The 144,179-nt window shown below is 48.8% G+C and overlaps 1 protein-coding gene across 1 annotated transcript; it reads right to left on the reverse strand.

The window, feature by feature from the left end:
* Nucleotides 1–71,575: 71,575 nt before the first annotated feature.
* MAF (MAF bZIP transcription factor) lies at nucleotides 71,576–75,888 on the reverse strand. Its single transcript, XM_027977649.3, has one exon. The coding sequence runs from the start codon at nucleotides 75,002–75,004 to the stop codon at nucleotides 73,865–73,867; it is 1,140 nt and encodes a 379-aa protein (XP_027833450.2). The 5' UTR covers nucleotides 75,005–75,888; the 3' UTR covers nucleotides 71,576–73,864.
* Nucleotides 75,889–144,179: the final 68,291 nt, after the last annotated feature.

Below are 144,179 nucleotides of genomic sequence, written 5' to 3' on the forward strand. Positions count from 1 at the left end.
CTCCTCCATGGAGCCCACACATGGGCTGCTGACCAGCGGGCTGATATCAGAAGCATGAAAACTACAACCTGCAGCGCCAGCCAGACCCTACTCCAGGACCAGCCGGCCCCTGGCTGCCCTGCCCACAAGCAGGTGAATGCAACTTTCTGGATACCCGAGACCAACCTGTGTCAGGAACACACTCCCTGCCCACCCCCCTGACCATACCCCCAGGCCAACAATGATCTGAAGTGAGGTCTGGGAACCCAGGGTCCTACAGCCAGACTCCCCACCAGCAGCCTGGCACCAACCCCAGGGCCTGGCTCCACCTGCCAGGGGGCGAGCAGCAGCCCCAGAGTCTTCAGGACCCTGATTCCCCCTGCCAGCAAGCCAGCACCAGAGCTGGGACCCACTAGGACTCTGAAACCGGCCAACCTGTGATCAGGCCTCGCTGGACAGCAGGAGACACAAATGACAGGACCTGGCGACCAACCAGACTGCCATGCTAACCAAGTCTACCAAAGCGCCCTTGCAGGCAGCCTGACACCACAGAAGTGCTCACACAGCCCTCTGATGGGGAACAGGGGCATGCCTTGCTGGGACGTACAGGATGCCCCCTACAGAGGCGCCTTCTACAAGGTTGGGAAACAACCCACCTACCACACACATAAAAATGCAAAGAGCAGCTCAGACAAAATGATGTGGCAGAGGAATGCGTCCCAGGCGAAGCGACAAGATAAATCCCAGAAGAACTAAGTGAGGTGGAGACGGGCCGTGCACCCGAGAGAGAGTTCAGGGCCATACTCGTCAAGATGATCAGGGATTTTCCTGGTGTTCCGACGGTTAAGGCTCTGTGTTTCCAACGCAGGGAGGGCGGGTTTGATCCCTGGTCAGGGAACTAACATCCCACATGGCATGTGACACAACCAAAAAACAAACCAGAAAGTCAAACAGTTTTGCAAAAGTCCAATTAAAAAAAAAAACAAAAAGATGATCAAAGAACTTGGGAGAAGAATGGACACACAGAGCGAGAAGCTAGAAGTTTTTAACAAAGAGCAGGAAAATATGAAGAATGACCAAACAGAGATGAATTATAGGGGCTCCCAGAAGGAGAAGATAAAGAGGAAAGGGCCCCAGAAAATATCTGAAGAGATAATAGCTAAAAACCTCCCTAACCTGGGAAAGGAAACAGTTACCCAAGTCCAGGAAGCACAGAGAGTCCCATACAGGATTAACTCGAAGAGGAACATACCGAGACACACTGTAATCAAAATAACAAAAATTAAAGATAAAGAGAGAACACTAAGAGCAACAAAGGAAAAGCCACAAATAACATAGAAGGGAACTCCCATAAGGCTATCATCCGATACTTCAGCAGAAACCCTGAAAGCCAGGAGGGAGTGGCATGATATATTTAACATGATGAAAGGGAAAAACCTCCAACCAAGAATACGCCACCCAGCAAGGCTCTCGTTCAGATTCGATGGAGAAATCCAACGCTTTACAGACAAGCAAAAGCTAAAAGGATTCAGCACCACCAAACCAGCTTTACAACAAATGGTAAAGGAACTTCTCTCTACTGAAAAGAAAAGGCCGCAACCAGAAAACAAGGAAACTGGGTAAGGAAAAAGCTCGCCGGTCAAGGCAAACATACAGTAAAGGTTGGAAATCACCCATACGCATGGCTGGCATGGAGGTTAAAAGACAGAAGCAGTGTCTGTACGTGCAATAAGCAGTTAAGGGATACACGGAACAATTAGGTGTACAAATATGATATCAAAACCAGTGATCGTGAGGGGGGCAGAGTACCAATGCAGGCCACCTAAATTGCATTTGAAATTAAGAGATTAGCAACTCAAAACAGTCACGTGTATATATATATAGCAGTCTATATAAAAACCCCATGGTAACCACAAACCAAAAAATCTATATTACATACACACAAGAAAGAAAAAGGAAAATGCTTAGACATTGTTCAGGGGGAAAGGGGGCACAGACGGTTACAGCCAAACCCTTGTCCTCCAGAGACCAGGAGTTCTAAACCCGAGCTCCAACAGCAGACAGGGTGCCTATTTGCTTTTAGTTAAAAAAAAAAAAATCACAAAATATCATTGGATCTAAATGGGACCCCGAGGGGGTTAATTACATGGTAGAGAATTGTCTGAAAGCTCAACTGCCATGGGTTTAATAGATGTACCTTCAGAAAAAAAAAGAAAAAGAAATATAGCACATTGATCTCTAAAGAGGAAAAGCAAAGATCTCCCAAATGCAGATGAGCAAAGGAAAAAGTCCTCGCTCAGCATTTCACCCCACCATTAATCCTCAGGACACACTTCCTGCAGGATCTCTGGGTTCTTCCTGTTGTGGACTCCGGAATTCCAGGGCTCAAGGCTTCCAAACGGAGCTGTCTCCCAACCACTCTGAACAAGGACCACCTCCCTCTTCTAAGTCTCTTAGAAGGAGGGAGAGAAAAAAAAAAAAAGCAACCTTCCCACCATCACCAGCGCAAGGAGTGTCTTTCCATTAATAACAGAAGAATTTCTGACAGGCTCGTGTGTCTGAGACTCTGTTACTTCCTCTGCAAAATGGGGATAATACCATCAATTTCAGTAGAAATGCTCACTTAAGACAGAGATTGAATAGACTCTGACAAGTTTCCATATGCTTTCTGTGTGGAAGAGGCCCCGTATTAAGCCTGTGAATAGATACAGCTCTATCTTATCATCCTACGTGACAGGCATTAGTATTGTGTGTTCAGTGGCCCAGTGTCCCACGCTGCGCGACCCCATGGACTACAGCCCGCCAGGTTCCTCTGTCCACAGGATTCTCCAGGTAAGAATACTGGAGTGGGGTTGCCATGCCCTCCTGCAGGGCATCTTCCCAACCCAGGGATCGAACCCACACTTCCTGCATCTCCTGTACTGGCAGGTGGGTTCTTTACCACTGAGCCACCGGGAAAGCCCCTGGTATTAGTATTACCATCTCCCTTTGCCAGGGAAACTTAAGGATAGATAAAATGTAGTCACTGCCTCCAAAGTGCTCAACTTTTAGGTGGGAAAGGAAGAACATTGAGTCCTGTCAAGAGAGAGGTATGTGTCCTTAGGGTGTAGCTAGCACACAGGCAAAGAAGGGGAGATGTGGAGGCAGCCCAAGATGTGTCCTGGGGTTATGAGGTTCAGAGAGGTTAATATCTTGCTCAAGGACACACAGCTACTTAGAGTAAAGCCTGATTGAAATTCAGGTGGCTTCTGCCCCAAAACCACGGACCTGCCCCTGCTCCAGGGTCAATTCCACTTTCAGCTTCTCTGGGGTAGAAGCCTCACTTCTCCTTTCTGCCGCAGTCTTCCTGTGTAGGCAAAACAGTGCCCCAGTGATTCCATAACATGCAAGGATGATAAGCTTGCAAACAGAAGCCCGTTTCCCCTACACAGAGCTGCTAAAGGAGCTGAGTTTGTAGTTTCACCTCCAGCTGCCTGCACCAGAAGAAGGAATTGCCACCAAAAAAAAAATATATATATATATAATATGCATATGTGTGTATGTATATTATATATATTTTTTTATGTGTGTATGTGGACTTCCCTGGTGGCTCAGATGGTAAAGCGTCTGTCTACAATGCAGGAGACCTGGGTTCCATCCCTGGTTTGGGAAGATCCCCTGGAGAAGGAAGTGGCAACCCACTCCAGTACTATTGCCTGGAGAATCCCATGGACAGAGGAGCCTGGCAGGCTAAAGTCCATGGGGTGGCAAAGAGTCAGACGTGACTGAGCGACTTCACTTTCCTTTATGTGTGTATGTGTCTCAATACCCCACACTATTCCATATGACTATCTGAGTGCCTGGTACAGGGTGGGTACATCACGGCCATTTGGCCCTGCCCTTTGGGAGTTCACGGTCAAGCCGGGGAGATAAATGCATGCATAGTGCATGTATCTGAGGGCAGAACAATGCTGTGAGCAAAGCGCTCTGGGAGTTCAGAGAAGCCTGTGATTAAATCAAAGAGGCTTCCTGCATTGGGATCAATCCAATGATGGCTTTGCTTGCTGGGCTTTGGGCAAAAGGCATTTAAGATCACCCGATGTTGTAAGGCCGAATTTGATCAAGACCCAGAAGGGTTGGAGCCCCTTGCTTCATAAATGCCATGTAGCCAGAGAGCTCCGAGCAGCGTGCCTCCCCGGGAGCATCGTGTTTGGATTTCCAAGTTCCCAAGAGCACATGCGATGTCCTCCTCCTCAAAATCGCACCCAGTGCGGGGAGACAGGTAGGATGATGGAAAAATGATCAATTCTGAGAGTTTTCTGAATGATTATAGTATCGCAGGCTTTGTAAAAATGCTCCTCTCAAGATTTCTCTTCTAGCATCTAATTATTTGTTTTTGATTCTTTCCTGGCTATGCCACAGGGCATGTGGGATCTTAGTACCTTGACCAGGGACTGAACCTGCAGCCCCACAGTGGAAGCATGGAGCCCTAACCACTGGACAACCAGGTAATCTCCCAGTTTTTTTTGTTTTTTTCCTTGTGCTTTTCCCGATCCATTGGTCAATACTGTTTGATTAGTCATATTGTCATGATGCTAGAGCATGGCTTTCTATGTGGCAAAACCAAAGTAAGATCAATATGATTCAACCAACTATTCCTCTTTCATCCATCATGGTTCTAAGAGGGATTTCCCACCACAGCTAAGGAGGGGGCACCCTTCTGTAAGCCATTCCCAAGACAGGCAGGGAGAATTCATCTCCCACTGTGGACAAGGAGACTAGACCAAACTCCAGCACAGAGGATGAAGTTATGCTGAATGTCTAAATCTTAAAAGAACGTTGACCTGTGTTGCCTATTTCTACTTTCACAGCACTCCTGAAGTATCCATTCATTCACTCAATCTACAAATATTGACTACTAAGTGTCTACCGTGGCCAGGCATGTTGCTGACTGACAAGACTGGTGAGTAAGAAACGCCAGTTCCCTGGAACGTTTAGTGAGGTTTACCAAGAAGTAAACAGAGAATTTCACGGGAAGCAAAGCCAATTCTTGACGCAGTAGTGACAGAGGTGATGCGTAACGGGCTTGACAAGTATTAGAAGCCCCACTATACAGCTGTGGAAACTGAGGCACAGAGCCTGACTCATCCACGCCACATACTGTTCAAGTGACAACACCCTTAAACAACACGTATCCTCAGGGCCTATGACTGAGTCAGCCCCGTGGAAATGAATTCTGGTCAGCCCAATGAGAGCCACATGAGGCCAATGACAGCCTCAATGAGATGACTGATTTTTCTCAACTTTGAGGCGACTTAAAGAGTTTCCTGTAGTTTATTTCCTCTTTTGTTCCCTACCCGGGAATAATAGGGCTGGGATGACCCTCTGAGCATCAGCATAAAGTGACCTCCAGCCATCTAGTATAAATACAGACACGTACCTATCTGGGAGACGCCTGGATTTCCCCAGATATCCTCATGCCAACTCAGGCCCTGAGGGATTTGGGGAGATTTTGAACAGACACCCTGGCACCCAACTGTGCCCATCAAGCATCCCCAGCTGCTTTTCCTCCTCAATAAACCCTCTGATCCCTGTTCAGGTCAGTTTCAATGGGCGGACAGGAAGCTTGGAAAGAGATCTGAAGGGTTTAACCCTTCCCCGGAGGGGGGTGGGGGGTGCAGTTAATTTGCTGCATTAGCTGGGGGCCACGCAGTACCTTCTTGCTCGGTTTCCCCCTCCTCTCTGACCCATCTCTCATGAGGATTATGCCGTCCTCTGAGACTGGACTCTGCGGCCGGTATTTCAGATGGGGATTTATTTGAGACAGGCACATCAAACGTTATCTAGCCGTGAGTCTGTTGCAGCGATTCCTGTCTGGTCAGCCAAATGAGAACTCAGCTGGAGATCCCAAAGGTGGAAGTGGGCTACCCAACGGTGGGCCAGGATTTTGGAGTTTCCAGGAACAGTAGGGGGACGGGGTCGTTTTACTTGTCGTCCGTTCCCCGCTAATCGCACGCGGTTGTGTTGCAGTTTTTAGTCCAGTGAGGGGTTTTTCTGTTTGCACGCGGATTTCCTCGACAGCTCATTGTCGACACGGGTACTTCTCGGGAGAGACGTTTTTCCATTGACCAAATATAGAAATCATTGAGTTATCATCGGCGAAAAATATGTCATTACTTTCTTTCCCCCAAATTCTCTATCCCATTGGATATGGGAATTAGATAAGATTAAGTTCTTAGGCTACATCAACTTAAGGAGCAGACAGATTCTGTGCTGTTCAACTCTGTCAGGACAACGTTTATATCTACTTAGATAGAAGACAATGTGACCGGCGTACACACACAGAGGGCCTGGTGAGGTCTGCTCTAAGTAGAGCAGCGTTAGGTGACTTTAAGGTGACAATTTCTAAATGAGAGCAAAACTGTGTAATAAGATTTAAAAAATTGGACCCATTCTTAGTTCACCAGCTCCCCAGCCAGTGACAAAATATACCATTAGTGGCCACAGCACGATTCTGAAAATATACCTTCCTTACGATTTAACGTGTTTTTTTTTTTTTTCCCTGTGAGCTAAAAATTACAAAGCCCCGGATTTCATCGCTCTTGCAATCTATTCTTTTCCCCTGACTTCCTGTTTTCATGAAATTTTAATCAGGCACTTAAAATAAATAGCTCTGCACAGCTTCGCTGCCTCCTGCAACAGCCAGGATGGACGTTTTGGGGAAAGTGATAGTCCAGAGACGTTGAGAACAGTGAATCCCATTCTGGCTTGGCAAGACTATAGAAATTAAAACGTAGCTCTGTCCAGGGCCATGCACTCGGACCAACTGGAATTGGAGGAACAAATGAAGGCATAGTGCATTGGATCTTAAAAAAAAAAAAAATCTGTCTCCAAATATTGACAGCAATATGACCAATTTAGGAAGGGCAAGCCAGATAAAGGAAAACTAGATTACTCCAGGAGAGAGGAAAAAGGAAAAAAAGATCAGAGTAAACTTTTCAAATCCCCTTAAAATTGAAATATTAATTATTCACTTTAGGCTACTACTCTTCTTTGTTAATGGTTTTTGATGATGTATCTCTGAGTTCCTTTCATTTTAACCAAAAAAAAAAGATGTCTGGTTCTAAACCTGACCAAGGGTTTTTTTTCTCCCCATATAATGAGGACATCTACAAATGATATTATAGAAAAGATCAATATACTTGTCACAAAACCATCATGTTCGGGAGTCAGTGTCTTTTCCAGCAGTAACTTCAGATTTCACAGAGAAGGCTATGTACCAAGAGAGGTAAGGATGTTATGAACATTTGCACTTGAGAAAGAAGACTGTTGGAGATACAGGAGGAAACCAACTTCCTTGTCTGACATTGCCAAGTGTCTGTGTGATAGTAACAAAACATCATGAAAGCCTCTTAGTTCATGAGTAAAACAAAATGACATATGGTGAGGGCTAACATCACTCGACCTCGCGAACCACCATCTCCTCGTCTCTTCTGATTCAGGTGTGAATAGATACCTACTAACGGCAGGTTCAGACAAATGGCCACAGACATTTGCCCAGACACACATCTCCTTGACTCGGGAGGACCAGCTCCTGGCTTTAAATATTGGGAGATGGGTCCTGTAGGGTGGCGGTATGCTGGTATATGTTTCACAATGGGCTCTCCCAGACAAGGGCTTTCTGGGTGGCTCAGGGGTAAAGAACCCGCCTGCCAATGCAGGAGATGCAGGTTCGATCCCTGGGTCGGGAAGATCCCCTGGAGGAGGAAATGGCAACCCACTCCGGTATTCTTGCCTGGGAAATCCCACGGACAGAGGAGCCTGGCGGGCTATAGTTTGTGGGGTCCTGAAGAGTCGGACACAACTTAGCGACTGAAGAACAACTCCCAGACAAAAACTGGGGAGCTATTTGCAGCATTTGCTCACTTCTATGATGTAAATAATCCCACCGTGGCAGTGGCATCACGAGCATGGACCTGGGAAGGCATGCAGAGTAGTGCCCTGGAATACAGAGCAGCGGATGCAGATTCTAACAAAGGAGATAATAGCGCAACACGGGAAGATAACTAGGACGGCATAGCCTTTGAGTACTTAGCACCTTTTCAAAAATAGAATGTCTTTGACAGTAAGTTTCTACATGATTCACTTTTAAATTATGGCTGTGTATCACAACCAGCTCACAAAATTTCTGAAAATTTAACAATGGGCCCTTGTGAGCCAGTACAAGCCAACTTCAACACATCAGTGTGGTAGGGGAACCTGGCTCCATTCAGTTGGAAATGGCCGTGTGTCATTTGTGGTTGAGTAAACTTGCCTGTTTCCAGCAAGAGACCGTATTTTTGGATCTGGGCTAGAGACACTCACTTTGGTTTTGGTCCCCAAAGCTCTCCCCCCTCAGATACAACTGCCCACAAAATCTCAGAGCTGCCCAGTTTCTTTGATATGAAGTTTCATTTGCTTCATTGTCTCCAAATATAGCTCTAAGCCGGCTTTCTTACCTTGCTAAAGTGGAATCGAAATAACCTCAAGAAGAGAGCAATCAGCTCCTCAGACAAAGGAAGTCATTCAGCTTTACGGCATCTCGTGTTGGAAGATCTTGTAAATATTTCCCTTTCTTGAGACCCAGAGGATAGAGTTCCACTAGGGAAAAGAAAGGAGACTGAATGCTTGCCAAATGTCCTTGCTAACTGCCAATATTTGGTGACCTCATTAAACAGGAGACTCTGGGGTGCGCCCACTCTGATCAACTCCCAGCAGACCTGCATGCCTACCCTGATGGGGTCCCGGGAGATGTGTGTGCTCCCACCCTAATGTAGGTCTTAGCATTTCATTTCACAGCCCTCAATACCACATCTCAGAGATGGTTATGGGTAGGGGCGGGCATCCAACAGCAGTTTAAAGGAGAAGCTGCCAGGTAATCTGGGGCAGCCTTCTGAGAACTGTCTTCTTGGTAAGATGGCACCAGGGACGTGTTGGTGTGGGACCAGCAGGAAAGAAGGTAACAGTTTCAAAATTTGAATTCGAGGATTCAGTTCAAGTTGTCAGGGGTCTTGTATTCCAGGAGTTTTTCTGGGCCTCCTTGGGCTCCTTGGCCACGACCAAGTCCAAGGTGCCAGCAGCCCCTCGCTCCATCTCACGGCAGTCCCGGGAGCAACGGTGTTGTGATTTTTCTGGAATCCCATTCGTGGAGAAGACAGCCAAGCTCATGCGGTTGGATGCATTGAGCTTCTGTGAACCACCCACGCTATCAACAAACACTGTCCCAGTGGCCGGGAAATCATCCTGCTCTTGGCAGGAAAACCCCCTGCCACTTGGGTAGGAACTGAACGGAATCATCCAAGCCAAGCAAAACGGAGCAGTGCAGGGCTCTCTCCGCACTGAAATTCAGATTCGGCATGAAGGATCTTGGCAGAACTACAGCTGGGCCTGGCCCTGGTAAATGTCACAACCGTATCTCAAATAACCCATTCTCTTAATAAAACACAGTTTGACTTAAGGCTCTGAGATATCAATTTGAAGGCGGCAAAGAGGGAAGAAGCTGGGGGAGAGCGTCCCACTATATTAGTGCTGTTATTGGATACATATGCTCACATGCATTTCTGACAGTATAATCCAAAACTCGGAAAATGAAACTGTCTGTCCCCGGCTCCTTTATTTACAACTGCTAACTGCTCATGGATTCTCAGAAATGCAGCGGTTTTTCGGAGCTGCCTGCCTGCAGTAATGTGCCTTCCCTTCAGCCCTGCTGAGGCGGTTGAAGACCCGGGGCAGGACTGCCCTGCGTCTGTACATTTGCAGGCTCTCCTCGAGCTCCGCTGATCCGAGCCTGGTGCCAGCAAAGGGAAATCAAGCTGTCAGGAGTTTCTATTTTCGTTCCCACCTATAGTCTTCGTGAGCCAACCCCAGTTCTTTCCCTTGCTGAGAATGAAACTACCCGAGGACTCAACTACCCGATCAGGGGCGCCCTGAGGCCGGGTGGGGGGTGGGAGGCAGCTGACTGGCCCCCAGGATGCAGATCAAGAGAGTTCAAATTCCACCTGCGCTCTCGCTCATCAGGCACACCTCCCCCTGAGCCAAAGGTGGGAAGGGCATTGTCTGAACTAGGGTTCAAATGAGTAGACCCAAGCCTCCACACTCCTTTAGCCGGGTGGGAACACAGAGGTGAAAACACGAAGACACAGAGGAAAACATACAGATTAAAATCACAACCACTCAGGCGGACTCTTCTTAACTAAAAAATTCAACATTTTGTGTTTTGTATCTATTTCTGAGGCGTATATAAGTACCTGTGTTCATTTGCATCTGCATAGGTGCCTAGAAATACACTTTATAAAACTAATAATGTCTTTGAATACTTTAAGGACTTCCCTGCCAGCAATGCGGGAGACCCAGGTTCAATGCCCGGATTGGGGAAGATCCCCTGGAGGAAGGGATAGGCTTACCCACTCCAGTATTCGTGGGCTTCCCTGGTGGCTCAGATGGTAAAGAATCTGCCTGTAAGGCAGGAGACCTGCATTTGATCCCTGGGTTAAGAAGATCCCCTGGAGGAGGGCATGGCAGCCCACTCTAGTATTCCTGCCTGGAGAATCCCATGGACAGAGGAGCCTGGCGGGCTATGGTTCATGGGGTCACAAAGAGTCACACACGACTGACGGACTAACAGTTTCACTTTGAATACTTTATCCTGATTTTTTTCGCTTAAGAAAGCCTCTAAGGTATCTTGAAAATATCAGCTTCCTTGTGTTTTTTAAAAAAGAAAAAAAATGGGAGGAAAGGAGGGAATAAAGGAAAGAGAGAGAGAAAGGAAGGAAGGAAGATTAATTCACTCACCATCAGGGAGAGTTTGGTGAGGGCGCTCAAAACTTTATGTACTATTTTAAGCAACCCTCTGTGAGCCTATAATTACTTAAAAGTAGTTTTGTAAGGGAGCATAAATAATTACAATAACAACAGTAATACTCAGAGGGTGTTTCTGGAAGGGTCACGGGGCATCATGTCAGCACCAGCGCCCAGCACAGGGCCTGGCAATGGCGGTGGGGAGGGGGGTGATGTACAGTAAATGGGGGGTGAATTGCGCATGGGTGTGCGGATGCTAAGTGCTCAGTAAATGTTATTTTAACATTATTTCCAACAAGGGATGAGGCGCACTAGGTTCATCAAGCATCAGGAGAGACATATCCTCTCAAAGCGCTCAAACAATATTTGGGCCCACAAGTGGTTCCCAAACAAGCAGGTTAACAAGGCTGTGTATTAATGGAGCGTCCAGCCTCAAAGACATCCCAAATGCTTTCTTTCGCTGTCCTGTTCATCTCTGCACTCCACCCAGCTCAAGGAAGGCCACAGAGCATGTCCCTGCCCCTCACCTGGGGACACCGTGACAGAAACAGCGGGCTGGCTTCCTGAGGCCTCGTGAGCAGCTCAAAGGGCCAGGCAGTGGACACGCCTCTTCAACCACCCAGAGCCTTTTCTACTTGGCTGCCCCATCATGACAGGGCCCTAAAGGGCTTACTGAAAATTCAGAGCCCCCTGAGGACATCGAAGGCAATAGATGTGTGAGCTGGGCAACGTTTCAACCCCATTTTCTCAAGACCATTTAAATGCCTTGAAAAAATGCATATGGAGTACGCATGCTAAGGAGAAAACCCAGATGAAAGATTTAAGGACATTCTAAATCTTATAAAGCACGTTTCTAGGCACTTACACAATTATGAATGGACACGTGTGTCCAGGTGTGCCTCAGAAGAGCAGATACAACCAAAAAGACCCAAATGTTCTCTCGTTACTGAGAGTACGGTGGAGTGATTATTATTTTCATCTTTGTGTCTTTCTGAATTTCCTAAACTTCCTCTAGCGTAAATAAATAATAAAAATAATCAATAAAAGAAATTAATGATCAACTGTGGTTTACTGTCTCCTTTCAGAATTACTTACGGCGATATGCTTGCATAATTATTGATACTATCATAGAGATAGTAAAACAGGGGGATCAGGGGAGGGAAAAAATGACAGCTGATACCCTGAGCCATTTCCCCAAAGCCAGAAACAATGCAGGACCCAGCCAAGCACTGTGTCTGTAAGGAAACTGTGCTAGGTGTAGAAAGGCCCGGTGGAAGAGAAACCAGAAGTTTGCATAAGACCCGCCCTTCTGGTAGTCAGCTAATGCTCTGGGCAGAGTCACCACTTTGCAAGATCTGTTTTGCTAAACCTCCTGCCTCACTCAGTGTTTGGAGGATCAATGGAGTTGAAGCAAATCACTCAACACTCTAGACGAAAGACAGGTGCCATCACAAGGCATGGTAATTCTCTGGCTGTAGAGCTGCTCTCATTACAAACTGCTCTGCTTGAGCATTTAGGGGAATGGCCAGGTTTCCCCAACTGCAAAACATTAAGTAAAAGGCGGGCAGTGGAGAGGACCGCAAGAGTCCCCGTCGGCTGCTTCTCATCCTCTAAACGGTCCTGGGAGTCATTTCCTAGGCGAGGGAACCTTCAGGTCCTTGTGAGGACAAGGAAATCAGCACCATTGAGGTCCCAAGGGTGTGAGGCCCCACTCTGTTTCTGAGAGCCCTGAGGAGGGGCTGGGATGGGCTGGAGTAGGTGTCCCAGCGCGGGGGATGCGCAGCTCAATCTGAATTTCAGATAAACAATGAACACTTATCAGCATGAGTAGGTCCCAGTACTGCACAGAACCCACTTACACTAAACACACACTTGTCATTTATCTGAAATTCAAAGGGAACTGGGCACCTTGTGATTTCAGTAGTTAACCCTGCAAACCCACCCCGGGGGTACAGAGAGCAGCATCGTGGGCTGCCCAGCCTCCACCAGAGCTGGGGGGCTCTGACGACTGGGACACGGGGCATGGGGTAGCGACGGGCCTGCCTCTGCTTTTGAGAGAAGGGCGGGGGTGGGGGTGCATGGATGTGTGACCACTGCTCTCCAGGGTGCCGCCCGCGCCAGCTCCAACCACCTGGAGACAAGTCTTCTGGGCAAGTAAGAGAGGTTGAGTCTTGAGAAGCAGCTCGGATTGGAGTTCTACCGAATCAAGGAACTGGACACGAAACAGATTCTGCAGGGGACAGAAACCTGTGTTTGCTGCCGCTTGAATCATGCAACCTCATAGATTTTCAACTGCTCGGAAGCCAAATCCAGGGTGCTCAGCTCCAGCGAGAAGCCGCAAATTGTCTGGCGTCTATAAAGCCAGATGAGATTTAACTAGTGAGGAACAGTGGAAATAAAGAATCCTAATCAGATCATTAGGAGAGATGGGGAGGGCTCTTCTGCTCTTTTAGGCCTTTAATAAAAGTTGAACTGCAATTGTGTGAGAGTTGGGGCCACCCTTGCCCCTCCCGAAACAGGCCTCGGGTGGGTGTGTTACATCAGAGAATGCGCGTAATAAACTCGGGTGTGTGTGCACGTGTGTGTGTTGCCCAGGCCAAGAAGATGCACAAAAATAACACAAAAGAATCACCAGGGCCTTGGATGTCTTTGAAGAAGCACATGGGTCTTGTCTCACCGCCCCAAGTGGCCAGCATGGACACGTGGGGAGTACCAGCTCTGCGCAGTTAAAATGAAGAAAACAAATATCTAAATATCCAATATCATTGCTGGGAGCCGGCCTCTGGGTCTTTGCCGACATCTGAACTGCTTCACATAACCTCCTGGCCTCTAAAAATAGATATTCTGTGGTACATATAATTTTCATAAGATGACTAATACAGGAATGCCCTTTGGGATAACTTAGTGTCTTGGTTTCTTTCTTTTCTTTCTATATTTATCTTCTCTTCACTGGTCTCTTTGTGTAAAAGTTAGACTGTAGCCATGAGCAGAGAACACTGGCCAAGAAATGATTCCTCTGTTCCTCAAAGGGCTATCATTTTTATCAGCAGAAGAGAAGCTTCCATTGCTAGAAGGGGCAGGGTGATGGCCTTGGACCTGTATTTTGTTTCTCTGTCTCCAAAGATCACTTTTCCATATGGACGGCCCATCTGAAGGGGTTCCTAGGTAGCTCGCGGCTTCTCCATTTTCTGTGAGGCTGAATCAGAAGTGAAAGGTACATGGATGGACTCTAGAAAACTCCTTATGTTAAAGCTTGCAGCTCTACACCCCGGTCATTAGAGAGACGGTCATCCACAAGCACTGAAATCTGGAGTCTGGATTTTATTTGTCTTCTGAATCAAGAGGGAAAAAAAAAAAAAAGAGGAAAAATAGGAAGAGAGTTGGACATCTGTTTGGATAGCCTTCAGGGCCCACGGAGAGCATAGCCTGATCTCTTGTCCAGAGGTGAGGGTTCCAGAAACGGAAGGAGAAGACGCACTGGGTTGGGGGGGGGGATGTAGGTGCCATCCAGCCTCACTTCCGGTCCCCTCTATTTCAGTGACCTCTACACGACCTCTGGGGCGGTTAACTCTGCTCCTGGGGACCTGGAGAAATGAATTTTCTTATCCAGCGGGGTCCTCCCTCCCTTCCCAGCATTCCCCCTCCTCCCTCATCACCAAACAATAACCGCTAAACCCCGTGCACCAGGCCGGGCCGGGGGCCCCACCTCCTCCCCGGGTGGGAGTGTGGGCGGAGGGCCAGGCGGTGGGAGACCGGCCCCTGCTCCCCACACCCTCTCCCGCTCCCCACGGGGCCCCTGCTGCCACCGTCCTTACAGCCTACCACTGGGAGCCTTCTTGGTCTTCGGTTCTATTTTAAACTACAGCCCTCTGAGCAGAAAGCCCAGAATCAACTTGGGTAGATGACCGGTTAGAAGTCGGCTACAAAAAGTACTACTCGAGGACAGAGAGGCAAGGCTTCACTCCGTGCCTGTGTGTTTCATGCTTTCCAATGAAAAGCCAATCCAAGTGTAATTTATTCTTATTCTTATTTTAGTAAGAATAAAAATAAAGTTGGGTGCTGTGCACACCTTGGATCCTCCTTCTGCCTGTGCCCCCCTTGAAGTCACCATATCACCCTGTGGTTTTGCTCTTAGAAATAAAGGGGGCAGGCCAGTGGGCACCTAGATTCGAGAGACAGCGTACTGCTCTGGGAAACTGCCGGAAAGACTGGAAGGCAATGCCACAAGCTCACTGAAAGCTCATGAACTCGTAGTGCTCAATACATGATGTGCAATATCTTGGATCCCTGATTTTCACAAAATACTGCCAACAGCATCCTCTTTAAAGGCCGGCGACCAGATGCCACTTCCTTATGTATAAGGAGCCTACGTCTGCAAGAAAGCAAAGTATTTTTTTGTTTGTTTTAAATCCTATATTTGAAATTTGAAAAATGGATCCAATCTGAGACCAAGTTCTTCCTGGACAGTGGACTGGCCTCTTAGTCTCTCTAGGCATCAATTTCAATGTTCGCATTCATTGGTAGTGATGACAAATGACAATGAAGAAAATACAAACTGTTTCACAAGCTTGCTATGAGGATTATATGAATTGCTCCTAAGGTACTTCCAATCTTGCTTCAAAATCCTGCTCAAGGATTTTTGACCCTGACCAACCTAGATAGCATATTAAAAAGCAGAGACCCGTGGCAGATTCATGCTGATGTATGGCAAAACCAATACAATATTGTAAAGCAATTAGCCTCCAATTAAAATAAATAAGTTAAAAAAAAAAAAGGAAAGACATTACTTTGCCAACAAAGGTCCATCTAGTCAAGGCTATGGTTTTTCCTGTGGTCATGTATGAATGTGAGAGTTGGACTGTGAAGAAAGCTGAGCACTGAAGAATTGATGCTTTTGAACTGTGGTGTTGGAGAAGACTCTTGAGAGTCCCTTGGACTGCAAGGAGATCCAACCAGTCCATCCTAAAGGAGATCAGACCCGGGTGTTCATTGGAAGGACTGATGCTGAAGCTGAAACTCCAGTACTTTGGCCACCTCATGTGAAGAGTTGACTCACTGGAAAAGACTCTGATGCTGGGAGGGATTGGGGGCAGGAGGAGAAGGGGATGACTGAGGATGAGATGGCTGGATGGCATCACGGACTCGATGGACATGAGTTTGGGTAAACTCTGAGAGTTGTTGATGGACAGGGAGGCCTGGCATGCTGCGATTCATGGGGTCACAAAGAGTCAGACACTACTGAGCGACTGAACTGAACTGGGTGAAGATTTCCTTGACCCTAATGCCCAGCATCAGACAGGAGCTCAGACACTCCCGTGTGACCCTCAAATGCTTCCATCCAGAAACGTCTCCAGCTACTTCTGACAGTCTTTTACGGGTCACACCAAGTTAGGTGATCATAACTAACATCTACAAGTGTGTGGTAGTACTGTTAGGTCCAGGAAGGGAAAAAGAATGGGAAACATTAGTGAGCATGAACACTTCTCACACATTTGTATATAATATTCATTATTCATGAAAGGCTTGAAGATAGCGCCAAGCTCTGCTTCTTCCTCAGTACAGCTATCGCCCTGTGTGAGATCTGAATGGAAATCAAGATCTTAAACGCGGGCATGGAAGAGGAATATGTCTGTTACTTGCTTATATACTTGCCTCCCAGGGTTAACAGTATTTCCAGAATCAGGATCATGTTCAGCTCATCGTTGGTTCCACAGGCTAGGTACACAATAGGTACTCAGTAAAGACATACCAGACAGACAGGTGATAGAGAGACAGAGACAGGTGATATATAAAGAAACATGATATAAAGATGGATAAATAGATGACAGATAGAAAGGATAGATAAAGAGAAGCCCTGTTAAGCTATGAGACATCAACATACTAGCACCTTATTCAATATGTAGGGGAGCTCTCACCAACAGTGCCTTCAGTAGGCAACATACTTTTTATAAAACTCCGGCCCAGACACAGACTGAAATTTCACTGCCCATTTCTGCCGGTGAACAGCAACAAAACGCACATATTTCATAAGGCTGTTGGTAGGGAGACTTTCCACGTGTATCCAGACTTAGACTCAGGCAGCAGCAGACGTCTCTATGGGCATGCAGGTGTGTGTGCACGCACAGGCATACCCCTGTGCACCCAAAGGCTCCCCGTGGCTGCACAACCCTGAGATCCCTGGGAGACTGTGATTCGATACGCCAAATCAACACCTTTTCCCAAGTGATGAAAGTGGGTCATCTGGTGACTCTGTTCTCAGCTCGAGCCTGCCCGCAGTCAGCATGGAGTCACACTAGAGATAGGCTGTTCCAACTTGGGAGGCGCCCAGCCTTCCTGGGTGAGGCTGCACTCACAGGTCCATCCAAATACGCACGGACAGCCGGAGGTCCATCCAAATACGCACGGACAGCCGGTAATAACGTCACCAGTGCGCGCCTCGGATATTCAGAGTATTTACTGCACCAGGTGCCTTGGTGAATGTTTTCTATTCAAAACCGTGTTCACATCTCCCAGGAATCCTAGAAGGAAGGCACTGCTGCAACGCGCATTTTGCAGCCGAGGGCTCCGGCACTGAGAAAGATTTAGTAGTATGCTCGAGGTCACACAGCTGGACATGGGTGGAGCTGGTCAGCGGGCTCGGCCGGCCTGACTCCAAAGTAGAGGGGGGTGGCTCTGGAGGGCGCCCTGTGGGCTCTCTGAACCCCGTCAGTCTTTCCTAACTAGGAGCAGGTTGCTGTTTGTGGCACATGGACTTAAGAACAGATGGCTTCTAGAAATTCTTCAGGTGCCATGAGATCCGCCACCTTGAAATGTCAAAGCAGCAAAATTCAAACCCGGGGCCCTGGGTGCCAGGGAGACAGCTGGCATCTTTTTCACCAGAACAGATGAGGTCAGAGATGGAACGTGAAACCTCTGACTCTGAGAATGACTGTCGCCATTGATGGATCACCATCTATACTTCAGGCCCTGAACTCCAGGCATGATGGAGGTGCTCAAGGTAAGCACGTGGCACAGATACCCCCCGTACCACTGCACAGGTGAGCACACTCAGCCTCAGGGAGACAAAACAGCTTCAGCCTGCCGTTAGTGATCTGAAAAGTCAGACTTTGAGTCCCTATCTGGCCGAATTCTATTCTATGCGCTGCATTGTGAGAAAAAAGCAGAAGGCGTTATTTTTCTTTTTAATTTCCAAGACAGTTTTGAAAAAAACATAATGTGAAGGATGAGCACTCTAGAATATATTAAAATGTATCATAACGATAATAAAGTAAGTGTGTACTATTATAAGAATCAACAAATTGATCAAGGAAGTAAAACACCCTTGAAACAGACTTCTCTGTAGGTGTGAAGTTAAAGCACAATAAAAGATGTATCAAAGCCAATGGAGAAAGGAAGACTTTTTGACAAATGCTGCTAAAAGCTGGTTTTCTTTATGAAAAAAATCACGTCAGCCTCTCAAATCAAATATCAAAATAAATTCTAGATGCAGAAGGTTTAAAAGTTGGATATAGAATCATAAAAATGAAAGCACTGGTGAAGAATTAACTGGAGATGATGGGAAAATCTTTCTGAACATCAAAGCAAACAAAGAATATTTAAGCTTGAATATAACACACATATTATTCAGGTAAAAATACATACTTAAAATGAAAGAGACACATGGAAAAAATTGCGCCATGATGTGAAAACGGATTAATACACAATATATAAATAGCTATGAGAAATCAATAAAGAAAACGCCAACAGTCATGTAAAATGGAAAAAAAATGGAGGTGGGAAAAAAAGGGCAGTTCATAAAAGGAGGAATAAAAATGGCTATGAATAAAAATAAGGGAAGATATTCAAGTAAATAAAGCTGTAAGTACAAGAGATTATATGTTACATATAAAATACTACATTGTGGGAATTCTGTGATGGTCCAGCATTAGAACTCTGCACTTTCCCTACCGGGTGCCTGGGTTCAATCCCTGGTTGGGGAACTAAGACCTCACAAGCCATGAGGCCAAGAACTAAATACAAAATAATAAAATGCTACATTGTACAGTATATATAATATAAAGATACTAAGACAATAAGATATTATATTTCACTCTCAAAGAAAGTTCTATTAAATGATTTTAATAGCTACACTGAAGTGTCCTTATAGTGTTTGTGATAGTATAAACTGGTTCAGTCTTTCCAGAAAGCAATTTTATTTTGTGTCCCGAATTTAAAATCATGGTTTAACAAATAATGCCACTTGTTAGCATTTATACTGAAGAAATAATCAGAGATTCTACCACAGATTCAGGTGTAAAGATGTTTAGTACAGTGTCACGTGTAATAGGAAAAAAATGGAAGCAACCTAGATATCCAGTATGAAGATTAAACTGCCTTGTTCAAAAAAGTAAAATATTCATCAGACTTTCAAAAATAATTTTTTGACAACGTTAACTGTATAGAGCCTAGCACTGAACAAAAAAATACAGGCTGCATGCCTGTAGAAATGCATATGTCCAGTATGCATATACAAGGCACACTTGTGAGTACAAAGATACGAAGACTCTACAATCATCTGTAACAACAAACATTCCCCGAAGTAATGACAGCAACTTTTTCTGATGGGATGATGAGTAATTTTTGGTTTCTTTTTGGTCCTTTTTTTCTAGGTATGAGACTGTATTACCTCGATAATTAAAAAAAAAAATTAAGCCAACAGCGGCTGATCAGTCTCTCCTGGGCCCCACTGCTGGGCGAGGCTCTGATGGTGAGGTTGTTGCTGCTAAAGGCAGGAACTGAGACCCAAGCCAAAAGGAGACAAGCGGCCCCTGATGGCCACCAGGCAGGGAGAGGTTCCTCAGGAATGGGCGGGAGGAGGCAGACTATCAGACAGCTGGAAAAAAGAGATACTGAGGAAAAGGTGGCCACCTGGCTGGAACACAGCATCTCCTTGTCACCCAGAGACTCAGCCATCTCTGGATGGGTCCAGGTGACTGATCAGGCATCAGCGCTTGGGAGGTCTGCCTCCCTGCTTACCCGCAGAGTCGTGAGAACCAGACAGCCTGGGTAGCAGCCCACCAGCCACTCAGCCTCACATGCAATCAGGCACTCTGGGTGCAAGGCTGTGTACATGCCACAGGGCCTGCCTAGAGAAAACCAGATGGAGGGATGGGTCTGCCCTCCTCCGTGAGGTCCCTCCCGCCCCCGCCCCGCTCATCTGCAACAGGCACCTGATACCCGTGCTGCACCTCCGGGGCCACCTTAGGAAGCTATGCCACCCTGCTGGGCATCGGCTCCGTGTGTATCTTGGAGACGGCAGCACAACCCAGCCAACTTCCAACAAGGTGGCTCCTGTTGAGGTGTTTTTTCAGAACCCAGGCTGGAAATGACTGGTTCTGCATTTAACCACGGGCTCCACGACTGGGCATTTTCTGACGCCTGTGAGGAGGGCGGCTATCTTAGGTCTGCTGGGAGACGTAAAGGAGGTGGTCCTAACCGGGGTGAGCTGCTACTACCACTTGTCACTACCACAACTGGGGCTAGTACTATTCACCACCGACGTGACGTCAGCACTGCAACTTCTAGCTTCCAATGCCATAAGTGCTGCCACCGCCGCTGGTTTAGTGCAGCGCCACCACTGACCCCAGCACCGCCCGCCCGCCGCGACTGGGACTGCTCTGCCTACCGGGAGGCTGTCTCGACCACCGCGATTTTCTCTATTGTTACTGCTCCTGTTGTTCCTCCCAGAAGCCCACGTGCGCCTACAGCAATCACACTTTCCTGAGCTGGAGGAAGGAACCCTGATTTGAATGATCCTGCCTCACCTGCAAAAGATCGCTCACGACTGTCAGATGGTGCACCTTTGGGTGCACAAAATATTTGTGCCCACAGTGCAAGTCCTCGCTCAGGGAGACCGACGCTGGGGGCAGGAGGAAAGCCGTGCTGGTCCCGGTGGGAACTCTACATCCGTCGCTACCTCGCTGCCACCGCCCTGGCCGCCACACAGGAAGGACTCCCCTTTTAATGACGAGGAAACTGAGGCTCCCAGGGACGCGGCCACATGCCCGTGTTGGCTCGTACGTTAACAACAGGACCTGAATTCAGCGCGCCCGTGGAGCTCCTGCCATCGCTAAGCCACCAGTATTCTACACGGTTTACAAAGAGCTTCAGGTGCTGGCACGAGCCGGCATCTTGGGGGTCCTGAGATGACTGGGGAGTGAGAAGCTGAGCTGGGTCCTCCCAGGCCTCCTGATCCGAGCACCGCTGTCTCTTGCCGATGAATCCCCCCTCCTCTTACTGCAGTTTGGGGAGCAAGGTGCCCGTCCGTGCTTAGCGCTGGGCCCCTGGAGGGACGCCTGTGTGGGGACAGTGAGGGCACCCTCAGTGTGCTGGGGGGGGCACCAGGAGGCAGATGGCCAGGAAGGCAAACAGGAAGGCGGGTCCCCAGGCTTGCAGGGGCCCCCCACTAGCAGGGCCTGGCATCCCCAAGGCCCCCGGTGCCTGTTATTTTTGGACCGAGCCGTGTGGTGAGTAAGTGCCTGTCGGATTAGATAGAGTCAAGGCCGGGCTTCAGTGGTATCGCCCAAGCAAACCAAGTCAGTGGCTCCAGGGTTGGGGCCTGGGGCAAGATTCCAAGCCACACCACCCTCACTACCCCCAGAACCAGCCCCCCCAAAGGCCAGAGGATACCAAAGGGAAGCAGCGAGAGAGAGGGGAAACTGCACCCCACCCCTCCCCCAGCGCTCACAGGCCGGGCCTCATGACTGTGGCCAGCTGCCCGGGCCTGGGGATCTTGCAAGCTTGGACTTTCTGGGGCCTGTGCTCTGATGGGTCAACTGCATTTCCTGGGTTGGCAGGGGGTGGATGAGCTTCCTTCCCCTGTGGGACTTGGGCCTTCATGGTGGCTCTTTCTTCGGTAAAGAATCCACCTGCAGTGCAGGAGACCAGGGTTTGAGTGCTTGGGTCGGGAAGGTCCCCTGGAGAAGGGCATGGGAACCCACTCCAGGATTCTTGCCTGGAGAATCCCATGGACAGAGGAGCCTGGCAGGCTGCAGTCCAGCGGGTCCCAAAGAGTTGGACACGACTGAGCATCTAGACCACCACCACCACCTGAGGGACTCGCACCTCGGGCCTGCAGCGATCCACAGCACGGCCCTGGCCTTGGTAATCCGCAAGGACCACAGCAAGCAGGTGGTGAGAGACCTCAAGACGCTGGGTTTCTAAGTCCCTGAGATTCGGCGTGGCCCTTCCTATCACAAGTTGGCAGACCCTTTCCTCCAAGAGAAAAGAAACCACCCTACTGTTTGACCTTCCAGCTTTGTGTGTGTGCGTGCCTGCGCTGGCCTTTTTCTGTCTCTCTCACAACCATGGAAGCAATAAAAAGTCAGTAAAATTTTTAAGATTTTTTTTAAAAAGGCAGAACCATGCCACTGTGAATTTTGCATTCCACCGGACAGTTACTCAAGCGACAGCCTCGTGAACTCTGACAACAGCAATACAAGACTCTTCCCAGGCTTCTAAAAGAGGACGAGAGACAGAGCCCCGCGCAGACCCCCCTGCGTCTGCGAGTCTCCCCTCCTGCGTCTGCTGTCAGGTCGCATGGAGGCAGGGTGGGTTCTGGAGGCGACAGAACAGAGTCCAGTTGCGTCACCGCGGTGTGTAAATGACATTGCCCCGGTGGGATCGCCGTCGCGACTCTTGCGTTCCTCACGTGCAATCTGAGAAAGGCACCTACACGGAAGGCTTGATGCGAAGCTGACAAGGATGCGCAGGCAGAGTGTTTCCATCCGGCCCAGAGGGGATGCGCAACCAGTGCCTGGGTGTTCTCAAGAAGGCAGCCCCTCCCCACTTCCCCTTTACTTCTTCCCCCGCCCCCTTTTCCACAACCCTCTGTGACCGGGAGAGAAAGCACGGCTACTCAGCAGTGTCCCTGTCTCAATACCCAGCTTCTGAGACGTCAGGATACGGTACCCCTCAACCTTGACCATATTTCAAGGGTAAGCACGTAGCCGAGAGACCTGCAGGCCCTGGGGGCCATGTGCCAGGATCCTCCATTATCCAATCCGGGACTAAAAGATGCAGAAAGGTCTGCAAAATGTACAAGGCAGAGAGTAAGATGTGGTCGGCTATGGAAACACGTAAGCTTGGATATGGATGAAAAGAGCATATAAAAAATAAGAGGAACAGCTCTTCAGTGCTATTCAGTACACTAGCTACATATGGATGCTCAAAGGTGAGAGGAAGCCAGAAGACCCAGACAGACATGGCTCCCAAGAAGACATACAGATGGCCAACAGGCACGTGAAAAGACGCTCGACATGGCTCACTATCAGAGAAATGCAACTCAAAACTACAGTGAGGCACCACCTCACACCAGTCAGAATGGCCGTCATGAAGAAGTCCACAAACAAGAAATGCTGGAGAGAGTGTGGAGAGAAGGAAACCCTCCTAGGCTGTTGCTAGAGATGTACACTGGTACAGCCACTATGGAGAACAGTATGGAGGGTCTTTCAAAAACTACAGATAGAGCTGCCATAAGATCCAACAATCCCACCCCGGGCACACAGCCAGAAAAGCCTCTAATTTAAAAGACAGCCGCACCCCAGTGTTCACAGCAGCACTATCTACATTAGCCCAGACCTGGGAGCAACCTGCTGCCCATCTACAGATGAGTGAATGAAGAAGCTGCGGTACATATATACAATAGAGTACTACTCAGCCATGAAAACACGAAATAATGCCATCTGCAGCAACAGGGATGGCCCAAGAGGTTCCCTGGGGGCTCAGATGCTGAAGAGTCCACTTGGCATGTGGGAGACCTGGGTTCCATCCCTGGGTCGGGAAGATCCCCTGGAGGAGGGCATGGCAACCTACTCCAGTATTCTTGCCTGGAGAACACCATGGGCAGAGGAGCCTGGTGGGCTATAGCCCATGGGGTCTCAAACAGTCAGACACAACTGAGCGACTAAGCAGAGAGATTATCCCACCAAGCGAAATCAGTCAGAGAAAGACAAATACCATATGATATCGCTTACATATGCAACCTAAAACAGAAGTGCTACCGATGAACTTACTTACAAAGCAGAAACAGACTCACAGAAACAGAAAACAGATTTACGGCTACTGGAGGGGAAAGGTGGGGGTATGAGGGATAAATAAGGAGTTGGGGATTAACAGACATACACTACCATCTATAAAACAGATAAATGACAAGGGCCTACCGCAAAGAACAGGGAACTGCATTAGACATCTTGTAATAACCTGTGATCAAAAAGGGTATGGAGAGGAATGCATGCATTAACTGAGTCACGCTCACACGACACTGTCACACTTCAATTGAAAAAAGAGCATGCACACAAATAGGAGCAATAACTCTCTGCTGCTGTTCAGCACCGTTAAGCGCTAGCTACACGTGGCTGTTTACGTTAGCTAAAACGAGCTCAAATGCAAGATTCGGGTCTCTGTCACTTGAGCCTTATTTCAAGTCCTCACACATGGCGGGTGGCTGCCACAGTGGGCAGCTCGGATGTCCAGCACTTCCTTCACCAGAGAACGTTTTATTGGCCAGTACCGACTTACGGATGAAGACACTCGGAGGGATTTCAAAGTGCTCCTCTCCTAAACGATTTGCTACTGTTATCTGTTCTCATACAAAACTTAAACACCAACAGGCAAGGGATATACGAAAACACTGCTCTGTCTTCTGTCTTCCTTCATACCGTACATCCATGATACTCGTATCTTTAAAATCAATATTCTTATACCTCCATTACCTAAAAATGGCAAACTTGGCAATGACAGGAGGAGGTGCTAAGCTGATAATTCCAAATAGGGTGAGACTAGACTCTTGAATCGGAGAAGGCAATGGCACCCCACTCCAGTACTCTTGCCTGGAAGAGTACTCAGCCTACCAGGCTCCTCTGTCCATGGGGTCGCTGAGAGCTGGACACGACTTCACTTTCACTTTTCAGTTTCACACACTGGAGAAGGCAATGGCAACCCACTCTAGTGTTCCTGCCTGGAGACTCCCAGGGATGGCGGAGCGTGGTGGGCTGCCGTCTATGGGGTCACACAGAGTTGGACACGACTGAAGCGACTTAGCAGCAGCAGCAGCCTCTTGAATATCTTTAGGTCTGGCGAGAGCTCAGGTGAATCTCATAAAGGCCCAAGGCTGTCCTGTAGGAGCTCAAACAACCTCTGGCCTGGAACCCAGGGCTCCTGCAGAGCAAGAAGGTGTCTCTCATCATTTCCCAAGAGGCCGTCTGGTGGGCATCACTGTTGTCTGTCTGTTTTCCTGGTTAACTCTGAGAATAGCATATAGAGGGTCTTATAGTGCGAGTGGAAGAAAATAAGCCTGGGAGAAGAAAGGACTGCAGAACATACATCACAAAATACACCAGAAAATTCAGAACGTGGTCAGACCTCAAAGGCTAGCAGATCAAACCTGAGAAGGTACATATGTGGTTAGAGGTGCAGAGTGCCATATGGGACTGGATGCATCAATTCTGAGACTTACGGCAAAATGACAATTTCAGATCCTCTGCTCAAAAATTATCAAGAATTTCAGGAAGAGTGTTTTAGTGTTAAGGCAAATGCTGCACACTTCTGAGTGGGGAACCCTGGAGGACTGCGCACATCACATGGCCATGAAGCCAGCCCCAGTAACATTTTATTTTTCCATGGAGCACCAGGGGGAAAAACGTGATTCCCAGAGTAAACAGTGGGTGCTCCAAAAGCTACCGGTAATTTATATATACATACAAATACCTACCAGTATCATCGAAGCATTAAGGAGGCTGAATGACCCTAGCTTTTAATTTCATAGAGTAAAAAGCAAAAAGAAAGAAACAGAAAAGTCCTGTAATTGTGAGCACAGGGTTATGACCACCTTATTATAAGATAATCCGAGACATCTTATTCTAAATGTTATCCTTCAGTAACACAGATGAAAATCAAAGTCGACCAGAGACTTATTTTCTCTTCTCTGTAACACAAATGAAAATCAGAATTGATCAGAGAATTAATTATCTCTTCTCGGAGTGGGATCTTGCACACTTAATCCTGAAACTCCACTTGGAAAATATCATAATTTACACCAGTTTCTGTATGGACTGCGGTGACTTGGGATGGGAGAAGGACTGGAAAATGTTGGCAAGTTTGAAAAATGCCAGAAGTGATAAGATCACTTTTAAGGTTCCCAGCAGCGGAGTCTATCTTTATGGAAACGTCTAAAAATTAAAACTCTTCCATTCCATCTGAGACCACGATGGTGTTAAGAGAAGCAACCTGCTTTATGTGAGGCTATGTTACCTAGTTTTACGAGCACTGGCGGAAGCTGCCCATCAATTCTCTCTCTTAAACTTGACTGCTGGTCTCAGGCAGCAATACTGTGTGGTCTAGAGAAAGACGGGGGTTTGGGATCTAGCCCTGAGGGCAGCACCAACATGACCGCATGTTTATGAGACAGTGAAGATCACCGAACGCGGGACGGGGAATAGGTCTAGGCGAGCAGCACACAGTGCTTGGAGTCCTGCCTCTCCTGCTCCCCAGCCGTGGGGGCTCGGGCAAGTTCCTTTCTGCCTCAGTCTCCTCCTCTGGAAAACGGGTGGGCTGAGTACCTGCCTCATGGGTACCAGTGTGGACTACAGGGACAAAGCCCAGAATGTGGAATATTAAACACAGGCCACAATGTCGCTCGATTATGTGGTGTGATGGATGGCGCTGTGATGGCAACCCATGCTGCGATGCAGAAAGGCACCGAGGAGACATGCAGGGCACCTAAAACTCACACAATGCTACGTGTCAAACCTATCCATGAAAGCAGAGGGCTTAACCGACAACTATTCACACTACTGCTGCGAGTTACTATATCCAATGGGAAGAACGGGCTCGCATGACATATTTCTGAAATGGAAACTAAGGCGGCATCTACATACAGGGGACACCGTTTTCTAAGCCCAGATATTGGGATGTATGATTTGACAACTGCAAGATCTCTTTGTGGGGGGGCAAGGAAGCAGAAATTTAAAATTCATGTCTCTGCTGGGAAATTCAAAACACATGGCTGGATAGGATATGGGTACCAGTCTAAAGTTTTTTCTTTGAAAAGTTCCCTTCTGAAATCAGGTATATAGTCCTGTGGGGGTAGATAATAAGACAGAGAGATGAAGAGAGACCTGGTCACTCAGCAGCACCCTTCACACACATACATACACACACACACACATAATCACACACATACACACCAATCCATGCACATACACATAGACACGCACATACATCCACACACACAATACATACACACGTGCCCTGATCTCAAAAATATACTTAGAAATATCTTTGGGGAAAAGTCTTCAAAATTAATTCTAAATGAAGTGAAATATATTCTACATACTGTTGTAGAGATGCAAAAAAAAAAAATGCTCCTTCTGGAATTGATTTAACTTAATTCACTGTGAAAGAGTAAGATTCATCAGATACGCCTTGGATCCCAAGAAATTCAGCGCTGATGTCCTAAAGGCTAGTGTTATACGGATGCCTTATGTATAAATAAATCCTAGAGGCCGCACGAAAGCGAGGCTGGTTTTGGATGTTTGTCTATGATTGATCCTTTCAGTTCTCCAGCTCCTCTATCCCCCTGCAGACATCCTCTTTAGGTTTACAAATTATATCTGTGTGTGTTATATGCACACACACACACCTCCAACAGCATAAGTATCTTCTATATGTGTGTGTAAGTAAACACACATATAATATAAGCATCTTATTTCTTAAATACTAAATACATTCCTAAATGGGCCCAGGAAGAGCACAGGTTCACAAAAAACCGAGATCAGCTGCTGTAATAAACATATCATGGATTTGATATAGTGGTTGTTTTCTCTTTTAGACTTGATTTATCTGTCACTTTCGTTCCAAATTTGATTTATTGGTCAATTTCTTTTCCAGATTTGATTTATTGGTCAATTTCTCTTCAAGATTTGATTAAAACACATTACATAAGTCTTTTCAGATCTATTTCTAAATATCATATATATTTCTAAGTATGGATGTTTAAAGTCTTTATCCATAAATGTTCTTGATTGATGCCTGTTTTTTCATTAGTTTTTTTTCTTTAACTCCAGGTAGTCATTTATTCTGTAATCGGAATCAGCATAAACAAACCATAAAGTCCAATTCTGTAATGAATTACTCTTATCACAGATGCACTGAGAAAAGCAGCTTAAGATATAACAAGGTAAGGAGAGTTTGTGTGTGGGGGGGAGTGTACATCGGTTGGCTGGCCTTCAGTCTCTAGCTTTATAGATACACGTATCATTAAACACTTGTACAAGACAGCTCCTAGCATAACATCTCCGGTGACTATTCGTCTGTGGCTGCGCGTGCGGCCTTGAAGGCAGAGGCTTGTATCGCTCTGGTAAAACAGGTTATTTTAATGGACTCATGGTGTTTCTTCTCTCCTCCCTGGCCCTTCTTCACAGACTTCCAGCGGAGCCAACACCTCGGTCCCCTGCCCACCAGACTCGCGGCCTCACGACAGGACCACACAGCAGGACCCTGGGGTGCTGGGTGCCCCCGGGAGGGGGGTCCACACCCCGGTAGGCAGGCAGCCGCGTGGCTGAGTGGGACCGTCTAGGGCTGTGCTTGACAGCCCAGAGCCTCACACCCGCTTCCTGACCTCAGCCCTTAAACTTCTCTGGATAAGGAGGATTCCCGCTCACTGGTTACCAAGTGTGCACCTCCTGGGCTTCCCAGGCGGCACTAGTGGTAAAGAACCCGCCTGCCAGTGCAGGAGACATAAGGGACGTGAGTTCAATCCTGGGTCGGGAAGATCCCCTGGAGGAGGGCATGGCAACTGGGCACTTAGCATGCAGGGTGGTCGCAGGGATTACATGAACAAACGTACACAGAGTGCTGAGCCCAGGCCTGGGTGATGGCAGCTGCAGTGATCTCTTTCAGAGGAACAGGATGGCTAACAACACAGGCCGTTCAGAGAGCGTTGGGCAGCCTTCGGGAACCAAGCGCCTGAACCGCGCTGTGAGGTCGTTCTATAGACAACACCCCACGACCCTGGGTAAACTCAGCGAGGTCTGTTAGCAGCAGCAGAGACAGACCCCACTCCAAGCTGGGGCTAAGCCGCTCTTCAGGAGAGCCTCCCATACGACGAGAAGCCCACAGGACCAGTGCCTATGGAAGCGGGCTGGAGCTCTAAGCTACTGAGCTATTCAGGTCATCAGGAGTTCAAATTTAAGGTGAGGATCTTCTGCACTTTGCGTAAGGACTGAACTTAACTGATTCTCTGCCCAGCCCTTGCTGTGAACGGCAAAGCCCAGCTTAGGTTACGCTGGCCCCGTCCCCCAGCGTGGAAACCTCCCTTCCAGGTTGACACTCCTCTGAAAGCGATCCTCTGTGGTTCCATTCGGTCTGTCTGAAGCCTGACACCCGTGTGGGTCATCTTGCAGTGCCTGAAAAGGCGCCACAGCCAAAACCCTGGCAGGAGAGGTGAGCTGCAGTCATCTCCTCTTAGCAGCCCCGAACTCCACTCGCCCAGAAGGTCACAGACCGTTGCCCCCCTCCCCTGAATCTATGGATGAAAGGCCATTTCCACCACAGCACCTTATAGAATGATGATTCCATAAATCAAGCTGAAGAACAGCTAAAAGGAAAGCAACCTCCTAAAGAGTTCCGTTTCAGGAGCATAAGCTGAGCTCCGAGACACCGGTGGCCAGCCCGGAGCGGGTGGTGCAGAGAGGGGGTGGAAGCTCCCTCCCACCGTTGATGCTCCGCCCACCCTCTCCACCCCAGCCACGCCCACCTTTGCTCCTACAAGCACTGCTCCCCCAAACCCTGAAACTCCAGGAGGACGGCTGGCTGCCGCCCAGCGCCGTCTACAGAGCCTACCATCCGCACATGCTGGCTAGATGGATGGAGAAATGAACCAGAATGAATGTCAACATTATGACCAAAGAAAGGGGTGCAGAGAAAAAAGGAAGGCAAAGATGAGGTCATCAAAATCTGCAGGGGTTTAGGGAGGAGGACGGGGGCGGGGGGGAGGGGGTAACAGATTTATTCCCCTGCAGGAAGATTACGGGAGTCGGGGAAGAGAGAGAGAGAAACTCCCCACTCACCAGGCTTTCTAGTTGGGTGCCTGCTCTGCTTTCAATGCTGGCTCGGCTGATTAGCCATCATTTCCAGCTCTCCGACTCTCTCCTTCACAAAGCCCTGGGAGGCCTCACTCTTGACAGCTCTCCACGTGGCCCCCGAGATAGACCCTCTCTGGGTTACCTCAGCAGCCAGCAGAGCCTTATCGAGGGCAAAGACAGTCAGCTTAAATCAGGGGCCCCACCTGGCGGAGGAGGTCACCCTCCCGTGTAAAGAGGTTGAACCTGAAACAGAGCCCCTCTCCCTCCTCCCCACCACCCTTACCAGTCTCGCTGGCTGTCTCACTGGGTGGAATGCACCCAGGTAGGGGACGATAGGATTTTGTACCCGCTAAGCCATGGCTGGACGAGGAGTCTCTTCTGTTAGTCTGCTGAAGTTGCAGGGCCGTGTAAGATCCCTTCTGTATGCGGGTTTCCAGCCAAGTTGTAAAGGGAGGCAGAAGCCAGAGGCCCCTGGGGGAGGAGTGGCAGTGACAGTTCACAAAATAATCTCTCTAGACTGAAGATCATCCCCAGGAACATGGCACTGGGGGCCACGGGCCATAGCGCGTCAAGCGGACCCCCTGGCCCCACAGGCGGCAGGGCTGAGTGCTCAGACGCCTGTGTGCACGGGCCCCATCCGGAATCACACAGCAGGGAGACCCAGGGTGCCTCCAAGGACCTAAGCCAGTCCCCTCTCCTGACGGACCATCACACCCTGGCTATTCAAGCGGAGTCACCCAGGGATAAGACCCCCACAGGAGTGCCGGACCTCCAGCCGGAATCCGCCCCTGCTTCCCCACTGCCCTCCGACTCCATGCAGCATCTGTGCTCCTTGAGTGGGTTTCCCTTCCTCTCCATCAGAAGGCCAGGCAGCCAAGGGCAGCCAGTGCCTCGAAGCCAGTTCCGACACAGGTTCGAGTGTGGCTGCCCTCTCATTCATACCTTCTCACCCTCCTCTGGTGGTGTTTTCATCGCAGAAGTGCATGCCCTGTGGTCTCTCAGAGAAGCCACAAGGACACCATCAAGCTTGGGTCCGGCCGTCTCCCTTTCAGGAGATTTAGTTGTCCCTGACAACGGCAAGTGGGAAGACTGCTGGCTCCCGGATCTCGTGAACAGAGGTCACACCCCTCACATCCCTGTCTGTAGCGGCATGCCCACATTGTAATCCTCTCTCATGGACCACCTAGTGGCTCAGAGCAAGAGTCAGAAAACCACCGTCCCTGGGCCAGAGCCTCATTGCCCAAGAGCGAAGGGTGGGTTTCACATTTTAAATCTGTTTTTATAAATCCAAAGAAGAGTATTGGGTGGCACGTAAAAGTTACGTGAAGATCAAACTTTCAGTGTCTGCAAAGAAAATGCATCCATGCCACGCCCATTCATTTGCATATCATCCAAGGATGCTTTCTCACTCCAGCGGCAGAGCTGAGTAACTGTGACGGAGCCAGCTGAGAATATGCGCTATCTGGCTGTTTGCAGAAGAATTCTGCTGGCTCTCAGTCAGGGTTGGGCTTTGCTCTACTGGATTCTGCCTCCTGCTTCAACATTTGCTGCTGGGAGGGACTGGGGGCAGGAGGAGAAGGGGATGACAGAGGATGAGATGGCTGGATGGCATCACCGACTCGATGGACATGAGTTTGGGTGAACTCTGGGACTTGGTGATGGACAGGGAGGCCTGGCAGGCTGCGATTCATGGGGTCGCAAAGAGTCAGATACAACCTAGCGACTGAACTGAACTTTCTATACACTGGGTTCTTTTCTTTTTCCAAGGTGATTTTAGTATTCTCAATTCTTTATTGAATCTGTTACAATACTGCTTCTGTTTCACGTTTTGACTTTTTTGGGTGGTGAGGCCTGTGGGATCTTAGTTCCTCAACCAGGGATTGAACCTGCAACCCCCACCCCCACATTGGAAGATGAAGGCTTAATCACTGGACTGACAGGGAAGTTCCTGTAATTGGGTTTCTAAGGAAGATACATCTTCAACATGTTTGCAGGATAAGATGCATCCTCCTGAGCTTGGTAAAAAAAGACCAGAGACCTACCTGCTCTCATCCCTGCCTGGCCTGTCCAGACAGCCTCTCTGCTGCCCCCTGCTCTCAGGACAAAGGGGAACGCCGGCTGTCCCACAGAATGTCCTGCTCCCTCCTGCTCTGAACCTCTGCACCTGCTGCGCTCTCATCTGAAACCCCTCCTCTGACTGCCCCGGGGAATTCTGACTCTCCCAGAAGACTATTTCAAGTCTTACCTCTTTCGTAACACTGTCTCAGCTCCCCAGTAATGTGACCCTCCCTCCTCCCCTGCCCCAGCTCCCCCATCCTCTGCTCCGGACAGAGGAGCCCTTATCATCTGGCCTCTGAAACCACAGGCTGTGCTGCCAGACAGCTGCCCCTGGCTTCTCCCCACTCAGGGCCACTGTTGCTGGACCGTGATGTCCTGGAGGGTATTTTTTCCCTTGTGGTCATGTTCATGGTACTGAGCTCCGGGTGTAGGGCGGTCAGCCAGGGCTGACAGATGAGAGGTGGCCCCCGGCCCTGATCTCCCACATTACGTCTGTGATGACAATTAGATTTGTGGGCAAGCCCAGGGAGAGGGGACCAGGGCCCCACACTTAACACAAGGCAGAGCTGAAGGCACAGGGTGGTCTGGAATATGGGCAACTTGGGGTCCGAACTTCTGACTTTTGAGCCTCAATTTCTCCACCTGTAAAATGGGTTATTAACACCCCCCAAGCTGGCAGATTTGGGAGGATTAAACGAAGCAGGAAAACAAAGTGTCAGGCACGTAGCAGGTGCTCAGAAGATGCCAGCTGTCACCCTGAATTTCTGCCTTGGCAACAGCACCCACTGAGCGAGGCAGTCATTCCTCACAGCGCAGCATCTGCGCGTCTCCATAACCTCAGAGGAGCCCAGAGGGGGCCACTCGCCTCCAAAGGCCCCCAGACCCCCGAGCCCTGGGCCCAGAGCCAGAGGCCACTGAGAGGGCGGTGTGGGCACACCCAGGGCCTTCTGGAAGCTTGCGCCACCCCGCTTACCGAAGTCTCCCTCCGGGGGAAGCTCCGGCAGACAGCCTGAAGTCGGCTTGTGCTCAGGAGGCACCTTTGTCAGAGAGACGCCTCAGTGCACGGTCACCGTGTCTCTCTGACACAGGCTGCTGTTTTCCAGGAGCCTGGGGACCCACAGGCGCGGCTGAAGAGGGCTGGGGGCCAGCCCTGCGCCCAGCACCTCAGAGAAAGCCCGAGAAGGCTAACAGTCCTCGGGGTTCTCGTCCCGGCCTTCCTAAAGGGCCCTCTGACCCGGCACACAGGAAAACGCCAAGGGTCCACGACCGCTTCCCTCGGGGAAGAGATGGTCCTCCCTGAGCGCTCCCCAGTGGGCAACAGCAACGACCAAAAGACGACGGGGGCAAAACCTGTGGCCACAGGCAGAAACGGAGCAAGAGGCAGCAGCGGGATTCCCCAGGGCGACCCCTCAACAACCCCGTGAGGTGGGGACAGGGTCTCTAGTTTACAGACGAGGAGAAGGTGGGCCTAAAACAGGTGAAAAGACTAAGAAAAGCACTCCACGCCTGTGTCTGTAACTGCACGCTCCCCCAGGGCCTCTACCACTCGGCTCAAGCCGCTGATCGCAGCGCACCCTGGAAGGGTCCATCAGCTTTACCATGATGGGGTCCAGCCTACTGAGGTTTTAATGGGAAATTATTTAAATATAGAGAATTATTAAAATTACAGAATTATTAATTATTGGGTTCTGCTTTCCCTGGTCCCTGGCCATTACCGCCTGAACCCACAAGAAGAGACCTTCAGAAGGAGAGGTTTAAGCTGATGGATCTCATAGGAAGCAATCACAGCCTTAAAGAAGCTGAAGCCCTGGAATCTGTGGGTGATGTCTTGTGACCAACTCAACAATAAAATTACAGAAATGATGGGTGAGGGTTGAGCTGGAAGGACGGATATTTGAGTAGCCTTTGAAAATGTTGGGGGCTTCCCTGGTGGTTCAGATGGTAAAGCATCTGCTTGCAATGCAGGAGACCCGGGTTCGATCCCTGAGTCGGGAAGATCCCCTGGAGAAGGAAATGGCAATCCACAGCAGTACTCTGGTATTCTTCATCCCGAGCCCAGCTGTCACCTTCCCATGTGAGCTATGTGACCAGGCCATGATATCATCCTTCTGTGCCTAATTCACCCATCCAAAAAATGGGGATAATGGATCATAACCACACTGCAGAATTGCTCTATGGACTTAATACACGCGAAGAGCTTAAAACAGGGCTTGACACGGGTGGGCTGTGTTGGTGACCTTCCATTATGGGTTCTCTGCCATCTTGCACACATAGAAACTCTCTACAGCCAACACTCTATCTAACAGATTTCAGCTAGTGAGATTTTGTTTTTATTTTGTTTTTGTTTTTTTAAATCCAATTCCATTGCTAGTGCCAGCCATATCAATGCTTGGGCTGCTGGGGAAGAGCTAGGAAAGACTTTTCTGCCAAGGTAATTTCCCAAAATTTCCGTTTTTGGAGGAGAAAATTAGACAATGGCCAAGATCAGCAGTTTGAGGGTGGAGGAGGAGAAAGCTGGAGCGTCTCTCTGCCAACGATCTTGTCACAGCATTTTCCAGGCCCCCAGGTGCAGAGGGGAGAGAAAATATCCCTGGCTGTGAACAAGAAGAAACTGACCCACCGGGAGAGTCAGCCCAGGTGCAGAGCGCTAATGGACTAAGACTGTTTGGGTTGCGGGCACTGGCTGTAGCTACAATTTGTACCCTGGCAACTCTGTTTACTAGCTGTGTGGCCTTGGGCATGTCAGAATCTCTGTGACTCAGTTTTCTCATCTGCAAAATAGGGATCGTAACAATGGCCAGTGAAACAGAATAAAGAGCCCAGAAATAAACCCACACACTGACAGTCAATTAACCTTCAACTATGGAAACAAGAATATACAATGGAGAAAAGACAGTCTCATCAGCAAGCAATGTTGGGAAAGCTTGACAGCCACATGCAAATCAGTGAAGTTAGAACACACCTCACACTGTACACAAAAATAAACTCAAAATGGCTTAAAGACTTAAATACAGGACACCATAAAACTCCTGGAGGAGAACACAGCCAAAATGTTCTCTGACATAAATACATAAATCACAGCAATGTTTTCTTAGATCAGTCTCCCAAGGCATTAGAAATAAAAGCAAAAACAAATGGGACCAATCAAACTTACAAGCTATTGCACAGCAAAGGAAACCGTAAACAAACTGAAAAGGCAACCTACAGACTGGAAGAAGACATCTGCGAATGAGGCCACCGTCAAGGGCGTAATTTCCAAAATATACAAACAGCTCACTCTACTCAATAACAACAAAACACACAAGCCAACCAAAAAATGGGCAGAACACCTAGACAGACATTTCTCCAAAGAGGACATTCAGACGGCCAATAGCCACGTGAAAAGATGCTCAGCACTGCTAATTATCAGAGAGCTACAGATCAAAACTACACTGAGGTACCGCCTCGCACCAGGCAGAATGACTATCATTAAACAGTCTACAAATAATAAATGTGGGAGAGTGTTTGGAGAAAAGGGAACTCTCCTACACCATTAGTGGGAAGATAAACTGGTGCAGCCAATGTGGAAAACAGCACGGAGGTTCTTTAAAAAAAACCTAAAACTACAACTGCCGTGTGATCCAGAGACCTCACTCCTGGGCACGTATCCAGAGAAAACGCTAATTTGAAAAGATACATGCACCCCAATGTTCATCGGATTTAGAATTAGCTGAAACACACTGCTGTATATAAAACAGACTTTAAAAAAAAAGCAACAAGGTGCTACTGTATAGCACAGGGCACTATATCCAGTCTCTGGTAATAAACTATAATGGAAAAGAAGCGAAAGAACAGTGGCCAGCTTCCCGAGTGCTGCTAAGAGCAAGCGGGATAGCCTGTGTTGCAGCTGAACAGGGTAACACTGTGATCCTTCAGCACTGCTAGTTATTATCGCAAAAACAGGGCGCATGTGCCGCTTCTCTTTTCTTCAGCTAACACACGTGGAGCGCCTGGCACATGCTGAGTGCCCTCTGAGCAGCAAGGACACAGGAGAAACACGGGTTTGTACCAGGCAGCTGAGCTGCACACCTGCAGGGGACAGGCAAGGTGGTCTGGGGCCATACATTTAACCCAAAAGCTAAGTCAGGCAGCTGGAGAAGGTTCCCTGGGGGAAGGGACCCTAAAGCCAAGATGCTCCAGGGAGGTGGGCAGTGAGCCTGCCAGGCTGTGATGGGAGTGGCTCAGGGGAAGTTCAGCGGCCTCTCTCAGCCACTTACTTGCACAGGTCGGAAACCGAACCTCTGTCCCAGAACCCGACCACTGCATGGAGCGGGCCAGCCAGGGACCCTCCAAGGCAACATACCTTACAGCTGGATCCCTCTGGCTGAGGGACCCCTGAGTCATTGCACTGGTACAACAGTGTCGTAAAAAAGCCAGAAGGCAAAGTGTTAAAGGGCAAGGTGTCCATTCATGCTTGAGTTAGACCATCCTGGAAGGAAAGGAGGCAGGCAGGGAGAGAGGAGGCAAGGGAGGCAAGGTTCGAGCAGCCCATCTCAAGGAAATGCCGTGATTCTAAGTCGCATACCCTTCCCTCTGGTTAACCACTTTGACCAGGTCTGTCATTTCAAATGGTGAGGCGCTTTATCTCTTCGAGTTAACGTTAAAAGGCATGACTGAAGCTGACTTTATAGCATCATTTGTTTTCTCATATAAGAGCAAAGGGAAGACTGGAATCAAACTTTTGCCGATGGGCTCCCTTATGCAAAAAAAAAAAAAAAAAAAAAAGGAAAGTGTGAGGTTAGCTGAGCCTCCTGAAGAAGCACAGAATGGGGGATTTTCACTGAAAGCTGGAACGCAGCCCCAGGCCCTCAGGATACACCATCGAGCCAAACCCATATCCTCTGTCGTCCACACCGTATCATCTAGATGCGGTTCCATTCATAAGCCCAGGGGCTTTCCTGGGGAGGACGAAACAAAACACCCATCCTGCCTTTGGTTCTAGGTGCTCACGTTTGTGACAGCGGTTCCAGATCCCTAGGAAGCTGTGAAACTCCAAGAGATGATCGCAGAGTGACCGTCATGTTTCCCTTCTCTGAAGTCAGGAAATCATTCACAGAATCTGTTTATTCTTGGCTGGACGCACGCATTTCTCTTCTGAACCAACAGAAACACCACAAAAACCCCTACCCAGGGTGTGTCGTAGTGATCTTGCCTGGTGGCTGTGTGCTTGTTTGGGGGCTGTTGACTTTGATCTAATTGCTGTTTCTGAAACCACAGTACAGCTCGTCAAACACAAGCATCGTGCCTGAGGACACCGGCCGTGGTTTGAGTGGGCTTAGCTATTAACCAAGTTTGCACCACCAAGCAGAGAGCCCGAGGAGGCCCCAAGCTTCTGGCTACTGATGGTTTGTACACAAACGTAACACATTCATTAGAATGAACCACTGTTAAAAGCAGATGGGAGTTTGGTTTACCACTTGAATCGCCCCAGCCATCTACAGGGCGAGGACCAAAGGCCTCAGTCATTCTTTCTCTTCAACAATGTGTATCTGTATACAAATTCTGAACCCCCGACAGCTGGCAAAAATCAGACAGGGTCTCCTTCAAAGGGGAAGCCTGTGGTCGATTCCAAAGCTACTCTGAGCGGTACATACCCTTTACCTGCTGCCTTGCCTTCCATTCAACAGTAAAAATGAGAAACAAAGATTGGGTGATTGAAAAGCTGGAGTCTTCTACTGCTTTACTGACTTGTCACTGCAGATAAATTGACTGTAATTTACTTCGAGAGTAAATGACTAGATGTTCATAAAATAAAAGAAAAAAGAAAAAAACTGTTGTGCATTACCGTGCCTAATTAAGATGTTAAACATGATTCCATTTTTAAACTGGAAGAACCAACGGAAATGAAGAATGCTGATGGAGTTATATTTCACTCCATTTTTCTCCTTTCCTCTTGACCACACCAGTTTAAGGTCTGGTATCCGATGGGCAGACGTGGTAAGTAAAGCGGGACGTAGGTCTCTGAAAGTTCTCCTGACAGGACTGTTTGGGTTTGGCTTATTTGGTTTCATTCTGTTTGCTGCTTCTCCTTCTGTCTCTGTCACTAACACTATTCTTTAAATAAATTCCGCAAGTCACATATTGTTTTGGAGACCTAGTTGGTTAAACCTGAGAAATCGAAAGGATTGGAGATGAGGGCTGGAGGAGGAAAACCTATGCAGTCCCCCGTCTGGGCACTGCAAATTAAGCGGAACCAACTAGTGTTGAAAATAAAAAGGCAAACACAAAAACACAGGCCATGAAGCCAAGCATAAAAAATAACCTGAACTAGGAGGTGTGCTTTCCTCCAAACATATGTGATGGTGGAAGATGTTTTTGGAAGAGACACAGAAAACATTCTCCAAAGCCGAAACAAGTTACAGCAATTATCTACACAATTCAGAATGGAACCTGATTGCCTGAGAAAAGAGGAATAGGTGTGTCTGGTGCTGGACGAGAGCGGCCCCCAAGGAGAGGAATCCTGGGGGAAACTATTTGCCTTCCGTAATTCAGAATACATTTGTTGGGAGCCTGTGGTGTGCTAGGTGCCAGCCAAAGTACGTAGGAGCCAAGAATGGGCACAACAGCCCTTGTGCCCGTTGGTCCCCAAGCACTCACACCACTCCCTGGCCAGCACTCAGCTCCTTCTTGTGCTCAGCATTCCCCATACTCCCTGCAACACGTACCCGCTCTGTTCTCAGCCCCCTAACCTCGCGAGATAGAATCCTTCTCACCTGCAGATCCTCAAGGTCAACGTCGCATCTCCTAGTATCTAGACTAGGTCTGATCACGGCACAAATTTCTCAACCTTTAGGACACCGAGCACAATGATTGTGAATCGCTCCTTTCAAGCTCAGGTGTGCCAAGCACTATTTACAATAACCAAGAGATGGAGACAACCCAAATGTCCACTGACAGAGGAATGAAGATGCCACACATTTGTGCAACGGAATATTACTCAGCCATCAGAAAGGATGCAGTGATGCTGTTCGCAGCAACATGGACAGACCCAGGGATCACTGTGCTGAGCAGCGCAGGTCAAAACAGAAGGACAACGACTACACGACATCACTTACACGTGGAATCAAAAAACGGTACAAACGGAGCTGGCTATGAAACAGAACCCCAGAGAGAGAGGACAGAGTGGCAAGGAGGAGAGGCTGGGGAAGGGATGGAGGGGGAGGCTGGGGTTCGCAGATGCAGGCTTTTATACAGAGAAGGGATAAACAACAAGGTCCTACTGAATAGCACAGGGAACTGCGCTCAATAACCTATGATAAACTATGAAGGAAAAGAGTATCTTATAAAGAGTTCACACATATAACTGAAGCACTTTGTGGCACAGTAGTAATTAACAGGACGCTGTAAGTCAACTATGCTTCAATTTTAAAATATTGATAAATATTAAGTAAATAAATAAATACTCTCTTTCGGCTTCACAAGAAACAAATAAAATAAAGCCAAGCTATGCCAAAGGACTAGGAAGCTGAAGATGGGCAGGGTGGAGCTCTGTCCTGTCCCCGCCTGTGATGTCTCAGCACCCCACTACCCGGCACAACAGTGTCTTAATAGATGGTGTGTCAATGAATAAATGAATGGAAGGAAGGGACGACTCGGTGAAGGGACTCCTCACCATGTTCCAGGTCTAAGGAGTCAGAGACACAGTTCTAAGCCCTTGGGAAAAATCCACTTTGAAAGCTTAAAGGTCCATTGTCCACCCAAAGCACACAGCATTCATCTATACTTTCTACACCCTGGATGCCAACTAACAGTACAGGCTGTTTCTCAGCCTCGTCTCTAAGCACAGACCTAAGGCAGATTTCCCCAAATGTGCAGAGTTTCAAGGTCTCTCCAACCCCCATCCTTAAACTTCACTGCCTTGCAGAAGGCCCCACACTCGTATCTAGCTGCTGTCTAGGGTTTTAACAAAGAGATCAAACCAGTCGATCCTAAAAGAAATCAACCCTGAATATTCATTGGAAGGACTGATGCTGAAGCTCCAACACTTTGGCCACCTGATGCGAAGAGCCAACTCATTGGAAAAGATTCCGATGCTGGAAAAGATTGAGGGCAGAAGGAGAAGGGGACAACAGAGGATGAGATGGTTGGATGGCATCACTGACTCAATGGACATGAACTTGAGCAAACTCCAGGAGATAGTGAAGGACAGGGCAGCCCGGCATCTCCAGTCCATGGGGTCACAAAGAGTCACACACACAACTTAGCAACTGAACAACAACAAGGGTTTTAACCCAGGATTTACTCCTTAAAAGAACAAGTTGGAGAAAGAGAGGAAACCCCATCCCACTCATGGAGTAGCTGTGGCTCAAGAACTCCCCAACTTGTCCTGCTGGATCCAGCCCCTCCCCTGGTCCAGGAAATAGATACCTCCCTTCTTCAGAACCCCTTACCTATCCACCCCCACCAAAAAAAAACAAAAAACCAAACAAACCAAAAAACCTTTCAGGGTCCTCTTTTAAATTCATATGTATTTACCTGCCAGGAAGTTCTTTCATTTGTCCCTTCTCCTGTCCCTCCATCCATTCAGCAAGTATTTACTAAATATGTATTACGTACGGGTACAGTGTCTATACTATACACACAGCCAGGGCTTACACTCTGGTGGATCTGGGCTGAAGGCCGTGTCTATGAGGGCCCTGGATTTTCCAGATACCAGATAAAGTTGAATCTCAACGCTGGTAGTTCATGGTTCATCAGATAACTCCAATAACTCGCAATCTCTAGAGCTCAGTATACTACCATCCCATGATGTAGCCACTGGCTTTGTATGGCTACTGAGCACTTGAAACGTGGCTGGTGTGGCTGAGAAACTGAATTTTTCATAGTCTCCAGTTTTGCCTACTTTTAAATTTATAAACTAAAGCAACGTAGTTTTCTGTGAAGCACATCTTGATTGTTTGGGTCAGACTGTTTCACAGCAAACACTGAATATTTGGCAACTAAACTGAGATTCACATTAAATTCTGGAGACTTGGCAAACACTCATGAAATGATTGTAAAATACCCCATTACTAAATTTTTATATTGACCTTGTGTTGCCATCACACTGCTTTGAGGGATTGGGTTTTAAATAAAATTAGAATTCACTTCACCTGTTTCTTTTTACTTTTTTGAAAGGTGGTTGCCACAAAAGGGAATAACTTAAATGTGACTCATTCTGTTTCTATGGGACAGCAATAGTCTGGGTGTCTTAATTAGAAAAATAAATAAATAAAGCCAGCAAAAGAAACACAACACGTGAAATGGGCCTGACATTTCAGCTTGGATGATCTCAGGGGCTGTCCTCTCTGATTTCATACCTCCTCCTGATTCCGGGGCTGTGCCCCCTGGCACTTCTGGTTGGGAAGAAGGAAATCTTTTGCTCCCTATAAGATTTTCACTTTCAAAACTTGTCATCCAGGGTCCTCAAACTAGAATCACTAGTGATCATTTTGGGGCACCGGGAAAAGCAGCCTCAACTATTAGCTTGGGTTTGAAGCTTCTTCTTCATCTAGTTCACAAGTCCACAGATTTCAAAGGCAGAAAGGGTGAACCTGAGGGGCTCGGGGAGAACGCATCTCAAGCAGAGCAAGTCATGCTTTCAGCAGCCGTCCCGATGGCTCCTGCCCCCTCCTCTGGCACTACCACGAGGAGGCTTTCACTGCGTAATTACACGTACAGTCCTGCCAGGCAGCCTCTCTCCAGTTTCTTTACATTTTGTTGGAGAGAAAGTGGAAGGAGTCTTTCCTGGTCTTAGGACGCATGCTGGCCTTGCTAGAACGCCCTTTTTCTTGCATGTTACCTAGAACATTACCTTGCATGTTCTGGTTGCAGGGGAGGAGGCAGGAGGGGTTTCAGGGAGGGAAGGAAGAATCAGTCCACAGCTGAATAAGGGCCACGGTGTCGCAGGGGAGGCCTGTGAGCCCATCGTGCTGGCGCATTTGAAAATAATACATCTGTGAGTCTGATAACTTCTCTGCTGGAGTGAGATTTCAACTCGTCAGCGTTCTAAGGAACTGGGAGGACTGGGAGGGGGTGGAGGTGCCTGGGCTGATCAGGAAAGGCATCCAGATGAGAAATCAGGCGCCACGCTGCTGCCCAGCCCAGCAAGCGGAAGCTCGGCCGAGGAGGGGGCCGATGACTTCACAGGGATGGGACTGTGGTAACTTCTCGCCAACCAGACACAAGTGGAGGGTCGATGTCGGCCTGGCACCCCGCCTGCACTGTGTCCTGGCCACTTAAGCCTCTGAGCATGCCACAGTGAGCTTCCCTCAGCCCGGTTTCCATAGGAGGGAACCAAGGTCAGAGAGTGATGCGTGCGGTCCTCCTGTAGAGTTAAGGGGGCTGAGAAGCCTGTCGGCCCACAAGTCCTGGGCCTGGGAACCTCACTAGGAAAGAGTCCGCTCTCAGTGAAGGAGATGCGGGTTCGGTCCCTGGGTCGGGAAGATGCCCTGGGGGAGGGCATCGCAACCCACTCCAGTATTCTTGCCTGGAGAATCCCATGGACAGAGGAGCCTGGCGGACTACAGTCTCTGGGGCTGCAGAGAGTAGGACTGAAGCAATGGAGCACTGTTTTATATCTATGTAAACATGTATAGTCTGTTCAGACAGCAGCTGAGAAATGGACCTATATAAACCACGGCTTTCTGTTGTTGTGTTTTTTTTTTTTTTTTTAATTTTTAAAATAAATAAATCAAAGGAAATGGCCAATGACATTAACAAGCTAGTTTGTTTCTTTTTCTTGTGCTTCCTGTCCTGGCACAGGTCAAACTGGCTGAGGGTTATCTGAGGTCAGAGTTCTGGAAGGCAAGTGTAGTCCCACCCCCTGCAGGTGTAGGGGTGAACCAGCCTCCCAACAGTGGGGGGCAGGGGGCAGGGAGATGAAGAGCAGCCACTGTATTGATGAGGAAAGCACATTGGCCCCAGGGTCACACAGCTAGCTGGAGAAGACTCTTGAGAGTCCCCTGGACACCAAGGAGGTCAAACCAGTCCATCCTAAAGGAAATCAACCCTGAATATTCATTGGAAGGCCTGATGCTGAAGCCAAAGCTCCAATACTCTGGCCACCTGATGCGAAGAACTGACTCACTGAAAAAGACCCTGATTCTGGGAAAGACTGAAGGCAGGAGGAGAAGGGGACGACAGAGGATGAGATGGTTGGATGGCATCATCGACGCGATGGATGTGAGTTTGAGTAAACTCCGGGAGATGGTGAAGGACAGGGAGGCCTGGTGTGCTGCCATCCATGGGGTCCCAGAGAGACGGAGCGACTGAACTACGACCCAGCTAATAGGGCACAAGGCAGAGCTGGACAGCTGTCTGACTCCATCAGGAGCTCTCCTGGCCTCCCAAACAACCCCAGCTCCTGTCCTACAGAGTTCCCTGCGAACCAGCAGCCTCATTCCCAGGAAGATGAAGCTGAGAACGTGGCCATCCAGCCAGAGACCAGAGAAATTCACAGACAGCACCATTTTACATTGATGAGAAGATCTCGCAGCTTTGACATTGATGAGAAGATCTCGCAGCTTTGAAACAAGAGCTTCATGGATGTTGCCTCCCTCCCCACCACCATCTCCATGAAGAGCTTGATATTCAGCATTCCCCAAAAAATAAATCCCCACTACAGGTCCACAGACATTCCCATGTCTGGGGAGGTGTGAGCAAAGTGCCTTCTCACGCATGAAAATGGGATCAGGTAGCTGCCAGCCAGTATCTATCTGAGCTTCCCACTTCTTTTTCTAAGGCTCTAAAGGTGAATTTTGTCCTGCATGTGAAGAGCTGGAAGTTGAGCTTAATGTAAGAACCTTTATTTTCCAAAGAGGCAGGTTGGCCTTCCTGTATCGACAGACTCCGGAGCTTAGATTTATTACAGAATGGTAATCAGGCAAAAGAATAAATACACTGCATCTTTAATTCATTAATCACCTCGGAAGGCAAAATGAACTACAGTAAAGAAGACAGTATGTTTTCCAGTGCTGGAGGTGGAGGGGGGAGGTGGGCGAGGGAGTCAGTTTTTCAATGAAATCCAGTTACTAAAATCCATTTTGTGTGCAGATTAGAGAAAGGACGTTTACCTCTGAGGCTGGGAGCAGGACGCCCTCTGCAAAGGACCGGGGGTCTGTGGATGACCCCTGCTGGACCCCGGTGTCTTCTGCCGGTTCCTGTTGTGACTTACATCAAGAGCCAAAGGCTGGTCAAGAAACCAGGCCTGGGTTCAAATTCCTGCTCCATCTGGAAAAAGTCCCCAAATGGAGGGGGGCGGACCCTAAGTCACTTACTGCCTTGAGACTACTCTACCAATGGGATGTGGGTCCCAGAGGCATTTTGTTTTCCAAACATTTCATGTCACCAAATTCTTATTAAAGGGAGATCTGAGGCCAGCAAAGTTTTGGGAAGTGAAAACGAAACCCCCATGCTTCTGACTGCCTGCATGCAGCGGGGCACTCTGGAAGCACCATCTGGCATGGGAGGCTCAGATCGGGCCTGGAGCACTAAGAGGCTGCGCTATTCCTCCTGAGTTCTTCTGACCTGGAAACTGGAAACTAGCTGACTTCTCACCTAGAGAACAGACCTGCAAGGCAAGGAGGAGTTCGCCACCATCTTAGACTCGACAAGGAAAAGAACTGAGGTCTGGGTAAAGACAGAATGGGAAGCCACAATAACAGACCATGTTTACTGACTTCTAGGGACTCTGCATGGATTATCTCTAATCTTCACAACCGCCCTTCAGGGCTTTGAACCTATTACTGTGCCCATTTTACAGATGAGAGAACAGGTTCATGGAGGTCAAGTCCTTCAGTCAAGTTTGCATCACCAAGCGGCTCAGCTGGGAGCTGAAAACTAGTCCCATGTATTAGGCACTTGCTGACTAGTTTGCTTTACCTGTAGGATCTCATTTATTCTTACTAACAGCCTAGAAAAACAAGTATGACTGTCCCTATTTCATGTATGAAGTCAGAAGGGTTTCCCAGCCTCAGTATGACTGACGTTGGGCCTGGATAACACCAAGCCCTGTCAGCAGCACCCTGCGCTCCACCCACCAGATGCCAGCAGCCCCCCTACATCATAACAAGCATAAGGTCATGTCCAGAGGTTGCCAAATGTGCCTGGGGGAGCCAAAGCAACCCTGCTTTAAATGAATGGTGAGGGCATGCAGGAGGGACTACAGAGCTGGGAAGGGGACCCCATTCTACCTGACCCCTCTACTAGACTGTTCCAAATGCTGTGCCAGTTGCCCTACGGCCAAAGTTCTCAAAGGCAGACACACTGGAGCAACACCTGCTTAGAAACGTGCATTTCTCAGGCCCAACCCTAGACTGCCTGAATCAGAAATTCCAGGGATGGGGCTACTGGCAATTAGAGTTTTAACAAGTCCTTCAGGCAATCTGGTGCCCACCAAAGTCTGAGACTCAGCGCCTGATGGCCGTGTATCTTGGCCTTGGCTGTGGCTACACACACCTGGGTGGCTGGGGCAGGGGGTCTTTGATTGATCTGAGTTGGGGGCTTCCCTGGTGGCTCAGATGGTAAAGAATCTGCCTGCAGTGCAGGAGACTCACCCCAGGTTCGATCCTTGGGTCAGGAAGATCCCCTGGAGACGGGAATGGCAACTCACTCCCGTATTCTTGCCGACAGCATTCCATGGACAGATGAGCCTGGTGGGCTACACAGTCCATGGGGTCACAAGAGATGGACACAACTGAGCAACTAACAGTTTCACGTTTCACTTTGGGGTTTAGGCACTGGGATTTTGAAAATGTTCCAGATGATTCTCATGGGGAACTGAGGTTGAGGACCACTGACCTTGAGGGAGCTGCCTGTGGTTTTTGGGGAGCCACCAGTCAAAGTCTAAGTGTTAAAATCAAGAGCAGTTGAGGCTGGTCCCTTGACCCATCCACTCAAACTTGGATGAAAGTGGCAAGAACCGGGTAGTGGTTCCCTGTTCTCAGCCTCAAGCCACAGCTCCACAGAGCCCAGCTCCTCTCACTGTTCCCTTCTTGGTTTCCCTCTTTCATCGATTCACCTAAATCTCGAAACGTTTTGAAAGCTATTTAGTTGGACTCTGCACCGCTCAAGAGGTGAAGGAGGCCACTGAAATTGGCAGGCGAATGCTTTGCGTTAAGTCAGACGTATCTGCAAGGCAACAGAATCATCGCCGCAGGAGGAAATGGAATTCAACCTCCCCTTTAACAACATCTAAGCATCCTCTGAGGTCTTATCGCCTCCCTCCAGCCACTGCCTTCTTCGGGTGCCCTGCTATTCACCTACCACTCCTCTGCCCTGGGCAAGCCCGTCACCTCCACCATCCTCTGTGAAGTCCACAGCCACTCCCTCACTAACCTGGCTGTCTCCTCTCCCATCCTGTCCCATGGCCTGGGGCTGCCTGTCGCTTCTTCCTGCACGCCCACAACCTCTCCATCCTTTAGGGTCCTTATTTGATGCCTCCCGCCCAGGGCGAGCTCCCCTTCGCCGCCGCTTCTGTGTTACCATCAGAGCTGCAACGTGAGTGATGCATTTGATAGATTCTATCCTGCTCTGCTCAATTTCCTTTTTTTTTTTTTTTTTTTCCACCTGAGCATCTCAAACAGTGGTGTGCTGCTCAATATTTAACATCTTTAGCAGAGGATGGAGGCCAGAGACAGGGGCTAGGTTTTAGCAGCGCTTGTACTGCAGGTATTCCCACCATGGCCGATTTCATGCTGCCACCCACGTGAAGTCACTGAATGTGGAATTGAAAGAGACGTGTACAGCTGGCCCCTGGGAGACCTGACCGATGACAGTCAATCCAGCAAACGTCCACTGGGGGTAGGCTGTGCCCAATGCCCTGTGCGACACACCAAGTGTAAGGGGTGCAAGGCAAGGGTCCTGGATCTGAGTTGAGTGTGGAGCATAAAGGGGGAAAGGGTACCTTTCAGAGGGACCTGTCACAGGCAGAGGAAATGGTACAAGAAAAATAAAAAGGAGGAAGCGGTCAACTGTGGCCAACTAGACCACGGGATCGCCTCGAATCCCAGGAAGAGGGATGCTTAATGTTTCTGAGCCAAAGGAGACACATTTATCACCAGTCACTTTTGCTGCCTGAGAGATGGCACCACACTCAGCAGCTGCCATGACTTGTTGATTTAACCCATGTAAGAGGAGATGGTTCTTTCATGATCACCTGGAAGGGAAGAGACTCCCAAAGTCACAAAGCTGGAAGGGTCTGACGCCAGTGTCTGCAACACCCTGACAAACCCCTGAGCTGAGCATTTCCAGTAAAGGAACTCGGTCCTTTGTTATATCAAAGACTGCTGAGCTGGCATTCCCTTAGAGAAGGACTCTCAAAAGGTATTCAAACTGGACTGCAGACACCTAGGAGCCCTACAGGGTAGAGAGAGAAGGGCGCAGGACTTGGGGGACTGGAGTCACCCCCCACAAGCTACTCACTTCTCTTTTACCCAGTGATCCTGCATAACCATTCATTTTACAAACACTTCCTCTGTTGAAACAAAACAAAACAAAACGAGTTGGAGAACCTCTGGTTTGTGCCAAATCCTGAAATATATGGAGGTGGTAGCTGAAACCTGGATGCTTCCAGCGGGCATTCTCCTAGCCCATATTTTTTTTCTAATTTGTTAGAGTCAGCATATGAAAGGGATAAAATAACTTTGGGGACATTTTCCGAAATTGCACTGAAGTCCAAGTACCTTTCCTGAAAAAGAAGAACTCTTAAGACAAAATGTCAAGCGTACCAGGAAGCCCTGCTCCTGGACGGGTGGCCTGGGATCTCCCTCCTGTCCTCGCCTGGGTTTCTGCAGGATTTCCCGGCTCAGCATAGGAAACTTGCCTCAACACCCAGTCAGATTCAGGTTCACCTTGGAAATGCTTGTCCCCTTGTTGGAAATGCTTTTCAACCACACTGGACAAAATCTATTTCAAAATTTCTCTGCAGGCAGCATGGCCTCTGCAACAAGCTCAAAGAACTAGGGCTGCAAAATCGACCCCTTTTCTCACCACCCGGCACCCAACTCACTCTTGTCTTCCTCTTCCTAAGAGAAGACTGCAGTGACATTGCTGTATTTTAGCATATCACTCCCCCATTAAAAACTGAAAAAAATACATTTTTCTGTCAATGGCTTAAGAGGACTGTACCTCTAAACTGCTACTAAAACTCCCTTAGTCTTTTTTTTTCCACCACATTTGTAGCATTTTGGAGCAATCTGCTGGAGTCAAAGAAAGCAGTGAAATTTCCACAACCGACTTCAAAGCCCCTGAATCCTGTATCCATGGAGGGGAGCCTGGTAGCTAAACCAGAGGGGACCTTTATCAAAGAGGCGGGTGTAGGAACTTACCATGCATTTCTGCCCTGCTTCTGTGATTGATGTTAATGACAGACACGTGAGCAAAATCCCCACACAGCTCTCCAAAAAATGCCCCTCCCTCTCTTCTCACAAACACTTTTGGCTGTGACAGTGCAGATGATACAGAAAAGGGCTGGAATGGAGGGTCCACTGCCAGCGCTTCATTAACCCCTTAACACAAAGGAGTCTTTCAGCCCGTGGGGAGTGTGGAGTGAGATGGCCTCATGAAGAGGAGGAAGGGCTACACCTGGATGGTTTTACTTTTGTAAAAATGAGTGCTGGGCAGAAGTGGCTTCAGAAAAAGGAAACACACTAGCTGTCAGCCAACCTAGTTAATTTCTTCCTTGTGCTTTTCTGTCTCCTGATTCCATGCCCTCTTTGGCCTGGCCTTGCAGTTTCTTCTCCATGGGACCCCTGTTTACCTATCTTGGTCCACGCCCAGGACAACCCTTCCTCCCCAGCTCACACAGCGACACACACAGTTCATTCCAGCTACGGCTGCACTGCTGTACCGAACTGAGATTTGGTCTGTGACTATTCTGTGCTATTAAATATTATAAGAATTACCCCCTCAAGATGTCCAGGGCCTTTCTTGGTGGCTCAGTCGTAAAGAATCTACCTGCACCGCAGAAGACTGGGGTTTGATCCCTGGGACGGGAAGACCCCCTGAAGCAGGAAATGGCAACCCACCCCAGTATTCTTGCCTAGTAAATCCCATGGATAGAGGACCCTGGTGGGCCACAGTCCCTAGGGTTGCAAGAGTCAGACATGATTTAGCAACTAAACCACCACCACCAAGATATCATCCTGTTTACAATACTGTGTAAGACTGCCCACTGCCCCACCTTCCAGTCCAAAGGGATTATTATTTTTATTATTATTTGGTGATGAGAGAGATGAACAAAGTCTCATAAGATTATTGGTCATTTGTATTTATCTTTTCTAAAAGCTGCCATTTGCCTGTCAGGTGGTTTACCTCCTTTCTTTTGGATTTACTAGAGCTCTTCACATTAGGGAAACTGGGTCCGTGACCATCTTGTGGGTTGCGATTTCCCCCATTTCGTTGTTTGTCCTTTGATTTTGTTCATGGTGATTTTCCTATGTGTTGGTTTCAAATGCTCATGTAGTCAAATGTATCAGTCTGGGTTTTGTGCCAGGCTAGAGAGTCCCTTGGACTGCAAGGAGATCCAACCAGTCCATTCTGAAGGAGATCAGCCCTGGGATTTCTTTGGAGGGAACGATGCTAAAGCTGAAACTCCAGTACTTTGGCCACCTCATGCGAAGAGTTGACTCATTGGAAAAGACTCTGATGCTGGGAGGGATTGGGGGCAGGAGGAGAATGAGATGGCTGGATGGCATCACGGACTCGATGGACGTGAGTCTGAGTGAACTCCGGGAGTTGGTGATGGACAGGGAGGCCTGGCGTGCTGCGACTCATGGGGTCGCAGAGTCGGACATGATTGAGCGACTGAACTGAACTGAAAGGAAGAGCTTCCCTATCCTATGTTAAAAAACAAAACGAAACACCAGTGTCTCTTTGCTAACTTTGCAGCTTCTGCCTTATGGTGTTCACAAAATCACCCACCTCCACCTTTTCACAGATTCCACAGTTTGGGGAAAGGTGTTATCAAACAGGACCAGCATTTATTGTTTTTAACTATCTACAGTCAATAAATCTTGAGAGCAAGAACTATGCCCTTATTTGTTCCTGAATCCGTCAACACCAAATTCTTATTTATGTGAACAGGTACAGAATGAAGTGTTCATTGATTTAAATCTTAAAATAAAGCATAACAACTCTGACGCCCAACCCGTCGGAGCAAAAGGGTCTATTTTCCAATAGCTCTCCAAAAGAGGACATTAAGAAATAGGGCTGAAGCAGACTATATTTAACAAGCTGCCCAGGAAAGGAAACTCAGCCCACAAAACTGTCAAGGAAATGTCAGGATATGGGTCTGTGGAAAAGCCAGGAGAGGATTAAGAGAACAGCCTCTCATTTTGGCAGATTGCTCCCATGTCGCCTTCATCGTGTAAGGAACTTTCCCCAGGCTCTTGTCCTCTGTTTGTCTGGGCACCTGATTCAGGTCCACCGGGCCACTTTCCCAGGGGGATGTGAGACAGAGATACGGTGTGCTGCGTGCTGGAGCAGAGCTGGGCTGGACACAAAAATAAATGAGGCATGAACTCCAGGCTCACAGAGTTGAGAGCCCAAGAGAAGACGAGAAATTTACAAGGTGATTGTCTGACAAGGCTGACTGAAGAGTGCCTCTGGAGCGGGCCATTTTTGGGTGGTTTAATGCTGTGCTTTAGGGGAGAATCAATGTGCCTGACAGCGCGTGATCACACATCTTGGTTAATTCCAGCCAGCAGCATCTTCCTCAGTCCTATGTCTACCACCACCCACCCCAACCGCCCGCTAACTAAGTGCCTGCTGGTAATGATGGCCAGTAATACAAACATCTCATCAGCAACCGCAGAAGTGTGCGTCAATAATTCGGACAGCATCTGTCTTTGGAGCCTGACAACTAAATATACTCTCTTCTTTTCCATGCAGAATTTGTGAAAAACACCATCACACGTTTGAAATGAGCTGCTGTGCCAGCTCGAAACCCTCAGGATCTCTCTTGGTTTACGCTCCGGATCCCTGACCAACTGGTGCATTAGCTGACTGCATAGACCCGCGGAAGGCCTCTGATCTGAACTCAACTGATCCGTTTTCCAAAAGACAGGAATTAAGCACAGCAGGGCACATGAGGGCAACGTGGCCTGCCCAGGTCACAAGGCTGTTTGTTTAGTGGCCGAGGCAGGTGTAAAGTCGAGGTTTCTGGACATCAACTCGGGTTTCCTTTCGCTATGTGCCTTATCTGACTGCCCTGACCCTTCTTCAAAAAAAAGGAAAACAGAGTTGATGTTAATAGAGGACTGGGAAGGCCAGAGGAAGCAGCAAAGACACAAAGCGATTGTTCCTCTCTTTTAATTTTAAACTGGACCTTCAAAACGCTGACTTGTAAGAAATACAATAAAACAAGGGAAACTCACCAGCGGCTTCTTCACTTTCTGGGTCTCCATAACTAACTGTGTCCCTGGACACTTCTACCAGGAGTTCTCAATCCTGATTGTGCATTAGAATCACTGGGAATTAATTAAAAAAAAATAGTGATGCCTGAGCCCCACCAGCCCCTGGAGGTTCTGGTTTAACTGGTCTGGTGCAAGGCATCAACATTTTCTAAAGCCCCATAGGTGCATCCAAGGTTGAAACCTAGTCTCTAGGTTCAGAGACCTATTCATGCCCTAATTCTACTCATTCCTATCTCCCTAAATGACGCACAGGACTCTTGGGTACCAGTTTCCCTCCCCCATATTGGGACATGCCCATCTCCCAGTCCCTGCAGAATCCCATTCTCAGAAGACGTGATTAGGCCAGCAGCTGGACATAAAGGCCCACCCTTAGACAGTGCTGATTGGACAAAAGCTAGACACCTCACCAAGAGGAACCAGTCAGCTATCTCTTCTGAGGCCAGCAGAGGGGCTGACCACCTCTGCCCTGGGATGCTTAGGGCAGAGCGTGGGAATCAGGAGTACTCCACAGCAAGAAAGCATGCAATGAAGCAGGCATGCAAACAGAGAAAAGGGAGGAAAGAGGGACAACGAGAGTGAGACCTCTTCCATCCTGTGTTTCATGCCCTTAATATACGCCTGTATCCTTACAATAAAGGAGCAGAAACTAATGGGCTCCTTCCAGGACCTCAAAGTCCCTTAGAAGGCTCATCCAACCACAAAGGGCCAGGTCGCATTCGACAGTGATCCTGGGATTTTTAACCAGAGCAGAGGATCCCACACTGGTATCTTGAAAGCCCACAGGAGCCCATGAAGGCAGTCATGGCACCCATGAGCCACTGCTATCATTGGAAAGACCTATAGGATAACCCGCATGATAAGGTTTTCCTTGCTTTTGATTGCATATCCATCAGTGGAATTATACCACTTCTCCTGCTGATCAGAAGCCCGAGAGCTTTCACAGAGGGCTCTGATTAATAAAACAAACACATAGAATTACAAATGAATCCTTGAGAACATGGGCTTCATAGGAGGAAATTAGTAAAGAGGTCCTTCGGTACTAAATAAAATAATGAAGTCAAGACTTCTTTATCTAGCCAACCATTTTTCAAAACTGCCCTCCTGTTATTTCCACGAGATGGTTGATTAGAAACCAGGCTCCATGTTCATATAAATTCGGAAGACACTGGGTCCATGTTGATCCTTCATTACGGAGGACCACGATACATATGAGCACTTAAAGGCCCTGAGACGGACGGAAGCAAAATTAAATGTTTAATTTGGTCTTACCCATAATTTTCCTAAATGTCTGGCCACAGAACTTCCCAAGCGCACCTTCAAAAAACAGTAGTGCCGACGTTTTTTCAGGGAGAAGGCAGATAAATGACTGTTCCAGATTCTTCTCCATTTTCCAGTGGTGGCAGCACTTATTTTAAAGCAGAGGGAAGGTGTCCCGTATCATAATCACAAAGTTCTTCGAAAACAAATCAGACCTTGCACGGTGTCAAGGTCAAAGTTTTGCTCCATAGAACACTGATGGGGGCAGGATGTTTACTCTGCCAGGTGCTAACATACGTTATAGTATTTAATCCTCTGCAGAAGCCTTTGAGGGGCCATCTCTATTTTACAGATGCAGAAGTTGTGTATCCTTTTTCATGTGACTACAGATTTTGCTGACAACTTTTTATTAAATGGGGCTTTCAATGGCGTGATTTAACGCTGATTTATCTTCACTATCCAGCAATTTCCTGAGTGTCAGTGGTCCACCTGACACTTTACACATCACAGGGCATTAAGGAAACGCACCATCTATTATTTTTTAAATGCTCTTGAAATGACAATTTTATCTTTGAGTAGGAAAAGGCTGCTCCGTGACCTACCACCATCAAAACCACAGGATCATTCGTTTATTGGAGCTAGAGGGGTCCTTAGGGTCAAGATCATGTGAAGTGCTAGCCCCCATCTCCTAGATCCTTCTCAGATTATAACGCATTTTCTTCTAGGCATCACTCAACCCCAGTTAGAAGAGGATGGCCAAGGAGGAGAGGGCAAATGAGCCTACATTACCTGTGCTGAGGTTAAACACTGAGCTGTTTAGGAAAGAGAGAATAAGCTGGGTGAGGAGAGGTGGCATGGTGTCCAGCTAGAAACCCCTGCATGCTTGTGGTGTGAGGTCAAATCGTATCCGAATTGCTCCTAGGCCTGAGATTCTACATCTCTATAAAGGGGATTGAAGTAACCCTCCCTCTGGCCGCTCTGAGGACCAGCAACGGCACAGGTCCTGGCTACCAGAGACGCTCAATCGATGTGAAGCTCTGGATGGCCATCGAAGGACAGATCGTTGAGAGAATGACGGATGGAGGAGCATCATGGTCTCCAACTCCACGGAAGTTTTCTCTAATGCCTGACCAACAGGTGACCACCCCCAGGGGGCCAGAGGAAATGGTGACTATCAGCTCTGCAGTCACTATTTTAAAATCTGACTCTCACAGTTTCTATACCTGCAGAGTTAGAGGGGAAAAAATTAAGGTCATCAGCTTGAAACCTAGTTCATTTCTGAAATCCCTGAGAAGTGGGATTGGAAAACAAGCCCTGTATGCATTTGGTAAGATACACACATGTTTCAGCAACCAATGTGGAAGTCGACTGCCCCTTCTTCTACACTGTTCCCTTCCTTTTGGCGATCTTCCCAAAAGCTGAACTGCAGACAACCTCTAATGCAGCCTCCCCAACGTCCTGATCACATGAGCTGGCATTCTGGGTTCAAGGGTACGTCTCTGGTACCTTTGTAAAACTATTTTCCAGTTTCAGAAAATAAGACCCCACTAATGAGCAAATCACAAGCAGAAGATCTGCTTTGAAAAACTAGCATTTCATTTAATGAGATAATCTGATTTAAAATGATTTACTGATTTAAAATGATTACTTGCTTTGCCAATATGCATGAATGTCCATCCTCTCATTAAGCACACTGTACCTCTATTATATGTTGCGGTCTTTGTGTTTGAAATTTACAGAACATGTTCTTTTATTATTGTATTTTATTTTACTGGAACATTTTAGGGTTTATTTGGGTTTGTGCCAGGGAACCTCCCATTTTGCCCCAGTAACTAACCCACACCAGCCTCTTCCCTGTAGTCATGAACCCCAAGTCTCAAGGCCTTGGACGCTGATAGCTCTATTGACATCTCTGATCAATTTCATTTCCATTTTCATACACTGCATATTTTTCAAATGTAACGATTTTATTGTGTAGTGTCCTGTTTCTAGGTAGAATTCTATACCCCTTTTCATAGTAACAGTTTAATACTTAAGAGTTGGAAAGACATACAAGAAAGTCTATAATGAGAGAACTTCAGGATACCCCCATATAAATAACTCTCATCTTCAATGTGACATACACAAAACAGGGTTTGATGCACAAAGCCTTTCAAAACACTACACTTTTCAGATTCAAACCCAATAGTCCTGAGAAATAAAGGGCTAACTTTTGCTTGGTATTAATCACAAATTACTTTTTCCTTTAAAAAATTAATTAAAAACATGAGATGGAATAAATATTTCAGGCAACCAGCAGTGAAATGGGAAAATACCATGTGTTTGGAGTTTTAGTGCCCTCTGAGTACAGAAATTTATTTGCAGCAAGCAGAAAATAGACAGCAAGCATAAAAATACAGCACAGTCCCCCTAGTAAAATTATTTATCAAGCTAACAAGGGAGGGACCCTTCTAGTAACGACAAGCCAGCAAGGAAAAGACATGGCTTTATATTTTACCTTTGGGTTAGCAACCCAGTAAAAATGCCAACTGACAAGCACTTCACATAAACATTTCTTTCTAAATGAGCTTCCTTGTTAGAAGAAAGGAAAAAAAAAATGTCTTTCTAGCTAAGGCACAGTACAGCTTACAGAGAACTCAAGCATATATACACTAACTCTTTAGGGCCAAAATAATACAACTGAAAGAAGAAGTTAATGTGAATGACGAACGGACTTAACAAAACAAATTTAAAGTTCATTGAAGAAAATGTGCTTATATTCTTATCGAGGTATCCTCATAAGGGTATCTACAGACGTCCACAGTTTTGTAAGATGATTTTTTCCGGGCCATCTTAACAGTCTCCAAGAAAAAAATACATACATATATACTCATATATAAGATATATATGTACTGACATTGCCTCTACTGTACAAGCCTCATTGCTATATATTTTTTTCAAATATTTATTTTATGAGCAAAACCCCAAAGTCAGACTTTACAGTTTAACAATACCAAACTGTGATTATAAATTACAGATCACTTCACTGCAGGTTGTAATGGCCAAACCGAAAAAGGGGGCAAAGAGAAGAAGAAAAGAAAAAACGTGGGGTGGGGGATCCTCCAGTTGAAGCCAGACAGTGACTTGATCCCAAATAAATTTTAAAGAAATAGTAAAAAGATGCATTCTCAGAATAACTGCGCCCTCAATAGCTTGGACAGTAACACCTGATGGATTTACAATGAAATCACACACTTGAAACCCATCTTCCCTAAGTGACACACATGGTCATTAACCATGGGTTTTTTTCCCCTAATTGTATCAGGAGACGACGCAGAATGTGAAGGACACTGTAAAAGGTTGAGTAAAGATAGACAGAAACGTCTTGGTGGATCAGAACTCCTCCTCCCGCACCGCCCACCACCGCACCCCCATCAGTGCCTTAAAAAATACAAATTTCTCAGCAACAGGGATGGAAACGTTTTCGTTCCTAATATGATCTGGCTCGGATGAAAATTAAAAAAATAAAACGAAATCCTTCCTTACTTTTTTTTTCCCCGTGGGGAGCCGGGCGACCGTCACAGTGCTTGCTGCTGCTGAAAGCTCTAAGCTCTGGAGGACTACGGAACCCCTCGCTCCGGTGCAGGCACCGGATTGCGAGGCCCAAACGCTGCAACTCAAGACCTCCCAGCAGAGCTTGGGAGCTGGGCTGGTTCTCCGCCCACACACGTGTAGGGCGGGTTTACCGCACACACGGGTCACGTGCCATTTGGTTACGCCGACCTTGGAGCGTTTTCTACCAGGCTGGTCAGGATGCTACAGGGAAAGCAAATTGGAGCGCCAACGGAGGTAACATCTTAATTAACCAGGGTCCCCATGGAGACGAGAGTGTTTCGAACGCATCCCAGTTTTTACCAAGAATTTTATCCCCAACAACTCAGCTGGGGAAGACTGAAAGCAGCGCGTTCTGGGTCCACGGGCTTCACTGGACCAGCAGAGAGCCGAGCACGTGGGAAGGACGTGGGAAGGCCTTGCCTCCCAGAAAAGAAAGTGATGCCCCGGGGCCTCGCGTGCGCAGGTGTGCTGGGAGGTCTCCTCCCGGCCGCCCAGCAGCCCTGAGGCTTCCAGAAAGCCTGTCCTGTCCCAAACCACTGCTCCTTCCCTGGGAGAGCTCTGGTCCAGATCTCCAAGCAAAGCACGTGCGCTTTCTTTCTATGACGCAGTGGTGAGGAACTGCTTCGCTTTGGGACTTTAAAAGGAGAAAAAGAGAAGGAGAAAAAAAGAGGGCGGGGAAGGTCTGGGGAAAATGAATAACGCAATAGTGTTTGGGCATCAGGACAGAACAGCCAGTAGGCACTACCCACTGAAGCGGAGGAAAGAGACAGCGCTTTTCAACTGGGGTCCAGAAGATCAAAATCGGTGGAGGGGATTTCTGCTCCCTCTTGGCGACCCTCTGCTGGGCAGAGAGCGAAGCCAGGCCTGCGTGCCCAGCAGAGTCCCCTGGCCTTCTGAAAAGCAGTGCAGGATTTCCAACACTGTCAGACGTATCTGTGCACCCCAAGATGCTTTGAAAGGACTTTGATGGGGGAGGGGGGCGGGGGTGAAATAAGGAAACAGGAAATTCTCTTCCCTATTCAAGTCAGCCCAGTAAGAGGCCCCCCCCACTGTCAGCTCCCCCCTGCCATTTCTTGTGCATCAGGAAGGAACCTCATTTTAAATATAAACAAGCCAGAGGCACACCATCCCGGGGAGGCTCAAACCCTTTAATTAACCACCATCCGTAAAAAAAAAAAAAAAAAAGGTCTCCACTTGGATTAAGTTTGGGGTAGGGGTTCAACCCTGGTGTCAGAATCCCTTTAAAAAATTGCTAACACTCTCCCCACCCCCGACCCCAATGACTGAGGACTCTGCTTGGCTGCTGGCAGGAGCCAGAGAAGAAAAGAAACTTTGTCTGTAGCACCCAATTTAAAGGAGGCAGTGACCTCAGGGTCAATTTCAGATCAATTTGATTCTCACCTCCACTGCCTACCTGCTAGCAAATGATGTTACTGTGCTTTTCCCTAGACTGAAAGGACTAAAAGGAAATCGTCACTTGCTGCAAGTGGATGACCCCTTATTAGAGGATGGATGCTTGCTGAAAGCAATGTGGAAAACAACTCCCTTCCTCTTTTTCGCCTCACCAGTGATTAAGGTGTAAGACGCACCCCTGTCTTGATAATTAGGCGTTAACATCTTCCAGCAGCTTATACTGGAGGTCAGGGCTGTGTTGTCTCAGTGACAATGACTGTAACTCCCACAGCTGGTCTGACTTGCCCACTCAACACCTGGCACTCCCTCCCCCTCCCTTCCCCAGTATTAATTCCCCCATCTGAAATTATACAAATGCTAACGGCTTTATTACGTTTCCCGTAGATGCTGGAAAGAGAGGCACTCTGAATTCTGCCACTGGCTTACCCTTGTCCCAGCATTTTCCAAATACTGCAAAAAAGAAAAGAAAAGGGAAAATAAAAAATAAAAGCAAAACCAACCCTTCTGCATAGCTCATTTATTGCTGATAATTTCATTAGGTGCCAGGAAAAGCAAAAAATGCAGACACTAAACAACAACTTTACAGTGATTTTTGGATCGAGGAAATGAAAGACTCAGCAAGCTGGAGGCGAAGAGAGTTTCAACATTGGCATCTGTGAACGGGAGCAATAAATCTGAGATTCTGGCAGGTGACTGAATGTGTGCTTTTAGAAGGAAAGCTCTTGACAGAAGCATCGTTTTGTTTTAAATAATGAGTGCTACACTCCTGTGCAAAAACCCTTCTCCCCCCTACACCACGCCTGCCCCCACCAAATACATAATGTCTCTTTAAGATAGCCCCGTCAATAGCATCCTAAGGACCACTGAAAATAATGGGACTTCATTAAGCTGGTTGCCCTGTACTTGCTGTGCTATAACTGATTTATTAAACCTGCTCACTAGTGGGGCCAGTGTCCACAGAAGGACGTTAGGCAGCCTTGTGGGGGAAGGAGGATGGGGGGTGGCTGTCTAAACAAACAACAACAACACACAATTTGATAAGGTAAGCCCCGGTAGGAAACAGTTTAAACAGTTATTTTCCCTTCCTTTCTCAGTGCCAGCACACGCAGTGATGTCATTTGCTGAAGAAACACTCCTGGAATCTCTGAGGGGTTGGTCCACTCTCCACATCTGCATGCCAGACTGCACCCTACTCTTTGCTGTCCTCCGTGGCGGGGCACTTACTCTGAAAGCGGACTCCTGAGAGGCCCTGAGGGGCCTGCAGTGAAGCCAGAGTCCAGACCAGCCACTGTTCTCACGCGGGCTTTTCAAACACAGGTGCTGAGAAGTGAAAACTTACAGTCTGTGTTTTTCATACAGCCTTTGCCTAAGAACACCTGATTCACCATTTCTGTTAAAAGATGTTGATGGACTCTGCGAGGGAAATAACGGTTACAGCATCTGTAATTCTATGTCTGAATTAAACAGCTGTGTTCAGGAACCCACATGGACACTGGGCATCAGGCATTCATGCTTGCATTTTATTTCTGGGTGATCACGGGCAGCGATGTGAGAGGACACGTTATACAAAATAGAAACGAGATTCCGGAGTCCTTTTACTGTGTTTTTGTTTATATCCCAGCTCGTAACAGAGTAAAGCCTCCCTTGCGTTGGTTTGAATTCACATTGGTACAGTCAGGATAAAACATTTTCCACCCAGCTAACTGTAAGATTAGGAAGAAAGAAAAACTGATGGGTACTTAGAACCTGGGGCAGAGCTGTTTATGCGAATTCCATCAGGAATCTCCCACGGGTGACGGGAAAGCTACAAACAGGCCTCTCCCCTGTGTGTGTCCCACCTGCCCTGCCCCAGGGCGGCTCTGTTAAGGCTCGGATGCATCCGGGCGGGTCTGAGAGAATGTCAGGAACATCTGTAAGGGCAGAGCAGACACATCAGCTGGCTCAGGTCCACCACCACCTCCTGAAATTAGTGTTTCAGCACAGAAGACGAAAGAGCATGTATTAAGGGCCTGCCTGCTTTCAATTGTGGTACAAGCTATGAGTAGCTGTTAATCTCCTTTTGACAATTCACCCTAAGAGACAGCCTCCGAGGTGAATTCCAAAGCCACCCTTGGCCTTAGGGTCACGCAACACCATCACCTGTTTCCATGGCAATGATGCTAACGTGACACCTGACCCAGGGGTGCTGCCATGGAAAAACTGATATCAGAAAGCACCGTGGGAGCACTGTTGTCTTGGCGCGTTAGAAGCCCTTCCTTAGAAGGCACGACCTTGACAAATCACGCACTTAGGCAGACGTGCGTGTGTTAAGCTGAAGCGTGCACTGGTGGGAGATGTTAAGACCAAGAGACGCTACGGGAACGGAGCGTTTCATCTGTTGGTGGCGGCCCTTAGGGTCACCATGCTGTAATAATGCCAAGAAGCATCATATAATCTAGACTATGCTTATGAGAATAAACAAAAGGTGATTAGATGCCTCCCCAAATGGCTCCTCATCTAATTCTCAGACTCTCGTCTAGAAAATGGCCAGAAATAAACCATGAAGTTGGACGTAAAAGAAATCAACAGGAGAGCAGAAAACTACTGGTTGCCCATTTCTGGCTTCCGGGACTGAAATCTCTAACCAAAATGACTTTCTAAAAATAAACTAACTCTCCCAAGAGTATCAAATATTAAACTTTTCATATATCCACTTATAATATCTAATATCACAGAGTAACTTTGAGGAATTGTTCTCCTACCCAACGTCCCCATCTGGCCAAATGCCTTTTTCTTCCTGATTCTCACCTGTCAATCATGTTCACAGCTGAAATTTGACTTCTCTCCCACCAGTAACCTTATATGAAATATAACCGGGCGGGGGTAGGGGTGGTCAAGACCCGTGTGAACCTTGCCTTAAAAGTTCATTAACTCTTTGCTCAAAATGGATGGTTTCAGTCTAACAAAACCTGCCTGGTGGGTCTAGATCATCCTATTTAATAGCTGGCTTTCAAACTTCAATTATAAAGACAAGGAGAGAAGAAAGGGATAAAGTTTTGATACAGCATGCACACATGAGAACACACAAATTAATCCCAACAGTATACACTGAATTAAAAATCTACATATGAGAACTATTAAAGAAAACGTTAATTCTGTTTAAGGCTAGGAAAGAAATCATGTTAAATAGTCACAGTCCAGTTACTCAGACTTTCCCAATAACAGTATGTACAAGTAAGTAATCAGATACCATGTTTGAAGAGTGGGGGGAAAATGTGGGTCTGTTTTCTGCTATCCTCAATTCACTGGATTCTTAAAGTGTCTCCTTGGCAATGAGTAGCAATTTGACAGTGTGACTTAAACCAAAAGCTATATTTCATGCAAATTTCTCAGCAAGCAAATTTCATTTAAAAAAATCAAACTTCATTCCATTAGCCAATAAGAGGTAACAGGAATACATAAAACGATAATGCTAAATAATTATTGGTGTAAGAGTGTTGGTCTGGTTCTCCAAACGAGGAGGATTCATAATTAAATTCACCCTGGGAACCTTGTAATTGCAAACCCATTTAAATAGTTTAATTTCCGTTTTTGTTTTTTTTTTTTGTCGATGAAAATCAGATTTCTGACCCCATATCCTCCTTCAGCCGAGTGGGGAGTGGCTCCAAACTCACATTTGAACGCAGAGGAGGGACACAATGTGTTTTGAAATTACATTAACTTTTCCAAATGTGAGCATGGAGTGGGTTTTAGGAGACTGTAAATTTGGAATGGTTATGTAAAGCCGGCCAACGGCCGGATTCTAATGGCACAGATTCACCCAGATTGTCTGACATTTGGGCAGAGACACCGGGCAGCTCTTTGGAGGTCAGGAGACTCATGCTGGTTCAGGCTGAAGGTCTGAGGTCCGCTCAGACTGGCTGAGAGCTCTGTGCCCCGTGCCTCGGTGATGATGACAGTACAGAAAGGCATGCATGCTGGTCTCGCAGCCGCCAGCCTCCTCCTCAGCATCGGGCATCACCACCAATGTACGCGTGAGACCCAGACACTACGGCTGCGGAAGCAGGAGGCTTCCACACCTGGAGAATGATCCGCATTCCTCGCTCGCTCGCTCGCTCATGGGAAATGCATTGAAACAAGCACATGCAAATCAGAAATCAAGGTGTACCTCTTTGACTTCGGGCAACAGGATTTCTCACATCACTGATGTAGAGGATTCCCTTGGGTACCTGATTCAGTAAATATATTAAAATAAACAAAGGGTCATTAATAACCACGAAGAGGGCTTCATAAGGACAGCATGTTCAAGGCCGCCTAACTAGCTACGAGAAGGGCAGAATGAGAGCCAAAGAAGAGGAATTCAGGTCCACTTGCTTTGGCAGCCTGGTCTCAGCCCTGCCAGAGGAAGGGTTCGCATGGAAGAGAACGGCGCGGTGTGCTGCGCCAGCCTCCCCCTCCACCCTGCCTCTGATCCTGCGAAGGTGGAGACAGTGATGCCCACTGGCCTGGCAGCCGGCATCAGCCCTGAAGCTGCCCTCAGCTCAGAGAACCAGGTGATCCTGGGTTCACAATGGATGAGGACTGAAAGGTCTCTGTAGGGTGTACCCCAGGTGTTCAGACTGAGCATCTCTTGGGGAACCAAACTGGCCCACTTCTCCCTGGCTTCGTTGCCTAGACCGGATTCTCTTCCATCTTCCCCCCTCCTCTTCCACAGACAGGGTTTATTCTGCTAGTACTGTTGACCTTAACTGTAGTCATTCTCTTAACAAATACAACCATTTAGAGACCACTCTTTTATTTATTAACTTCCACTCTGTTTAAATTAGTAGCAGGGAATGCTTAGAACGGTAGTATGAAAATGAGGTTGCTTTAAAAAAAAAAAAAAGTCTTTTTTGCTTCACAGTGAATAACAAAGCCCAGTAATTCAAAGTAGTTCAGCTTTCTATGGTTCCAAAACCCCTTATTGCTATTAGCTGTACTGATGTAAGTGGCAAAATAATTATCATTTACTGTACGGAGCCCAACATTTTCCAGACAGCAGTTTAATAACAAAGCAGACCCGTCATTTCTCTGTATAGTTAGCCATACTCTACAAGTGCAGACTGTCAAAATATATTTAAAATCTAATTTAAAAAATTCAACGTGGTTACCACAAATCTGTGTACAATAACTGTGATAAACCAGTAAGTCAATCTAATTTTTTTTTTCCAGTGTGGAGATTCAGTTATTCTTTAATCTGCCCCACTTTTATTTGAATTACTTTACAATCGGTGTGAAAAAAATACACGCCACATACAGCCGCTAAAATATCTAGGCTGCTGCAACTGACATAGACTCTTTCACTTAAGTTTTCATTTAGTGTAACTCTCTGATTTCTCCAATGTCCTTTATCTAAACAGTCTGACTATGTGTTAAAACACAGATAAATAAATTTGGACTCATATCTGTCAGAGCAGTCCCAAATACATTTATGGGCTTTCATCCACATTTCATGTTAGAAATGATTTTTTAAACGTTATGGCACAAGCTACTTTTTTTCATGTCAGGGTATATACTAATCTTTTGCCAAATATATTATTTCTATGCAAAAAAGAAAAAAAAAAGAAAAGGAAAGAAAAGATACAAGAACCATACTGAAGTTATAAAACCTGGAAGTGTTATCCATGATATCAATTGTTCTCCATTTCAAGTTCAAGTGGCTAATCTCAAAAAAAAACAGAAGACAAAACAAAACTTCCCATATAAGTTTACTTAAAAAAAAAAACAACCTTTAGGAACATCAGATTCCGTTCAAAACACAAGTGAGTAGAGTATAAAAGCTTCTGAGATTGTGGAGGGAATATTTTTAATTCCTTTGGGGCACTCCAAACATATGTTAAGCTTCTGCAAGGAATATTTTACATGACATCATAGACTCGTGAAGCATTCTTCAATTTTAGAACAATATTACAAAGCAATAATTGAACGGAGACTTTGCAAAAATGCCCCTTTGCCTTCCTGACCAGCTCATTGATAGCCTCTGTTATTTTTGGAGAAAAAGAATCAGGCCTCATTAAATGTGATATTTGGCATCTTGCCTGAAATCTCATAAAGTAGACGTCCTTTTTAGATCACTGGTGTCATTTTCCTCAAGATGACCTCTATTCTCTGACCACCTGGGGAACCTATCCTGTTATCAAGGCCTTTTCTTTCCAAAGCAGGGGAGAGAGATTCAGTTCACACACATAAATAGGGTCCAAAAGCCAATGCCATGTTCTGTCCTCATCACCTTCACCCAGCCTAGTCACTAGGGAAGAACGGAGGGGGCAAGGGGACCTCGCCTGGGAGCAGAGAGGAGACTCTCGAGCTGGACTGCGCCGGGCGCAGTCCAGGCTGGCCATCTGCCAGCACAGAGCCTCTACGAGCGGGATCTGTTTACCTAACAATTAAATGGTACTTTTTAAATAGCATAGGAATGTGCAGTGATACTCCAAGGAAGATTTGAAAAGGCGTCATGAGCGGTACAGTGCAGGGGGAATTAACACGGACAGGGCGCCCTGAGAACACACAGGTGGTCAGCACGCACCTCCTCGCTGCCCTGAGTCATGCCAAGTCCGGCCACGGTTTTACGGGAAGATCATCTTCGGCCATTCAGGCTAGGTTTGGCTCCCGCCTACCAACACGTGGAGTAGGCCGAGGAACTCTTGTCGTGTGCTCATTAATATGTCCTGATGTGGAAGCTGCAGGTTCGTCTTTGAATAGCTTCCCCCTCTACAATGTATTAAAGAGCTTCACAAGGAGGTAGACAGATAGATAAACGGCAGATGAAAGAATATGCTGGGTTTACTGCCTGAAAACAGACTCAACCATCATCTTTTAACCAATTTCATCTGAGAATCATTACTGCAGGCGTCCCCCATCCTAGCGCAAAGGACTTTAGTGGAATCTGGCAATGTAAACGCGGCTCAGGTGCGGAGACCCTTGCATTCCTTTCATCATATTTATCTGCACATTTATGACTCCTTCCCTAAGAGGAGAAGAAGGGGAAAAGGGGAAGTTTATTTAAGAAGGTGCAGAGATGCTTAATTACGTTACATTGAAGGATCTTAAAAACTGAAGTTCCCTACAAGGGAAAAAAAAAAAAAATCCTGCATGGAAGGGCTCTTTTCTGAAATAAGTGATTTTAAACTTTGTCCTTTGCAGACAGTTCCTGAGTGTCTGAGACCCAGCAGCCACTGTGTTAAACCCGGGAATGCAAGCGAGCCCCTGTAGCTGGAGCTATGGGTGAGATCCTAAAGAAGTTTGCTTGAGTGGCTTTCCCCTCCAATAAGCATCAAACTGTATCAAGGCAAATCCCAACTGTACTATGGAGATTTCTAGAATGACTTATAGCAGGTTATCTGGATTTCCTTCCTTTTCTCTTTTGCCTCTTCACCCTATCTGTAACCAGAGAAGGGGAAAAAGAAAATAAAGCTAGATCTGGAAAATGGGCCAGAAAATTAATAGAGTAAAAATTAAATGACCTAGACCTGAAGATCTTACTTCCGGAAGGTTCCTGGGGTGGCTGGAGTGTGGTGTGAGGATCCCAAGTGAAGGAGGAGCATTTTAGGACTGAATTCCGCTTCCTCCCTCCATGCGCCCACCCCTGAGCTCAGCAGAGCAGCACGTCCCCAAGGCCTCCACTGCTGCTCGGGTGTCCTCCTGGAACACTTGAACCAAATCCCAGTACACATCCACGAAGCGGGCTGGGCCCCGGTCGCACTGGGAGTGACCGCCAGTGGTGCCCCAGGAGCAGGTGCCGGCTTGGGCATTTCACAGGGGAGTCGCTTTGCGGGCAGAGTCTTCAGCCTTCGCTCCCCACCCAGGGGTGCCACCAGGGCCTGGGGCACACAGGGACTGCCCGTGACCTCAGGCGGTAGCTGGACCCCACCCCCGTGAGCCCTGTCCTTCTGCACCTGCCGCGATGGCCAGGGGACCCTGAGGGTGGAGAGCACTCCTGGCTGAGCAGGGTTGCCCAGAGCGAAGGGGCCCCAGAAGCTGCAGCCGTGCTTAGACACCCCAGAGCCACCTCCCAGCTCTTCTCACCCCAGCCTCGGTCTGCACGGGGACTGGCACAGAAGTGGGTTGATGGGCCCGAGCCTCCGCTTAGGTGACTGCTTTCTGGCCCAGTGCAGTGACTTCTGAGTCTCTCTGATGCCCTGGTGACTAGGCATGAAATACAGACAGGACCCTGGGATGGGCCAGGGGCCAGGCGCTCAGGGGCCGAGGCCCTGGAGCTAAGGACATGGCCGTTGTCTTCAGGGATCCTGGGGACTCAGGGTCTGCCACCGGCCTGTCAGTCATCCTGCAAATAAATCCGGTCTGGTGGGTAACAGGGGCCCCGAGAATGACCTAGAGTTGACCCTTGGCGATTAGGGGTCAGAAGCCAAGGTTGGTCTCTGTTAGTGACACCACCACCCCCCACCCCAGCCCAGCTCCTGTACACCAGCTAGCTGCCCTCTGCTCCGCTTTGCTTCCTGAAAAAATCCCCCAAAGGAGACCAGAAACCCACTTCTCCAGGCTTCCGGAAGCAGACGAAGGCATGGAGAACGAGGAAAAATTTGAGGGGGGCCAAAGGGAACACGGCTCTGCTGGCCGGGGTTTTCAGCTCAGGGCCCCCTTCACGGCCTCCTTTTCAGCATTCTCTTGGGACAGGGACGGGGTGGGTGGTATTTCTCCTCTCCCCCTTCTACAAAGGTTTCACGGCCTCGCCTATTTCCTACCCGAAAGAACCAACCGCAAGGAAAAACCATTCTTTGGAATCTCAGCTTGGAAACACTCAAGGCTGGTGATCAGAATATTTAGAATAGATTCAGAATCCAAATCCCCCGTGTGTAACTCACACCCAGGCAGGCCTGGGCTGGGTGGGGGCCAAGGGGGTGTGGGGGTGAGCACAGAAGTATTTCCTCTCCTCTCCCCCCTCCCAAACCTCCACAGACCACCACTCCCTCATCCTCCCTTCTTGAATTAATGCCCCTCTCTAATCGTAACTAAAGGTCCAAGAATCTGTGGAGAAGGGAGGAATGTGATTTTGCAATCCAAAGTCCTAATTATGGGGGGGGGGGAATAGTTATTTGACAAAAAGAAAGGAAAGGACAAGGAACTGTGTATTGAATGGGGAAGAGGTGCTTGGTAGATGGTTATGATTTGGGCTGAGAACTGTGCATTCCAATCAGAGCCTCTCTGTGGAAAATGCATTTTGTGAATTTCTTAAAACTGTCCAACTCTGATCCACTTTCATAGAAAGATCCAATTTCTGTGTGCCGCTGATGTGTTCTTCCTATCTTAGCCTTGTTGTATTGGGCAAACTTAGGGAAAACACACAAAGGGCTTTCAAAATTAAACAATGAAACTGTCACGATGCCATCAGACCTACTGCGGTGACCACAGAAATATGGGAACAGCACATCCGACTGGTCCCAAATGCCCCCACAGCAAAGTCACAGGCTGATATATTCATAAATGCCCGAAAGTTACGACATTCGCAATTTCCTCTGAGCTCTTAATTGGGGTTCTAGCTCTAAAATTGTTTCCAAAACAGAAACACATGTGAACATGCAGGGAGGCAACGGACAGCTGGACCTGGCCCGTACCTGCGTGCAAATGTGCACACGGGGTGACATGCCTTCAAAGGCAGCGTCACAGCTCTCTCTGGCTTCCCTCATTTCTCACCTCCCACAGACACTACGGGGACGGGCGGGGAGCTGCGGGTTTTGCTACGCCTTCGTGCTGAGCAATTTGATTTGCTTTGTTTTTTGTTGTGTCCCTCTCGAAAGGGTAAAGATGCTCCCACACTGTGGCCGGACTGTACTCCTTTATGCCCTGACAGTCATGGGGCAGCCTTGTAGGCTGAAACGCTCTCGCCCTGTCCCTTACCCCCGCTGGAGAGAAAAAAAAAAAAAAAAATGCCCAGACAGAGCTGGGTTTGTTCACGAGCCCCGGGTGGAGCCAGGCTTGGAGAGGATTCCCCTTTTCTGGGGCTGTGTGATGTCTAGATTTTGAAGATTTATATCAAAAGTGAGAAAAGCAGTGTTATCGAAAGGTGGGTGAAGGCTCCAGCTCTGTTTTTAAACACGTACGAAAACAGACGAACACGTACATCTGCGTTCGGAGGTCTGAAGGGCTGGATCACCTCCCTGATAGCACCTGTCTGCCTAGTGCTGGACTCGGGGCATCTTTGAAATTTGGGATGGGCCCGCAGTGAGAAAACAAGCTTTAGGTGTCTCTCATTTTCCTGTTGACAGCAAGGAAGACACCGACTCCAAGCTATTCATGCAGCCTCCTGAGGAATCATCAGAAGTGGTAAAAAGTACAGCCTCTCATGGTAGATGTCTCTTTCCTAAAAACGAAGGCATTTATTTCTTCAAAGAAAAGGGACACAATTTAAGAGTAAATCAAATGAAAGTAAATCGCAGATGAGCAGTCTAAAGCAGGTGAATCAGACTTCCCAGCCTCTCTGATCACACGTTTATATAAGAAGTAAGGTCTCCGAGCCCGGCTGTGTGTTTTACTGGCATGGAAATTAGCCAGCTAAAGCTTGTCACTCATGGACCTCAGTCTTCCAATCTATCTTGGTTAGTCTTTAACTACCAACAGGCAAAAATGTGGCAAGCAAACTTTTAAATATATTGATCGGCCCAGAATGGCGGGTGGAGTGCGATTCATCAAGTCAAGGGTGAACACAGAACTAAGCTGGCCTAAACCAAAAAATAAAGACAAGGGCAAAAACATTCCAACTTCGGGACTTGTGAACCTTTGAATGTGTCCGAAGCCACTTGGGTCATTTCAGACAAGGACATGCGGGGAATGCGGCGCCTGGGACAGCTGCACCCCGTGTTTGCAAGGCTGGTTACCATTTGCCCCTGCCCACTGCGTTTAGCCTGAAAGCTGGTGGTTTGGCAAGGGGAGGTCCTGTTTAAGAGCGGAAGTACCTCTAATTGACGGCTGTAAATAAAAACTACTGGGGTGAAGGTATAAGGGAGAAAAGATCAGAACTTTAGAATTGCACATTCAGTAATAAATACGGCATTTCCCATTGGAATGGCCTCTGTTGAAAGCCCAGGTGGTTATGGCATGAAGGCAAATAAATATGATTATCTAGACATCATTTCCTCACTGAGAACAGGAAGTAGAACCTCTGCCTATCTGATGTCAGTCTATTAATGTGTCAGATACATTGTAAAAAATTATTACATGGTTCTGGGGAAAAAAGGAAACATGGGAAGTGATTTTGTGGCTGCCTGAGAGCGAGAAGGGGGAGGGAAGAAAAGCCCACGGAAGGGGTGTACTTAACTAACCAGTTTCACTTATGGCTCTGCCTGATGAATGACCACGTTTGACATCACTGATAATTACAATACTATCCAGGGCCCGAGAGGAAACCAGGGTGCTCGACTCTGCTAAAGCTTCTGCCCATGGCATCTGCTTGGGGAGGGGAATAAAATTTTTTTTTCTTCTTCTTAGTAAAATTATCTGCCAGAGAAACAATGAAGCGCGGAAAAGTACTGCTTCGTGTGCGCATGTGTACCACAGGCTTTTAAAATGCTGGCTGTTACCTTCTGGGACACTTCTCTTTATACCATTGTATATATCTTGTAAATTTCAGTGGATTTTTTTTTTTAAACAATATTACAGGTTGAAAACAAGCGAGTCTATTTGGGTTGGCGCATCAAGTCAGAAGCACCATCATGTTTCCTGTGGGTCTGTACCTAAGACCCTCAGACAGGAGGCACAGTTAATTAGTGTGGAGGTTATACATGTAATACCTTTCGTCTTCAACACAATCATTTATTCTCTTTTTAAAAAAGGAAATTAAACAGAAGTCAAGGGTTGGCTGTTTTTTATGACTGCAGACAGTAATAATAATAAGAGGAAATAGAAGTCTCACGTAAATTTCATTTTGTGAATACACGTAGCACATGGTCTTGGAGCTTCCAAAATGTGGTACGTCCCACAGATGTGAGTGGGCTCAGTTCTGCATTTGGAATGAAAGGAATTTTAACACTATTTAGACAAAGCCTCAAATGCAGTGTGAAGGGAAAGCTAGATTTCCTTACATGATTTAAACAACAACAAGAATTAGAGACCTATTTGTAATAAGGGCTCTCCGGCAGGATTTAGGATTTTTTGTTAAAAAAAAAAAAAAGCATGTATTTGTGTTCACCACACATTGCATTTCAAAGCTTTTTAGTAATTTTTTCCCCCTGAATATGGTTACTTCTTCTAACACCTTTTATTAGGAGTTAAACTTCTCTTAAAGGCAGCCACCAAAATCGCATTTTTTTTTTTTTTTTTTTGCCAACACCACTCTGTGTTTTTCATATTTGGGCCCCAAACCTGCCTATTATATTGAACTGCCTTGTAGGGTCCTATCAAAACACCTAATTGTTGGACCACTGTATTTTTCTCTGAAGTGGCATGTCCCATGAGATAATTAGAGTAACTCCATCCTGGTCACTCTTATCTGGAACATGTGTTTGCCTAAAATCTTGCATCAGATGCTGGGCTCTCTAAGTGATGCATCCATTTCTGCTTCTACAATGGGAGACTGCAAATCTCCTCGCTGGGATCAGACCAAAAAAAAAAAAAATCTCTGAAGCAGAGAACAGCTAAGTTCAAGCACATGGAAGAAGGTTTGCTAAGACTTCTGTTAAAGCAAAATGAAGTGTGGATTCAGGGTCCCTATCCAAGCTAACAGGGAGAGAAAGGTCAAAATGCCCTGTTAGCCTCTGGCTTCGTGTTCTGTGAAAGAGGGAAGGAAGGCTGATACACGGCCAGAACTCATCAGCGCCAAGCACAACCTGCTTTCCTCAAAATCAGGCCTTCGTTCAGAGTTGCAATATTATCTTTGTTTCTTTTTTTTTTAAAGGACAGAAAAGAAAATAAAACAGAAGTCACTGTGTTGGCCTCTATCTTCCAAACAGTGTTGGCTTTGTCTAACATCCTATTAGTGATCTTGGGGAAGTTGATGAAGAATGCAAGCTGCATGAATTTGTGACACTAGCTGCATGAATTTGTGACATTTTTAAAATAGGTCAATGCTGTTAGTGAAGGTGGCTCCAGGCTTTCCAACCGATCTTTCCAGGGAGCCCCCACTCACAACCTGTGTTGGGATGAAATACCAATAAATCAAACCGCAGCCTTTATTTCAATCAGGCATTATTTTTTCGCTCCTATTCCAGGAGCTAAGGTGCTTTGCAGTCATGACCAGCTCATCTATGTGGAGATGCCCTCAGCTAAATTTGCACGGGGAAATATGATTTAATAGCACAGTTTAAACCCAGATATATACTTGGACTTCTGTAAGTGAGAGGAGGATTTTTCTTTTTCCTATTTAAGACAAATGACCTTCAAAGTTAAAAACACAAACCAACAACTTTGATGTGTTCAAAGTGTTGATGTGAAACCTTGTCAGGCCTTGCTAACAAGAAAATCATGGCGTGTGAGGGAAGAAGAAAAATAATCAGTTTCAGCCAAAAGGCAAGAACTGTTTATCTTGACCACCGAATGCGTATGTGCCAAGCCACCTCTGCCCGTGCCCTCTTTCTGGGCTCATTTCTCTCCAGATGGGCAGGCTGCTGGGGGATCAGACGCTCAGGGCGAGGCTGAGAAGGCCCTGCTCTCCGGTTGGCATTTTTGTTTGTTTCCAGCAGGGCAATGGTGTCTCAACTTACTTAAAAACTGAAAACTTTGACGGGGAGGGGGATTTTCAGAGATCACAACTTACATTTACATTATATATTACTAATTATTAGAAGGACTGCGCTAACAAAACAGCCTATGTTTCACTCTGAATTACTGCCTCATTACTTCTTCATTACTCCTTCCTCTAGAGAAAAGGATGCCTTTCAAACTTCTAATGCAGTGTTGGGCCCAGTTAAACTGCACACTAAGAAACTGAGTACAGAATCAAAAAAAAAATGCAGTTTATTATTGTAATTATTCTTTCTCTTGATATAACCAGAATTGAAAATGAAAGAAAAGCACATAGGAACATCACGCGTGGTTAGTTAGTAACTCAAGATATAAAACAATTTTGCACAGCAAAATATGTAAAAGAAAAGTAACTGACAAGATTTTTTTATATTTATTGTGGTAAGATTTACTTTTCATTTGTTTTTAAAGACAGGATGTCAGTCCCTGAAAATAACATTTACTGATTATTGCCTTTAAAACTGTGGATTTTTTTTTAAGTTACAGAAAATCCAGTTCTGCACCACAATACAACTGTAAAAAAATCTGCATCATCTTAAAACTGTGCAGTAATGCCATTTTTATAACTGCATAAATTTTATTAGCGTTCTAAACAGTTTTGCAAATTTTTTTTGTATTATATGCTTGCAGGTTATATCTAGTGCAATTCAGTCCCAAATACTTTAATTTGAAAAAAAAAACATACATTTTGAATGTAAAATACCCCTACAGATATAAACAGGGGTGCTTCCCCTTTTAATACTTTGGTTTTCAATACAGTCAGTGGTATAGCAAAGACTACACATACCCAACTTATATTTAAGTTGCAAGCACATGCTGTATAAGCTACTTTTTTTTTAAACAGTCCCCTTGCAAACTCTACCCCCCTTAACATCACAACAGTAAACAATTTAGTGCATCAATCTTTTAAAAAATCTACAGCTAAACAGACCTAACTCTTTCAAATTTATCTATAACATTCCTTTATCTGTAGCATACATTTTAACTGGGCTAACAGATTATAAAAACTAGAATTAAATTATATACTAGAAACCCATAGCATTCCACATTTGACAATGACCAAAAGCCAAAAAACTAAAAACAAAACAAAAATAATGGGGCAGATTTCTTTCTCTTAAAAATAAATTTTAGACTGCTTTCGGCAACAGCACAATTTTAGTCCACCCAATGGGGTGGTCATTCTCATTTAAGAGGAATACATTAAGAGTTCTTTACTGTTGGCCTTGTTAAATTTTTTTAACCCATTCCGGCATCTTTGACAAGGAGCCCCTTCAGTGCATTTACAATGGGAGGCTGAAGTTCTGAGTAACTCAAAGCAGTTTTGGAGCACATGCAAACTTTCATGGGAAGAAGGCTCTAGGGCTGCACTTTTTTTTGTTTGTTCTGAACTCAAAAAAGTCATGAGGCAATAAAACAAAAGTATGAATGCCAACGCCATAAGTCTTCGAACGTCCATTTCCAAGCCAAAAGGAAAAAAAAAAAGAAAAAATAATTATACCATACATGTCCAGCATGCAGGCTTTTTTTTTTTTATTAATATAATGTCTCTTTTCCATAAAGTCTTTGAAACAGTTATAGTTCATTGTTGCTAAGACAAAGTAGCAAGCATAATAATGCATGAGATGAGAATGAGTTGTTTTTTTTTTTTTTTTAAATGGCAGACTAAACTCTCAGATTTGGCATCATAAGGACCAAAACTCACGAGTCACACCCAGAAGGTTGATGCAGGCTTGATTGTGGCAGGTTCATGAGGATTTTTTTCCCTCTATTTTAGCATAACAATGCTCAAAAAACCCCGATGGAACTCAGCACGCTGCAAGTCTATAACATTTCACATTTTTTTTTCCTTTGCAAGCTCAATCTCATATGAAGAACTCAGGAGGAGAAAAAAACTTAGCCTTTTTTTTTTCTTTTATCTCAAAAGAGATGGGTGGCAAGGGGGTGAGGGTGGAGGATGGGGGGGTGGTGAGTTAGGGGCAACACAGCAAGCTCCAAAAACTCAAAGTTCTTTAAAAAAAAAATCCAAACAAAATAAAACACACACACACAGAAAATGAACACCAGCTCATGAACTGAAGAAAAAAAAATACGTGAATGATGCAGGCTTCAAAGGTGAGCATGAGGAACTCTGTTGAGATCTTTGAACATTGAGCAAGTGAAAGGGGTGGGGGGGGGGATGTTAAAAAAAAAAAAGCCAGCAAGTTATGGAGAATTTCAGATTGGCAATCCATGAGCCAGACCACCAGCCCCTCCCCGACTCAAAAACAGCCGCCACCACCACCATCATCTCGGAGCAGTGTGTGTGTGTGTGTGTGTGTGCGCGCGTGTGTGTGTGCGCGTGCAGGGGGCAACTGGGGGGGGCAAGTTGGGGAGGGGAGGGGGCGAGGTGGTGGCGAGCAAGGCGCTTGGAGCTGCAAGCCCACACCCGAGTCGGACCCCCACGGAGCGCGTAGCAAGGGGGCGAGCTGGGGCCGCGTGTCAGACTCACATGAAAAACTCGGGAGAGGACGGGTTGTCGCTGCTCGAGCCGTTTTCTCGGAAGCCGCTGCTCACCAGCTTCTCGTACTTCTCCTTGTACGCGTCCCTCTCGCGCACCAGCCTGGAGATCTCCTGCTTGAGGTGGTCGACCTGCTGCAGCAGCTGGTTCTTCTCGGACTCCAGGACGTGCCTCTGCTGCACCCGCTTGAAGCGGCAGGACTGGGCATAGCCGCGGTTTTTCAGGGTCCGCCTTTTCTGCTTCAGCCGAATCACCTCCTCCTTGCTGACCCCGCGCAGCTGCCGGTTCAGCTCGCGCACCGACATGGTCACCAGCTGCTCGTCGGAGAAGCGGTCGTCGAAGTGCAGGCCGCCGGCCGCGGCGTGATGAGGGTGCAGGGCGCCCCCCGCCCCCGCCGCGCCCCCGCCGCCGCCGCCGCCGCCCCCGCCGCCGCCGCCGCCCCCGGCGCTGGCCGGGCCGCCCGAGCCGCCGCCCGAGCCGCCCGCGCCCCCGGCCGAGGCGGACGCGCTGCCCGCGGCGCCCGGCGCGCCGGCCGTCGGGTGGTGGTGGTGGCCGGCGGCGTGGTGGTGGTGGTGGTGGTGGTGGTAATGCGGCGCCGCGCCGCTCTGCGCGGCGGCCGCGGCGATCACGGCGGACACCACGGCGGCGGCGGGGCCCATCTCCTCGCCGCTGCCGCCCAGGGAGGCGCCGGCGCCGGCCCCGGCCGCCGAGCCCAGCTGCTGCGCCCCGCGCGCGTAGCCATCGAAGCCGCCCTGGAGCTGGTGGCTGTTGCTGATGAGCGCCTCGACCGCGTCCTCGGGGCTGAAGCCCAGCGCCTCGGGGTTCAGCTGCTGCGGGTAGCCGGTCATCCAGTAGTAATCTTCCAGGTGCGCCTTCTGCTCGCTGCCTGAGCCCGGGCTGGGCGCCGAGAAGCTGGGCGAAGGCGGCACCGAGCTGCACGGCGTGCTCATGGGGGTGGAGGACAGTGAGCCCCCGGCGATGAGACGGCCGCACTGGCTGATGATGCGGTCGGTCTCCACCGGCTCCTTTTTCACTTCAAACTTCATCAGATCGAAGTCATTAACATATTCCATGGCCAGGGGACTGGTGGGCAGGTCGGAGTTGCTCATTGCCAGTTCCGATGCCATTCTCCTGCCGCCGCCGCCGCCGCCGCCGCCGCCGCCGCTCCGCCAGATGGGCTGCAGGAGAGGGGCCAGCGGGCTGTGCTGGGTGGCCAGCGGGTGAGCCAGCTTGCCGGGCTGGGGCGCTTCTAGCTTGCGCGGCGGTGGCTGGCCCGAAACCTCCGAGCGCGCACACACACACACACACACACCCCCGCCGCCCTGCCCGCGCCCCCCGCGCCCGCCCTCCCTCCCCCCCGCCCCGGCTCACGCCAATGTGCTCGCTCGCTCGCCCCGGCCCCTCCTCGCCTGCTCGCCTCCTAGCGCGCCGAGTCGGCGGCTTCAGGCTCGGGAAGGTCCTCCGCGGGCTGCGGTGGCGGTGGCGGCGGCGGCGGCGAAGCCGGAGGAGCCCGGCTGGGTGCGCGGCGTCCCCCGCTCGCCGCTCCGCTGCGCGCTTTGCATAAGGAGGGCTCGGCTCGGCTTGCTGGCCCCGGCTGCAGGCGGGGCGCGCGCGGCTGCCGTTCGGGGCTGCAGGCGCGGCGGGCGGCTGTCCGGGCGGCGCAGGCCTTGGCACCGGGGAGTTAACACTTCATGCTTCTCGCCTCCTCTTCTGCCTGGCTCTTTTTTAATTTAAAAAAAAATTTTTTTTTTCTCTCCTCTCGCTCAACCTCGCGCTCTTCCTCCCTCCGTGCAAAGTGCAAGACAGAGGTGCAGCCGGGCTGGAGGAAAGGGGGGGGGGGGAGTTGAGTTCTTTCTTGCTTTTTTTTTTTTCTTTTAAAGCGAAATAGCGAAGTCCTGGGGAAAAGGCGAGGCGCAGAGCAAAAGAGGGGAGACCGCGCAGACGAGCAGCCGGAGCTATACGGCTCGAAGATGAAAAAAAAAAGATTTTAAAGCCTCTGATCCAGCAAGAAGAGTTTAAAGCTATTGCTGAGTTTTATAGCACTCGTGACGTCAGGCCCAAATGGGAAATTGACTGGTACTCCGGACCAATGGGAGGCAGCGGGAGCGCCCGCGATTAGCATAGGAGTCGAGAAACAAGGAAACTTTTCCGAGCTGTCAATCAGGGCCCAATCAGCTGACTGTCAGCTGGGACGGGCAGTCTTAACCCTTCCCAAGCCGCAGCCTCCGCGCGAGGTTGCAAAGACCAGAGCAAAGTTTGGTGCAAGAGGGGACGGAGTTTTCCGGAGGGGCTGCGGGAACCCGGGTGGACAGCGAGGACGGTTTGCTTTACTTCGGAGCTAGAGAGGCCTGCCTTCCGGAGCCCCAGCTCGCCTGCCACTCGCTCGGCCACGGTTGGCCTGCTCCCCGCCAACTCCTTCCTGACCGCCCCCCCCACCCCCGACACACACCCCCGCAAGGATCGTGAATTCGCCTGGCAGCTTTTTCTCCTTGCTCCACCTTAGGGCACCCAGGTTTCCGCCCGGGGGGAACCTTCCTTCCCCGGTGCCTGGCAATGCCCCGAGCGCAAACTTGGCCCCAACTCTTTGTCCCTCTCCCCGGTGCCCGCGCGCACCCGCGCGCGTGGGGGCGCAGGGGTCCCCACTGCGCGCTTGACCTCGCCCGGCCGCGCGCTTGCCAGGGCGGCTCCAAGTCCGCGGAGAGAGAGAGCCCGTTTTATCAGCCTCTTTTAAAGGATTTGAAATGAGTTGCTCAGGGGCCATTCCGCGCGGGGGCTGGCTGCCCGCTGGCTTCTCCCGTCCTTGGCTGGGGGGTGCGAACGCGAATTAACTCCGGGAAAGCTCGGTGTCAGGTCAGCCCGGCTCCTCACCCTCGGGCCTCTGACTCTGGCCCGAGTCTGGCCTTTGAGGCTCACTTCTCTTTCTCACACACACACGCACATACTCATCCACCCCCTTATGAAACCTGACTCCTGTTTATCAGGGTCCTGCGCGCCCTTTGCACTTTTACATTTCGCTTAATTATTTCAGACTTGATCGTGGGGAGGAACGGGGGCGAAAAAAGAACCAATAGCCCAGCCTTCACCAGCTCCCCTCGAAGGGTTAAGTTTTAAACCGCGGTTTCTGGGACGGGTCCGGAAACCCAGAGTGGGGGATGGGGAGGACGGGAGTAGGGGCTGCTTCTCCCCCTTGGGGGTGTTGCAGATGCTAATAACTAACTGTTCAGTTTTCTCGATCGATTCTTCTAAATCTTTGCAAAAAAAAAAAAAAGAAAAAGAAAGAAAAGAAAAAGGAAGGAAAAAAAAAAAAAGAAAGAAAGAACCAGCAACTCTGTTTCTAAGATTTTAAAGCGATAGGCCAGATGGAGAAGCCGAGATTTATTTGAGGGAAAGCAAGAGGGCGCGGAGCCGACCCAGCGTTTGGAAGACCAGCCTGCCTGCCTGGATGTTGGACTGTTGATTCCTCCAATTAATGAAATGCACTTGGTGTTAATCATATTTATCTTATTTTATGGGAGGGGGAGACGCTAGGAGGGTGCATTAAAAAAAAAAATCTGAAAAGCCTGCAGAACGGTCGAAGAGGGAAAACTATTGTTGGACCGAGTTGGTTCTTACCTCAACAGCGCCACCTTTCGGCAAAGGTCAGTTGAAATTGATCCGTGTCCAGTTTTGTTGATGAAATGAAAAGAAGCTGGTTTCCCTAGGTGGGAGGAGGAAAGAGGGGCGGAAAATTGGTTTGGCTGCAAGTGGGAGAACCTGACTTTGTCAGGAAAGGGGCTGAAGGCAGTGCTGGCAGGTGCGGGAAACATTTTTTTCCCCCGCCGACCCCTTTGACTGTGGAGAAAGAGGCCAGGGGACCCGGGAGACTTATGCAAGAGGATCCCGTGTAACAAACAGGGCCCCAAACCTCTTTAAAAAGTGCCAGGATGCATTTTCAACGGGCTTTATGGCAATATCAATAGAATTAAAGTTACTTGTAATTCAGTGATAAATGAGATGTCTCTAGTAAGTAAGATTAAGTGCAGTGCTATAAAGTTGTTTATCTGAAAAGTAATTCTCAGAAAACCTGACTTCTGACACTTAGTCATATATTAAGCCAGCTTCTTGAACATTGCACTTCAGAATGCTCTCACCCACCCGACTGCATACTTTACTATTTATAATGAGACCTTAGGTGTCACTCATTGGCTTCAGACACCAGATTAGACTTGTGTTCATTTCCCTCATGCTGGCAGCCTTGGGTTTCAGCAAACCCGGGAATCCCTAAGGAGAGACTCCCCAAAAGGCTTGCAGGCAAGTCGTTATCCTAAAAGGCCAGCACTGTTGGTATTTTCCAGAAAAGCACTTTTCTTTTCATCATTACTGCAGAGATGATGTTTATAAGAGTAGCTTGGGCTTTATGGGAGTACTTTGTTGGGATGGAATGAGATATGTCCATAACCAGTTTGGGGAAGAAAGAGTGAAGATTATGTCAATATTTATGCAGCCTCACAGAATCTCTTTGCTTTTCTCTTTCAAACAGTATTTCACCTAGTAATGAAGTTAAGGGATTACAGCTTATGTATTCAGGGGAAAAATTTACTGCTTAAATTACATCAACATATTATGTCATTAGCATTGTCCATAGCAATATTTTTCTAAGTCTTTTTAAAGTTATTAGCCACAAATGCCTGAAGTTTATATTTTAATGTAAAATATGAATTTCAGTATACTTAGGAATAATTAATTCACGTTTTTATTAGAATTTTTGCTTTAATCCTTTTGCATCAGATTTTTGGTAAAAGCTGTGAGAGATGATCCCTGCCGTTCATGAAAGTATTTTTGGTCAGGAACACTGAAACTGCTACATTTATAAACAACATTTATAAACAAAGTTCACTAATGACGAAGATCATGAGATACAGATTCATGGCCATGCACCTAATTGTTGCAATTATGTATCATTTCTAGAAATTAAATGCCCATGTTTGGGCAGCTAAGTGTATTATTATCTGCACATTTTATTTTTGTACACTGCTGTCAAGCCAGGGTATTTTTCTTTCTCTCATTGCAGAGTCTTTTATAGTCTCCCATTTTCTCTTGGGGGAAAAAAAAAGATACAAATTATTTTTTAGAAGTGGAGTGGTGGTGCTCTCAGGCTTATAACTTAATTCTCATTTTTGTCCTTTTTCCTTTATTATTTGGGGATTCACAGGGGTGTCTAAACATTTACAGTCCCCTGTTAGCAGCGTTTCTCATGTAACAATTGAGCTCTCTCATTTTAATTAGTACTATTCAGGTTTTTGAATCTCTACAATTCTTTAGATTTCTTTGCTAACGTTGTTTGTTTCACTTCTCTCCTTGCCAATATATTCCAAATACAATATGAACTGTGTTTTCTTACTGCTTAATACCCCATGCTATATATACTCTGGTAATCTCTGTAGAACAATACAGAGTAATTTAGAAACCACGCGTTTGTCATTATTGACCAATTCAAACCAGTAGCATTCAACTTTCTGAAAGCAGTGAGTCTTTATAGAGGAATTTGGCGGGAGGGAGGAGGGCATGGGTCGAATCACATAGGAGATTGTGAAACCCTAACATCAAAAACACAGTGTTGGTTTCATGTCAGCACGCACATAACAACTTCATGCAAAAAAAAAGAAAAAGAAAATTCAAACCCTGTTTACATCCAAATTATAATGATTCAAAGTGAAAAATAATACAGTCTTCCTGATTGTGAGTTACCACCGTTCAGGTGTATCATGTTGGAATGAGACATATATAATCTGAAAAGAACAAGATGCATCAAGGGTAGTGTCTGAACTCTCTGTTTATCCAGGAGCTGATTTTACGGTGCAGAACTAACCAGTGTCCACTGAATTTCACTCTGAAACCAACTAAATCGATTTGAGGAAAGAGTTGTTCAGAGGAACTGAATGATAAGGCATGGAGTGTTCTTAGCTGGAGTGTTAGAGAAATCCTTTTAACAGTCTTTAGTGAGCAGGGCAAGTAAATCACAAATCACTGTTAGCAGATTCATGGAAGAAAATTAATCGAATCAGACGAGATAATCTGATAAGGGTAAAATTGCTGAGGAAACAGTCTTGCCTCATATTGGAGAATGTAAGACAACAGTCTGATTACTAGGAGTCGTTATGAATAGGTGAATTATGTGCTAAATAATCATCAGAGTAAATCAGCATTTATTAATTCTTTTCTCTTTAAGCAATTCACAGTTGTAAGTTAAAGCCGCTCTCTCTTTGAAGACCCATCTTTTATAATTTTTATTAGAGGTAATTTATTATTTGCATTACCTGTATTTACTTCATAATTGAACATTTTGCATTCAAATTTATGTAATGCATTATGCTTGAGAATATATTTCTGCCTGATTAGCATAAATAGTCACTTACCTCATGAATTACTAACAAAGTTTATCTTAAAATATAGGTTTTTTTATTAAGTGGAACGCAAACATATGTACAATAAATTCTGATTTTCCGGTGCAGTTAGAGAATGGCTCACATTTGGTTTCAGGGAAGCCAGGCTTTAAGGGGAGGGGAGTAATCATGAGGAGAGAGCAAAAAAGAGACAAATCAGATTTGGAGGTTTCTCTGGGGGGGGGGTACCATTTTGATGGGGGATTGTGCCTGGTGGGGGGCAGGGGGGAAAGCGCAGAAGAAGGGTCTGGGGTCTTCATACACTGTTTAGGTTGTTTACTGGAAAGTGGATTCTGAAAACAAAAAGCCCTGCAACTCACCATCTGTGCCTTTGTGAAAGACCACGGTTGCAAGTATATCTCATCGCCAGAGTTTGGGGTCTTGTTTATGTTATGTGTGTTTATTTGTATCAGGCTCCCAAAGGGCTCTACCTTAGAACACAGCACACGTCATTTAGTCAGGTTCTTGCTTGTTTTGCACCAGAGATGTGGGAAAGCCAGATGTTTTCTCGAGTGAGAATTCCTAGGACGGCTTCCCCACATTTACTCCAGCTCCTGTCCTTTCCTCACCCAACTAAGACACCCAGTGAGGCCTGGTGGACAGGAGGGGATTACTAAACAGCTCTGTGCATACACCAGCATCTGATCGGGATTAATCAACAGCTCTGTGCATACACCAGCATTTGAGCGAAAGGACTTCTTTGGCATTTAGGCGCCAGAGAGAGATTCAAAATTAGAGACCTCTTCCCTATTCTCGCCATTCCAGATCAACAGATTCCCATGCTTGTCTCTTTTTTCCTTTTCTTTTTTCCTTCTTTCCATTTTTCCAGAACACAGATGTCTCCCTAGCATTTTCTTTTCCTTTAGTTGGGAACCACTTGCAATTCAGCATTCCATCGTTATACCCTTTCTGATCCTACTCACAGAGCTACACCACGGAGGGAATTTGTCCCGAAAGCATTCAGCCCTTCGAAGGTTTATCATGCTAAAGTCAGAACTGATTTTTTACAAAAAGCAGGAATACAGGAACGGACATAATAGTGGGACAGTGTTGGTTCAGGCTGTGTCTTCTGTGCAGGAGACGTCAGGGGACAGACTCCGTAGAGTTGCAGTCACTTTCCTTCCTCCCCCTGGGTCTGGGGTGATTCTTAGGTCCTGGTCCAGTGGCATTTAGCAGCCATGTGCCCTGGGAGCTGGAACCTTGAGTCCTAGAAAACACAAAACCAGGCTTAAATGCGTGCATGTTGACCGGAGGACTCTGCTGAGGCAGAGGGTTTCTGAATCTCTGTTTCTGAGTTTGTTTGGCTGGACCGGAGAGGAGAGATCCCTCGTGGCCGGTATTGTATCTCTGTTCTCGGTTGCATCGAGGCTTTTGCTGAGCTTTCGCACATGTTGTTCTGTGTACTGAAAACACCAAACCTGCCCAGGAACACCCTCACGGCCTCATCCATTGTGAAGGTGTTCCTGGTCCGAACAGGCCTTCTCTGTTCTGGAGAACAGAGAATTGGGCGGGATAAGCCCTCCCACCCCTAATAAAAATGAAAGTCACATTTATAGATCCTTTTGCTAGTATTCTTATTTAGTTGTTTTATAAACCATGATCCATGTTATTGGTTAAATAGAAATGTTTGAACCAGACCGAAAGGGGAGGACATCAAACAAAGGAACCACTATTCCTCATCTCCACCCTGGCCCCCTAATTATGGTCTCAGGCGTTACCATCTGTGATAATTGGGGTCTGGGTGTATACTCTCTGCAGAGCGGAACTGTAGCAGGCACACCATTCTTCACCCTAACAATCTCAGAAAGCAGCTTGGGGCATGCCCCTGTTTTGGGGAGAACCTCAGACTAGGGGGAGTGTAGAAGTCTGACCTTAACACTTTCCCTCCAGTGTACAATCAATGGGACTCTGGTTTGCAGCCCTGGCCTGCAAATGGTCAGCGCTCAGGGCTGGTTTCGGCACAGCAGCCCGTGAGACCGTCAGGGGCCCAGGAGGACATCGGCATTTCTTCTAAAGTCAGAGTTAAAGAAGTGAAACTCATCAAGCATGGATTACATCTGTCATTATACCAACACAGCTATAAAATATAATCAAGTTTCCCTACGGAAGAAGGAGTCCGTGGAAACCAAAGTGAGTAGCACCCACACAAGTCTGCCTGGGGCCCTGGTAGCATGTACTTGATTACCTCCAGTGACCGGGTGCTCACTGCTTCCTGTTTTACCTTCCAGCTGGTCCGTCTGTCTGCCCACAGTCCTGAGACTTGTCAGGAAAAACTTTTTGTCTGTCGAGTATAGAGTCATATCTCTTTCTTCTGTGCGTGAGTCTAGAGTTTATACACTTGAAAGGCTGTAATGAGCCCTTACACCCCTCGGGGTGTCCCAGGAGTAGAAGACAGCCACTCTGACACCCTTTCCCTGCCATTCAGTCCATTCGTTTTCACTTCTGGACATGCCCAGTGCCTTCAGCACGTTCACAAATGCCTGCATTTCAAGTGCCCCTGCCTCACGGCTGCCGCCCTGCTCTTAGGGTTCAGATTCCAGAGCTGAACCCAGATCCCCAGGTGTGAGCGTCTTATCACAGAGCAGGCACCGCCTTCCACCTCTGGGAGCTGTAGCCTGTCTGCTCTCGTGCACCAAGTAATTTCCCTGGTCTCCCCAGCAGACGCAGAACGCCGGTGACTCACCAAGGCTGGCCCCAGGCCCCTTCTCCTCGTCCTTCCCCGGTCCTCTGTTTGTGGGCTTGTGTTTTTGAACCCGAGCATGGAAACATACAATGATCTCCAGTAGGATCCATCTGTCTCCTGTCGAGCCGGGTCCCTACCTGTCTAAATCTCTCTTTGGATCTAGAATGTGCCATCAACGAGGTTTAGTTTGCTTTCCACCTCTGTGGCAGCCGCCATTGAAATGGGCGTGCTTTTTCTGTGACTTCATCTCTCGGAAACAGGACCCTCACCTGCAAAATGGGTGCTGGTCAGGGTCAGAGATTGTGCCTGTGAAGTGTCTGCTACCATGGGAGGACACAGGGCAGCTCCCTAAGTGGCTGGAGCCCTTCTGCCCTTCCAGCTCTCCCTGAGTTGTTGATGACAGTATCTCAGGGGACCAAGCCTCGACGGTCCCTCTCAGCCCTTCATCATTACACAAAATGACTCACTGGGTTATTCGAGTCCCCTAGTGGACATTCTAAATTAAATGGGCCTGAAACATCACCAAATCAGCAGGGCAATACAAGTCAAAACCACCGTGAGATACCACCCACCCCCCAACCTGTTAGGATAGCTATTATCAAAAAGACAAAAGATAACAGCTGGCAAGGATTCTGCAAAAAAGGGAACCCTTGTGCACTGTTGGCAGAAATGACAGTTGGTGCCGCCCCTTATGGGTATGTATCCAAGGGGAATGAAATCAGTATCTCAAAGAGCTATCCGGAATCCCATGTTTATCACAGCAGTACTTACAATAGCCAGGATATGGAAACAGCCTAAGTATCCATCCGTAGGTGAAGGGATAAAGAGAATCTGATACATGATACACAAGGGAATACTATTCAGCCTTAAAAAAGAAAGCGATCCTGCCGTTTGTGACAATGTGGATGAACCTGGAGGGCATTGTACTAAGTGAAATAAGCCAGATACAGAAAGACAAGTGCCATCTGATCACATTTGTAACGGAATCTGAAAGGGTCACACTCACAGAACGGAGATTAGAACAGTGGTGATGGGGGAGTCAAGGGTGGAGGAGAATGGGGCAAGGCTGAGCCAAGGTAGGAAGTGTCAGTTACCCAGGATGTATTCATTTCGCAGCATCTGGCCACGTATGATAAATTGCACCTGTTGTGCAGCATACGGGAGACCTGCTTTACAGCATATCGGCTGTAGTGACCAATATTGTATTGTACACCGTGTATTGTAATTTGCCAAGAGAGTCGATCTTCAGTGCTCTTAACACACACACACACACAAGGAAGACGGCAACTGTGATGTAATGGATGTATTAACTAGCATGGTTGTGGTGGTGATTTCACAATGTACACACATACCAAAACATTACGTCATATACCTGAAATATGTGCAATTTATATTTGTCAATTTTGCCCCGATAAAGTGGAAACAATAGAACTGGCCTATTTGGTAATTGGGGTCGTTTTAAACTCCATGGGGATGTACCCTTCTAATCAATTCTAAAGGAACTTTACTTTTTTTTTTTTTATTGTATAGACACAGCTCTCTGTCGAGGATGGCAGGTAACTTAGATAACTGTTTAAAGTTTCACCTGCTCTGACCTCTGTAAACCTCTGCCCTGTCAAAATACTCAGTAGTTGTCCAAAGCTGGGACCTCAGAGACTAATAAAAAATAGATGTAACCTAGAAAACCTAAGCAGAAGAGCTCTGTGTGTGTATAAAAGACTCTTTGCGGTCTGTTCCTTCCCCCTGGCTGCTTCTCTCGTTTCCACCGCCACCTTCCCTGCATTTCCCAATGCCAGTTTTGAGGCCGCGAGGCTCTGAGGCACTTTCTTGAAGAGTTCAGAGTTGCCAGTGTCCACCTTTGAGCTGCCACTGGTTCCCCCTGGTCTCTCTTGAAAGGAGCTCAATGTGCAGACTTTTGCAGACTCTGCCCTTTGTGGCTCCCTTTGCTTCTCCTTGCAGAGAAAGCTGGGCATGAAAGCAGGAGGGAGCCGGTGAGCATTTATGACCGGCTGCCCAGGGTCTGTGTCCTGCTTGAGAGCCTGGGGCCAGCTGTCACAGCGGACCAGGCCGGGGTTGTCATCAGGGCCTGGAGGAAGGATGGGGACTCTTGGGTGAGTGTCCCCATGGGCTCCAGGCTCCACGAAGAGCTGCTGATGTGGGCTGATCATGTGGGTGCTGGCAGGTCGGGGAAGGGGGGTCGGCGTGGAGACAGGGTACTCATTCACCCTCTGACCTCAGCAAGGCTACACTGTCTTCGCCAGCCCATTTCTCTAGCTGAAAATGGTCTGGACTGCATGAAGAGGTTAAAAAAAAAAAACAAAACCTGGATTGCACAGAGGTAACATTCTCAGCCCTTTGATGCTGAATACAGGGTAGGTAAGCGCAGACCAGATGCCATATAGACAGAGCTGATGTGCTGGGGTGTTGCAAAGCACTGGTGGGTCGTGATGACAAAGTCAGAATATCTTTGGGGTCAAAACGACAGAGCCAGCGCAGTGGGGGCAGAATGGGAGGGCCAAAGCCTCCTGCATCTCCAGGCCAGAGAACGCTGGGGTTGTAGGTCAACGCTATTTACAGCCTTTGGGGGGCAGAGAAGCGAGAGAGTGAACCGCGGATTCTGGAGGGCTGAGCCAGGAGGTGCTGCCCTTTGGTGCCAGGCCACCACGAGGCCTGAATCCTGCTCTGTCCCAGGTGTGAGGCCTGGGCAAGTCGGTGGACCCAGTCTCTGGGCCAGAGTCTCCTCCTGGGTCAAAGGTGGGAGGGTTTCCGTCACCACAGTGAGCATGTGTACCCAGGGCTTGCACACGTCAGCTGGCTGCTGGTAAGTGTTCAAAAGAATGGACCTGTTTGTACGAGCCGAGGGCTGTGCTGACATCCTGCGTGCCCCGTTTCCATCCACGGCGTCTCGTGCACACGAGAGTCTTGGGAAATGTCCTTCTTTCTGTCTTCTCTGCTTCTGCCTTCAGGCTGTAGTCACCCCGAGACCTGGCAGGGTTCCTCTCTTTCCCTTTCTCCTGAGTCTCTGCACGCTTTTGCCCACCAGAGCACCTCCTTCCCCGTGTGCCCTCCGTCCTATCTCCCGGCTCATCCTGATTCCTCTCCAGGTTCCGGGGCAGGCTCGCTGTCCCACCCCTGTGCCCACTGCCTCTGAGTCCTCCTGGTGCCACCTCAGTTCCTCACCTGCCCTGGCAGCACGGTGAAGCTGGGAGCACACCTCTCCCCTCTCCATCGTCTTTGCCTGTTGCAATGCTCGGCACACAGTAGGTGCTCAAAAAATGTTTATCAAATGTAAGTGGCATCCTAGGTGTTGCTAGTGGTGAAGAAGCTGCCTGCCAATGCAGGAGACACAAGAGATGGGGCTTCAAACCCTGAGTTGGGAAGATCCCCTGGAGGAGGGCATGGCAACCCACTCCAGTATTCTTGCCTGAGGAATGCCATGGACAGAGGAGCCTGGTGGGCTACAGTCCATGGGGTCTCACAGAGCCAGACATGACTGAGCGCGATCATATATAAATATATATATACACACAGGCACTCTGGCTCCTTGCGTCATTTTCTGAAGTGCTAAGGCACACGGAATGTCCTGCCAAGTGTCCCAGAAAACGTGCCTGTGAGAGGGGGTGGCTGGCTGCTGTGTTGCAAGGAGGCAGCTCCTACGCTCCCCTCTCACGCGTCTCACGGGCACCTCCTCAGTTACCAGGAAGCTTATCTTATGCACTGATGCGCCCGTGTCCTCCTGAGCCAGACCTGGCTGGAGACGCGCGGGCCCCAGAAGCGAGGTGGATGCCGGCAGAGCCTGCCGGGACGGGACTCTGGACGAGCGCTGAAACGCCCGGGTGCACTGAGGTGTGTCGTCTGGATTCCAGTGCTGGCCGCCGCCACGGGCCTCCTTCCAGCCTTGAGTCATGGCTGCCTCCCCCGGGGCTTCGAGGCACACGGACACTCTTTTGTAATCTTCAAGTGTAAGAAAGCCAGCCTGTCCCCGTTTCCACATGCCCACACGCCGCACTCTGTCCCCCAGCACGGCTCCTGTGCGAGGCTGGGCCAAGCTCCGAGCACGGGGGCTGACGTCGGAGAGGCATTTAATAAAGCTGAGGCATCACTGCTGCTCCCAGAAGCCCTCCCGACTCCTGCCTTTTACTCACCCTATTTATACACCCACGGGTGTATCCTGACCTCTCTTCCAAGGCCTCTGGGGCTTTGGGAGCGCACGCTGTGGTGGCTGCTGCTACTTCTTTGCTGTGCCATCTCCGAGTTCTTGACGTGCTCTCTGAGTCTTGGTCTTCGGCGTTCCATGGGGCCTCAACTGCTGGCCCTCTCTGAGTTCTAGTGGAGAAGGTTTGACAGAAACTGACATAAGCAAAAAGCAAACTTATGGGCCCATGGGCCCAAATGGTGCAGGGACAGGGCTGGCTGCAGGCTGGGGCAGGAGCCCCACGATGCCCCTGGGTCCTGCTTCTTCCCGCCTGTCCTTCCTGGATTCCCGGCCAGGTCTCCAGGGGGCTCCAGCTCCCATAGGTCCCATGGCGGTCGGTCTGAAGTCCCAGTTGGGCAAATCAAAGCCATGGCTGGGGTCAAATCATTTGACTAGTTATCCACCCACCCTGCTCCAATCTTTATAGCAAAGGGATGAAATGTGTTGATTGACTCTTCTCTGGCAGCTCACACAGTAAAGAACCTGCCTCCAATGTGGGAGATCTGGGTTCCATCCATGGGTCGGGGAGATCTGGGTTCCATCCATGGGTCGGGAAGATCCCCTGGAGGAGGGAACGGCAACCCACTCCAGTATTCTTGCCTGCAGAATCCCATGGACCGAGGAGAGGGGCGCGCTACGTGCAGAGAGGTGAACACAACTGAGCAACTAACACTTTCACATTAAGCTCAAAAACCTGCGGGCAGGGACACGGGAAATCGCTGAGTGTGAGGGAGGCGCTGTGTGCCATGGCGTGGGGCCCGTCACCAAGTGACGGCATAACTGACCCCTGGAACGTGGGAGTTACTCACCCAGGGCTTGCCCTAGGCTTTAAGGCACTGGCTTTTCACAGTGGCCCACGGAGACATGTGCTGCTCTTTCTGTTTAGCTCAGAAGGAAGCTAAGGCGCAGAAGCACTATGGAGCGTGCCCAAGGTCTCTCAGCTGGTGAGTGGTACGGGTGTGAGTGCAGCATGGCGCAAAGTTCACGCTCCGACCGTCTTATTATCTAGTGGGAGGGGGAGACACACCGGAAACACAGAGGCAAATAGTACGTCCTATAGTAGACTCTGTAACGTAATGTGGCACAGCACAGCGTAATTAGTACAGTATTATATAATACCTCATTGTATATAAAATCACATCGTGCATCACGTCCTGGAAGGCATTGGGAAGTGGGCCTTTTTTTTTTTTTCTTTTTGCCATTGCCTCGTGGCTTCTGAGATCTTAGTTCCCCTGACCAGGGATCAAACCTGGGCCCTTGGCAATGAAAGCTTGGAGCCCTAATCCCTGGACCACCAGGGATTCCCAAAGAAGCCGTCCATCCTGAGAACCCTCCTGCCCCCAGCATGGAGCAGCAGGGGTCCTGGGCAGGTGCCGACCAGCTGACAGTGAGTCACTCTGTGTGAACCGCGGGCGTCCTTCGGTTGAAGGATGCCGTGGCAGCAGCAGTATTATTACAGCCGTCTGTTTGCTTCTGTCATCTGAGATAGACAAAGAGTCAAAAGAAGACATTTTGAGGAAAGATCCAATGAGCTGAAATTTCTACACACACAGCCCTCTGGCTTCCACTGCTGGTGGGCATTTATAGATGTCAGGCTGACCCTGTGTCCCTAAGACCGTCTTACTGGACCCTTGCAGGGGATAAGACCCCAGGAGACCTGTTTACTGGCAGGTAGAAAAGGAGTTAAGGGTTAACAGCAAATGATACAGAGCTATTGTGTTCAACACTTAATCTTTCTCTCTTCTTTTTTTTTTTTTTTTAAAAATCCTTTCTCATTTTTAAAATTTCTGTTGCTATCCCTGAATTGGGTGTTTACTAAGCTACCCACTCGAATATTTTTGCCTGGAGAATTCCATGGAGAGGAGCCTGGTAGGCTACAGTCCATGGGGCTGCAAACAGTCGGACATGACTGAGCAACTAACACACACATGTACACGCACACACACACATACATGAACACACACACACACACACACAATATGCTGTGGTCTGTTCATGGGTTGTTTTGGAGTGCTAAAATGCACAGACTGAGCTGAAGAGTGAAGATTTTGTTTTAAGGATATCCCTTTTCCTGGCCTTCTCAGAGCACAGGTTTCAAGGCAAATAACTTAGCTTGGGCTTCTTCACTTCACCCCTGCCTCTCCTCTGTAGCCTAGTAAGCAGTATGTGAGGCATTTCACCCAAGCATCAGAGCAATTATGAAAATACTCCTGAGATTAAGTTCACATCTGCAACCTACATTGCAAACATCTCACCTCCCTCCACCATCCTGGTGTCATCTGATCTCAGCTCCCTCAAGGTGACTAAGAGTCTAGTCATTAATATAACACCCACCCGCTTTATTGGGACTTACCGTCAGAAAGGTCTGTTTCCAGAAACTGCCTGCTCTGAAGGCAGCTGCAGGGCCGGCCCTGCGTGGCCATTGCACAAGTCCGTGCATTGTCTTTGCACCAGAATCACTTTCCCAACCTGAATGCTGTCAGATTTCGGTCCGTGTTCTATGAGGCGCGGAGGAAAGGCTTGGTTTTAAGTTACATGATGGGGGAATTAGACTTTCAGAAGCTAGCACCGATTGTCCACACTTCCACCTTTCCAACAACGCTGGGACCATGAGGTAGGAACGTGATGATGGTGAGCCTGACGATGGTGTCAAACTACCGCTATCACGGAACACAGCGGAGAGAGAAATGAGCCCCACGGAGAAGCAGCCATTCACATCCGCAATACGGGCAACTCCGTAAGACAGGTGCTCCAGGTTCTTCAACAGCCAAATGCCCTGTAAGGGATGGGGAGAAAGGGAGGCTGTTACAGATTCAAGCAGACGTTCTTTTAGGGCTAAAAGAGAGGGCTCAAACCCAGAGAGGCAGCAGTGGACGGGGGGGAGTCGGCCAGGGGGGAGGGGTCAGGGGTCACTGTCTACACTGACTGCCTTTCCCAGGTCCTTGCATTTACCTGTGCTGAGGTCCCCTTCCGCGGGAGACCTTCTTTGGCCGCTTCTCCCTAATCCGAGCTAGGTGGTGTATTTCCACTCAGGGCTCAGATACTGGCATGAGGTCTTTCCACACTTTGTGTGGAAATTATCCATATCTGTTTGACTTTTTAAAAATTCAAGGCAGCCGTAGATCCACATGCGACTGGAAGAAATGGATACAATTTTCTTACACACATGGGTTTATGGGCTTCAAGACGCAGACCGTTTTTGTCACCAAGATCCTGCCCCTCCTCGAGTCTTTCGTAATTGCCCTGTGACTCTCTGTTTTCCCTTATGATTCGGAGAGCATCTTGACCCAGGGGTCTTATGTTTCACTTCTGTTTCCTGGTTCAAGCAAACTCCTCCAACCAGCACCTGACTTCCAGGTGCTCCTACGTGAAAGCTTGTGGAATAGACTCAAATTGGACCACAGTGAGAGAGCAGGAAAGTCAGGATACTTTCTAGAAAGGCTTTGGCCAAGAGGGACAGAACTATCTCCGGGCACAAAGAGCTGGTGGCTCACAGTCTTCCGGCTCCTTTCCTCTAGAGGATGGTGACAATCTCAGTGGCAACCCTGGCAATCTCGTTGCCTTAAACGATCGTCTTCTTAGTTGATTCAAACAGAAACCTGCACCGAGGGAAGCACAGGTTTCTCTGCAAAATGAACACGTGCACAGCTGACTTGTTTTTCAGTTCTAACTTTGTGCCTTTTGTGTCCTCTTTCCACGAATATGGGGGCTCTGAGGTTAACGCACTTGAAAACGATGGATTCATGGTGATTTGGGCCACGGGGACACCTCCCCTGATGGGGACAGTTGAGCCAGGAATGGGGAGGCTGTCAGCAAGGGTGTTGGGGTTTTTCTTTAGACTTCCTTGTGAGACTTGGAAGAAGGCCCGCTTTCCTTCACTGGCCTCCAGCCCACTGTAGGTTTTCATCCTACTAATGGCAGGATTTTCAGAAACCATCTTGAGGATCGGGGATCCTCAAATTACCCCCAAGGACTTGCTCAGATGCCTCACTGTGGCAGGAAGATGCTGACGATGCATCTGAATCCCTAGGTCTTGCTGAAGGAACGAACACCCCAGCATGTAAGGTGAGCCTGAGCTTTTCCCCAAGTCTTGAACGGGAGTGACAGCTGACCCTGACTGGAGTCATTAAGTATCAGATCTTTTCTCATTGGAAGCTTGTCCCGCGTCAGGCTGCGGGTTCCCTGGGTAGCGTGCTCTGTCCCTCAGTCACGTCCGACTCTTTGAGACCCCATGGACCGTGGCCCGCCAGGCTCCTCTGTCCGTGGGATTTCCCAGGCAAGAATACCGGAGTGGGTTGTCATTTCCTCCTCCAGGGGATCTTCCTGACCCAGGGATCGAACCCATGTCTCCTTACATTGGTAGGTGGATTCTTTACCAGGAAGCCCTGTTAGTTGGGCAGATGAAGGGATTTAAAACAAAAAACAAAAAAAAACAACCCTGTTGCTCCTCCATAGCTACGTTTCATTCCATCTGCCTGTTCATTCATCCATCTGTCTGTCCATCCTCCCGTTTTTATGCACAAGGTGCAGCTCTCCTTCAGCAGCTCCCGGGGACACGTGCAAGGCCACTGAAGCAGTAGCTTTTTGAGCTTCTTTGCAGTATCTTCCAGGCACAAGCACATCATTGCCTCTTAGATACAATAAGAACGTCAGCCCCTCTGAATATACATAAAACAGCTTATTGGTGACCAAAAGAACTCCTGTTACTTTCCTCCTGCTCTAAGTAAGAAAACACCCTGAAGAATCTGACATGAAAGTAACACTCTTACTCGGATATGCGCCTCGCCGCTGCCAGCCCTGAGTGTATTTTACGTTTTGGTTTTCCGGCATTGCAAATCTCACCGAGTATTATCTATTCATTTTCCCCCTCACTGGTATCTATTCACCTCTCTGGGGGAATCTACTTCCTGTGGAGGTCCCTGTGATTATCCCACTCCACTTGAGGAAGAAGAGAATTTCTCCCGAACAGCCTCACCCAGCCCTCCTGAAGCTCCGTCACGGTGGAGCATGCCTCACAGAGAGATGCACCTCGGCTCACTGTCACTGGCGTCCCGCTGTTGCATGAGAACCGACGGTTTGAGATGGAATGGGATGTTCTCCTGAAGGTTTATGGCTGTGTCTTCTGAGCCCAGTATACGGCTCTCTGGCACCACTGGATAAGCGCTCCCATTGTTCTGCACCTCGCGGACCTTTTCCAGCGACTAGAACGGAAATCCAACTCTCTGCTCACCTAATTTCTCCAAATACAGTGATGCAGTCTCATTGCAAGCGCCCTTATTGGCAAATCCCTGTCTCTAGCGGTCTGGCACCAATTCTGATGTTATTCAACAGGAATCGGGACGAGAAAACACGCACTAAACCAATGGAAGGAGAAAAGACACAGGGGGGAAAAAATAAAGCCAGGACTTAACACCGTGCTCAGGTTGTCGCGCAGGTGCGGAGAATGGAGACGTTCGGTGGGAGTGAGGAAGAATAGCAGGCCAGGTCAGCGCTGGGCTGTTCTGAAGTTAAGGCCATGAACCTTTACAGAACTTATAGGGTTCGGGGGCCACTACAGAGGACATGCTGAGGGGTGGGGCTTTTCCATTGTCCTAAGGGAGCACATACTGACACCTTGTCTTAACTCATCTTTCTGCATGGGATGTTTGGGGATTGTCTCTCTCTGCAGAATGTCAGAGCTATATCAGAGGCTCACAGACCTGCATCTTAGAAGTCTATAATCCTGTATGTGGAGCCCATCAAAGCTGCTTCTGTTTCAGAGTGGATGGGAGGACCCCCACACGGTGCTTGACGCGTGGCAGCTAAAAATTGGTTCCCTTCTTATTTCCAACTTGGGAGGCACTGGGAGGAGTCAGTGTATCTGCTGGAGGTACCACTTCCTTTGTAGAAACACTTCATTTCAATCAGTCATCCACCAACCTGTGTCCCATCATGACAGTTAAGAACCCTCTGGTCCAGAGCTTTCGGTTTCCCATTCGCAGAGTAAGCCCTGCCCGAGCCACGACGGGGCGGCCGGGCTGGGAGAAGACGTTGACCTTCCTGAGCCCTAGTCTGTACTCTTTGTAAGAGATGACCCCCTCCTCTTCCTTGTCCCCGGTGAGATGGTGACTCAGCTGTGATGGGAGCTCCCCTCTTCCCCCGGAGGCTCCCTTCCAGGTGAGACCTGTGGTGAGTCTGACGCCTGCGTTTAGTGTTATTACTGATCATCAGCTTTCTGAGCGAATTCATAGAAACGTGTGACTCGGCTTGTTTTTGCTTCTGAGAACGGGAGGTTGAGCGCCTGTTCCTTGGAGGAAGTTCTGTGGCTGAGAGAGAAAGAAAATCGTGTACCCAAGAGACCTCCTCCCCAGCTGCTGTTTGGTTGTGTGGCACTAATGAGCCAGGTTCCAGTTGGCCTAGAGTCTGGGAGTTAATGGGAAAAGTCACTCCATGGAGGTGAGATGGTCCGCAAGTTTCCCTGGTCAGCCTCCTGGGGACTTCTGCACCACGTGGGCTCAGCCTGCTGGTAACGAGGTGATGGTTACCAGCCTGTTGGTTTTTTCAGAGGCAATGGCTGGGCAGCTCTATCTGGGCACGTGGGCTGGCAACCAGGAAGTTGGAGGGACAGACCACAGCCCCACTTCTGCCCCTGCCTGTGCCCAGGAGGAACAAACGGGTCACAGCCCCACTATCGGTCAATCACGATGGGCCACCTGCCAGGGCAGGGCGGGCGGCGGGGCCTGGGAACAGAGGGCGTGTGTGAGGCCGCAGCCCGGGCACTGCAGCCTCGCCAGGTCACCCAGGGCTCGCGGGGCCCTGTGAGCACCCTGCTCAGACCAGCGTGAGGTGCGCAGCCTCCCACACGGGCAGCTGGCATGACTGCAGGCAAGGGCAGGCGCGCAGGGCACCAGGAGGAGGCGGAAGCTTGGAAAACAACAGCCGCCTCCTCTCTGCCCCCCCGATGGGAAGTCAGGGCAGGGCGGCGGAGGAGGGGGGATCAGGTTGAGGGCAGGGGGCCACCAAACCACTTGGCTTTTGAAAGATGGGGCTTGAGGGCTACCAAAGCCTTGAGAAAGCCCAGGAGAGCACCCCAGGTCCTTGGGCTCGAGTGCAGACCTCAGATGATGTTTGAACAGAAGACAAGCAAATAGTGATCCAAGTTCCTTATTTCTCTTCCCCATACCCCCAGCACATGGTTTATAGGGGCCCCTATTAAAGGCCTGCCTGGTGGCTCAGTAGTAAAGAATCCATCTGCCATGCAGGAGACTCGGGTTCAATCCCTGGGTCTGGAAGATCCCCTGGAGGAGAGCATGGCAATCCACTCCAGTATTCTTGCCTCAAGAACCCCACAGACAGAGGAACCTGGTGGACTATGGTCCATGGGGTTGCAAGGAGTCAGACATGACTGAGCGACTAAAACAACAGCAATAACGATAAAGGCCAGCAGCATCTTAATCATGCGCACACCCGGGTCACTCACGTGCAGCATGAACCCACCCAAGCATCAGCAAACACTTCTCGTATCACCCTCTGAACACGTCTGTTACAGTTCATCAGTGACTATTTATCTCCATATACCTGTGAGCTCTTGGAGGGCAGGGAGGAGGGAATTTCATCTTTATCCCTCAAAGGAACATGGCTTATCACATGAATGAAAAGTCGGTCACTTTGGAAATGAGCAATCGCTGTGGATGTTAAGCCAGTCTTCCTGGGGTCCTCTCAGGGGCCGGAGGGCATCTCTTTGTCTCAGGGTCCAATGAGGAAAGCCATGTTCTGCCCCAGTCTCGAACAGCCCTGGAAGGGCAAAAGTGCATTCATTATCTATCAGCATAATTCAAACCAGATTAAAACGCACCCTTCCTCCCCAAATGACACGAGAACTTGATGCCTAATGTTAATGAATTATGTTCCTGGGTGTTTTTCTTTAATTCTATCTTCATTTCTCATCAGCACAAAAGAATGTTCTTTCTCTTTCTGACTTTACCAGAAATGACACTTAACTTGAGCACGAAAGCTTAGATAAGTTTCTAAGTAAAGGAAGAACCATCATTCTCTCACTGTATGTTGACGGCTAACTGGGGAAAGCCATCTACAATCAGAATGTACCACATCCTTCCCATGAAAAGCCCGCTCTGTTTGTGATGCTCTGTTGTCCCAAGCCTGTTCCCCCAGCTTCCCTGGGGTCAAAGGTCAAGTTCTTCCAGCAGCCAAGAGTGAAGAGGTCACCAAGAAGACGGTTTCCTGATTCATCTAAAAAAAGCAAAGGCCCTTCCTCAAAGTGTCCCCCCACCCCAGCTCACACTCCAGTAAGAAGAAAGAGGGAGACATGGGGGAGATCCGTCAGGAAGGTCCTGGCTGTGAACACGCGTGAGGAAGAGGCCAGGGCAGCAGCATCAAGTGGGAAACCAGGAGACAGCCTCTGTTGCTGGCTTTCCCACCCCGCACACGTCATCGGGAAGCAAAGTCTGTGGACCCCACCCTGGGTCCATCCCCAGCCATCGTTGCGCACTGACCACATTGAGAAAAAAAAAAAAAAAGCAGCTCTATTGGGATAAAATTCAGACACCATACATTTAAAGTGTAGTGCACAATTCAGGTTTGTTTAAAAAAAAAAAAAAATATATATATATGCACAAGGTTCACCTCCCGCTAAACCAGTCATCCATCACTTTCCAATTCTCCTTTCCAGTGATCACCAATCCACCTTCTGCCTGTACAGATTTGCCAGTTCTGGACATTTCATATAAACAGAGGCATACAAAAGGTAGTTCTCTGCGTCGGACTTCTTTTACTCGCTTAATGCTTTCAAACTTCATCTGAGTTGCAGCACCTGTGTGCGTCCTCCATTCCTTTTCATGGCCGAGTAATATTCCAAAGAACACCATGCTCTGCCGAGCCACCCATTAGTTGGTGGGCGTCGGGGTTGATTCCACCCTTCAGTCATTGTGAGTAAAATTGCTATGAACAGCTGCTGTGTGCCAGGTGTTGGGTGGACACGTGTTTCCATTTCTCTCTGGTCAGTGCCTGGGAGTGGGATTACGGGGTCATACGAGAACATGGTGTTTGAGAAGCGGCCTCGCTGTTTTCTGGCTTCTGCCTCTCCTTTCTCTGGGGCCGCACTGTGGCCTGGGAAGTGGTCTCTTTCAGTGTTGTCCCCTCCCTCTGGTCACGTCTCCTGACCCCAGCAGTAGGGAGCAGAGTCTCTCTCCCAACAGACACCTTTAGAGCCTGTACAGGAAGCCAGAGGGATGGAGTCCTGTCCAGTCAGCTGATGCTGGCGCTTCAGCTGGGGCTTGGCTCTCACTGCGGCAACAGCTCGGGAAGAAGCACAGCTTTGGTCCCGAAGGTTCAGAGGTATCTGCCCTGATCTTCCTCCCCGCCCCCGCTGATGACTCGCCAGTCACTGTGGCCTTCCTTGGTCACCAGCTCTTTCCTGACTTGAGCCTCTGCAGACACCATTTATTTATTTTTTAAATTTATTTTCAGTTAGGGGATAATTGCTTTAAAATATTGTGCTGGCTTCTGCCATACCACGTGAATCAGCTGTAAGCATACATACGCCCCCTCCTCTTTGAACCTCCCTCCCACCGCTCCCATCGCAGCCCTCTAGGTTGTTGTGGAGTGCCGAGATGAGCTCCCTGTGCATAGAGCAACTTCCCATAGCTGGTATATGGTGATACGCATGCTCGAATGCCACTCCCTCAATTCGTCCCACCCTCTCCTTCCCCCCGCCATGTCCAAAAATCTGTTCTATGTCTGGGTCTCTATTCCTGCCCTGCAAATATGTTCATCAGTACCATTTTTCCAGATTCCATATTTATGTGTTAATAGATGATACTTGTTTTCCTCCTTCTGACTTACTTCACTCTCACACCATTTATTTTGCTTTCTCTGCTTAGATTAGAACATGCCATTCTTCACAAAGCCGGCCAAACGAATGAGCAAATAAATTGAATTCAGTATATTTAATATATTAACTTGCTCAAGGCCATGCAGCTGGTTGATGGCAGACTCCCCACCAGATTCTTGTATCAAAGGCTTTCTTTTGTTTGTTTGTTTTAAACCTCTCCTTCTTCTAGGTGACCACCTAATATATCAACCTGTATTACAGACCTTTCTATTAACCTCTGGATCAAGCCTTCTTGACCTCAGCACTGTGGATATTTGGGGTTGGATAATTCTTGGTGGAGGAGGTTATCCTGTGCATTGCTGTAGGGAGTTTCTGGATTCCTAGCTTCCATGCGCTGGATGCCAGTGGCAAGCCCTGCCCTCCAAACCTCCCAGCTGTAACAACCCAAAATACTTCTGCTGCTGCTGCTGCTGCTAAGTCGCTTCAGTCACGTCCGACTCTGTGTGACCCCAGAGACGGCAGCCCACCAGGCTCCCCCATCCCTGGGATTCTCCAGGCAAGAACCCTGGAGTGGGTCGCCATTCCCTTCTCCAATGCATGAAAGTGAAAAGTGAAAGTGAAGTCACTCAGTCGTGTCCGACTCTTGGTGACCCCCATGGACTGCAGCCCACCAGGCTCCTCCATCCATGGGATTTTCCAGGCAAGAGTACTGGAGTGGGGCTCCATTCTGGCCTTAGCCAAAGGGCTGCAGGGTACAAAATCGTCCAGTAGAGAAACACTGCTCTATAGCTGTTGTCTTCTTCCATGAATGTTGGAGCTGGGACTAGTCAAGGGCCTTTTCCAACCCCTAATTACCAGATAGAATTCTACCCAATTCCCCTCCTTTAAAAAAAAAAAATTAAATACTTATTTAGGGATATTTTAGCTGCAGCATTCGAACTCTTAGCTGCAGCATATAGGATCTGGTTCCCTGATCAGGGATCAAACTTGGGCCTCTGGCACTGGGAGTGTGGAGTCTCAGATTCCTCCTTCTTCCAGAATTTTTGTCCATTAACACCAACTTAGTGGGATCCTAACCCTCCTGGATCGGGCAGGCAAGGTGATCTTGGCCCTTGAGCCATTTCCTCACAGGGCATTTCTGGGCAGTCTGGATCATCCTTGTCAGAGATCAGAACTTCAGAGTCACAGGAAGGGACGAGAGATGAACGGCAGAAGGAGGCGCCGCCACGACAAACGGGTGCATTTCAAGTGCTCGTGTTCATGGTCAGCAGCCTGTACCTCCCCGCATCCTCAGTCTGAGGGCTGAGTCTGAGAAGCTGAAATGAACACGCCTGCTCCAAGCCAGTGACTGTGCAAACCAGGATGCTCCCCACTCCTGCAGTGCTGCTCATACTGGATGCAACTAGGGGCTCCGTTAGCAACCCCAAAGAAAATATGAGTCTTCTTAGCTGGAGATGACCAAATAACAAGATTCATCTTTTTCCTCCTGGTAGAAACAATAAATTTGCACGATGCATATTAAATGTTTAATTAAAAACCCAATGCAAAAGCATTTTCAGGAAGTTATAAAAGGCCTTTGGAGGAGGTCTGGAAGCCAGGGGTTCTTGGAAGTTTATCAAGCATGCCGCTTCCCATCAGACACCAGGTTTCATCTTTGTTTTGTTTCTCTCTGGAAACAGAGAGAGATGTTGTTTCGCTGAGGACTGCTAACACGACAAAGGGCTGAGACTTTAAGGGTCAAACCACCAAACTCCCTCCAGCCAGAGTCCATCTCCTTGCCTCGCCTGCAGGGGGAAGGGAGTTGGGCGCCGAGAGCGCAGAGCTCGTGTTGGAGAAACATCAAGATCCCAAGAGCAATTTGAAGCTGAAGGGGAAAGTGCTTAGAGACAGAATTCTGCCCCTTTGGCTGTAATTGCCAGTAAGACTTCCTGGGGCCTCGGAGCTGAGCAGAGAAGCCGGGCTCAGATGACGCACCCCAGGTACTCTGACACTGCAGGATGAAACCTTATTTAGTGGCGTATTAATTGAACCCTCACTTCGCGTGGATGGATGGAATTCATATCAGGATGGCCCCTTGCTGCTGGAGATGTCCCTTGCTGCTTGTCTCTGCCCTCCAAAATAGGAACTCACTTCATCGATGCTTTTTCTCCCCATTTATTCATTCACTCCTGCATTCGTTCGCATGCTTGCTTCTTCCATTAAAGCCGATTTGGAACCTTCTGTCTGTGTCCTAAAGTCAACCCTGATCTCCTAAACACCAGGCACCTTTCCAAGTGATTTACATGCACCATCGTCTCTAACCTCCAGGAGTCTTTTGAAAGCAGAGGGTTTTCTCCAGCCGGAAGCAGGAGGTGACGTTGGAGAGATGCAATGCCCAAGAAGGATTTGACCTGCTGTCATTGACCTGAAGATATCAGTGGGGTGGGGGAGGGGGCTGTGATAAGGAAGGTGGGTGCTCCCCAGCCGCATCGTGGTTCCCCCCTGACAGTCGGACCTCATTCCCACCGCTACAGAGAAGTTCATTCTGCCAACAAGCTGAGCGAGCTTGAAAGCAGATTCTTCCCCAGGGCCTCCAGTGAAGCACCTGGCACCCTGACTTTGGCCTTGGACGAGCCCCTGCACAGCTGAGCCCACTCGGACTCCAGACCAGTGGAACCATGGGGTCACTGCTGGGCGCCGTCTCCAGCTGCGAAGCCCACCGTCGTCGGGTGTAGCGCCCACGGTTACCGCGGCTGATGCACTCGTTTCAGTCCCACGATGGGCTGCCAAGCTGAATATTGTGGTCTCTTGCTTATAGGTGAAGACACTGGTATTCAGGAGTTAAGCCCACACAGATTGTGGTCAGGGCAGGAGGGAGAGATTCAAACCGCATGGTCTGCTGATTCCATTTCCGAGGTTTCTGGACCCGTCCATTCAGCGGGCCTCACAGAGGTCCATGGTGGGTGGACAAGTGGTCATCCTCTCTGTGTGACCTTCTGGCATTGGCAGTGAGGGACCCGAGGGGTTGGAAGGATGCAGGATGGATGTCCCATATAGCCCCTTGGTGTGAGCAGGAGCAGCCTGGTGGGCTGGAGCTGGATGGCACAGAGGTGGGGGCTGCAGGGAAGAGGGGAGCAGGTGGGAACAGACGTGCCAGCAAAGGAGAGAAAATGGAGACAGCCATGAGGCCGGGGTGCGGCAGCCTTTCCCATGGTCAACAGCATGCACCCCAAAGGCCCAGAGTGGCAGCAGGCTCTGTGATGGGCTCACCCCCCCAGTGCTGGGGAGGGGAACCACCCCCCCACCCGACCTCTAGTGGCTGTCATTCAAGGCTGTCGCGGTCCCTGCCGGCCACAGCTGCTTGGCTAGCTTCCACACTGCTCTGTCCTGGGGGTCAGAGGTCACACATCAGAGCGCTTTGTCCTGGCCCGCGTGCTCCGTGGCTCACCTGATGCTTACCCTCTGGGAGCAGGCCAGCTGTGTTCTGGAGAAAGATGAAGCCGAAGCACAAGAAGCAGGGTTCTAAGGCCTGACCTCTTGGGCATCTTTAGAAATCATAGTCATGCTTTCCTTTTCTGATTACGACAGTGTTTTCTGCTCCTCACAGAAATGTCGGAAGGTACAAAGAAGGAGAAAGAAAAGAGGGAAGAGAACCACTTGGAAGCAGCGGTTGTTAATAGGGCTCTCCTCTAAATTACTTTTTTGGGTATTGAACATACAAAAACACTAGTAAGCAGGTGTAAGATGAAAGGGCAGGATCGGCCTGGTCACTGAGTACTCTTTGAGAGTATATCTCAATCGGCCACTTAACACTTAGTCATGACATCATTAAAAAATTTATTTCCTTTATCGAGGGACTTTAAAATGCTTTCTAATTTTTTCTAATATACACACAGGTTTGATTTCCACCCTTGTCCATAATTTCTGAATATCTGATCATCTCCTTAAGAGAGAGAGAGAAAACGGGTTACCAGGCTGTGATGGTTAATTTCATGTGTCAGTTTGAGTGACCCTAGCTTACCCAGAGGAAACATTATTTTGGGGGGGGGGGGGGGGTGCAAGAATGTTTCTGGAGGAGCTTATTAGCATTTGAACCTGTGGACCCAGTAAAGTAGATGCCCTTCCCAGTGTGGGTGGGCACGGGGGGGATCTGTTGAAGGGCTGAGTAAAACAAAGGGCAGAGGAAGGCAGAGTTCACTGCCCCTGCACACCCAACCTGCCCCTCTTCTGAGCTGGTATCTCTCTCCTCGCCTCTCCCTTTGGACTGGGGTCTACACAGTTGGTTCCTGGGGCGCTCAGACTGAATGATGCCTCTCGTTTTCTTGGGTCTCTAGCTTGCAGAGTTTTGGAGAGACAGATAGGTATCCAATAAGATATATACACCTCCTCTACGGGGTCTCTTTCTCTGAAGAACCCTGACTAATATCTAGGCTAACAGGTATACATATTTTGGGGTGTTGATATGACAAAGCATTTTCTACAAAACTTGTATCTGTCTTCCCATGCAGAAATGTAATGTGTTGCTAACGTAATGTGTGACTTCATTTTTAAACATCAACATCCATTTGAATGACAGCATCTCCTGGTTCAAGAGAGAGGGGGCATAGGTATACCTATGGCTGATTCATGTTGATGTTTGACCGAAAATAAAATTCTGCAAAGCAATTATCCTTTAATTAAAAAACAGATTAATTAAAAAATAATAAATGCACACCAAAAGCCTGCCCTGAATCGTTTCCTTTGATGACTCCTCCACATACTTGCTGCACACCAACCTACACCAACCCTGCAGCCCAACCAGGAACAGCCCTCAAGTGTCTCCAGATTAAAAAATAAATAAATAAACAAAAGCATTAACTGGGCAACTCCCTCTTTTTGCACCTACATTGTTTACAAAGATATCCATATTCACCTAATTTCACAGGACATAATTCAAACGAAGATCAAATGCCATATAACCTTTACTTCAAAACACAGGGCATTTTTTGAGAGCTATGCTTAAATCTCTGTCCGTACACTTTTCCAGTTAACTCTTTGTCCGTAAGCTCCTAGTCCTGGTTCACAGCTCAGGAACAGCAGGATCACTTAGCTGAATCTCTCTGGTGAACAGAAGAAGGGGAGAATGAAGTTGACTGAGGGTACCTTGCATGCAGTACTCTGCACCAGGCTCCACTGTGGATGTGCTTTTTTTCCCCCCTTAGGTCAAATGAGGTACTCTTTTCTACATTTCTGCGCCCGGGGAAATCAAGGTCAAAGTTCAGACGTTTGCCAAGGCCGGCGAGCAGGATTGCCCTGAGCAGAGAGAAGACCTGAACAGAGGCCTGTCTGCTCCCAGCCCCATGCTCCATCGGCACTCTGTCCCTTGGCCAGCTACCCTAGAGACGGGTTCGGAGGTGGGTCACCGCCCACAGCAGCACCGCAGCACACGGTTAAGGCCCTCCCTCCCCGCTGGTTCAGAGCCCCCTCCCCTCCTGCCTTTTCAGGTCGGCTCCCAGATGGACCACCTGAACCTAGGCACCCATGCCGGCCTTGGCTGTTGGTGCGGGGGTTGGGGGTGTGTGTGTGTATCTCCAAACAGAGACATCTGCCCAGAGGGCTTGAGCCCTGGAATGAGCCAGGGGAACAGGGCATCGCTCGGTGCCTTTCCTCCCTTCCTGCTCCACTCTGCATCCCCAGAGGGGACTGACTGTGTGCGCCCTGCTGTGCAAAACCTCTCCGGGGAGTGACACCTGCCCCAGAGGTCTCGCCTCCCTGCCAGCTGGGCCTACGCACGACCACGAGTGAGTCACAAGTGAAAGATGGAAGCGTCTCCCCCGGCTGTGGGCCCTGGGTCCCCAAACCACATCTCTGTTTTCATATATGTGTTGGGATGATTCAGCGGAAACTTCTGGTCAAACGGATCACCATAGCAACTTTCAGTAGACATCCAGCATGCAAATGAGATGGTGGAAAAGGCCGCTTTCTCCAAAGCCCCAGACCGTCCTCCTCGGAACCTGCTGGGGATTGAATTCTAGACCCTTTGAAGGTTTCACGCAGAGTCTGCGTCAAGGCTGGTTGGCACCTGGCTGGGTCTGCTGGTGTCTTCAGATGCTGAGGTGAGAAAAACAAAGTCCCCGCGGTGGTTTCCATGATCTGAACTCTTCGTCTCACAGGGAAGACGTCTGTGGGGGAGCTGGGGGTTCACGTGTTTTCTGTGTCATTTACAAGCTTCAGGATCCTGGCCAAACTATGCAAACTCTTTGAGTGTCGGGATTTTCATCTGTAAAATGGGGCTACAGATACTTTATGATGTGTCGAAAATGAGGGCTGGAAAACACTTTGCATGGATTAATCCCTCAATAAGTGGTAGTTACTATACCACCCTCTCTGGACTTTGTGAAGCTTATTTTCTTTCTTCAGGGCCCATCCTTAGTCCAGTGCCAGCAACATGAAAACTGCGGTGTTGATCACCGGGGAGGCAAATGTCACTTGCATCTGCTCTCATGGGGCTCAAGAGCTGCTAAGAAGAGGGTGAGAGGGGGTCTTGGGCATTAGGCAGGGTGGTGGGTCAAACAGGCTTGAATTAATCCTGAACGAGCCCTCTCACTTAGGAAACTGCCCTATGCAGATTTCAACGTGAAAAGCCAATGAGGTGTTGGAGAAAGAGAAGTAATTTTATTTTATCAGCACATTTTTGGCTGTACCAGATAGGGATATCTTTGGCTGCAAGAAACAGAATGATTAATTAATGGGGATTTAGGCTTCCCTGATGGCTCATCAGTAAAGAGTCTGCCTGCCAATGCAGGACACTCCAGTTTGACCCCTGGGTCAGGAAGACCCCCTGGAGGAGGAAACAGCAACCCACTGCAGTATTCTGGGAGATCCCATAGACAGGGGAGCCTGGGGGGCTACAGTCCATGGGATCACAAAAGAGGTGGTCACGACTGAGCTGCTAAACAACAATAAAGAAGGGTTAATGTTCTCTCTCACATACACACACACACAAATGCACAAACAATTCTGGAGGTAGTTGATTGATATCAGTAGTTCAGTGGCTTACAGTTACCCAGGTCAACACCTCACTGTCTGTGCAATTCTCATCTCTCCCTCCTTGCTATCACCTCCTCTTCCCAAGGTTTGCTGCTGAAGTTCCAGCCATCATGTTTGCATTCCAAGGTGGTAAAAACAAAAGGGAAATTGATGGTACCATTGGAATGTTTATTTTACTTTTGAGAAATGAGTCACAAAGCCATTCCTAGCTATAAGAATACTGAATGACCAAAGTGACTTTTTTTTTTTTTTTTGCATAATCAGCTTCTATAGCGGAAACATAAAATTGAAGGAGCTGAAGCAGTCAACCTGTTCTACCTGAGGTATTCCCTTCAGAGTCATTTATGTTAGGACTATCCATTTAACTATGATTTGTACAGAATTTGTGATATAATTCTAGAATTAGGCAAAGTAACTGCCTCTACTTTTAAGAGTTTAGACATGGGTCGGTACTCTTTCCTTCTTCTCGGAAGTCCCAGAAGACCGTCTTGCCTTCCTTCAAAAATCACAAGCTGAATAGTAGCTGCGGAGCAGTCATTTCCCGAGCTCTTGGGTGCACGGACGGCACTGGGGTAAACCCTGCAGGGACGACAAACCATACAAAAGCCACGTTTCCTGACCCAAGCACTCCTCGCCCCGTTGGGAGGCTGCCTCTGCACTAACCAGATGAGAGCACGTCCGCTGGGTTATTGCACGGCGACTTTCAAGGTGCTTTCCTACAGGCTCTGCAGCCTTCCAGAGCCCAATGAGAAGTAAGATTGGGTAGTCGCCTCGTCACTTACCCTGATGGAATGTCGCGTCATCCCCCTTGACTGAGGACCCCAGGAGGAAGCATGTGTGTAACCCACAGGGTCTGCGCTCTGCCCCTTCACGTAGCTCAGCTCTGATTCGGGGGTCCGGAGCTTGTGGGGTGGGTGCGGAAGGCAGTAAGGTCCTGGTGAGGCGTGGCAAAGGAGGCCCTGCTCCGGGGTGGGGGGTGGACCTCTGGGCACCTGGGAGAAGCACGCCCATGTGACTCTATCTGATCCACAACACAGGGTCTCTTGGGTCCTGGCAAGGAGTGGACCTGGGGGACCGAGAGGAGTTTTAAGAAAGGGAATGCTGACAAGGGACAGGAACACAGGGTACAGCGATGCCTTTAGGGGACGTATAGCTTCCTGGGGCTTCCAACCCCAGTGAGCCAGGACCACCTCCTGCTGCTGGGAAATGCAAGGGAAGAGCGTGTGATTCCAAGACTCAGGGGAGAAGGGGGAGGAGAGGGAGAAAGAGATGGGGACAAACAGGGAGATACAGGGAGAGAGGAGAAGGGAGGAGTGGAGGGGAGGGAGAGAGCTGATTGACAGGGCAGCCTGACTCTGACTCCAGCCGTAACCTTCAGTCAGGGACACAAGTGATCCCGAGGGGAGGGAGACAGGCGCATACACACACCCCACCCCCTACCCAGTGTTACTCAGAGGCCTGACCCACATGGAAGCCAGCGGGCTTGGGGAGCTTGCCCAAGTGCTCATCTCTGCCTCCTGGAGCCTAGACCCTAGTAGAGAGAAGCAGAGCATGGACCTGGCGGGGGGTGGAGCTGGGGTGGGAGAGGAGGTGGAGCTCAACAGGGACACAGAACTGAATCCGGGAAAGAAGCTGCTGATTCCCCTCGCCTGGCCCCTTGTGTGCCCACAGTGATCTCCACCAGCGAATGTTCCAGAAGCTTCTGGGGAGCCCTTGAGGATGGGGCTCCTGCGTAGAACACAGCCCCTTGGCCGCGGTGCGCTCTGTCTTCATACTCGGCGCCTGACTGCCCACCCATCCGTGCCATCCAGCCCAGGCTCTGAATGTCCTGACGGGGGGCTCAGAAATAATCTCAGTCATGCCTCCTCTTAAACCCCTCCCCGCAGAGTCACCCCCTGCAGACGAACACGCAGAGCCAGCTTTGCCACTGTGCCTTTCTCATTATGAAGTATATGACCCAGGGACTTGCCTGGTGGTCCAGGGCCTAAGACTCTGCGCTCCCAACACAGGGGGCCCCGGCTTCGATTCCTGCTCAGGGAGCCAGATCCCACATGCCGAGACTAAGAGGTCACACGCTGTAACTAAAGATTCCGAGTGCCACAACTAAGGCCCTGTGCAGCCAAATAAATCCAAATAAGTCAATATTTAAAAAGACAATACATGACAAGTAACTTACATGATCTAAACCATAGGAATATATGTCTCCTTAAAGGGATTTGGGTGGAACGAACGGTGTGTTGGAGGGAGATATTTATATGTTTCTTTAAATCACTCCACGTCTCAATAATAGTGCATGGAGGAACGGCATGGTCAGCAGGCGGTCAGTGATATTTAAAACAAAGGGCGGGTGACGAAACACAGGGAAATGCATGCAGACACATCAATTATAAATGAATATGTTACGTGTATATTCATTTAATGATGTGTTTGCACTGGGGGGCCAATCGATTCAGTCTCAATAGAGGCTACATCCAATAGCCACATCCGCAGGTTAACGTGTTTGTTTCAAGATAACAGAATGAAAGTGATGCTGGAAGATTCTGGGCCATTCTCCCAAGCTGCTCCTACCCTGAGGACGAGGTGTAGCTTCCTGGCGCTTGGGAAAAGTGCTTCTGGGAGTGGCCAGGTGTGTTCTGGTGCCTGAACTGGAGGCCCGGCCTCTTGGAGGATCACCAATAATCCCAGCATCAAGTTTCAGGTTTGGCAAGAGGCACATAAAAAATGTTCTCAAGGTGCAGTGTTCAAGAAAAAACCGCCTCAGCCACCCAGGCGTCAAGGGAGATGGGCTCTGCCTCTCTCGGAAGGGTGGGACGCGGGCTGGGATTCTTCGGGAGCGGGTGTTGCCTCTGGCATGAGATGTGGGCCACCAGATAGCATCGCCCGGGACATTAACATGGCGGCAGAGAGCTCGCGGGGTGTTCACTGGGGCCCGACGGAAAGATGGAAGCCGATCAAGTAATTTTGACGGAGCAGGTTTCAATCCTCCACCCCTCCCACCTTGTTAGCACCATTCTGAGAGAGACACAGAGACAGACAGAGACAGAGAAGCAGAAAAAGACAAAGGCAGAGATGGAGAAAGTCAGAGAGAGGGGGAGACAGAGAGAGACCCCAGCGTGTGAGACCAGTCATTTGTAGGCTGGGACACGCCAGCGGGTGCAGAGGACCTCGGAAGCGAGCACGTTCGCTCATCCTGTGGACATGTCTTGAGCATCCTCGTCTCAGCGCCGAGCCCCGTCCTCCAGGTTTCCAGACTGTGGACAGACAGACAAGCAAGTCTGAGCTCAGGACAAGAATAACACATGTCCTGTGACATGTATGCTGGAACGTCCCAGGGCTGGCACCAAGCCGAATCTCAGTTAGGGCACGGGCCCTGGGTGTCAGCAAGGCAGGTCACCCACCCACTCCCTGACCCCAGCGTTATTTTCCATTGATGGCAAATCAGTTGTTATCATGGGAACAGCTAAACTTTGCTCATTCACTTCCAGCCAGAGAGTCCTGCCATTCCTAATTACTTGCAGGGTTAATCGTCATCTTTCATCTTCCAGTTCTCAGAGTCTCTAAAAGGTTGCATGTGGTCATGTATGGAAACACAGATCCCCAAACCCGGGGGGGGGGATATTTCTAAGAGAGGGTGATGCCTGAAATGAGCTACTTCTGCTTTACCACAAAAGAGAGACTGATTGGAAGAAATAGCACACCAAGCAGCCTGGAGGCTGGCACCCTGGAGTCATCATCCCAGGGCTTCCAAGCCGTCTCTTCCCATCCGCCATCCAAGTTTCTGTTGGGATGGGAGGGGACAGCTGGTGGTGGCCCGTAGGGTGTCAACATTATCAGCCCTGGACTGCACACGGCACAGAGTCTGGCCTTGACTGAGGGCTCCAGAAATGTTAGGCCTGTTGCTGCCCCTGCGGTTCATTTATTATTAGAGACACTTGTCTCTTGGAAACGCAGACTGTTGATATTCCTGCTCCACAGTCTAGGAGGAGGCAGCGTGGGGCAGCCAGGATTCACAGAGCCACACCCATTCATGTACCCGGCAGTCACGAAACACCTGCTTTGTGGAAGGTGCGGAGCCCCAGAGGAGAGCCTGCAGTGGGCCTCATCTGACCTTGGGCCTCCTGCCTGCAGAGTAACCCCTGAGGCAGAACAGGCTGGGGTTTCTTCTGACACGGACGGGAAAGCCCTCGGAGAATGAATATGCACAGGGGAATGGTACTGGAGACCCAGAGCTCACGTAGAGAATGACCCTCAAAGCCGTTCAGCTCCCCTAAAACAGAAGCTCCCCCTGTGAAACTCTCCCGAATGAATCTCACACTGAAGCCAGAGCATCACTTTTTTGCTCTTTGCAAAAATCTCCATCAGGAGCCTTCATGCTGTTGCCGATGGTATGTTAGGAAATACTGAAGTGCCAGAGCAGAAAAGAGCCAGGCAGTGAGTGTCTGCTATGTGCCAAGTCCTGGCATTTCAGATGCATGACCTGCTCTTGTCTTTTTAATTCTGGGTAGTCGGTGGAATTACCTCCCCAAATTATGGATGCAAAAATGGATGCCAACAGAGGTTAATTTTCTTCCTGGACATCCCAGAGCAGATCAGGGCTTTGTGAGAACTTCGCTCTGCTTGGCTCTATCCAGACGTTTTCTCCTCCTACTTACTGCAAAATTGGACCAGGACAGTCACCCTGGACTTCAGCCAAAGGACCGCTATGAAACCACGGAAGGGCATGGCACCCAAGATGCCTGCACACACTGACTCCTTTCCGTGGCCTTTCAGCGGAACGTGTGTCGTCCTGGGGAGAATCCCAAGCAGACTTGTGGCCAGAGAGGTCTCAACCTTCGCCCTTGCAGGTCTGGAGTTCGCAGAAAGAACTGAGGCTGCCTGGGATGAGGGAAGGTGATTACAACAGCGAGGTGGAGGAGGCCAGAAAGCAGCAGAGCCAAGGAAATATTTGCTAGGGCAAAAGGTGTCTGAGGACTCCTTAGAAGGTTCCAGTGGTCTCAGAGCCTTGGGATACATGCCCATTACATCATTACCCTATTTCTGGACACCACAGACCCAACCCGATAGCCTGAGAAGGAAACCAGCCTGTGTTCAGAGTAAATAGTTAACACTTCTGGGCTGGAAGAGATGATTATTCAAAAGTTGGTCCCCACATACAAATGCAAATGACATCCAAAGACACATGAATGCTAATTTCTCCAACGAAGTCTGTAGACAAATGCTAGTCATTAGAAACATTTCCGCGCATTTATATTAGGCCGTCCTCTAAAAGACTTTTCAGACAAATATGTCATCAAGATATTCAAAACCATGTAATCTTATCCAAAGTTTCATCTATCAACAGTACAGTTTTCATCTCTTGCAGCTGTGTGTCAGAACGCTGGGGGAGATTACTCAGCTAATACGGCCGAGCCGGGAGGGGCCTCAGAGAAGTCTTGGGGGTCCGCAGAGCGCCCCGACAGGAAGATCTGGGTTTTCAGAGTGGGTTAGTTCTCTTGGCGACAGGTGAGAGATCCAAGGCAGATGAGGGATGACCTCAGGTCAGAGAAGAAGCACTCAGGGGTGTCTCTCTCCACCTTCCTGCCTTCTTCACACTCGAGCACTACTGACATGACAGATTACTTTAGAAGCAGAGAGACTGGGAGCTCGAGATCCTGTCTGCACCACCCTCTTCTGCAAGAGTAAACCTCAGGTCCAAACACCGTTCCTGGGGAGGTTCGAGTGAGGGCAGAGGCTTAGGGTGAAGCAACTGCATGGCTCGGCGTTAAGCCATTTCTCTGAGCCTGTGGGCACGTGTGCACTCTTACCATCTCTCCTTTCCTTCCTCTCTCATCCCCCCTTCCCTGCCCGTTTCCTTTTGGGAAGGGTATTTGGTGAAAAGAGTGCCCAGAGGGAGACTTCATGCCATCCCTAGGCCTGCAAAGGTTGCTGTTAGTCAATTGTTTCCTGGGGACCATTTGTGGTTGGGTGACTGTATTTAGTGTGTGGCTGCTGGTGGTTCTCGGCAGTGATGGAAGGATATTCCTCTGTAATTACACGTGTATTAAATGAATCCATTAAATAACCTATTTATCTGTTCATCCACTTATTCATCAGCAGGAATATCCATCCATCCATCCATCTGCTACTCATCAATAACAAAGTCTGAAGAACCCCCCATAGGGCACTACCATTAATCCCAGTCCTGTGGTCAGGGAAACAAGTAGAGAAGTTAGAAAACCCGACCAAGATCCCCAAGCTAATAGAGGAAATGCTGAGACAGGTTCATCTACTGTCTGGTTCATTCCATTCAGTCCTCGGCCAACCATTTCTTGACTGCCTGCCTTGTCCCAGATACCAAGTCCAGGTACAACAGGACGGTAAAGATGTTTCTAATTGGCCCCTGCCCTCAAGCAGCTCACATTCTTAAATCAACACCAAACGCTATGAGGCTGGCATGAGCCGTGTGCCCTGAAATAGTAAGCTGTAAGCTGGCGCAAAGATCCACCAGCGGCAGTGCCAGGGGGCATTGCTGGGGGTGACTGAGGTCATGGGTCTCAACCATCCCGCTTCCATGAGGGTCCTGTCTGAAGGATACCTTGGTGCTGTAAATCCCATGCTAACAGCTGCAGCTTTGAAAGAGCCTCAGGAAAGGACAGGCAGGGGAAGGCCCAGCCGCTCTGTGGATGGCTTGTGACGGCTGCACTGGTCCTCCAAACAGCGCTTCGTACAGCTGGGGGGTAGTCTGTGATGGGTGCTGCCTGCTAACTGAGGGCATGGAGGTTCCTATGAAGAATCACTAAACTGTGCAGACTATTCTCAGGGGGAGAAACCATGTGAGCAAGGACACCCAGGCCTGAATGGCGAGGGGCTGGTAGAACAGGGTGGTTACACTGCTGAAGAACAGGTGCCACGCCACAGGGTGACTCATGGAGGAACCCGGGAGACATCTGAACAGTCAGCACAAGAGCTCATGGTGGGGAATTCCCTGGAGGTCCAGGGGTTAAGACTTTGCCTTCCAGTGCAGGGAGTGGGGGTTTGGGCCCTGGATGGGGAGCTGAGATCTCACATGACTCATGGCCAAAAAAACAAAACATAAAAAAAAAAAAAGCAATACAACAGCAAGTTCTATAACTCTGAAAATGATTCACATCAAAAAACAAAAAAACAAAAATGAACTCATGGAGACTGGTCTCATATGCCAGCTGAAGAGTCTGGACCTTAGAGGAGCCACAAAGTGGGCCAGGAAGATACATATCCAGGTTTGTGGTTCAGGGAAGAATACTTGGCAGTGAGTTGGCTGGTTAGCTGGTTCTTGCAGTTGTTTCAAAGGAGACCTATCTTAGACTCAAGGAGTGGGACGTGAGAGCTCACAGCCAACTCTTAAAGTATTTGAAAAGTAGAATGGAAAAAACATACAGTTAGAGTATAGAATGAAGGAGAGAGAAGAGCTCAGCTCAGCTCTCAGGCTTCAAACTTGAAAGCTGTGTAAACAGCTATTTTTCAGCCTCACTAGGGGCCCCGAGAGAAGAAGCCAGCTTTGGGGAGTCTGAGAGGACAATGGGATGCTGCAGTGGAGACAAGGCACCTCAGAGACAGTTGAAAATCTGGACTTGGAGTTCAGAAGATAAAGTACTGGTCGGCAAGGAAACTGCATGACACATACGCAGGATGGCAAACAGCATATGTGCCACCGACGGCCACTTCTGCACCCAGAGCAGGCATCACCAATCGCACAATGTTTTCCCCATGAGCTTGGCTGCTTGAAGCCCTGTGGTTCAGGCAGACATGAGCAACAGATCGAAGCTGGGATGGAAATTGAAACATTCTTGATGACTGTCACAGACATGGTGACTGAAGCCACGGAGGGGTTGGGAGTGCCCCCAGGTAGAAAGTGAATAGCTAGTGAAACACACCGGTGTTAGGCAGTGTTGACTGTGATGGATGATTCAAGCCCGCTTGTCACCACTTACTGGCTGGGTGAACGCTGAAGATCTGCCTTAACTCCCTAGGTCATAATTATCGATTCGTACAACGTGGATAACAACAGCACCTCATTGCATTTTGGGTAACGCTGCTGTCACAGAAAGTATTTAGAACAAACAGATCCATACATGATGCTCAAACAATGTGATTATAAGTGTTATTTGGGGGTAATGGGAAGAACAGAGGAACCTGTAAAAATCAAGAGGAGTTCCCCAGAGCCTACACAGCCCAGCGGGCATCTTACCACCCTGAGTCACAGGAGATCCTCTGGCATTTGGGAAGAATTCTAAACTCCGCTCATTTCTCTGATATGCCCTCTGTATTCCATGAGCACCCTGGTGCCTCCTTCAACTCAAATACACTTTGGGGTCAGAATCACTGCATCAATAATACTGCCTCCAAATTTTTAACAGTTCCTCTATGTGGATTTTGGAAAAACAGGTGGATGCTTTGATTTAGCCCAGTGGCCACTGGATCTAAACTTTCTCTGAACGGACAGACGTTCAGTCACAGCCCAGGAGGAGAGGAAGTAGAGTTCCATTCTCTCCCAGCAAGAGGTCCCTTTCTAGTTTAGGTTGCCATACATGTGTTACCTGAGAGAGGCCTTGTGGCCTGTGTAGCAGAACATGTTAAAAATAAGTACATATATATATATAATTTATTTGCCTGCCTTGCTCTTGCCCAATCACTGTCCTCAATCGGAAAGGCAGTTGCGGCCTTTTGGGTGTAGTATACCATAGAAAGTGTTTAGCAAAGTGCCCTCAAATTTATGTAGCAAGCATCATATACATCTGGGTAAGTAAAAGATGACATTTTCTGAACTGCCTACCCTGCCAGCCTCTCCTAGTCTTTGCCAACAGACTAGAACTGCTTTCTGCGGGCTTCCGAACCACAGCATTGGTGTGGGCGTGTCATTTATGCAGGTACTTCGGTGGGGGGCAGAGGAGGTGGTTTTCTCACATTCTTTTTCGCTATAAATGTGGCGGTAAAGGGTAGTTCCCCGATGCAAAGGGTCACACGGTTTCTCAGCTGGGACACAGACCTTGTGGTGCCCTCCGACCGTGAGAGAGCGACGCTTGCCGAGGCATTCAGAGGCCAGCTGGCTTCCGGTATGATCTGCAAGCCGGCGACCTGCTGCTGGGCTCGGGATGGGTGACGTTCTCAGAACACGGAGTCAGGGACGTGTTTTGGTCTCTCCTTCTGATTCCCTGCTGGCGCGTTGTGGTGGGAATGTGTGTCTCTGTGGGAGGGGGTCTGTATCCGCTTCTGACCTTGAGCATGCGTGTGTACGTTTTGGTACCGAAGGGGAGAGAGCAAAAGCCAGGAGATGGAGAGGGAAAAATAAGAGAGGGTCAGGGTAAGAGGACCAGAAGTCACGGTGGTCTCACAGGCAGAAGATGATCCGGATGGTTCATCCTGTCATTTGCCCTCTGGCGTCTGTGTCTGGCGTGGTTCAAGGTTCTGGCATGTTACTGTCACCGGCCGGACAGAGTGCCTGGTCTCACAGATGTTACTGTTTAATGGGGGGACGCTGATAATAAACCAGTGATGAAATCAGGTAATTTCGGAGAAACTGCCTGGTCCAGTTGCTGATGGAAATACTGCCGTCCTACTCAGCAGGGCGGACTGTCTTGCGCCTGGGGTTGCTCTCATCTCTGAAGATTCCTCCCCGAGGCCATCTCTGGAACATTGCTGTTTCTCTCTGGGCAGACAGGCCTCTCCTTTGACTCAGATCACTCCACCTCACTTTTAGGTTGTTTCCGTAAATTCCAAGTCAGTGGCTGTCAGCATGGGATGACCTCCCCTGCCCCCCCAGGCTGGGCACAGCCGGCAATGTCTGGAGCATTTCAGGCTGTGAAATGTCGGGAATGCTACTGGAATCTACAGACAGGCAAGGAAGCTGTTAAGCACCGTATAAAGCACGGAGCAGCCCCCAAAACAAAGTGCCACCAAGTCCCCAAGGTCAGCAGTGCTGAGACTCTGGTTTACAAGTTTATTTTCCATCCCCTCTGCAGTGACAAGGCATATTTTGTTCTTTACCGTATCCGAATACTGACATCTCGTAGGTGTTCAATAAGTATTTGCTGGCTGGCAGTGCCGATACACAATAGGTGGTATCAAGGGTTTGCTTTGTGAATATCTGATACACTCTATCGCTTAGCAGCCACCTGACTTTGAGAAGCCACCTGACTTTTCTAAATGTCAATAGTTCCCCTGACAAAGAATGACCTGACCTAAAAGCCAACAGGGTTGAGGCTGAGAAACCCTGACTCGCATGAAGTTGGGGTCTGAGCTGACACCCACAGGGCCAGGGCTTGTGAGCGTGTGCTTAGGCGGGCATGGTGGCGGGATCTGCCTCGAAGGCTGGCACGGCCCCTTGGGGAGGAGACCTCCCCACAACCCCTTGGCTCTTCCCCAGGAAACTTGCCCCCACCCTAGACAGTGAGCTGGAAACCAGCAGAGCCTTCTCTGGGGGGCTGCCAGGATGGGCTTTCTGCAGAATGGCTAGCGAGATTCCAGGGGCTGGGGCCAACATCCTTACCATCCTTACCCTCTTGGGCCTCATCCTGGGGAGATGTGTCCCCAGAAAGCCTTAGCCGCCCAGCCACTCCCTGCTCAAGAGCATTTGTCAACAACAGATCCCCTAATGGCGCACAGAGGCAGCCCGAAATGTACTCTGCCTGTTAGTTCTGCCCCGAAACCACTTTGCAATAACGGGAATCCACTCGCGACCCCCCTGGCAGAACCGCACAAGGCTCGAACCTGAATGGGCCGATTCCCAGGCTGTCTGAGGCAAGGGTCTGGGGGAAGGAAAAGAGAAATGAAATATCTGGGAAATCGGAGACATTGTTTTAAGACAACGGTTTTTTTAGGGTGTCTGATTTACTATTCAACTGTGCGCAGCTGCTGTTCGGAAAACGGGACGCGCGCCAAGGCGAGAGGGCTGGTGGGGAGGGTCGAGTGGGAGCCGGGACAAAGGGATCCACAGCAGTGTTTGCACACTTCACGTGTTGACTCGACTTCAAAAAAACCACGCCCGAGCCACTGACCCCTCCTGAGAAGCCGATGGCTGCCCTTCCTCCAGTTGCCATCTATCTGCTGAACGGTGGCTTCCCACCTACGTAGCTCTTGCCTTCTTTGTCTTCATTAAAGAGGCCGAGGAGACAGCCCTGCCCTCACAGTGCACAGGTTTTAAACCAGCGCTTCAGCAACTGTTGCCTCCTTTTCCTTCTGTCTTCCTCATGCTGGCATCAAGAGGCCAAAAGGTTGGCGCGAAAGATTTTTTTTTAAATTCAGGTAAAACTGCTATAACCTAAACAGAACCGCTTTTCCATGTACAACTCTGGCAGTCTGAACATTCATGACGCTGTGTGGCTGTCATCTCTTTCTAGTCCCAGAACATTTTCAACCCCCCCAAAGAAACCCCGTATCCTCATTTCACTCTCTCCTAAGGCCCCTGGAAACCACAGGCGTGTTTTCTGACATTAGGGATTCACTCATTCTAAATATTTCATATAAATGGAATCACACAAGATGTGCCCTTCTGTGTCTGGCCTCTTAAGCTTTTTCGAGGCCCAGCCATGCTGCGGCCGTGCCCACACCCTTTTCATGGCTGAATGCTATTCCATTTTATGCATATACCATGTCACACTTTGTCTGTCCATCCATCCATCCATGGACATTGGGCTCCGTCCACCTCTTGGCTGGAGTAAATGGTGCTCCAGCAATAGTCACGTGTAAACATTTATTAGACCTGTTTTCCATTCTTTGTGGGTAATACATCCAGAAATAGAATTGCTGGGCTATATAATGTTTAACTTTTTGAGGAATTGGAAAGATTTTTAAAGGCCCTCGTTTCCCAACCATCCTTGGCATCTGATCAGCTAGTAAGTCCTCCACCCAGAAGGAGTCCAGGGCTAAGCCTAATGCACCGCCTGAGCCGGGCTCTGGCTCCTGGCCTCTGAGACCTGGCTCTGCCCGGGAAGGAGGAGGCAGAAGAGGCAGGGGCCCCGGGGGTGCCCTCTTTTCTCGGCCACCGCTGTAGTTAACTACCTGCTCGACATGACACTGGGTGCCCCGTCCCATGAGAACCCCACGGAGGAGGCATGACCTTATCAGCCTTTTAAAATGAAGAAACAGGGATTCAGAGAGATGAAACCAGTCACCCAAGGATACACAGCCAAGCAGAAAGAGCCTTCTTAGGTCTAAAGGCATAAACAAACCCTAAAGGCCTATTTAGACCATTTCACCAGGCTCAAAAGCCTGCCTAAGGCAAGGCCCTTCAGGAAGAATTGCCCTCAGTTCAAGTGGAAACCCCTTCCCTTTTGTGGGGAGTCTGATCCAAACACTGAACCCAGGCAAAGGGAGGTTTCCTTCAGCCCAGGTGACAAAGGAAATTAGGGACTGGCTTTTTCTGAACGGCTATTCGGTGACCTCTGCTACAGGCAATGAACTCTTCTCTAACAGCCACACACTCCTTGCCCCAGTCCAGTTTCCCGTCTAGAGTTTTACCCTAAGGGGGAAGCAGCTACCTTCATCCTGCCTTCTCATGGGCTATTCATTTTAGAGAAGAATAAAAAGGAGCAGAAAGCACCATGTCTTTCTAAGCGGTCACCTTTCCTAGCATGGGCTAAGTTCTTATGATCCACTAACATGAGTCTTCCGATGGCTCTGTGAGTTTGGTGTGGGTGTTGCTTTTCTTGGGATGAGAAGTTGACATTCAGAGAGGTTGAGACACCTGCACAGAATCTCCAGGCAACAGGTGGAGGAGACAAGATTCAAAGTGAGACTTTTCAGAATCTAAAGCCCGTGGAAGGCAGGCTCTCTGTGAGGTCCACTCACTCCCGATCAATCACTTCCTATTCCTGGGTGCCCCAGGCCACTGGGCTAGGAGCTTTCACACACAGCCTTGCTGAAACTACACAAACTTCTAGTTCAAGGCTTGCCCACACTCTCATAGCCAATGTCAGCCAAAGACACTTTCATGGGGCTACTTGATGCCAAAGCCTGGTGGAGTCTCCCTTACTGTTCCATGTCCTTGGATAACACGGCGCTGAGCTCATCCCAGGATCAGGGTCCAGGAGGGACAGCCGCCAAGGAGTCCTGCTCGGGTGCATCGTAAACTTCTGACAACCCAGACAACTGTTTGCTGTGGAGCAAGTGGCTGGTCCCCACGTCAGGACAGAGCTCTCGGAGAGAGACGGTTTTCGGAACTGCTTGCGGTTAGCGATTTTCCTACAACGAATTAGAAGGGAAACTGTTTTGAAGCAGGGTTTACCTCGGCAGGAGCAGAAATGTCTTGTCTCTGGGTTAGGACATGCGGGTCAGCAGGTGTGGAGACGGACGTGTGTGTCCTTGCTCAGGCACAAGTGTGCAGCCAAATGGGCACAAATCACATACAAGTGATCGTCTTATTTTCGAGGGTGGTGGGTCTGTCAGCATGAACTGCTCTGAGTGCCTGTGTAAGCGTACTTCTGAGTACATGTGTAGCGGGTGGGCCATCAGGAGAAGACGGAGTGGAAGACCCCAGATGGAGGGTCCCCGCTAGGACTGATTCCTGAGGACCTTGGGCTAGAAGAGTCATCTTGGGTTCTCTGGGGGGGAGGGGGGGCGGGGTGAGGTGAGTCTCTGCGTCCACAGGGATCTTCTGGCTGGGGGAAGACAACCCTCTCCTGGTGCTGACGACCTGGCTCCCTGGGAAGGGTTTCCATCTGGCCTCGTCACTCCCTGCCTGGTTTGGCTCTTGTGACCTCCGGCCCCTGATTGTGTGGAGTTTCAGTCTTCCTCCATGACCCCAGAGTGAAGATCTCCAAGTTCAGGCTGGTAGGGCTTCCCCAGGAGCCCTCTGGCAGGCAGAGTCCCTGCCTCCACTTCCGGATTCGGACTCAGAAGGTTTGGGTTGCAGTCCAAGAACCTGCCTGTTAACCAGCTCCCAAGTTGGTTCTGATGAGATGTCACGGATGGTGCTGGGGGCCTCTCTGGCTTGGAGAACACGCAGGGGTTGACTGTCTGACACATCTAGCTCTAAGAAGCTGTCTCCACCAGGCTCTGTGATTTCACTGGGGGAGCACGCTGCCTCGAACCCACAGCATTCTGTCCCAAGACTGACCTGCATTCAACTCAGAAATCAGATTCTGCTTCTGTTTTCCCCTGAGCAACTCCAGACACAGTCTCAAATGATCATTTTGTGACGAACTCACACCATTTGATGAGGAGATAAGCAAACGGTCTAGCTGCATGCTTCTTCTCTGAAACCAGTTACACAACAAAGAACAAGAAATCATGTGCTTCATACCAGACTCGGCAAACCCCTCTTTCCTGGAGTCCACAGAGTCTCCTGAATTTAAATACACTTTCAAAGTTAAAGCACCATCTTGTTAAATGCACAGAGTAGTCTTTCGGAGTGAGGATTTATAATAACAGTGACGGTCTTCTTCCCCACTGGAAGTGACTTTCTCAACTTCCCACATAGAATTGTAATGTCAGTTGAAAGGTTCTTCTTCTTCTTTCTTTTTCTTTTTTTTTTTTTTTACTTTTTATCCTTTTAACCTCTCTAAATAGATGAAGGTAGGCTGGCTTGCAAAAACTATTTGGCAATCCATTTCTTCATCCTCATCAACCAAATTCTGATTTCATATGACATTGGAATGCAGCCTACAGACCCTAAAAAAGGTGTGTGTGGGAGGGGGAGGGGAGACTTATTTGACAGTGTTACAAGGAGACAAGCTGGAAGCAAACATTTGACACTCCAGCCCTGGAATGCTGTAAAAATTTAATTAGGAGGATCCATTAGTCATGCCCACATGGAGGTTTCATACGGGACTTACAAAAATGCAGCCTACAGAAGGGAACATTCAGCCCTTCCTGTAAATGCCATTTTCCTCATTATTGGGAAGTGCGGTCTCGGTGGGACCACCACACCAGGTTTTGTATTTACAAAATATGGTTAGGGCAAGATTAACAGTGTGGACTGAGGGGGTTTTCAAATCCAGGTAAGGAATGACTTTTTAGAAGAGAGTTTGGGGCTGAGAAACAATTCTGGAGCCCACTGCCTTTCATGACCCCCTGACATGGATTTTTATCTTTAAAGGTACTTGGAATGATGTGACGTGGTTGACTTTGGTGGGACAAGCATGCATCTATCTTTAAGTTGAAAATACATAGGCAGTCTTTCTAGTTCTGAAGGAATAGTTGGTGGCTGAATTCAGAAATCAAACTTTGGGGTTTTAAGTCCTAGGCTACTGACACCTTGATTTGCAAGCAGACGTTTTCCATTTACAAATAGTATTATTTTGAACTTAAGTCTCTGCTTGGTCACTGTGGTTGAAAACAGGTAGATGAGGAAGATTCTTTATGAAGTTAATCACATGGTGATATTTTAAAAAATGCTGAAACATAACACAACACCCTTAGCTCTTAATCAGTCTGAATCCCACGAGATTGCCCATGTGACCACGGGCACTGTTTCTTCAGAACCATGCGATTGGGTCTAAGAGGGTCCAAAGACTCAACTGAAAAGGAAAGGGTTTGGCGTGGTATAATATTACGGTTCCAGGGCCACGGTCCCCTAGAGAGTGACTGTGGATTGACCTGTCTTTCTTCGTCTGTACGCATCCACTTCTTATCGTGTTATCACGTCAGTCAGTCAGTCAGCTCAGTCGCTCAGTCGTGTCCAGCTCTTTGCGACCCCGTGAACCGCAGCACACCAGGCCTCCCTGTTATGTCAACAGACATGTATTTCTATATATTCTGGATTGAGACATAAAGTTTAATAAGACACAGTCCTTGCCCTAGAGGAGGCCACTGTCTAATGGGAAAGACTGACTTATAAACAAGTAACTACAGTGCTGTACTAATAATTACATTACTCTTCGCTGAGTGCCTAGGACCAAGCAATTTACATACATTAGTTCATGCATCTTTAAAAGTAACTCAGCAAGACAAGATTTTCATAAAAAAAAAAAATAGAAAAGAAACTGAGACCCAGACAAATGTAAGAGCTTTCTAGATACATGGTTAAGAAACGACAGATTTGAGATTTGAATCTGGGACAGTCTAAGTCCCTTAAGCCATATTGCCTCAAGAGCCTCTGGTCAGTGCGATGAGTGACTCAGGTCAAGAGTTAGAATGAAACAGTTCAAGGAGAACTCTTTAGAGAATTTCGGGGACACCTGAAGGATGAACAGACACCCACAAATCAGGAAGCAAAAGTTTTGGTCTTGGGGAGAGGTGGTTCTTACCATGTTATTACTAATATTTTCTGGCCATTGCTACTTTTAAATTAACCTTAGTTTGAAATAAAGAAACTACTCTGTCTCTAAAAGCCCTTTGGTCCAATAACATTTTTTGTAGTCCTCCGTGTTTTCCTAAACTTGCACATATAAAGATTTCAGGCATCAGCCATGGACCTACCTAATTGCTGGCTGGGTTTGGGAACCAGTTGGGTACATGTGAGCAGACAAAGCACATGGCTCTAGGGAGACTGAACGCCAGGACAGGAAATCAGTGGGCACATGAGGCAAGTAAGAGGCACCAGGAGAGAAAGCCTGCGGGCGAGGAACGCGGGCATTCAGATGAAATGCACAGCCCGTTTGTGTTTTGGACGTTCAGGGATCCAAACAAGACAGACTTTGAGTCTTTCAAGATTTTTCACATCTTTGGCCCCAGAGATCAATCACCATCTTGGTTGAAGAGTCACTGGGAGGGGAAAGAGAACAGACTATATAACCTCGTTGACTCCGTTTTCACGCTTCTCAATTTCCTGGGAATGTGTACGTTTAGGTTTATTCTGTAATCTTCCTCACTCTGATCTCAGTCTGTCACTTAAGTTCAGCTGCACGTGGCAAGACGTTTCAAAAAATATTTACTTATGTACTTGACTGAGTCGGGTCTTAGTTGTGGCATTTGAGATGAACTTCTTTGCGGCGCATGGGCTGAGTTGCCCCCTGGATTGTGGGATGTTAGTTTCCCCACCAGGGATCCCCCCACCCCGCGTGTCCTGCATTTGAAGACATAGACTCACAACCCCTGGACCAGCTGGGAAGTTCTAGGGCAAGACTTCTTAAAGCAGACAGGTCAAAAGGAAAGCCATTCCCACTGTGACACAAACACAGAATTCTTGTCTTAAATTGAGCTCCTCACCTGTGAAATCCTAAGCAGGGTCTAATAGTAAAGAGAAAGTGGACCTTCTCCAAAGACAGGTTTCACCATCTAGGACAAAGTGATCCCCTGGCCTCTGTGGTGAACGCCCACCTCAGGGGGACATCGGGTATTTGTGCTTGTCAAACCCTCCCCCTTCCTCTGGGGATCCCATCCCCCAAGCCTATTCTTATGGCTCACACAGGGCTGGTTCCCTTGGGTCCTGCTTCTGGAGATGGCAGCTTTGACCAGACCCACAATCCTGGTATTCTGGGACAAGTGACCCACCACCACTCCAAGCGCAGAAGCCTCAGATCTAGGACCTTTTAGAACTATTTGAAAAGAGAAGCTGATTCTACACAGGGCACTTCCTAGCTGGCTCAGTAGGTAAAGAATCTGCCTGCAATGCAGGAGTCTTGGATTCGATCCCTGGGTAGGGAAGATCCCCTGGGGGAAAGAATGGAAACCCGCTCCAGTATTCTTTCAGGGAAAATTCCACAGACAGAGGAGCCTGGTGGGCTACAGTCCACAGGGTTGCAATGAGCCCAACAAGACTGAGGGACTACATACACACACACATACACACACACACGCACACAGACCCCCCCCCCACCCCAAGGAATGCTCGCTGTAAGGATGACTGAAGTCTGGAGTTTCTGAGGCCATATTTCTGCCTTGGGGGACCCAGGCAAAGAATAAAGGCAGCACAGAAGTAAGTGAATTTGGGGCCACCACAGAAACAAGTTCCCAGGGACACGACTGATATATCTGGATCCTGCCACGCCAGACGCCACTATCACCACTGGACTTCTCAAAACAGGAGCTAAGCCCTGGTTCTGGCATGTTCTTAATTTGGGTTGAATTGAGTCTCCTGTCACTTATGAGCAAGACTCCTGATGCCGTCTCTATTTAGGATGCCCCAGGCTGCTTCCAAATAACTGAAAACATGTTAGGAAATTCTCAAAAATATATATAAAAGCTTATAATAATGAGTTCATTAGAATTTAAAATAGGAATGTATGAGTGGGATACGGATGTCATTAAAGCCAAAGAGAGTAATAGGGCAGAGCAGCTGATTAGAATTAGGACTCATTCACGTCGAGGTGATGGACACAATTCACTAGAGCTTGACTGTCCAGGACGGGAGCCCTGAGTCACACATGCCAGCAATGCGCCTGAGATCCGGCTGGTCCAGGGGAAACACGCTGTTCAAGTATACAGTAAGGATTCTAGAATCAGAACCCTCAACGCAAACCAAAGTAGGCAAAGTCTCTCATTAATTGCTTTTATACTGATGACATGTCAAAGCTGAAAATATTTGGGAAACAGGAGGTTAAAAAGTACTATTAAAATTAATCTCACCTGTTTCTTCTTTACTTTTCACTTGTTATACTCTGGGTGCTGGGTAATTTAAAAGTACGTCTATGGCTTACATTCTGCTGCTAAGGGACCTTGTTGCATGACAGTCATAACTATTGCAAGGTTCTGCTTTATGGTGAACAGAAAACCCCAGTCCCTGAGCCTCTCACCCTGGTTTTCCTTATCTTAAACTAACGTGCTTGATCCTAGGGGATTAAAAAAAAAGTGAATCAAAACCATTATTTGCAGTCCAGCCCCTCAGCTATTTGAAGCAGCTCCAAGATTTTCCCCACAACTTCTCTCTTCTGGACCAAGCACCCACATCCTCCAACCACTTTTCACATAAGCTAACTTCTTCACTTTCCTATGGAACCTTCTAGTTCCCCTTAAAATAAGGTGTTCAGGGTTCTCCCTGACTCACCTGCTGTCGCCCAAGCGCGGACACTCTCTTCTCCTTGTAGGAGACACCAGCTTTCTATTAACCTGGGCCCAGTGTCGTTTACATCTTTGGAAATGGAGGCATCTACCAATGATTCTCAAAGGCTAATCCTCAGGCCAGCAGAGTCAGCACCGCTTGAGAAACTACTCTGAAATGAGAACTCTCTGGCTTCACCCAAGACCTCCTGAGTCACAGACTCTGGGGCTGGGACCCAACAAGTGGTACTTTCGGAGCCTTCCCCAGGATTCTCAGGCACACGTGCGTGTGAGGAGGGCTCCTCCCCAAGGCCTTCTTGCGCCCCTGTCTTTTGGCCAGGCTTCCCCTGGACGGTGGGGTGTTCAGCCATCAGGCAGCAGCGCGCCTTGCGCGTCCCGTGCACCGATTGTGGCGCTGTCCGCAACGCAGAAGCTGCCACTTCTCACTGCCTTGTGTCAACTGCACACGGAACAGTTCTGCTTCCGTCTTCATCCAGAGCTCTGACCTGAACGTTGAGTGACACAGACTCCAAATCAGGACCACGCTTCCCTGTATGCCGTGGGCCTTGCTGTTGCCTGGACCTCTGAGATGCTCTCAAAGCCCATCTCCCTCGCTCTGCGACTGCTTTTCCTGGCTACTCCAACAGGGCCTGTATCTCCACTGACCTGTCATCTCTTCCCAGAAAACCAGGTTTAGGGCTCGTCACCTGAACCCCTGTGCTGACAGCCATCAGTGTTTGATTAATGATTCCCTTCTTCTGCGAAACACTGGTCCCTGAGTGGGGTGATTCTGCTCCAGGAGAACGTTTGGTGATGTCTAGATACATCTTTTGGAGAAGGAAATGGCAACCCACTCTAGTATTCTTGCCTGGAGAATCCCATGGACGGAGGAGCTTGGTGGGCTACAGTCCACAGGTCGCAAAGAGTCAGACACGACTGAGCGACTTCACTTTCACTTAGACACATCTTTGGGGGGCTTCCCAGGTGGTGTTGGTGGTAAGAACCCACCTGCCAACGCAGGAGATAAAAGAGACATGGGTTTGATCCCTGGGTTGGGACGATCCCCTGAAGGGGGGCATAGCAACCCACTCCAGTATTCTTGCTTGGAGAACCCCATGGACAGAGAAGCCTGGAGGGCTACAGTCCACAGGGTCCCAAAGGGTTGGACATGACTGGGCAGCATGGCACAGCACAGCAGAGCATGCCATCTAGTAGGTCAAAGTCAAGGGTGCTGTTAGACATTTCAGAGGCCCAGGGCAGACTCCCCCGACAAAGAATGATTTGGCTCCAAATGTCAACAGCGCTGAGGTTGATAAACCTGCCCCAGATTGCAAAATCATGTCCCTTTGGTCACCGGTTTTATTTCTAGCCCTAACAGAAAGCATAGCCTAAAGGAGATGCCGAGTAAATGTTCGTTGAAAGAATAAGTGACATCTCCCTTACTAGGAGGAAACAGGAAAACCAGTCAAGATCACCTGTAGGTTTATAACTTCCTGTTTTAGGAAAGAACTTGCCTGGGGAATAATATGGTTTAGGACACGGAAACTGTGTTTAATGAATAAACTAGTTTTGTAATTAGCATACCCATGGCTAACTAATACACGAGCTTCTAAGATACCAACAAAGTACTAAGAATTTTGGGGTTTCTAAGGTGGCCAAGCACCTTTTTACATCTTATTGCCCCCCTTATTTGGTGAGTAGCATGATGTTTACTAGCGGTTTCCTTGGTGGCTCAGATGGTAAAGCGTCTGCCTGCAATGCCGGAGACCCGGGTTTGATCCCTGGGTTGGGAAGATCCCCTGGAGGAGGAAATGGCAACCCACTCCAGTATCCTTGTCGGGGAAATTCCATGGATGGAGGAGCCTGGTGGGCTACAGTCCATGGATGGGGTTGTAAACAGTCAGACACGACTGAGTGACTTCACTTTCACTTTTCATGATGTTTATTAACTGAGTGAACTCAGGCAACTGAATCTCTCCAGGCATCAGTTTCCTCAAAGCGGGTATACAGATGTTCCCCAAAGCGGGTGTCCAGATGCCGGCGGTTGCCGGAGCCCGGTGATGGATGGCGGGGGTGAAGTCAGATGGTGTTTGTAAGGGACTCGGCGCAGTGCGCTGCTTGGCCTAGAGTAATTACCTTGCTGCAGGAGTTACTGTTTTCTCTTTCAGTTCTTACAGCTATCACGCAGGGCCAGTAGTAAGTCTTCGTATAAATAGATGACGGCTTCGGCTGAATCTCCATCCCATCGGGCCAGCTGGCTGAAATTGTATCCATTTTTCGTCCATGAAGAGATCTTACTAGTGACCGTGACGGATCCAAAGAGATTTCTGTCATCAACAAAGAAGCCTTTCTGGACAGCTCCTAAAATACTGAAAAGGGTGTTTTTCAAACCGTCTGGCGTGAGGACCCACACTGGCGCACAAAAGCGCAGACGTCCTTTTCAGAGGTTTCCCGTGGAAGGGCTCCTGGAGGAGCACGGGCGCCCATGTGAAGCGACGGTGTCTGAGCTCTCGCGGGCAGCCTGCACGCACGGATGGGGGAGTCCTACCCTGGGGTGAGGCCCGGGGGCTCAGTGGGGCGCCCTCCCGGGGCGGTATTTCCACCCATGCTCGCCCGGTCAAGCCCACGTGGACCGTGGGCCTGGTCTGCGGGAAGAAGGGCCCTGGCTGAGCGTCTCCCAGAGCGCGGCGAGGCCTGGGAGCCAGTGAGTCATTCAGCCTTGGCACAGAGTCCCCGGGGCTCCTGGGGAAACAAACAGACCTTGTTGAAAGGAAACCCTCCGGTGTCGGAGGGGCTCCCAGTCGCCTCTTGCAGGAGGCCTGTAACCGCCCCAGGCCCTCTCCTCCTCTTGGCCTGGAGAAACTACAGTGACCCGGGGGCAGGGTGGCTGTTTGGAGTTCAGGCCTTTCTTGTCAGCCTGGAACAAAGACCCTGCCCCCGGCTGGAAATTTCCTGGGGCCTCATCAGGGGTGCCGGCTTCTGACTCAAATTTTAGCCGACTCGAGCTGCCTGGGGAAACCAGGGTCAGACTGGATGCCCAGATTCCAGTCATTTCACTTTCTCCACCTGGGGGGTTGTCAGACTTCTCCCTAATATCAGAAGTGCTCTCACTTTGGGGGCTCGCTTTGGTGACGTTTGTTCTTTGTTGGAGGAATTTCTCTTATGAACACACAGCTTCATGCTGCAGTGTTACCAGGAGTTTTATCTTTTCTTGGCGGCTGTTGTGAGAATTTCTTACGGGCAGACACCCAGTCTCAGGAGAGAAGAATATTCAAAACGGTGGGCTAGGGGATTGTAGGAACTGATTTTTCTGGGCCTGAATGTGAGCAGGCAGATGAAGACAGGGAGGGACTTGTGTGTTACTCCAGAGAGGGCTGGAAGAGGAAGTGAGTGTGGGACTAAAGCTGGCGGGGCCACTGGCCGTCTGCTGCCATGATGCCCCCACTTCCTGTGACCACTGCCCTCAGAAGGCTTCCGATGAGGGGATGTGTTGGGGAAATCCCTTTTAAACATGGGCCTCTTGTTCAAGCTGCTGAGGGAGGTATTGGAAGCCACATGCGGGCACTTGTGGGCTCAGGTGTGTTTGTTTAGTTGCTCAGTCGTGTCTGACTCTTTGCGACCCCGTGGACTGTATGTAGCCCGCCAGGCTCCTCCGTCCATGGGATTTTCCAGGAAAGAATACTGGAGTGGGTTGCCATGCCCTCCTCCAGGGGATCTTCCCAACCCAGGGATCAAACCCAGATCTCCTGCATTGCAGGGAGATTCTTTACTGTCTGAGCCGCCAGGGAAGCCGGGGGAAATATGAGGCTATTGAGGGAATTCACAGCAAAGGTGAGGGCGCCCCTGGATTCTTGGCTATCTGTGGAGTTCGGGTTTGGGAATCAGTTTGGGACTGATTCACGCTAACTTCTTAGGTGCGGGAGCTGTGGATAACATCTGAGTTCCGTCCCTGAGGTCCCTCTGCGAGCCTGCACGGATGTGGCCACTGCTTGGGGCTTGGGCACTGTGTGCTGATGCCCACTCTGATTGAGGGTACTGGGTGGTCTGCAAGGAGGAGGCCTTGCACTCAGTGCGAGGCATGATCTGGCTCCTCAGCTCTCGGAGTGGGGCAAGTGAACTGGGATGTGGGTGGCAGGCCCGTTTGAGTCTTCCACTTGTTAACCCACACAGAGGACGCAGCCCCTGTTGGCCGCCGCCAGGAAACTACAACTTGTCAGAACTTCAGGCAAAGGCACAAGGTTCCAGCTCACTGGGACCCAATTTGCGGAACAGTGTGGGAGTTGTAGGGAGCTGTGCTGGGCCCTGGAGAGACCTGGCAGATGCTGAGCGGGACTCCTCTCTGCAGAGCTCAAGAGCTGGCTGGCTCATCACCCAAATGGGCTCCGGGGAGTGCAGCTGATGAGGGCGCCCACGGTGCTGGGAGGTACTCCGCTCTGCCCCCCCCCCACCCCCCGGGGCCTGGCCCCCTGCCAGCTCCGTGTGGAGGGGAGGGCCAGGCGGGGAGTCCACACGTGGGGAACTCTTGCAAAAGACCCAGCAGTGCTTTTGGAAGATGTCCCGCTGTCACAAGCTGCGGAGGCTTCGGGGGGCTGGGGTGGTGGTGAGATGGAAGCTGGGGTCCGCCCCAGTGTTTTTTTTTTTTTTTTCCTGCCCCGCCCTCACTCCTGGCGGTGGGGGAGAGAGGTGCGTGTAAACCATGTAATCTGAAACAGGTCTCGGAGCTGCTCTGCCTGCCGGGGCTGGGAGGATATTCAGAGCCTCCCTCAGGCCAAGCAAGGGCTGTCTGCCTTGGAACCCAGACACATTCCAGAAAGAAATGAGGGGTCTGCGTGTGCACAGTCAAAGTGTGTGTGTGTTTAAACAGTGTGTGTCTACGTTCAGCGTGTGTGTATTTGAGTGCGTGCTTACGTGCTCAGTCACTTCAGTCGTGTCTGATTCTTTGCAACCCCATGGACTGTAGCCCACCAGGCTCCTCTGTCCATGGAATTCTCCAGGCAAGAATACTGGAATGGGTTGCCATTTCCTTCTCCAGGGGATCTTCCCGACCCAGGGATCGAACCTGCATTTCCTGTGGGTCCTGCCTTGGCAGGTGGATTCATCTCCACTGAGCCACCTGAGAAGCCTGTTTTGAGTGCAGACCTATTTAATAAGTGTGTGGGAGGCCGTGCAAGGCCAGCGTTCTGGGTGGACACATGGGTAGTGAGTGTGCCTCTGTGTGTGTGTGTGTGTGTGTGTGTGTGTGGCCAGTGTGTCCATGTGGCCATGCACACTATCATGTGTGTCCTCTGAGTGCGTGTGCACTGAGCCACATGATCTGCGGTGCCTTTTGGGGGCCCATGTCCTGTGTGTGCACGGACTGAGAGAGTGTTGGTCCACAAGCCCCGAATGCATCCGCCACCCCAGTTGGTGTGTCGTTTGTGCACCCAGTGAGTGTGTGAAGCTGGCGTGCCTGCATCCTTTGTGTGACCACTGTGTGCGTGTCTAATATGCGTGTCCCTGTGGGTGAATGAATGAGAGAGAAAGCACAGGATTGTAGTGGTGAGTGTATGAGTGCCAGTCCCAGCCTACCCAGAGCCAGCTCAAGATGTCAGAATGTAGCATGGCATGAAGGGCCTGCCGGCTCACAAGCACCACCCCCCCCACACACACACACCCCTGTGTCAGCCCCCTCTCCAGCCTGGTAACCCCCCACCCCTCCCCCACCACTCATCACCCGCAGCTCCCTGCACAGGCCAGGAGCTCCAGCCTCTGACCTTGGCCTGTGCTGGTCCCTCTCCTGGAATGCCTCTCCCCACTCCCACCTTTCTGACCCATCTGGATCAGATTCCGCCCAAGTGTTCACACATCAGTGAAACCTCCTGGAGTTGGCCCTTAGAACCGACCACTTCCTACTCTGTCTCCTGGGAGCGGCGAGAGTCTAGTCAAGGCTATGGTTTTCCAGAAGTCATGTATGGATGTGAGAGTTGAGAAAGAAAGCTGAGTGCCAAAGAGCTGATGCTTTTGAGCTGTGGTGTTGGAGAAGACTCTTGAGAGTCCTCTGGACTGCAAGAAGGTCCAACCAACCCTCCTAAAGGAGATCAGTCCTGAATATTCATTAAAAAGGACTGATGCTGAAGCTGAAACTCCAATACTCTGGCCACCTGATGCGAAGAACTGACTCATTGGAAAAGACCCTGATGCTGGGGAAAGATTGAAGGCGGGAGGAAAAGGGGACGACAGAGGATAAAATGGTTGGATGGCATCACTGACTCAATGGGCATGAGTTTGAGTAAGCTCCGGGAGCTGGTGATGGACAGGGAGGCCTGGGGTGCTGCAGTTCATGGGGTCGCAAAGAGTCAGACACGACTGAGCGACTGAACTGAACTGAACTGAACTGTCTCCCAAACAGGAGTGCAAACATCCCCCACCCTCCTCTCTAACATTTGAGGTGCTTACTCGCCTCCATGACTATTTTCCGAGATGGCGACTGCTAGGGCGACGAAGACAGCACTGCCCTCAGCTCTTTCAGCATTTTACAGCCCAGGCCATCGACTAAACATGGTCTCATCCTCACAGCAGCCTGGTTAGAATGGGGTCTGTATCCTCACTTTAGAGATGGAGGTCTCCAGAGACTCTTAAGTATCGAAGCAAGAAGTGATCCCTGGATCTGACTTCAGGGCCCAGGCATCGTGTCGTTACGCCATTCCTGGGGCAGGACTCACTCTTCTGATTGATTTTTTCCAAGAAGCATTTGAGTGCTTCCAATACACCAAGTGCTCTAAGCACTCAGAAATACTGCCCCAAATCGTCTTCACAGAGCTTGGATTCTAGTTCTGGTCCATCCCAGAAGGCTGGGGGGATGGTGTGTGTATGCGTGTGCATGGGTGTATGAGTGTGTTTGAGCTATAAGCAGGAAAGTCTCAGAATCCAAGATGATCACACAAGGATGCTACCTGCAAGATTAGTTGCGTAAACACCAAGCGGAGGGGATGAGACACAGACCATCAGAACAAGAACAGTGGTAGGCAGATAATGGCCCCCAAAGACGTCTTGCTCCCCAGAATCTGTGCTTGTTAGATTATACAGCAAAGGGCAATTAAAGTTGCGGGTGGAATTAAGGTTGTTAATTAGCTGATGTTAAGATAGGGAGAGCACCCTGGATTATAAGGGTGGGTCCCCCGTAATCACCTGTGTTCTTAAAAGTGCAAGGGAAGGCAAAAGAGGGACGAGGTGCACTGATGGAAGAAGGACTCAGCGCGCCACTCCTGGCTGGCACTTGGGGAGCTTCGAGCAGCTGGAAAAGCCAAGACCCAGCTTCTCTCCTAGTACTCCCAGGAGGAACGCAGCCCTGCCAACACCTTGTCAGTAGCCTAACGAAACTCTTGAAGCAAACTCTGGCCTCCAGAGCTGTTACAGACAAGATGTGAGTTGCTTTGAGCCCCTACGTTCTGGGTGAACTGTTAGGGCAGTCACAGGAAATGGACAGTGGAGCCAAGTTCTCAGGTCCTTAAATGGGATCTGCATGGCAGCTTAAGGGGTTAAAGGCATGACAAAGGGTAGAGGAGGTTGGCCAAGAGGTACCAATGTGCCAGTTCCAACTGGATACCCCCAAGGTGATGGTCACCACCCAGTGTCTGGTTGATGGTGACAATGGTCAGTGACAGGAGCATTTCACCAAGCCATGAACCCCTATTTAAGGGACGTGCATGGGCTATTATTCCTGCTGCTAACTTCAGAATAAAAGGGAGACCTACCAGGGACCAATGCCGCCACCTCCCATGCAACGTGAACTTGACCCCAAACCAAGGCTTCTGGAAGTGCTGTAGGCAAAACTCTGATGATGGTGAAGGTCAGATCCTGTCCCACGAGAAGGTCATCCTGACTCCAGATAGACGCACTCTACTTGGACAGCGTCCTCGCTGTCCAAGAGCCATGGCCACTCAGCGTCGGCTGCATCAATAGCAATAAAATGAATAATTACACGTTTCCCATTTATACTCATTGTTGGAGGCCAAGAGGAAGATCCGCAAATAGGGCTGCTACCGCGGAAGCGCGCGAGGGACAAGTGGACCCAGGCGGAGTGACAACTCGGGGTGGGCTCTGCGACCGCAATTAGCGCCCTGCATAAACAGCACTCCAGGGCCCTGTCTGGGAGCTTGTGGTCCTCCATCTGAAATAGACAACTCTTTTACGCAGGGAGGCATGGGGCACACTATTTCCAAGTCAATTTAATAGTCTAGTCTGCAAACAATCCTCTCTCTCCGTGTTCCAGGCGCTCCCCTTCTCTCCCCTTCTTGGCTCCGAGCCGGGTCCCCTCTCCGCAGCTGTGCTCACTTGAATGGTAAATCAAGCACCCTAAAAACCTGGCGGGTGGAAGGCTTTTCAGCATCGCCTGGGGCCCTGTTTATCCCAGGGTGGCAGAGTTTGGCTCATTTCTTCTTTCTCCTGTAGAGACGCCCGGGATCCTGTTTGCCCTTTCCTCTGAAGGGCTGATGCTGAAGCTGAAGCTCCGATACTTCGGCCACCTGATACAAAGAGTCAACTCATTGGAAAAAGACCCTGATGCTGGGAAAGACTGAGGACAGGAGGAAGAGGGGGCGGCGGAGGATGAGATGCTTGGAAGGCATCACTGACTCTGTGGACCCAAGTTTGAACAAATTCCGGGAGACAGTAAAGGACAGGGAGGCCTGGTGTGCTGCAGTCATGCAGGTCACCAAGAGTCAGATACGAGTTAGTGACCGAACAACAGCTGCCCCTTTTTCCGTGTTGCAAATACAAGGGGTTAAGAGAGCCTTGTGCTCTGTACAGTGAGGGTGTTTCTGCCCGGAGTTAAGAGGCTCTAGGATATCTCTACTCAGACCTTCCTGAGTTTTCTCACGCTTGCAAGGGGTCTGCCAGGTATATTTCTCTCTTTCTCCCCCCGGAATCCTGGCGGACGCTACCATTTTGTCATCCGACTGGACTCTGGGTAAAGCCATTCTGCTCGGGGCTGAAGAAATTCCAATTACTAGGCTTTAGAAACTGAAATACTTTATACTTTTTTTAGCAACCTATTCTTTCCCCCCTCCCCCTCCCCGATCTGGCTGTTGGGAAGGAAATGGCCAAAAATGGTCCTGAAGACATGTTAACTGGATTTAAAAAAAAGAGCGCCGACTGTAGGAATATGGCAGGGACATGGGTTCCCTGCTCTGCCCCCACTTCTCTCTGTAGTTTGGGGTTATGTGCATTTTCTTTATAAAGATTATGAAACTTTGAAAACAAAGTCCTGAATTTTGACTGATTGTTAGCAACCCAAAGGAGTTTTCTGTAGCATCAAATGCCACATAGAGGATGGTAAAGATGGTACTTGTGACAATTAAATATGTCCTGGAACAGTGTTGAATGTCTCCAGCGTGGGGGGTAGGCAGCACACTCTTCTCTTCAACAAGTGCATTTTTAGAGCAATTCTACATGTTTGAGGTTTCAGCTCAGAGAGGCAAAATGTCTTGTCTGAGACCAAGCAGGCCTCCAGGGTCTGGGTTCTGTCTCAGATCTCAGGCCCCTTCCACAGCTCTGCGGCCACCCTACGGATTGTTTCAGAAAATTCCAGGCGGCCTGAGCGGGGATGGGCCATTCTGGGTTGTGTGTGCTGGGCACAGCAGAGGAGAGCCTCTTTCTCAGAGGGTTTCTAGATCTGGCTGCAAACAAGAACAACACAGTCTCTGTTTTGAAGAAGCACACAGCTTTAAAAAAAAAAAAAAAAAAAAGTAGGGACACATCTGATTCATCAGGATGACTCATACCTGGGCTTACTTCGCCTCCACTCGGGGCCTGTCCCGGCTTGTGAAGGGCTATGGCGACTAGGAGAGAGAAAACTCCCCTCTCCGCCCATTTGGGTGCAGAGAAGGCTCAGCGTGGCCATCGAGATAACTTTATTAGGAACGTGGAATCAGGTTGCAGAAAATCCAGGCGTGCGGCGTTTGGAAGGTCCTTAGAAGTTTCCAAACCGGTCCTGGCCAGCTCCCTGAGCCATCCGAGAATAGCTCAGGAACCTGGGAGCAGTGGCCAGCCCCCCAGGGGAGCAGAGGAAGGCATTCAGTAGTTGCTGAGCAGGGCCATGGCTGGAGGGGAGACGTGTCCTCAGGAGGGAACACCTTAAGCTGCCTCTACAGACAACCCCCTGTCACCACTTTGGTTGCACCAGGCCTCTGGGAAGCCCCAGCGTGGCCCTCTATTATCTGTTGATAGATGACTTTGTAATTGCACTCACGTGGTTTTCCTGAGGACAAGAGGGGGCAATCTTCTTGCTTCGAGGGGCTCACGTTTCTCAGTGCACAGTGAATCCGCCACCCGGCTCGCTGAGTGACGGGGTTGACAGAGGAGCGGGTGAATTTCCACCAGCCCCATTAGGGGGTCTTTGTGCCCCTCGAGCAGACAGTTGCCCAAATTTCACCCATTAGAGAAAAGAATGGGCTAATTAAGCCTGCCAGCCTAATTCTGCGCTTTCTAATTTTGCCCTTTAAATGCATCATAATTATCAGATGCAAAATACATTTTCAAATGCAGAGCCACTGATGGGTGTATTTTTAAATGTGCAGGGCTAAGATGGGAGTGTGCACAGAGGCAGGCTATATTTTTAACTTGCATTGGGGCAGGAGAAGGCCACTGCCTCGCTGGTTCCTGCCGCTGTATTTGGAATGGAAACAGCACTTACTCAATGTATCACCATAAGGGGGGCTATTGTATTCCTGTTCCTGGCGATGCTGCTGGCTGACACGCCCCTCAGGACACACTGGGACAAGGGCGGGGTGTGGTCACAGCCCTGGCACTCCTGGCTTCACACTCTAGATGGTGGTACAAACCTCCTTGGAGTCAGGGCTGGTCTTAGAGTCAGGGTTGGTAGACCCAAATGGGACCTCACGATGCAGTCCCCTCCTTATCATGTGGAAGGTTTCCAGTAGATTTTCTTTGTTATTGACAAGAGCAGGTATCCATGGCCTTTGGTTATTGGAGCTCTGGGGGGAACTGTTTTTCCTTCTCTCCAACTGATCCTCAAAAGCATGATTCTATTCAGAGCATATGTTGAAAACATTCCATTATAAATAATTACATACCATATTACATTTAAAAGGTAACTGTATTCTGTTCAGCGGATGCAATCTATCTGACCTGCACACCATAAATCAGTACAACATCGTGTATTTCAGGGGGTCCAGTGAAAAAACACAACCACAGCAGCACATTAGCTTGGAATTGCTCCGTCTTCTTGTGTCGGCGGCCCCATTTTGTGAAGAGCTTCCTCTAAAGATGGGGAAACTGAGGCTCAGGAGGGGAAGGCATGGCACGTGGGGGAGACACATGGTAGAGACAACTGCTTGGGAATCTTCCCCTGCCCCCGTCAGGACAGGGAACACTGCAGGCCCTCCAGGGGGCCTGCTGACCCTTGACACTGAGGGCTCATTTCCGGGGGGTCTCAGCATCTCACTGGAGAGCCATGGCTGTGAGAACAGCAACTTCCCTGCAGGGTTCTGCAAACAGGGTTCTGGAAGCTACTGGGTCCTGTCTGGCTGTCCTTTCTAATTTAGGCACGAGGAAACAGACGGTGTGAATGTCCATGGAAGGGTCATTCATAATCGTCAAAAGGTGGACACAACCCGTATGCCTATCAGCTGGTGAGCCGACACACTCACTTATATAACGTCCACATGAAGGAATATTATTCAGCCATGAAAAAAGAAGGACCAATGTAAGCTATGATGTGGATGAATTGTGAAAACATTGTGTTAAATGAAGGGAGTCGCATTTTCAATGACTGCATTTATATACTGTAAAATGTCCAGAATCGGCAAATTCATGGTGGTGGTGGTTTAGTGGCTAAGTCTTTTCTGACTTTTGGGGCCCCATGGACTGTAGGCCACCAGGCTCCTCTGTCCACGGGATTTCCCAGGTAAGAATCCTGGTGTGGGGTGCCATTTCCTTCTCCAGGGCAAATTCACAGAGAGAGAGAGAACAGGCTAGTGATTCTGGGGCTGGGCGTGGAGGGAAGGGGAAGGGGAAGTGACTGCTTTCAGGTATGGAACTTCTTCTGAGGGATGACGAAGACTTTCTAAACCAGTTAGTGGTGACAGTTATACATCCTTGAGAATATACTAGAAGCCAGTGAGTTGCACATTTTAAAAGATTTGCACATTTTATGAATTGTATCTCTATAAAGAGTAGTGGGTCACGTTATAAAATTAAAACAAAAGACTGATTATCTCTGTATTTTCCCTCAGAAACAGAGTCTCAGTTTCCATACTGACTTGGTGGTTTCCGAGGTCCTTTCTGAGCACTGTCCGTGGGCCCGCCACTGGGATGTCCACTTGAGGTGAGAGCACACAAGAGCGGAGACGACGGTCTATCCTGAGAAAGGCAAGGGCCTTGCTGGGGCCACTGACGCCAGCGCACAAAAATCAATCGGAGCAGAAATGTGTTGGCCCCTGGAGCCAGATGACCTGGGTTCAAATCCTGCTCGTGTCACTTGGAGCTGTGTGATGCCAGGCAGATTACTTAACCCCTCTGGGCTTGAAAGACCTCAACTGTAAAACGGAGATACCAACAGCACCTACTTTGAGGAATCTTTGTGGAGATTAAACAATGAACTATTATTTGCAAAGAACTGGAAAGGGGCCTTGTACTTCATTTTTTATTAAAGAACATAATTTTGAAATTGTTTTAGGTTCCTTTTGCCTGTACAATCACTAAACCCACAAACTTAGCAACATTAAAACAACACAGACTTCTTATCTTCCATATCTAGAGTCCAGAAGTTCAAAGTGGGTCTCAGTGGGACAGGGGTGGGGGGCTAAAATCAAAGTGCTGGCCGGGCTGTGTAGGTTCCAAGGGCAACTGGGGAGAGCCCAGTCCTTTATCCGGTTGCTAGAGGCTGCTGCACTTCGTGGCTTGCTACCACTGTGACCTCTGCCTCCTCTGTCCCGTCTCCTTTGTCCCTCCCCTGGAAGGACCCTGGTGATTATGACCGCCCCACCTGCATAATCCCTGATAATCTCCCTGCACAGACCCTTAATATTACATCGGCGAAGTCTCTTTTACTGTGTAGGATACCATGCTCCCAAGACCTTGGTATAGATTGTGCCCACCTTTGCGGGGGGCCCTCTGTTCTCACTACCACAGGAATATACTGATTTATGGCACAGATGGTTAGGGCTAGGGGCAGTGGGTCAGGGGTTAGGAAACACCGGAGACGCCGAGATTTCTATTAATTCAGATACACCAGTGGGTCAGGGTCTAGCTGGAGCGGAAACCTCAGTTGCTCCCGTCTTCTGCACATCCCTGCTGGGGTCCGGGGAGGCACTGCCCCTCCTGCAGGCCTCCTCTCACCCAGGGTCCTGGCGCTCTCTGTTCCCCTTGTCTGGACACCCTTCCCTGCAGGCTTCTGCCGCCCATGGACGCAAAGGTCACCTTCTCCTCGGGGCCTCCCCTGCCCATCCTCTGTACCTGCCGTCTGCTCCCGCGTTTCCCACTTGCCTCCTCCGATTTCTCTCCACCTTCCTGAGGATGCATGCATTTATTCAGTTTATTGTTTCTTGCTCCAGGACGTGGAGGGATTTTGTGGGTGTTGTTCGCAGCACCTAACACACTGCAAAGAGTCAGACCTGACTCAGCGACTGCACAGCATCCACAGTCACACTGTAGGTGAGAGCCAGCCCTCTGCCTCCCATGCTAGACTGCGAGCTCCTGGAGGGCAGGACCAGGGCTGAGTCCTGTCTTGAGAGCACTCCGCATAGTGGGGCAATTCCCACCCCTCGCCCCATCAGCATGCTAGCACCCAGGCCTTCCCACATTCCAAAGTCGAGCAGCTCCCTGGGGTGGGGGTCCCCTCCAGAAGACAGTCTATCCCATGACCCACTTGGATGGCAAAGAACCTGGCCCAGCCCTTGCCTCCAGAAAATTCAGTGTGTTGACAAATTACTAACCGTGTTTTAAGCTGGATGAAAGACATTAGTAGGTCATACTCGAACATGACATTAAGGTATCCGCAACACAGAGGCATCCAGTTCACAGGCAGGGTGGAGATGCCCAGCATCCGGAAAATGCACGATCTCCCCCATTTACTTAGCCAGTGCCACAATTTCCCATCTAACGTATTCTGTTCAACACAATCACTCAGCCTATGCTTGGAGACAACCAACGAATCCCTGAGTGTCCGACTCTTCGCAACCCCATGGACTGTAGCCCACCAGGCTCCTCTGCCCATGGGATTCTCCAGGCAAGAATACTGGAGTGGGTTGCCATGCCCTCCTCCAGGGCATCTTCCCGACCCAGGGATTGAACCCACGTCTCTTAGATCTCCTGCATTGGCAGGTGGGTTCTTTACCACCAGAGCCAGCTGGGAAGCCCCTAAACCATCCACGTGAGAACTAACCTAACCAGGGCGGCCAGCTTCTCTGCGCCTCTCCCCTGGATGTCTTCACACCAGGTGAGGGGTGGGGCGGTTAGTTCACCATCTTCCTTCCCCAAAGCCATCTAAAGAGTGTGTTTCAAAGACTGCCCTAACCTAGAGGTCAACAGGAGATATGCTTTTCTCAGGAGCCAGCTTCAAGAGCCCCTGGAAGCAAGCCAGAGAGGAAGAGCACTGGTGAGGTTCTTTTCAGCTTAAATCTATGCAAAAAAATTCATATCCTCCTAACATGAGAGATTATCTCGGTTTCCTTTCTGCAGCTGATTGAGAGATTGGAAGCGAGCGGAGAAGTCGTGACCCCACCTGCACTCTGCCTCTGAGCCCATTTGTTCCTCTGAAACCTTGGCACCGTGACCCCACCACCCCTGACCAATGAACCAGCCTGAAGGTCGCCATCTATTCTGTTCCTCGCAGGGTCCTGAGAACGTCTTCCCACCCTCTTCCCAGACTCCTGATTGTCTCTGCACCAGAATTAACATCCATTGATCGACTGAGACGTTCTTGGAGCTAAAAGACAGAGACCACTCTCCTTCGCCTTCTGGAGAATGAGGTGCAGAGCTAATCACATGGGTCCTTCTGCAGACAGTGAGGATATTAACACTTGTGAGGTCTGGGTGAACACCAAGTCTGACTTTTCCAACTGAGGCCAGAGCGAGGAAAGGATTTGCCTACGATGCGCTGGCTGGTTGCTCAAAAGGTGATGTATCTGGAGGGCTGCAGACACACAAGGGTTGGCTCCCTCCACCCAGCTGGGGTTTGTGCAGAAACCGGAGTGGAGCCGGCGTTCTCAGGCACTTCGTATATGTTATCTCTATCTCTATGAAAGAGTCTAAGGCTGAGTGGTTTCTTCTTTTTTTTATTAAGTAGTCACTGACCTAGTTAAAGAATCTGATGAAATCTAAAACTCTTCTCTTCGTAAAAATACCTATGTGCCCCAAAATGACATTCAATTTTCAGGGCTCCTTAAGGAGCCCTGGGCTCCAGGCTAAAAAACCCCTGCTTCAAGTATTATTATTTTCCCCACATATTAATAGAACTTGAGCGAGCTGAGGCTCAGACAAGTTCCGTGCTACATCCAAGTGCCTCACAGCAAAGTGACTCAAAACCTTCAACACCAGACTGACTGGATTCCAAAGCTCCAGCTGGTTCTCCCCCCAGGATACATGGAGACGAGAAGCTGCAGATTCCAGAAAGCAAAGGTTCACTCATTTTTTACCCAATCAGTATGACTCTTTGTTTTTAAAGCATCTACGGAGTGCCTGGTATTAAAATAAGAGATGGCCCCTAAAAGGCGGCAGCGAGGTTTTGCAGGGCTGCTGGCTAGCTCTCCCGTCTCCAAGAGAGAGAACCTTTAGCTGGTGACTCACGGCCGCCTTCCCACGATTGCCACGTCTGATAAGAGTGGACGGACAGAGGTCCTCAGCGAAGGATGCCCTGCTGAGGACACCCAGGCTGAACAAGGAGCAGTCGAGGAGCAATGTCAGCCAGCCGCCGGAGGCCTTCTGTCTAAGTTGATACCCAGGGTAGCCAGATTCTGCAGCGAGCATCCTGTCCTGGTGTATTTAAGATTCAGGATCCAGGTTTCACCTCAGGGTTGTGCTGTGGTTTAGTAAGGCCCCTTCTCTGTCTTCTTCAGGAGGGATGGGTCTGGGGACCACGTACCCTCGTGGACTCTCTCCGCTGTCCTCCCGGGAATCCAAGTGATGCCTGGTTATGGTAAAGGGCAGAGAGCCAGAGGTGGAAGTGGGGGGGACCAGCGGGGTCCTGAGTCCGGCAAGTGAGGAGGACTGCATGCCCGGTGTGCAGAGGCCACATGGGGTAACCAGGGGTTCACTCCTCACTCCCTCTTCTCCTTGACTCCATGATCTTTGTCTGTAGACGTGTAGATTTCTCCTGAATCTGACCCAGGGATGTTTTTCCTGATTCCTGGCTATTAGTTTCCTCTGCCTGTCCTCAGAACTGTTGAATCTCTTTTAGAAATGCTCCAACCACCTAAGAAGGACCGAGAAATCAGAGTTCCTATATTCAGAGGCAACACAACTCCGGTTTCTCCTATTAATAGCTAGCCTTGCTCTGCACTGGCCTTCATGGAGACAGGGCCTCAGAAATCCTCCTCCTAGGTGAAGGATTGTCAGAAAAGGCTGTGAAGGGGCCCGGGGCAGACGGGTAAGCTAGGCTGACCGCAGCTCAGGGCCCAATTGACTGCTCATTTTAAAGCCGGGAGAGTGCAGGGCGCACGTGATTGTCAACATTCCCAGGAAACGGCTCCAACTCTCCTGCCAGGAAGAGTCTTGCCTTCTTGTCCTGCTTCTGCCACAAAGCCTCAGTGATTGTGAGCACGTCACTTCTCCTTTGGGGCTCTCCATCTACACGGAGGGTGGGACCACATGACTTCCCCAGGCTGCTTTCTGCTCCCCAGCTCGAGGCTTTTCTTTGTCTGAGACTTGACAAACAATGAATCCCAAATTATTTTCTGAATTATAATTTTACACACAGCAAGATGCTCTTCAGCACACTGGTGGCTGTGCTGTGAAGAACACATGTGTTGGTGTGGCCTCGCTACCTCTAACCAGGACACACAATGGGCCACAGAATGGCCCCTTGTGCCACTTCCCAGTCGATTCTTCACCTCAGAAGCAGCCTCAGGTCTGATTCCCACCGCTGTAGCGTGGTTCTGCATATTCTAGAATTTCAAGCATGTAGAACCGTATGTACAGTTTGGGCTTTTGCGTCTGACTTCTTTGGCTCAGCATATTATTTCCCTGACTCATCCGTGCGTCTGTGTATTTTGCAGGGTATCTTTCTTCTTTTGCTGAATAATATTCAATTTCAAATACATCAGTTTATCCATTTTTCCTATCAGCGGAAGTCTCACCGTTTTCCAGTTGTTGGCTCTCATGAGTAAAGTCACTATGAATCCTCTTGGACAAGGTTCTTCATAGATTCATGCCTTCCTTTCTCTTCGTTAGATGTCTAGGAGTAGAATTTCTGGGTCATTAGGCAGATGTGCGTTTAGCTTTTGTGAGAAGCTCTTAAATGGTTTTCCGCAGTTGTATTCTGCCTCCAGCAACGTGCGGGAGTTCAGGGTGCTTCATGCCCACCCCGTCACTTGATGCTGTCATCCTCTTTCTCCTCGGCCACTCTAGGCAGTGTGCCGTGGTTCACGGAGATTCTGACATACTTTTTCATTTCTTATGCTTCCCTTTACCCAAAGCAGATTATTATCGAGACCAACTGAAGGAATCAGAGACACTTTAAATGCTTGTTAAATAGCTACATTCTTTTGCAGATGGCTTGTATGCTGGATCACGCCTCATTTAATGAATCTATTCATTCCAGATCGTTTCATCCCATTTCTTTTCATAAATATGTACCAACTGCCAAATATGCGTAAGCCTCTGGTGCTAGATTCCTATCAGGATGGTGATGAAAAGACCTGGCTTGCGACCTCAAGGGCCTTACAGGAAGAGGCAGAACCCAGTCCGCAAACTGTTACATTGTCGCCGTGATGTAACCTGGGGGATTATATCCCAACAGAAGAGCCAAGTGTTCCCAAGATCCTGGATAGGAAACAGTCATTCCCACCACATCCATTGAGAAGGGAGACAGATGTGTTTTTGACAGTCTGTATGTAAGGCAGTATTAGATGCAGCAGGAGAGGAAGGGGTGGGGAGGTAAGAACCTGATTCTGCCTGTTTCCCGAATTGGCAGGAGGTGGGCCTCTTGGAGACACGGGCACACAGACTCCTTAGTGGAGCCCTGGGGGTCTAAGGACTGCACCAAAAGTGGACAGCTGGGCGGCCTAAGATGGGCAGTTGGGTCACAGGAGTTGAGTGCAGGGCATGAAGAAAGAGGAGGCTGGGCTTTTCCTCAAGTTTTGACCTGGAAAGCACACTTGGGAGTCTAGGGGATTGATTGATGCCTGGCTCTTCTCTGAGAAAACGCCTCCATCTCCCAGTTTGAGCTCCATCTCCTCTGCGACATCAGTGTTCTCCTAAGTCCTGGAAGAGCGTGGTTCTGGAAACACAGTGAGGGACCCATCCTGGCTGGGGAAGGGCTGGAGAAGCGTCTCTCCCAGTTCTGGCTGGAGTGACCCCAGTGATCCCATGGGGGGGCCGGTCAGAGGCCCCTGTATTCTCCCTCTGGTTTTGTTCTGACTGAGCTATCTCCCATTCCTTGTTACAACGACTGACATTTATGGTGCACCTTCTGAATGCAGTATACTAGGAAATCTGCTGGGGATGCAGAGATGAAAGTTATGACCTCATAAGTTTAAAGTCTGGTCATGGAAAGGGGAGGAGGAACTCAAAGAATGAGAGGTGTGAACTGCTGCTGGGTTAGGGCCTGAGGGGGAGGGTGCTCTGGTTAGGAGTTCAGGCCCCCTGTTTTGGAGCTGACCCCCAAGCCAGTTCTCATTCTAGAGGATGAGTGGAAAGAGCCACCTGGACTGAAAAAGTTGAGGGTCCTCAGAGCCTACAAAGAGCAAGAGCTTGAACCATAAATTCCAAAATCCCAAGAAAATCCTGTGCTAAAGAAATTTTCTCTCCATTCAGGGTAAGCAGGAGTCATCTCCAGCGGTTAGTGTGTTATGGATTGGGGAGGGTAAGAGAGCCCAAAGGAAACTTCTACACATTGTTATGAATGACAAGGCAGAATCTCAATACCCCAGGTTAAAGGTAACTGATTAAATAAGAGCTTTGTCACAGCTACAGAAGCACAGGAAAAGGCGCGGTGTATGCAGGGTTCAGCACCATCCATAGTACCAGGCACCACTGGGGCTCTTGGAACGTATTCCAAGAGATAGCGGGGCGGGAAGAATTGCTCTAAATAGTCCAACTCTTGATACTATCGTTATTTTAAACAGCAGAACTCCCTCTTCAGATTTACTACTGGCCATTTTCACTCATGTGTTTAGCCTTGATTTTCTTGCTGACATTTCTTCATCTTGATACCATGGGGCTATGGGAGACAGGCTGATTCACACACAATACTCTCTCTTCTTCATCATCAAATAAAAAGCTGCAAGCCTCCCTGAGATCCTATCCATATCTATCACCACAAATGAGTGTGGCTGATGACAGGAATTTTGAGGGTGTGCGTGGGGACCAGTGGAAGGCAATCAGAGCAAAAGGTTCACACACTCTGAAAATGCAAAATATATCTTATGACGGTTTCCCAGATGGCACAGTGGTAAAGAACCCACCTGCCAATGCACAAGACTCCAGTTGGACCCCTAGGTCAGCAAGATGCCCTGGAGTAGGAAATGGCAACCCACTCCAGTAGTTGTTCCTGAAAAACCCCATGGAGAGGAGCTTGGTGTGCTAAAGTCCATGGGGTCACGACACGATTGAGCACACACACACACACACAAGTCTTGTGACCACGAGTTTGCTCCTCTGAATGTGTTAGATGGAAGCTGAAAGCCTGGCTTTGGTCTCCTGCCTACAGCAGCTACCAAACAGGGGCTATGAGCTCATCATCTAGTCTTGCAGCCTCAGTAAGAAACCTCATTCCTCAATTCAGTGAAATCCAAGAAGCAATCATGTCTAAGAATCTAGGGAAGGCCTCATTCTCTTTACACTTATTACTGCATCCAAAGCAAACACAACAACGCCTGTTAATACTCAAAGGGTTGGCTTGTGTGGGGGTCCTTGGAAACCCAGAAGTTAACATTAGCAGTTTCTATCAAGGTCTGATCCTGACTCCACTAGAACTGTCAGAAGGGGATGAAAGATTTACCCAACTTAAATCCTTTCCATGACCTTCTGGTCTACCGTTGTTCTCTGACCTACCACAGACCAAAACAATCATTCTGTTTGTCAAATTCACAGCTAGCCATTGTGCAAGAGTCCCACTTTACTCAGGAAAGATCTTCAGAAATGATTATGGCAAATCCCCTGTTATTGTTGGTTTTCTCTTGTTTTTGTTCAGAACTTGCTCAACTCTCAGTCCTATCTATCTTTCCTTTTAAGTTTTCTCAGTGTCCTTTTTCAAATAAGGTGAGTGATTCTGGATTTATAAAACGATATATGGGATTGGTATCTTTTTTTTTAACAGAGAGAGAATAATTATGGGATCCACCTTGTTCCAGAGACTGCAAGATACAAGAGCAGAGGGATCTCATGCCGTCATCGTGATGACCAACAAATGTTAAGTCCACAAGGAAACTGAGATTCAGAGAAGTCACTTCACTTGTCCCAGGCTGCACACACAGCAAACAGTGGAAAAGAAACTTAAAACTTTTCAGAGCTTAATCCCAATCTACTCATTGAATCTTTTTTTAATTTTTTTAATAAACACCTGTGGGATTTTGTTTGCTGGCCACAGCTCTCAGTGAGTTTTTTCATGGTAGCAGCAAGTCAGGGACAGTCATAGCGCTAATCCAGCAGGAAGGGGAAAGAGCTCTGTGACTCTCCAGGGGTTGAGAAGACATACTGATGGGCCAGAAATTAGAAAATACCTGCTCATCAGAGAGGAGAGTTTATGACAGAGTTGTAGGAAAATCAGCCTGCAGAGATTTCCTTCTGGTGGGAACAGTTAATGTTCTTTATCTTGAAAATATAAAATCAATTCCATTCTGTCACATTACTGAAGGTAGAACCTCTTTGTAGGTGCACCCAGAGATGGTCGTCAGCATCTCTGAAAAGCGAAAAACTCTGTTAAAATCATCAAGCCCTGGCATTCTGGAAGATACTGAGCTTTCCAAATACTCCTACTCACAACAGAGATGAGTCCCACATCTTCTGTCGGAAACATGAAGGGTCTCCCTTGAATCCTAGAGCTTGCTCTTGCCAAATCTGAGTCCCTCCCACCCAGCAGAGACTGCTCCCAGTCGGATGCTCTTTTGCCAACAAGAATTGCTGAGAGATTTGC

This window comes from Ovis aries, chromosome 14 (assembly GCF_016772045.2).
Source record: "Ovis aries strain OAR_USU_Benz2616 breed Rambouillet chromosome 14, ARS-UI_Ramb_v3.0, whole genome shotgun sequence".
NCBI classification, from domain to species: domain Eukaryota; kingdom Metazoa; phylum Chordata; class Mammalia; order Artiodactyla; family Bovidae; genus Ovis; species Ovis aries.

Excerpts from the sequence above, each read along its gene's own strand:
- MAF (XM_027977649.3), bottom strand. The coding sequence starts at position 75,004 with ATGGCATCGGAACTGGCAATGAGCAACTCCGACCTGCCCACCAGTCCC.